General features: G+C 40.0%; 4 protein-coding genes across 12 annotated transcripts; 1 reads left to right on the plus strand and 3 right to left on the minus strand.

The window, feature by feature from the left end:
- Positions 1 to 464: 464 nt before the first annotated feature.
- On the minus strand, positions 465 to 60,982 carry sipa1l2 (signal-induced proliferation-associated 1 like 2). 5 transcript variants are annotated; one of them, XM_047043696.1, is made up of 23 exons: positions 60,790 to 60,982; positions 33,782 to 35,433; positions 32,771 to 32,898; positions 31,947 to 32,135; positions 29,704 to 29,878; positions 29,373 to 29,476; positions 26,261 to 26,418; positions 25,076 to 25,655; positions 23,551 to 23,825; positions 21,239 to 21,481; positions 18,075 to 18,218; positions 16,612 to 16,706; positions 16,221 to 16,312; positions 13,852 to 14,252; positions 12,362 to 12,586; positions 11,448 to 11,501; positions 10,273 to 10,384; positions 7,854 to 8,085; positions 6,550 to 6,681; positions 3,807 to 3,860; positions 3,249 to 3,366; positions 2,806 to 2,887; positions 465 to 2,199 (listed from the first exon to the last, which is right to left on the minus strand). In XM_047043696.1, exons 2-23 carry the CDS (start codon positions 35,190 to 35,192, stop codon positions 2,053 to 2,055), a joined length of 5,151 nt encoding a protein of 1,716 aa, XP_046899652.1. In that variant the 5' UTR covers positions 35,193 to 35,433; positions 60,790 to 60,982; the 3' UTR covers positions 465 to 2,052. The 5 variants fall into 5 exon arrangements, with proteins under 5 accessions (XP_046899652.1, XP_046899653.1, XP_046899654.1 ...); XM_047043697.1 differs by having other exon boundaries at positions 33,782 to 35,348; positions 60,790 to 60,980; XM_047043698.1 differs by lacking the exon at positions 11,448 to 11,501.
- Positions 60,983 to 61,108: 126 nt separating this feature from the next.
- On the minus strand, positions 61,109 to 81,780 carry si:dkey-238i5.2. Of its 5 annotated transcripts, XM_047044155.1 has the most exons (21): positions 81,490 to 81,779; positions 80,947 to 81,314; positions 77,959 to 78,114; positions 75,494 to 75,612; positions 75,115 to 75,229; positions 74,865 to 74,942; positions 74,406 to 74,521; positions 71,380 to 71,545; positions 71,105 to 71,244; positions 70,934 to 71,027; positions 70,073 to 70,222; positions 69,682 to 69,822; positions 67,267 to 67,440; positions 67,021 to 67,170; positions 66,630 to 66,782; positions 66,074 to 66,291; positions 65,581 to 65,764; positions 65,224 to 65,379; positions 64,781 to 65,116; positions 62,916 to 64,339; positions 61,109 to 62,268 (listed from the first exon to the last, which is right to left on the minus strand). In XM_047044155.1, the coding sequence occupies exons 1-21, from the start codon at positions 81,527 to 81,529 to the stop codon at positions 62,169 to 62,171; spliced, it is 4,578 nt and encodes a 1,525-aa protein (XP_046900111.1). In that variant the 5' UTR covers positions 81,530 to 81,779; the 3' UTR covers positions 61,109 to 62,168. The 5 variants fall into 5 exon arrangements, with proteins under 5 accessions (XP_046900111.1, XP_046900109.1, XP_046900108.1 ...); XM_047044153.1 differs by having other exon boundaries at positions 77,968 to 78,114; positions 80,947 to 81,780; XM_047044152.1 differs by having other exon boundaries at positions 67,021 to 67,167; positions 80,947 to 81,779.
- Positions 81,781 to 85,464: 3,684 nt separating this feature from the next.
- Positions 85,465 to 89,277, plus strand: rrp36 (ribosomal RNA processing 36). Its single transcript, XM_047043781.1, has 8 exons — positions 85,465 to 85,559; positions 85,995 to 86,415; positions 86,543 to 86,678; positions 86,793 to 86,859; positions 86,966 to 87,070; positions 87,201 to 87,275; positions 87,481 to 87,598; positions 87,680 to 89,277. Exons 2-8 carry the CDS (start codon positions 86,001 to 86,003, stop codon positions 87,820 to 87,822), a joined length of 1,059 nt encoding a protein of 352 aa, XP_046899737.1. The 5' UTR covers positions 85,465 to 85,559; positions 85,995 to 86,000; the 3' UTR covers positions 87,823 to 89,277.
- A 9,630-nt stretch (positions 89,278 to 98,907) lies between these two features.
- Positions 98,908 to 99,927, minus strand: LOC124483726 (transmembrane protein 121-like). The gene has a single exon (XM_047044272.1). It carries the CDS (start codon positions 99,925 to 99,927, stop codon positions 98,908 to 98,910), a length of 1,020 nt encoding a protein of 339 aa, XP_046900228.1.
- Between the last annotated feature and the right edge of the window lie 25,523 nt (positions 99,928 to 125,450).

Below are 125,450 nucleotides of genomic sequence, written 5' to 3' on the forward strand. Positions count from 1 at the left end.
TCCAAACCTTATAAATGCCACAATGCACAGGAACTTTATCACTAATGGCAGTAGTTTACATGTTATCTTGCCTTAATAGTTTGAGGTAAGTTAAGATTGCATTGATGTCCTTTAGGTTTTGTTTTTTTAGAATCTATTCACACATTCTCGAGGGTTCATCCCAAAATCCAGCATAAAAAATAAGAAATTACCAAATGTTATTTAGAAAGGTTTCTTCCACAGGAAAACTAAAATCCTCTTGACACCATTTTAAGCCCATTATGTGAGGAGATAATAGTGATGAATGTGAGGATTTTAACTGTGATGGTGTAAAGTGGCCTAGAATGTATACCTTTTGATTTCAGTAAACATGTAACATTTCACTAAAGAAAAACTAAAGAAAAACAATCTATTTCCTCTGGTTACAGGTCAAACAGGTGATAAACACTGGTAAAGTTAAAATGACTAAATCATGAATGCTTGTTTATTTCCAACAACCTACATTTATTAAAAAAAAAACGTTTTTGTTCCATATTTAACAGAACATTTTACAAAGAACTAAAAGCATACAAAACAACAAGCTGATCTCTAGCAGCATCCAAATGTTGGACTTTCCGGAAATAACCCCATTTAATATGTATATATTTATATATTTTCTCTTGCCATCTATACACATTTTAAAAACAGAGCTATTCATTTTAGTGCAAAAGGAACAAAATTATCTTGTTTATTAAAAAAAAAGAAGAAAAAGGTGGGTTGAATAGGTTTAAATAAAAGTGTTAAATACAAGATGCTTTCTGTGAAGTACTGTACAAAAAACATCAAACACTTCATTTGTCTTATAAAAGACAAATTAAAAAGTGGCTTCACAGATCTGGATCCATCTGGTACATTGTGTTCCGGGATAACTGCATACAAATAGGATTATTAATATTATTATTAGGACTATGGCAAAATTAAAAAACAACTTGAATCCAAAGGTTATACTGCATGAGGGTTTGTCATCATGTCAATGTACTACACAATATGACAATTAAATCATCTTGAAATTATGAAATTCAGGGTCACTATATAAAAAACAAATTCTAACAGTCTAATATGCTATGAGCAAGGCTTATACATTACCCATACAATACAATGCAATGCATACCAAGGTTGTTGTGAAGGGGTTCAAATGAACAACTTACTCTTAGACAATGACGGTGAGTTGTGGACTAGGTGTGATGAGACAAAGAAAAGAATGATGTGCAATTACAACAACAATTGAAGAGACTACCCATACACCACTGGTTAAGTCAGGCACATTTTTGTTCCTGCAAAATAAATATGTCAAAAATAAGTCCAACACAGCCGCATCTTGACAACGCCACAATCAGTGCTAACCATAAATAACAGTTTTGTGACTATTTCCATATTTATTGCTTGGACATTTTACAGCGGTGAACCTACAAAATTACTTACAGTATCAAAACTTTTATTCAACTAAAAAGGACACTGTGGTTAGGTCCTGTTCCAGAATGCTTTAATATCTTATAAGGGGGATTCTGTGGAATAAAGCTGAAGTTGAAAATGACTTATGTCTGGCTACTAACAGGGAACCAATACACTTGTCCTCTAGCAAAGAATAGGATTTTACATAAGTTACATTCTTTCATTTAATTCACATGTTCCTCCTTAAATATGCAAATAGTCCCAACAGCTCTGCTACAATCTTCCCTTCCTTTCCATAATATTCCTTTATCTTACTGTCAACTCTGTTACGAGTTCATGTCATTTCAGACATGTTAGTCACAACTAACCCTCAACACTCAAATTACGATTTTAGTTAACAACTCACAAGGTTTTGCTTTCAAACCATGACTATTTGTATTAGGACGCTAGTTCACTACTTTTTTTTATCAACGCTGGCATTCAAATATACAATATTTCACTTATTATACCCAGTAACTGTTTATCAAACATGGCCACTGGCTCAGTTAGTGTGGGGTGTTAGCCATGTAATAGTAAATCTGTGTGTGTGTGTGTGTGTGAGTGTGTGTGGGTGTGTATGTGTGTATATGTATGTTGTGCAGCTCAGGGTTTTTTGTCGACTGAGTGGAGGAACCAGTCGGTGAACTTCCTGAGCTGGGCGGCTGCCGTCTGGCTCTCCTCGTGCAGACGTTGGTTGTCCTGACGCAAGTGTTGGACCTGCTCCTGCAGCATGGCCTTGTCTTCTTGCTCCTGTGGGGATGATACACACATACACAGAAAACATTTGGCTCATAAGATTTCAAATAAGATATCATGATGAAGACCTAGTATTCTTAAGTACCTAGTGATTCCCATCAAAATCTAGTACATACTGTAATACATGTAAAAAAACTGTACATTTTATGTGCTGTTCCCCCCCACCTGTCAAATCTTTGCCATGAAACTCTCTATAGGAAGTCATCAGTCAGAGGTTATAACAGAACAATTATGTACTGTAGCCTGTGAACACATGATACAGTACCAGTCAAAAGTTTGGACACATTTGAATGGGAAAATGTGTCCAAACCTTTGACTGGTACTGTATATAACATATATCAACCTAAAAAAGAAAGGTGCGCGAAATAGACCCCAACATTAACTCATGCACATATTCTCCATATTTGGGGGTTGAGGTGTGTACATAACCAATTGAACCAGTTTGAATCATCTGGACATTGTCTCCCTTTAAGGCATGGGAGCATCTAGCCGAGTTAGGAGTGTTTCTTTAACATCTGCTGAAGGACTATATTTCTGCTATTGTTGTGTGCACCTGGGTTCATTGAATCAGCGATACGCCCCGGGCCGTGGGAACGTTACCTTTCGGAGGTCGTACTGGAGCTGCATGAGGATCTCTTCCAGCTGATTGACTTTGCCGGTGAGCAGAGCAGGAGCACTCTCCCTACACGGGGACGGAAAGACAATTTTTAGACATCATCTGTCTCCAATAACAGCGTAACCTTTCATAGTGGCCTGGCTTTCCAAGGAATTCACATGAGTTTCAGCGCCTGGTACTGCCACATCTTGGCAGAGATGAAGATCGTTTAAGTAGGTTAAATATTGTTGGTTACTGTGCTCGATAAGATCTTGAATGAAACATACATTAATTGCATTAGTGTTAACATGGTGACAGCATTGTGAATTCATATAACTATGATAATGATCAAATCTAACTGCTGTTAGAAAAAAGCCACAGCTTCACTTTCAATTAGATTAGTATATTTAACCAACGCTTTGGAAAACCTGTGGGTGTAATAACCTACCCTAGCTCTAGGGCAGCGCTCTCAGAGGCAGCCACTCTCCGGGTAAGCTCTTGGGAGAGTTCCATGGCTTGCTGGGCTTGTTCGGAATCTGACATGGAACACAACGATGACTGGTCGGCTAACCAAGATAGAAACACACACACACAAAAACGTTACGTTTTCACAACCTTAAAATTTTACAAATGAAAGTGCACACCAACATCCAAGTGCATGCACACTATAAAAAATCACCACAGATAGATTGCACATTGGCACAAAACCTGTAGATTATGAATTGTTAACGATTACAGATCAGCAAGGGCAGAGACTGAAAAGAGTCAGGTTAGGGGAAATAGAAAGTTAGCCAGCTATAAGTAGCCAAAAAGGAGAAGAAGGATTGCTGTATAGTGGTTATTGTACCTTCAATTCTAGTAGCCATATATAAAAGCGTCATAAAATATCCTATGGAGGATGCATTGACAGCAGCAGAGGGGAAATAATCTTGGTGTGGCACAAGGTTGTAAGAAAAAGAATGAGAAACACCAAATACACCTCGACAAGATCAAATAGTGCAGTCACCTAGAGAGTCTTTCTTTAGACACAAGCTACTGGCCTCCTTGTCAAGCTCCAGACCTGAAAATGTGGTTAAAAAGCATAATAAAAACACTTCTGTATCACAACAATGCTATACAGTACAGGACAAATGGGCCAAAAAGCAGTATTTAAGAGGAAAGTGGTGCATGTTGCAGCCTTTACATAGTCCATTAAAAAGCATGGGCTTTGAAGTTAGAAAGAAAGGGTTACAGTAGTAGTGAACAATGCCTTTAGAAGGTTCAGAATAAATTATACCAATAAATGTATTGACATTAGAAAACTTCTGCACACATTTTGTTAGCATAAATGTGCCCATGATTTTGAATCTCAGTGAACACAGGAGATTATCACCGCACTCACAACAAGCATAAACAATTTGTGAACATGATGAATGTTTTATATCCCAAATTGTGAAAATAAATTGTAAACTTTTCTTTTGAAGGGCCCTCATTTTTGCCACATTAGCTACAAACTACTCATTAAAAAAAATACTGTATGCGTTTAAGCAATTCTCAAATAGACCGAGTGTGAGTCAGCAGTGCCCTTATGGAGCTTTACCTCATACAAAGCTCCAACTTGTAACTACGCTCTCAATGGGTGAACAGGGTCGCAAGTATAGCAGTGGAAGGTTACGAATGAGATTTAAATGAATTTCACGCAGTTATTAGTCTCAGTATTTGTAAGGTATAAGCACTCTCACTTTGCACAGCACAGCAAAATGTGGTTACCTTCCAGAAATAGAGCATAAGACAATTCTGAAAGGGGGGGGGGGGAGAAGGCAGAACATTTGAAAAAGTCAGAATGGCCTCGCTTATATCCCTGCGCAGATGAAATCCTGAGGACTTTGGGGGAAATTGAGGTTCGGCTTATAGTAAAAGGTCAAGCTTCCTCCACCTCCATTGGGCTTTGAGATGCTGTGTTCAGAGATGATGCTGCTTAGGATTGTAATGTATTTGGAAAAAAAGAAATGGATGGAAGACGAGCAATAGACGGGAAGAGAGGATTCTCTCCAACACAAGATATTTCGCAGAGGGGCGGGGCTTGGCTGCAGCTGGAAACATCTCAACCATAATTACACCTCTTTTCCTGTCGCTTTCCTCTCTGTGTTTCAGTTGCTTTTTTTAATGAACACTCTTCACTTTCTAAATGCCGGGCGCATATTGTCTTAACGTTGACAAGTGTAAATCACAGACAAGGTGATTGTGACACCGGAAAACAAAGGGAGGAGGGAGAGAGTGTATGTAAGACAGAGAGAGAGATGTTGTGAAAGTGTGTGTGTGTGAGAGAGGGGGAATTGTTCATTTAAATACACAAGCACTTTACATTTTAACAATATAACACATCATAAAATGTACTTCATACATATACATGTGTAACTACATATAGGTAGTCCCATTCAGTACACACAGGTCTATGGAAACCAAACAAATGCTTGCAAATGACAACCCCCCCCTTAGCCCCTTAGATGCTAATTAATGCTAGCATGCATATTTTTCCATGTGCTTAGCAACAAAGCCTTGAGATCACAGCAAGTGAGGGCTAATCAAGGCAAGCTACTCAAATCCCACCACCAGCTAATAACGCGAGTCAGCACTCCCATGATCCACTGAACAAATTCGATTCCTTCCTTTGTTTCCCTAGCATGCACGGCCAAAAACGACCGTGCCTCTACAACATTTTTGAAGCGCATCCACTGTAACCTCTCACCACTTTTTAGCAAACACTTGTCTTAAAAGTCGATTTAGGTGATCAACAAGTCCGCACATTTTGGGCATCTTTAAAACACACACAACCGTTACATTCAGTGTCAACTGAAATGCTTGTAATTAGTGGCAGAACAAGATAAATTGTAAGCTCGAACCCACTATCTTAAAATAGACCTGAAACGAAAATTGGTTTCAAACCTTTCACATTTCACATCAATTCATTATAAATCAGAGGTAACAAAGGACAGGAATCCATTTGTGAAAATCATAAAACACAAGCCATCTAACAGCCCTTTATAACACCAAAACACACACCACTCTGTGCCAGCTAACCAGAACGCTGAATTACTCAGAACAAGGTTAAAACGTGTCATGAGAGGCTATAATTGTCTAAGACAACGTGTGCAAGCAAGGGTGCTATTACAGTGTGAGGTGGCGTTGAATTTTGCAAAGTGGTTCCTTGCTGTGCTCGCATAGTGATAATGGCTTCATTTCCTATTTTCCAAAAATACTCTCTCCATCTCTGCCTCTCTCTCCTTCTCATTTCTTTCCAATTAGCACCTTATGGTAGTTTGGCACAAGGTATACAGAAAATAAGAAGGGAGCCTAAATGTTTTGACTAGGTCAGGTTGACACAGAGGTTTTATAATTCAAGAATGAATAGTGGCTCATCAGGTGCATCAATGCATCTGCCTGGGTTTGATTACGGTTTGGGAAATGTCAGTATGTTTATTTTCCCTCTCTCACTTAGAAATTCTGTCTGTCTATCTCAAAATGTCTCAAATAAAGCCAAAAAAGGTCTAAAATACATATTTAAAAAAATACTACCTGTACCACTCACTTTGGAACATACAAAAGATTACATTATTCTTTGTGAGCATTGTCAGCATAGTTGTTACTGTTTATGAGTAATCATCATCAACACTGTCGCAATAACAAGCAGTCAAACATCAACAAACATTTATTGTGAGTGGTATCATGCAACTGCACCATACCGGTATGGATCGGAATGTTTGGCTTACCTTCGAAAGCCCGGGCTGCGTCCACCAAGTGAGACCAGTCTAGGCCAGAGGTGGTGTCTGGGAGAGGAATCAGGCTGCCATCTGCCATTTTGGCCCTTTCGGCCAGGGAACCATCAGAAAACCAAAGGTCATCTGTAGAAAGAATTTCTGATCAATACAAGGTACTTGAGAAAAGGCCCAGTCTGTGTTTTCACTCTCTCCCTACTCTAGCCTTACATGATTTTGTTATATTATTGTTGGCCAGCATAGTCAATTCAGTCATAACAGAACAATGCAAGTTCAAAGATACAGTGATGGATATTCTGTAAGTATATTACATTCAATTTGTCAGTACAGTACTGATGATGAATCAAGCCTGTGCATAAAACAAGTAATAATACAAATTGTACCAAATGCGTAGCTTTTTCTTTTATTACAAATAAATAAAGATTGTGTAGTCTCATAATAACTGTCACCGAAAAAACACATTTGTACAGGCCATTATAACTCAGCCTCCAGTCAATTCGTTCCAGCTTGAGCAGATGCGATTGTGCTAGACATGATGGGGGGGGAGGACAATTATGTACTCAAATTGCAGACACGTTGCCTCACTGCAAAAAAATTAAATTCTACCCAATGTCACAGTCTGCCACAGACTGAAAAGCTGATTAAATGAGCACAAAGAAGAGGAGCTTCCCTTTGCCAGACAGACAATTAACCTGAGTTGTGGGAGGTCACTGGCGCTAGGGTCAGCATTTGGGGACTTCGATTATGTGCACAGCCGGAGGTTCATCTTCCCTTTGGTTTTTTGACCCTACCTGGCCTCTCAACAGACCTTGCTAAGCGAAAGGTAATCGGAATGAGAAAGGATTTTTTTTCTTCAATCCTTCACTTTGCTTTATCTTTTTTTCACTGGTGATAACAAGCTTGATGCCAGGATCAGCGTCTGCTAAAGTTGAACCATTTACATGCGTGGTTTTAAGATTCAACATATGAATAAAGATTAGAATAACATTTTTATGCTTACGGATGGAAACCCTAGTATGGTATATTTCTATGAATTGAGCTTTTGTCAATGAAAGCATTGTTATTCTTCTAGACCTACAGTAAAGGTTTGCATTTAATGAGGTATGAATGCAAAACATGCCAGTCTACTCTAGACCATCTTCTTTGGTACACACATCAGGGTCATTAAAAAACATTCTCTAGCTACATCCATTAATGAACAATAGAGATGCTAAAATACTGTACCCTCACCATTATATTTGTTTGACAAACAACCCACTTTCTGGAGCTATGAAAAGACATCCAAGGCAAACACTCACTTTTGTGCAGTCCTTGCCCGATGCGGAGGCCCATGCGAGAGGGCAGGGTGCTGTGGTACGGTGCTGCGCTGCTGAACAGGATATCATTGGCCAGGGACTGGTCCAGAAGAGAGGTCCGTGAGCTGACCAATGAAAGGGTCCGTCGATGGCTGCACAGGCTCTCATCGGACAGGGTTCGGTAGAGGGAGCGCCGCGGAGATGCAGGTAAGATGCCATGGTATCCAGTGAGTGTCTGTCAAGAGGGGAGGAACAAGAAGAGATGGATAATGGGGAGAAGGTGATTGGCTGCAATCTTCCTTCCCTCGAGGACCTGCACACCTCGAGGACCCTGAGGCAAGCGAAGAAGATTGTGGCCAACTCCTCCCACCCTGGACACTCCCTGTTTCAGTCACTCCCCTCCGGCAGAAGGCTGCGGTCCATCAGGACCAAAACCTCACGCCACAAAAACAGTTTCTTCCCTTCCGCTGTTGGCCTCCTCAACAAGGCCAAGAGTTCACATTGACTTTAATGACTTTATGTCTTAAAACTATTTGCATTTTGCACTACATTACAAACTGTATCTGTACCATTTGTATCTTCTGTAATATTTGTATTTTATATTGTAAATTATGGCAACTTATATTTTATTTTATAGTATATTTATTTTAATTCTATTCCACTTAGTATTGTTAGTTTTTGTACCCTTAGTATAGTTAGACCACATATTAAAATGTATGATTCCTATATGTTAATTGTATGCACCTTCCTGCCAAAGCAAATTCATTGTCTGTGCAAACTTTCATGGCGAATAAATTCCTTTCTGATTCTGATAATGTGAAGGATGGAGAACTACTGCATTACCATAAAGAAAATAATTTCTCATATGCCCAAAACAACTAAAACTGTTTATACATTACTGTTACCTTTTACGTTGCAATGCATGAGTTAGCAGCAATATATTAACATGGTATTGCAGTTTAGAGAAAGAACTGACTGGTGAAACAAGGAATGGGGAAGGATGGGCACACAGGAAAGTCTACTGTATGTTAGTCCTAATCTTTTTTTGGTGACTCAGTCTTTAACTGCCCTTTTGCCACAATTCAATTCACAAATGTAAAAACAAATTCACTATAATTGCTTCACTATAATTTAATCACATTTTTGTCAGTTCTTGATAAAGTGTAAATGGTTACCACCTTTGCAAAACAAATTTGATTAAACAGTATTTTTGCCTGACTGGTAATTGCTCTATTAGTTTTGCTGAAGCTAAAAGCTGAAGAAAACTTCCCAAAATTGCAAAACTGAATCTGCGATAATTAAGTTGTCTCAAAAGTGCCCTCAGATAGAAAGATAATGGTGAGGGGAGAGAGAACAAAACAAGGGAGACTAAAAGCGAGTTTCCACTCAGTGGGATATAGTAATTGTTAGGGTTCTTCAAATTCAATTAGGAGAAATAATGGCAATATTAGTACGAGTCCTGATATGGCAGCTGCAAAAAAAAACACTTCCAAATTTTCAGTCTAATGACTGTAGAACTAAGATAAACTATTTTAAATACAGTTTGCTACATGGACTTTCAAAAATGACTCAATTGTTTTCTCTCCATCAACATTACTATCTTATACATGTCATAATATTTTTGCAATTGTAATACAAAACAATAATTTGGCAATTGGGCATAATTTAGGAATATTATTGTCAGGCATTTTATTTCCAAAGGAAATGCATTTATTAATCAAGTTACAGAGAAATCAGTCTTAAAAAAACATGCAAGCTTTCAAATAAAATCCCATTTGCTCTTCCCAACCTACACCCTTCAACCTTCTCCTGGTCGCATTGCCTCTCCTAATAAACCACAAGGTTTTGTGCCAGCCAGTGAGGCCTCCAACATCGTTGGCTGATGGAGTTGAATGTGCTACTTTTAAATCAACCTTTTGACAGGCTAAGCAAGCTGCAATGTGAAAAATGTGTGTACCTCACAAGCCCCAGACAAAAGGGCTTGTTTGAATTGGTCACATTTTAACATCCATGTCGTCTGAAAATGATTGCGTGAGGTTAACAGAGAGGAGGATAATGCGTAGGAAATCATGGAGGTGCACTTTTATAGATAATTGTGTGATACATGTTGTTGATAACATTCTCCCTAAACCAACGTCCTCCTTTTACCAAGCACACCCTCACATAACAAAGATTACATTTTGCATTTTTGGTGAAGTACTTATACCCACTTTGTACTCTAAATACATGCATTCTGTATATAACATACATTCTACACTTCCAAGGATACTGGCTTCAAAATACAATAATGAGAGATTAAAAACTGATCCCCATCTCCTACATATTGTATTGGGATGGTCCATATCGGCCAGATAAAGGATCAAAACAGAGCAGACCCAGTAGACAGTGGGCTGCTACACCACTTGGCATGGTCAAGGCTCACCTTCCCCGGGCCCTGCTGCCCAAGGGGGCTGTCGGGCAGCATCATCTTCAGGAAGGCCTCCCTATTCAGGCCAGGCTGGATCTGGCCATCTGTGCCAAACACGGCACGGAGCCTACAACAATACATGAGAGAAAGAGAGAGAGAGACAAGAAAATCAAGCGGCTGGGAAAGGAGAGAGCAGGGGTAGGAGTGTGTGTGCGCATGTCGGGAGGGACACAGTAACTACACAACTTTGTGGAAATGCAGGTGGGGATGGGGGCAGTCACCACAGCATGATGGACTACTCTCAGCCTCTGCTGAAAAAGACGTGCACGTGCTCACCAAACCTCATTGATTGACAAGCCTTCAAAAGAACCGCTGTGAGTATGACTTCCAGCCCTGAGGCCTGCCATGACAGCTGACAATTCATAAATCCATGGGGGGGGGGGGGGGGGGGGGGTGTAAGTGCACACTTAAAGGACAAGGGTGAGGTGGACACTTGCAATACACATGTATAAAATATTGAGATAAAATGGCTTGTTTAAACTAGGCCTGTGTTCTTGTTTAAAGCAGTGGGTTCCAAACAGTGATGGCCGTAATGTGTGTGACAACCAAGGATGACCTTGGTACCATTGCTCCAACCAGCTTTTCCCTGCCTTTTAGAGATCCTAATTTCTGAATTTCCCTTCAGGGATGAATACAGTTTTCATTTAATCTTATCCCCACCGCATAAACACTACACTTTATCCTGTTGATAGCAGCCAAGTAGCGCAGTGCACTGTGTGGTAGATCTGGGACAGAGACATAATAAGACATAACCGGTAAGTTGCAGGGATACAGCCATGACTTTCATACAAACAGAGTTAACCACGATTTACAGTTCCAGATATGAAACTGTATTATAACACATAACAGCGAAAACAGGTTAGGTTGGGGCATGTGCACACACCATGCAGGTGAAGTTAGTGGGTAACACTTTATTTCAGTCTTCTTTGCTACCGATATTGACCTTATATTAGATGACATTGAAACAACGTTTTATGTTCCAATTGTACATTGGTTCATATGTGACCAATTTAAATAGTATTTTATTGTATATTGAGTGTTAAGTTAGTGTTCAAGGAAATACCAGGAAAAGACAAGTATTAAGACCATCAAATAAAGTGTTACCAATAGGTGCAGTAATGCTCATATACCTGGATCTCAGCGTCAGTGTCTTAAGTAGAAAAGACAAAACGCTCTCCACTCCACTGAAATCCAAAATGAAAAAGGAGGAAAATAATAGCAATGTTCATGTGAAACATAAACAATGTGTACATAAATGGCTAAAAATGATTCCTATAATTAGTTAAGCCTTTACCAGAATAGCCAAGTTGGTGTGGAGTACAGTACATTACCTAATTTGCACAATAATTAGCAGTGTTACCTTTTACTATTACAAGATGATAAAAAAAAGATACGTATAGTAAGTCCTTGTTAATAATGTCATACTATGATTAAAGAAACTGTAGTGGAAAATGTTATAAAGGTGAAGCCTGTTTACCTTTAATCCCCCCCCAAATTACAGCACAGTAAAAATGATATGTAAAAAAATAACCATTGATGCTGATGTGAGAAACCATACATGAATGGGGAAGAATGCTGATCACAAATGTGATGTTCACAAGTTCAGTTGCATTGTCATTAATCAAACTTTTGTTCTTCGATCACACACACTAGCCGATTGACGCAAGACTCAACTCTTTGCTTCTGGGAAGGATGTCAACCTTTATGAAACTAATAAGACAAGACATGTGCCAAGTGTGGAGTGTCATTTAGTTTATATTTAATATGGCTGTCCTGTTTGATCAAAGTCTGCCTAAGTGGGCCTTTGGTGTAATGTACATGCTAGGTAAGTGCACTGTATCAACTTTAACTGGCACAATCCAAGAACCTTGATATTGACTAAATAATTTATTCTATAATGTTCTTAAATGCACATAGATAATACGCAAAGAAGAATGTTCTTCGGAATAAAAGCAAAATTCCCACCAGAAAATTGTATTATGACAGATCATATGGTAAAGGCTACCTTCAAGATCACTATGTATTACACAGCTGATTTACTCACGCAAGGTCTTTTGGCCTTTGTGGTTCCTCCACTAAGGTACCATCCTCTGCTTTCTTCCAGCCCATCAGGTACTCCTTTCCTGGTGACTGGCAGGGGTGGGCGGGACCATTAAGCCCTGCCCCAGATGATGTGTCACCAGGTGAGACAATGTAGACTCTGGATGCGTCTGTGGAAGAGGCTGTCTTCAATGCACGCTCTGAGGGGCTGCCGGAGTGTCGAGACCCACTAAGAAAACAAAGTTTGGAACGTGACCAATTACCATAGAATAAGTCACTAAATTGTACATTTCACAGTCAATTAACAGTAGAATAACCCATTGTGAAAAACGTGTCTACATTTTTTCCAATGTCAATGTGTCTCAACAATCAGCTAATTTGACATTCAGAGAGGGTGAACAGCTTCATTTTGTGTCCACCAGCTCAAATTAAATCCTGCTCTCTGACACGTCCAGCAACACCATTTTCCACCACAGCCACTACAAAGCGATTCTGGCCAACCCAGTTCACGTTGATGACAGTCCGATAAATGAAATGACACTGGAGCCATGGGATCATTCTAGGCATATTTGTGTCACAGTCTGTTAAGTGGTTGCGTAAACCACTGCTGGGAGCTAGTGCCATGCCACAGCTGCAGAGTGGGCCTCTCACAACACTACTTGTCACCTTTCAAGTCCAGGCCCAGCAGGATGCTGTGTTGCCCATCTCCCCTTGACTGACCCCCGACATTGAGGCGTGAACAAATATCCATGGAAAGTGACTGAAGGTTGGGGGATTTTGGGGGGGAGAAAGGTGGGGTGTGTGTGTGAGGGGGGAGGGGGGTTGGTGGTTTACAAACAGATGAGCTATTTATTAAAGCCTGCATTTGAGTTGAGGGTGTGAAAGGTAAGTAGTGAGGGGACCCATTATCGTCCATTCAAACTCTCCAACATTCCAGACTACATTATTATTCGTGACCTTTTCTTCCGTTAATTTATGAAAGAAGATCTGCTGCAGCAACAAAAGAAAGTAACTCACCGTTATGTATACACCTTATATTGCTGCAGCCTCATACTTTGATATTTAAATATGTAAACAAAAGCACAAAAGGCCTTTATCTAATAACCTGAAGCAAATACAAGCCAAATACAGAATGAAGTCACTGGTGCACCCAGTGATGCACCCAGTACACATCTGACTCCACTTAAAATCAATTGTGTCAACTATAGTCTGTGAAAATGCGTCCAATTGGTACTAAAGAGGGGTGAGGGAAAAAATCGATTCACATTTGAATCGCGATACAGTCTTCTAGCAATCGATTCACATATGTAAAAAAAAAAAAAAAAAAGTTATTTTTAAATTTTCTTTTGTATCATTTTTTTTGGGGGGATGAAACATTGGGAATGGATTTATTATCGATTCGTGACCCCAACAATTGATTTGAATCGAATCGTGAGGCACCAAAAGATTCCCACCCCTAGTACTAAAGATAGGAGCCCTCCAGGCCATCTTTACCTGGACATGGAGGAAATCTCACTCAGATCTCCCAGACTTCCATCGGTCACATTCCCAGCAGAGGTGGCCTGCGTGAAGCCCTGGGGCAGCCCTCCATCAGGGGTCCCTGCTGCGTGGTATCCCCCTGGGTACTCGAGCGGCCACTGCTCCCCTCTGCAGTCCTGCAGTATCAGCCTGGAGGCTGCGGGGACGGCCCCGGCAAGTGGCGGAGGAGGAGGGGGCATGCAGGGGGCCGTGTCGATGCCGCTGTCAGTTGATGCCCCCTTGATGTACGTGAGACCCAGGGAATCTGGGTCCATCGGATCCCCGGACCCGAAGCGCTTGTCGTCACTGCTGCCGCTGGAGGCGTTGCTGGAGAGGGTGTTGCTGCTCGAGTGGCTGGAGCACCCCTTGTCACCAGACTGGAAAGGGAGATGAAAAAAGGATGTTGGGTTAGTATATATTATTTTCAAACTATAATAATGAAACAGTAAATACACCACACAATGTTTTTTTCTGTATTAATCTAGCCTTAATTATTAAATGTTGTAATGGGTTGGGTTATTCAGTAGATACATGAAGCACAATTATGGTAAGCTCATAACCCTGTTTACATATTTTGTATAAGATAGTTTGTATTACTTAGACAGGCCACTGGTACGTTTAAATAATGCCATCAAACTTTTTAATCTTATTAAAAGTGACTTAGTCACAGGCAATCTCAGTTCCACTTAAATGCCAGAATTGTCAAATGAATTATTTCTGAGGCCCAATTCATTGAAAATTCCATAACCAAGCCTTTCCAAATGGATGGTAGACACTATGAATGCTTAATGCAGTTCTCCATAGGGAAAATTGCTTCTTGTTTCTTTCATGACATTTGGTGGGGGTGAGGGGCAACAACCCAAAAGTACCTTTCAGATTTGGGAGGGGGACAAAACTTTTGCAAACATTCGTTTTTCATATTGATAAAGAACCAACATTTAAAGAAAGCCAAGTCACAAGCTAAGTCACATGACCTTCCCCCCAAAAAAACAGATGAATAAACTTGAAGCGACAGCTTGCCGTTTTGGGAATTTAGCCACCAACAAGGGTAGTATGACCTTTTCTAGCCAAATCTTTCAGCTGGAGGTCTACCTGGCCTGGACGAGGGGACTTCTCCCTACGCAGGCATTGCGTTGGACACCCGTCACATGCTTTGCGTTGTATCAGTAACTGAGCTGTCCACTGCACTGAAAGCAACACCCAGTCAGATAAAGATCAAGTGACCGTGTGAGAAAGGCGAAGAGCCCATCTGCCCAGCAGATCATGTTGCGGTCTCGAAAGATGGCTGTAGATGTCTTGCATTTTGCTAATGCATGTAGGACGAAATAAGAGGTCCTGGGAGTATTGCGGTTATCCTGTGAGAAGCCTTAATTGAATTACATGGCTTCTCCTAAGGGGTTCTTTCACTTGACTGGCATTGGATGCAATGGGTTGGGTTGAATAATGGGTTGGGTTGAATAATTGAATGCTTGTTTCATGATGATGTCCTCTGATTCAAATGTTAGATCTTGGGTAGTGCATAACTGGTCAAAGAATTCTTATGAAACCATTTGTTTATGGCTAATGATTGAAACAATCTGGGAAAAAAAAAATATAACATACTGTACCTATAACTAAACTCCGTATTTATTTATGTTGATGACAACAAGGTGAAGTTGGTTTTGAATGAAGTTCACTTCACTGCAAATTGTATTTATGCACCACAAGCTGAAATTGGAAGTTCAAATTCCAAACCTCATTGGCCAAAATGATGCTTTGCCAAATGCTATCTGCGATAACATGATATTGATATTCAGGGGCAAGTAGCAACAGATATTCATTGTATTTTTTTACAGTTTTGCTGTAGCTCATTTTTGGAAACTGTCTTAACATTGTCTAAACTATAAGTGCAATCGTCACAACTGTTTAATGGGACATCACAACTCTATTGCATGTCTGCAAAAGGTAGTTTATCATCCAAAACATTTAATTCATACTCAAAAGGTAGGTATTGCATCAGTGAATTGGCCAAAGATACCAAAATGAAAAGCAATTTTGTCATTGTGTGAGCCGTTCTGCTCAAAATGTTTTTTCACCATGGTAGTCAACCATGGAAATGTTTATTATAAATAAATAAAAATGTTGACTAGTTCGAATATTTGAATTGAATGTTTTGAAAACAAAATATTCTAATACGAGAATTGAACCAACGCAATTGAGGAAAAACTGTAAACTGGTCGAACTGTGGTAGTGTACTGTGCAGTCGACCAGTGGAAGAATTTCTTTAATGTATATTTGTATTGTAGCCCTGGAATTTATTTTCCCTTGCTATTTATTTATTTTTATTTTTTACTTCTAATACTCACACGTTGGAACTTGGAGTCCTTAGCTCCCTGTCTTGGTTGGCTTCTTTCCCTTATGTTCAGAATCTTTGTGGAGGGATGGTGCCACTTGGCCTCTGTGAAAGAAGAGGAAGTCATGTCATTGCATGTTATGATACAGACACCATTTCCTTATTAACATTCTAGTGGCAGACATATCTGTCATTTTAGTGAGTTGAAGTCAATTTGAGTTCCAGAAAGCTCTGTTCAAGATTCTAACATAACACTAGAATTAACACACAACCTTGTAATTATAGTTGCCTACATTGCATTGTGTGCAGCTGTCATTATCTGCAGTAGACTCATGTATCCCAAATCTTATTCTTATTACAGTCTTTATCCTCAAATAAAGTAGGAGGGAAGTGTTAAGTCATACCTGCAGACCTGGTCCTCTCAAGCTTGGGCTCTCCCTCTCTCCGACTCTCTCCCTCCTTATCAACAGGTGGGTCAAGGAGAGCAGGGGACTGAGACCTATTAACAAAGGATATTTTGCTGCTATTTTGTTGTATGAAAGGTGGAATGTGGACATTGCTTGAATTTTCAACACATGCATCAACAATTGTGTTTGAGGTCAGTGGAGGCTGTGGGTGTTAGCTTCTAAACTGCCAACAGAGTTCTTGCTTCAGTCAAATTTCATATGAACCTGCAAAAATGGTTCATTGAATACCACACGGCTTCATCCTAAACTCTTCTTTCCTTTCCTACCCTGCACCCTTCTCTTATTCTTGAGGTAGTCAATAGTTCTTCAGTATCAGACGAGTCAAGAAAGCTTTCAACAGCACAGCTTTTACAAACTACGACTCATTGGATCAGTGTCTTTTTCAAAGGAACGGAGGAAAAAAAGAGAGGAAACGTTTAGTCGTCAGTTGAGTTTTCAAAATCCAAACCTGCCTTTGTCTTTTCTTTGTTCCTCATAATGACAACGCCAAAGAATGTGTGCTGGGCCTATATTTGGCAATCAAGCTCACCATCACAGGCCTTTGTGCTTAGGCCGTAGCAGGAAGCTATTTCTAGAACGTTCCCTTGGCTTAACATAATCTTGAAAGAGTATGGCAGCCTAGTCACATTTCCATAAGGGAGAATGTGGGATATTGCTGGAATGCCTGCAACCTGAGCCAGAGGGGTGGTCTGCCATTGGTTCTTGCTTGGACTTCCCTGTCTGGACTGCAGAGGGGTCAGGGGCTTGTTGAGGGCATGGGGGGAATTGTGTTGGAACTGTCATCCAATTCCAGATACATCACCATTTTTATGTATAACATGTAACATGCAGATTCTGTATATAGTGTGAATGTTGTAGTCATTACCTACTTACTAAACTTCAAATTTTGGTTGGTGTCTTTGGAACTGAAGTATTTTGATTACTCTTCATAAATACTGTTGTGTAGCAAATGTAGTTTAAGTCAACTGTCTCTTAAATGCAGCCTGGTCTAAGATAGTCAAATATCCAAGCATTTCTTTTTTCTCCTCCTTCATCTCTCCATTGTGAGATCCTTTTAGCTTCTAGGTTAATTTTACCAAGAAAAAGCATACCGCTGCAGTGACCAAATATCAAGCAAGTAAACCAGCTGGTTGCTGTACATTTTCTATCCTCCAGTTACCCAGGTGTATAAATAAGAATTCCAAGCAATAGCAGTGATTCAGTGCATGCCACTTCTCTAAATGTGTACATTCATACATAAATTAATTATTACAGATCATAATAGCAATAATGTATTATTTTGTTTGTTTCAGTCCATTCCCAAAATAGGTTAAGATGTACAGTTTAGGATCCCTGCTATAGGATGTTAGCAATGCCAGGCCAAGTTAACGCTCAGTTGTTATAGATGTTGCCCACATTACCCGTTAATGGCAAGTTTCTGGGACCAGGTGCCAGTTGGTCCTGGATCGCTGGAGGTGGATTGGTTACTGGGAGAGCTACAGTAGAGCTGGCCTGTTTCCCCTCTGCTACATGAAGGCGTGGGAGATATCTCATAATCCTTAACGCTGTAAAAGAAGAGACACATGGGGATGCTGCGTTTAGGGATTACTGAGGGTTTAAGTAGAATGTGAATCAAAGAGAGGGATTATTTGGATATTGGTATGTCTGGGGCATCGTAACACATAACATGTTGTTAATGTAACCTGTATTGTATCTAAATATATCAGGTGCTGGCCATGACATTAAATGAATCAAAATGAATTTTCTTCATGAAACAATTACAGCAACAACAGTGAATAGCAATGTTCTGGATTGGTTGGCAATTAAAAACTTGTCTTGCTTAACCTCAAAAAACACAAAAGCACTGACAAGAAAAGACACATTTGCTTGTTGGTGGGCCTATTCATGATAGACCTGTGACTAAAAGCAGTTGTAGTATAATTCACCCCCTCCAATTTAAATAGGGGAGGGTGCATGTGTCACTGTATCAGGGACTCAGGGAGAGGCTCCGTCCTGCACGGGGTGAGGCAATCGCTATTCTTAGCAGAGTGTCCGTTGTCTCCAAGCAGTTAACGAAGATGGTAAATCTCCTGGGTGAGAAACCTGATGCTGCCACTGGCCCAAAAGGAACGCCAAGCATCTCAAAACCACGGAACATATGGAAAACATGAGGGCAGTTTCAAAAGGTGCTATGGGGGAAGTGATGGGATTGCAAAAAGGAGGGAGGTTGTTGGGGGTGGAAGGGGGAGGGGGTGAGGAGAGGATGAGTTCTTTCCAGATGGGGTGGGAAACGCTGCATATTCGGCATCTCAGAGAGATGGGGACTGTGGCAAAGCCTTGGCAGCTGCGAATGTAGTCAGCCAATTAGCAGACTGGCAAGGATTGTAGTGATAAGGGGGGGTCCAAACGACAATAAGGCTTCACACAACCTCAAACAAAGAACTCAGTTAGAGTTTCTACATGTATTACCCAAAGGTAAAGATGGCACGGTTTGTGGTCTCATCATGCTTTCTACTCTACATGGCTTACATGTTCATACCCAAAACAAAGACACACGTTTTATAAGTAAAAGTGTGAAGGAAATGTTAGTCAAAGCTTGTTAGGATACCTAAAAGCACTTTGACAAATCCTGATTTTATTTACATTTCTTGCCTTTAGATTGTGCTCTTTCAGAACAAAAGACAATTGTCAAAATTTGATATTGAATGCTTTCCCTTCAAGTCATTTTTGTCATTCAAAAGCGGTAAAACCCAGGGAAAATACAGATAAATATGAAGTTGAGGGCAAAACAATAATAAAAGAAGATACGTAAAGTCAACATATTATATTTAAACTACCCCTGAACTACCCCTTAGAGCCCTGCCACACCGAGCAGCAATATTGTGTGCTCATGTGTTTTGCTAAACACACATGCATATTAGTCAATGTCCTCCACAGTGTGACATGGTGTTTCCAAGTGGACAATAGCTAAATGCGTACTTTAGTGCACATGCATGGCTTGTGTAGTATGTTTGTTAGTGTCTATTTAGCTTATGGTAGGTTCTATGTCATGTACATTAATGCATGCTTACTAAATACCTCAGAAAAGTCTTAATTTTTCATCCTCTTTTTGGTGAAATATGGGTTTGGCACACCTAAAGTTTAATGGAGACCCTCATTGCAGTAAAGCACTGACCATACGGTTTCAAATAGCCTCACTACTTTCACCCAGGTACTTTTTGCACCCCAGTACTGCATAGCTACTACAGTACTCCAATGCCCTTTGCCCACAACAGCATTCTGAGTATATCAGTTCCTAACCAGGTTTTTGATTATGTAATTCTGAATCTGAATAGGAATCTAAATATCCATCTCTTGATGCTGAATGTCAGATATGCTTGGATCAAAATAAAAATTACAATCTAAAGAACGTTGATGCCAAAAATAATTGTATTTTTGAGGAAGAGCAATCAATACCATATTGTGTTCAGTCACTGACCAGGGGCATAACACTTAACGTTTATTTTCCCAAAATAAAAACAACAGCAAACAAAATAAGCTATGGTTTCCATAAATGGAACATACATGGCAATCACACATTCGTGTACTGTCATGTACAGCATCTGTACATTTGAGTGCATGCATGAAAACAGTTGACACACAACTGTTACATCACACTAACACACACACACATACATACACAGCAACCTAACACAGCTGACATGTAAAAGAATGCTATCAGACACCAGAGCAGTGTTGGCCTCCCAGCTCACTACGTGTGTGTGTGTGTGACATTGAGGACAGTCCACAGCAGGAGACTGTAAGGGACTCCAAAAGAGAGCTTTGACACCCAGGAGCTTGATAAAATATTCACATGACAAGAAGCCAGGCTAGCTAACCTCATCACTCCCACCCCTTTAATGTGCCAAGAAAAATAACTGAGGCTGAATTTACAGTATGGTACATGGTTTATCTCACATGATATTTATTCAAACTTTAAACAATTTCTTTTGAATGTACTGACAAAGCATAGAAATGGTCAAACACAAATGCATATTTAGTCTTGTGTTGTTTTGTTTCCTGTTGGATTCAGTTTTCCAGTCATGTGCTTGCCCCCATAATTTTATGCTAATCACATTAGAAAACTTTGACCTAATTGTTCACGGGGTATGCAAATACTACTGTGAGGCCAGTAAAGATAAAGGTTCCCATTGTGTCCATTAGGATAATTACACAAATGCACAACTCATTAGGAACTATTTAATATACAGTACAAAAATAGAATGTTATACAATAACTGTCACCTTAACAATAAGCAAATGGCTAAGGCTTTAGAAACTTCCTTAATCTGTTCTCATTTCCTCATCTCAAATCTAATCTGATTGGACCCAGTCACAAAACACCCTTTAAGTGGTGTTGGCAGATTATGTCAATAACGCCAAGTGGATATTAGTTTTGTGTGATAAAGGAGGACTTATCCGTTTTGAATAGTTAGGAATTAATCTTTTCAATCGTGAACAAAGGTGAATTATTTTCTTCTGAAAATCAGAACCATCATGAAGCAGACAACAGAGGAGAGGACTGGGAGAAGGAAGGGGCAGGGTACCTGGTTCCATCTTGTAGCTTCCTGTCGAAGGAGGTGCTGCGGGAGATGGTGCCATGGACATACTGGAACATCTGTTGTCCCGGGCTGGGCCCTTGGGTCGGTGAGGCACGGGATAAGGGTGGACCGCCGGGAACGGCGGAGACCCGATGCCAGGCAGCAGTGGTCATTCTGAAGGGGGTGGGTGCTCCTTCGTGATCCACTTTATATTCCACCATTGGCACGCGGTACAGTTCAGTGTAGCTCCTGAAAATACAAAAATACAAATAGGTCAAATCCAAATGGAGAGACATGCATTATTTAAGTAAAAGGCGATTTATTTAATGATTTTACATGCAATTACGTAACTGCTTCCAGCAATATCATACCATACTACCACTGGTATGAGGTCATTTAAAGAACGTGATTTTTTAATAACATTTTTATTAGGTAAATGGCAAGGAAGAATCTTCCATACTTCCAGAATGCTTCCAACTGTCTAGATCAGCCATTCCCTACCTTTTCCACTTTGCAGCCAGTTGCATAGCTCAAATATTTTTTGCTGCCCCAGTACATATCCGTTTACTTAATTTGCTCTTATCACACATGTTTAACAACACCACAGGAGCCAAACAGTTCACTTTCATGGCAACATTTATTTGAGCCAACAAAGAAGACAAAGTGTCCATCAGTGCCAGAGTAAACACATTGTAAAGAGAGGTAACCTGCATAACTACAACCATTCTTATAGTTCCATATAACAAAATGTTAAATAGCAAACGTGCCAAGCAAAACTATTGACATTTTCTTCATGATTAATTAAAGGCTAAATGTAATATATATTTTGTTAATAATATAATATTTTACCAACAGTATACTGTATATAATTTTTTACCAGCAGTATATATATAATTTTTATATTTTAGTTTTCATTGTTTTGGCAGCCCACCTGCATTACCCACAGAGGTTGACAAGATGGGAATCATTGGTCTAAATGGCTTCAAACTAGAAATTGATTGAATTGCTTCAACTTTCCAAAATGTAAAGTCATTTTGACTGAACTGGGAGCAGCCATTTCTTCTTTGATTTAACCACTGAATACATACCTTCTCCAAATGGCACAGGCACAAGGCATCAAAAGGTGACAAAAATTCACATGTCATTAAATACCATTTGGCAGGCAACATAGTTAATATTTTTGGGCAGTAATTGCTCAATGCAGTATCTATCTACATATTGCACAGTCATTGTGTGAGGCCTGTGGCTGAATTACATCAATAACATGGATTAACCTAATGAGTCTTTAGGTCATGGCTTATGGAGCTAATTAGCTTGGATGCTTCCCTGCATTCCCAAGTTACTGCAACGACCAGGCCAACAAGTATAGGGTTGAGGGTTTAGGTTAGTTGAGGGGTAGTTCTATGGGCGTATGTGAAGCCCTCTGTGACATTGCTTGAAAAAGGGCTGTACAAATACATTTTTATTTGATTTGACCATCATCATTTTTTCTAGCCTGGTCCTAACCAGACTGTCGTATATTTCATTTGTACAGAGAGTCTGGGCTCGCTCCATTGACAAGCGTTGACTTCCTTGTAGGCAGGTACTCTGTAAACAATCGCTACTGTAACAGAGCTAGCTGCCGTAGCTGGAAAATCAAACTGTTCCCAAACCCAGTGGGGAGGAGGGCCACAACATCATGGCCACCAACAAAACTCAGCAAAACTTGTTCTTTCTCCGGCTTTAGCTTATGAATATTCTGCAGCGTTGGCATAACGGAAACGAATGTGGCTTTGCTCGCATCTTTCTCCGCCACCATTACGGAACTACAACACCAAACTATATCACGACATCAACGTCATCGTTCTCAGCCACTCCCTCTGTTAGCTGATTGGACAGGTAGAAAAGTTAACCTGAGACATCTGACTTACGTACCTCATGTCCAGACGCAGTACAGAAGCAAAATCAAAATTGAGCGGAAGTACGTAGGAGGGCAGAGCCAGGCTACATTTTCCACCCAACGTGTTTGAAATTTCACCCAACAAAGCTGTGGTTTTGCCACTGTTAGATTGGTACTAGCACCCTGGGGTGTTGTAACAAGGGGCCAAGTCAATATGCTGGAATCAATTTGCTGTCTGCTTAATTTGATTCGTAAAAATGGCTTGCTTTAACAAGCTACATCTGTGCAAATATTACAAACATTACTGTATTTTAAAAGGTAAAGGAAATTTTGAACTTTTTCTTTGTTTGTCCATTTGCTAAAATAATAATAAAATAATGATAAAAATAATAATAAAAGTGACTCTGGTCACTTTTATTTGGCTGACAAGTGAACTGACCTCCTCGGAGTCCCATCCTCATACGGATGAACGATGACCACACTGACGGCAGCTGACGTGCGGAGCAGGTCAATCATTTGCTCATGAGACAGCGATGCAACAGCCACCTTGCAGATCTCCACCAATCGGCAGCCAGGACGTAGCCCAGTCTGCCATGCAAAACCGAATGGCTCCACATCGGCCACAACTCCCTCAAAGTTGACGTGGAAGCCAAGTTGGCCAAGACCGTTTCTCCGCAGGGTCATCTCCACTGTCTCACAGCCACGGGTGACAATCTGCAAGGGTGCAAATAAGTGGAGAAAGACAGGGTTTTTTTAAGAGCAATAATGTACACTATGAAATATATATAAAAATTTTATAACCATCTCAAAACATTATACTTAAATACAAAACCCTCAGCATACTAAAATACAAGGTTGGACACTTCTAATACAATGCCAATTGGAATACATTTAATTTCCATTCAAAAAATATAAACATTAAAATGTATAATTAGTACTAAATAAAGGCTTGGTTAATTTTATTTCAAATGTGTAACCTTACTAATAAGCATGTGTAGCACTGGCAGTCATCACCCAAGTTTTAAATATTTTGGTTGCATCTTCTATAGCAAAACTGTCACTGGCTTGGGTCAACGCTTGCCTTAATTAACTTTGGCTAAAGTGACATTATTGAATAATCTTCAAACTGCTTAAATTATTCCTTCGTTCTACTTAGAAAGACAGCATGGCCTATTCAACTTGGTAGCTGGGTTTATTGGAAACATCAGGCACTGATTTTAGGTTGGCAAAGAGAGGGTTGTTTGTATGTTTCCAATAAAAAAGGGAGTGGGAATCAGGGGGCATTCTCCAAATGTGCCATGTGTTTCTCTAATTATATGAAGAACACTTGGTCACAGTGTTCATCACCAACCGGCTGAGCGTGTCGATGCGTTATTAGCTCAACTGAGATACAACCTCCAGTTCCTTTTTGTTGAAGAGATTATGTACACTTTAGGATAATCCTATGGCCCAAAATTAACTGTCTGAGGTATGAGGCACATGGTATGTGAACCACAACAAGTTATGCGTCTTTCTCAGAACCACCAGCATTTTCTCACAACATTTTTTCATATTTGGTCTCAACATATTTGGTCTCAACAATTTCTATCTGCTGTTTCAAAGAGTTTATTTTATGACGTACAATTACCCTGACTGCAGTGATTGGCCAGAGCATAGGATTGAGTTCTTCTCACCCAAGGTAAACTCTTTAAACTAACAAGATTAGTAATGGCTCACCCTTCAATTAAGCCATTTTAAAACAACCTTCTAGAGAGGTAAATTGCAGTTCCCAGGCCAACTTCAACTTACAAGAAAACCCTGACCCATTAAAACAACGTTTTAAAATCCAATTCATCCAAGATAAGGCCTCTTTGGTAAAGGTAAAATGTCCAACACACAAATCTGACAATGTGGGCATATTTACAAATCAAGATAAGGATGTTGTTTCAGTAAAGGTTAAGTTGAAAGCATCCTCATATACTCGCCTCCAGGCGTTGCATGATCTCCCGAACGTCATCCCAACATCCCTCCTGAACAGAAAACACCACGCATTCCCCACGCTCGTAGAACAGCTTGACACTCCCACACGCCGTACTCCAACCAATGACGTCCCGACAGTAGCAGTTAAACACCACCTCTTTGGATGCCTCCTCGATCAGCACTACAAACTCGTTGGAGACAGCCAACAGGCAGCCAATGTCTGCCGACTGTCCAAAGTCCCGGGCCACCACGGCCCAGGTAACCGCCCCTGTGCTCTGCAGGTGGCCGTTCCTCCTAGGTCTTGTACGCTCCTTCTTTTTGCCGCCCAACGTGATGAAGCTGAACTTTGCGCCAGATGAGTCCACCGGGGTGGCGCTGACAAAATTCTCGGCCAAGTCTTTCAGGTACTCTTGTCTCGTGCGCATGGCCATGGCGCGGAACTTGTCTGACTTGTGAGCCGCATTTTCACCATTGATCATCTTGGCCAGGAGGAAGTCCCGGAACACTGCTGACTTTGGGAACATCACTTCCTGGGGGATGGGTGGACCGAAGGCAGGAACATCTTTTGATCTGGTGACTGCAACACTGGTGAAGGGAGGAAAAAAGAAATGTAAAACAAAATAACTTTAGTTTTTAAAGTGCTCTTTTTAAAAGGCATCCAGTCCAACAGGAAGTCGCCATGTGACTAGCCTTGTCACACGTCATCGCACATAACACAATAATTTGTCACCACACACTGTTCGGTCTGATATCTAAGTACAAAAATAATAACAAACAACATTTTCCATTTAATTTACTCCTATAATCTTGCTAAAGAAAAAACAAACAAAGCAACACACAACAGCATGGGTCATTTGAAGGATTAATGTCATATTAATAATAATAATCCACAACCTGAAAATAGAAACAACTCAAACGATTAAACTCCTAATGCAAAAGGAATACGGTAGCAGCTACAACCAATGATAATGGATGCAAATATAGAATGTTTTCCAGAGTAAATGTTTAACATAAGTACAGTAAAATGAAATGATGAGGGTCCTCTGAATCATTTAACATAACCTGATTTGGAGCAAACACAAAAATCTAACCAAATACTTATAAAAAATATGTTTGAATCCTTAGAGTTCTTGTATCCTCTCACACAATTATTCACCCAAAGTGCATTGTATGAATGCCACTATGCTCACCTGTAGCAAACATTTTCAGTGCAGGGGTTGTGTACTTTGACTATGATGAAGACATGTTGAAAGTGTGAGCGGATGTTTACTGGAGTGAAGGGAAGAGCACCAGGTTCCTGGAAAATGACTGTGACTATGTCGTTTCCAATATGTCTCTTTCTCAGAAGCTGCAAAAGTAGGAAAAAGAGACAGGAAACACAAGACAAAGAAGTCAACTTTGAGGTAAGCATATCACTTATTACACATCAAATTCAAATCACCCAATGATTCTGAACCTGGGTCAAATACTGTGCATTAGCTCCATCATTGAGCTTTTACCTAGAATTTTATTTAGCTATCCGCGTAAAATCAAGTAACAGTGAAGTTTTTGATAGTAAATAACATGTGATTAAGACACATCTGAATCAAGTGTGTGATCTGCCTCCTTACTCCCTCGACAGAGGTGGTGAGCAAATAAGATTGTGGCGGAGCCGCCCAGCTCAGGGAGTTAAGAGAAAGATATCTGTTCTCTGGAGACGTTCAGGAGGATTACTGCTAATCCCAGACAATCAGCCCTGATCCCAGAAAGAGGGATAAATCATCAAATCACACAAAGTCCACTAATTAAGGTCCAAGACACACGCAACGCCATCATATAACACTGGCTCGATTTTCAAATGGGAAACGCTTTCCAGAAATGTCACTCACACAGTAAAGTATGTCCTGGATCAGCAGATGGATGTAGCTTTAGAAGGGGCTGAAATTGAAGCTGCTCTGTCAGTGCAGGCGCTATTTTACGGTAAAACTAATTTGTCACAAGGACTGTCATTTCAGTTTACGCTAGCAGTCCTTCGAATTCTCTGCACGATACTTCTGTTTTCTGTTAGCAAGAAAACAGGGTGCCAGGGACGCCATTCCACCATTTCTAGATGTATTTGACATATTCACACAAACACCACACACGGCTAATTGGCAACTGCATGCAGAATTGTTGCTGCGGTAACATTTCCAGCAATTTCCTTTCCCATTAACAGTTCACAGGCTACAAAAATGAGAAATGCCAATTCTAATTCAGCAGAGCACACTGTGACTAAAGGTCCAAAATTACCAGCTGTCTGCTGTGGGCAAGGGAAGGCCACTGAGCAATCTGTACTATTATGATGGCAATAATGATAAAACAAGGGAATTTGACTCATAGTTGCAAACAGGATATACAATTGCCCATGCAGTAGGATATATGAAAGTTGAAATGTACTTCTGCAAAATAAATGGAGGAAAAACAATATTTTGTTTCACAGAACTAACTTGTCTTTCTGGGAAACCATTATAAAGCAACTTGATTCCTTCATATCAAATTAAAAGCAATCAGCTACATATATTAGCAGGTCGACTGACTGATTTCCTTCTCATAAATTCCCGTAGTGCCACAGTGCATTTCCCTGTTGAAGCTCAGCTTCCATGGACTTCAATGGGGCTGCTTTGAACAGTTTTTTTCAGTGCTTCGAAACTATACTGTCATTGGATAAATGCTGCGATTATGTCCCGCCCTGGACGCTCTGCGTCTATGGGGGTGAATGGAGGAGTGGGCCGGCCTGGACGCTGGGCTTCCACGTGATGATTGGAGGGTCTGTTGAAAGACTGCATCTCCTTTTGATTGACAGTAATTTTGTACTACAAAAAGTCATCAAGAGCTATAAACCACTTTTCACCCTACGTCAGAACAACGTAACACAGGTTCAACTGCGCAAGTCGGTTGCAAGAGACGAACGTCTCCCGGGTATAATACATTTGGAGTGTCGGTCAGGTCATCATACCTTTAAATAGCCTGACCGAGTGATCGGGCAAAACTAGCCTGCCTAACGGAGGTCACTTTCACAGGCAAATGACGAATGAAACAGGCTCTGTTAAAGAAATCCGAGATGCTGGCTATCTTCAGCAGTCTCAAATCTACAAAAGGCAGTCCTCCCTGACGTTTTTAGTGTAGAATGGAGTGAACGGGCAAAACTAGGCTAGCTCGGGCAAATCTAGCCTGGCTAACGGAGGTCGCTTTCTCAGGCAAATGATGAATGAAACAGGCTTGGTTAAAGAAATCCGAGATGCTGGTTTTCAGGCCTGTATCTACAAAAGGCAATCCTTCCTGACTACATAGTGTATAGTGTAGATGGAGAGAAATACAACATTGTACACTCTGCCAGTGAGCGACCCGAGTCTGAGGCCAACAATGTCAAAACAATGTAATGGGGACGCAGTCTCACTCAGATTGCCAGTTTTACAGAAATCACAAAAATAATCGGACCAGCTGGCTAAAAGCAGAATTCCCATAACTCTTGAAAGCTGCCCTGCTCGACTTTTTAGGTGTAGAATTGACTTTAAAACTGTAAAATTATTAACTTTGTGACATGACGTGAAGACAATGCGATCTACCAGGCGACATTCTCACTTAAATTTCAAGACTTTCGTGACCCAAATCAAAATTCTGATGTGACAGATCAATGGGGAATTGCTTTCTCTGTTAAAAGCTGTCCTCCTCGACCTTTTTGGTCTTTTTAAATCGAACTATTTGCATAATCCGTGTACTTCTCTAGCCATTATAAAGGCTATCCCTTCCCGGTTTTCTGCAACCACATTGGCGCACATCCTGAATGTTTACAAACAAATAATTGGTCTATTCAAACTCAGTCCCATCGCGGATTTTGCAACTGTAGTTGAAAGACAAACTGCAGCAACCTCTTTCTTGGTATTTGCTTGGCGAAAATTGCTAACCAATTTTCATCATACATTTCATACAATTATACACCACGTTCCTTGTTTCAGTTTAAGCTAATTTCCACATTTCTCCTTCAAGATTAATATTGTTTGGTTAGATTGTACGTTCATTCATTAATTAATTCAGTAGGTTTGGCTAGTGTCATAGGGGTGAACTAGCCAAATAAATGGAACGTTTTAAGGATGTATTTCGGATGTAGGCCGAAAATGAGATTCCCCTCTTTGAAAGACCAGCAGCCGCCACTGATATCAAATATTAACATAATCTTGAAATGTTTTGGATTCTAATGTTTAATGTGTGGCTAATGATTTACCTTTAAATTATTTGTATAACAAAGTATTTTCTCATTTAAAACCTAAAGATGTGTCCTCTCACCTGTTGTCTGTTATTGGAAGTGTATGGGAGCAGTGTGGATACATGGAACATCAGCTCACAATCTTTATAGTTGGTGTAGAGAGAGTGGGTTCCCGTGGAATCCGCTGACACAAAAACAAAGAATTGAGGTCAGACTGACTGACACAGAACAATACAAAGCAATGTATGTTCTAATCATGAAAACAGACAAGAAAGAATAGAATGTTCAGGATTGAAAACAACAGGTCAGTAATGCAACATGTAAAAACTTTATAAAAATCACTTTTTTAAGGGGGGTAAACCTCTAAGTTATTGCACAAGTTCACATACATTTTCACATTTGAACACTTACTTTTGTTGTCAAGTTGCGCCCTATACTTGGTGAAGCCCTTCAATCTGACTCTTTGACCCAGCAGATCTAGAAACTCATCCAGGGCAGGGCTGGCATTCTCATTGTTGTACATTTCTTCCTCCGTTCGCTGCCCCGCCCGGCAGTATAAGATTCCCACCTTGTGTTGAAAACTTAGCTGGATGACATAAAAAGATGTTGGCAGTTCAAACACATCTTAGTATGTATTGTTTTCAAATGCTTGGGTCTGACGCAATGGCTTTATGGCATTTTCATAAGAATGACAAGACACCTGTTGTCATGTCTCTTGCCATGTCTATATAGACAAGCAGGGTACTCATTTATTTTAAAGTAGAGTGATATTTAAGTGTCAGTTTATCACAATTATCCAATAAAATAACAATTTCCTATTGAATCAAATTCCAAGTGGCTTTCAAAAACACATGACAAGATACAATCCCTCACTGTCTGTATCTTTAGATAACATTGTAGATTTACAACGTGGATGTGAGCAGTGTGCGGTGTCAAATTAGGCTTAAAGCGCAGTGCAAGCTCTAAAGGACAGCCCGTTTTACGGGCAAGTGCATTTTATCTCGACCTATCAATATCCATTACCTGACACCGGTGCTGAGACAGTCGTACTAAGTGTGCTATCAATCTGAACAGGGAGTCGACACCACAAAAGGCGTGTAATTTCATTCAGAGTGCCCATCAGACAACACCCAACTGTTGGGTCCTGAATAATTTATGAGACTTCTGGAGTAAGGGAGAGTGGTGGGGGATGATGAGAAGGGGTTTTAAAGGCAACATTTCAACCCACAACCAAGATCATAGGGACCAATGCAAAATAGGGACTTGTGCGGGGGAGACAGGGCAGCTCAACGCTAGGCAAAAATTGTGATTTGAGTTGCTAAAATGAAAATAGATTTGCGAGTAACAATTTCACTTTCATTCACGCTGCAGGTGGCTAACTTTAGCCCGTCTTCCCTTCTCTCCAACACACAAGAGGGGCTCTTTGGTGAGTGTCACAACAGCAGTTGTCATAGCAACCCATGGCAAACATTTAGCAGAAGGTGATGGTCGAATCATTTTGATTTGCGGAACAAAGACTGGAGCACTTTGAATGATTAATATTTTGAGGAAGCTAGCAAGCTACCATTACCAATGGGCAAACCATTTAATTTAGTCTCTTCCAAATGGTTGTCAAGATATATCCCCTATATGCTTGAGGTTAAAATTGCTGCTCATCTCAGTCTCAGCTTTACAATCTTTTAATTTTTTTGACTAAACAGACTTAAACTATATCTCATCAATACTATTTTATTGTATTAAAATGATGTTACCTTTGCAGTAGTGAAAAGCTAAATTGATTCATCCTTTCCTTTACACCTCTTAGATTACTTACACATTGAGTTACGTGGCAATATAAGGTGTTGTTTTTCTGCCCTCTTGGGAGTAAAGACAAGAAAATATCTATAAATGTAAATATGTGACAGTCACGGAAGTCTAAGGGAGTAATTAATCAAAATAGTCTTAATATAATTAGGATCATCCCCTGACATGTTCATCCCTGTAATATTGAACTACATTCAGTGTATCATCTCAAAATAATGAAGCTTCTTCCACTTGGCTTTGATGTTAGCTTGCCAGGTTTGTACTTTTCCCCAGACCATACCAAAATACAATCAATGTTAGCAGACTTTAGACCAATAGAACAGAAATGCTTAATCCATTAACCAATTAGGACAGAGTCTTGAGAAAATTCCATTACAGCACATCTAATAAACAACTTGAGGAACCAGATCAATGCCTTAAAGGAAGCCTCACTCAGATCAATGGTTTCATTGAAGGGTGGTTTCTAAAAGAAGTACCAGGCTAAACCACGTTCCATTCACTCTTGCCATTCAAGTTCAGTCTTAGGGATTAGCTTTAGTGTAGGAAAACGACCAAGGGTGTTAATTCTTTCCATAAAAATTGGGAATTCAGCATTGTGACTCGACACAAAAGGTCAGGATAACTATTGTACAACTGCCTGTCATATACACTATGAAGAAGAGTTTCCACACATTCAGGAAGAATAAATAGAAACCACTGTGCATTCATCAACTAAAAAAACCCTGAACGTTTCTAATTTAAAAAAAAAACATGTTTTTGTGACTTTAAAGAGTCACATATCTGAATAAACTAGCAATGATAAAACTCAACAGTTTTAATCAAGGTAATAGTATTGGTCAAAGATCACTCACGCCTTGCTGGTCCAGTTTCAGAAGTTGCTCAGGCACCTTGGGTGAATTGATTGCCAGCCGAAGACACTGAATATTCAATTCTGGTACCACATACTCCAGAACCTCCTTCAATGGTAAGCCCTTAGTTGTACCATGCTTGGCCGTGGAAGGGACCGCATCCTCAAGGATGGCTCCCCGGAGGGTGGTGAGCTTGAGGGAAAAGAAGGTTTCGTGTATTGAGAATAACAGAAATGTTATTATTATAAGTCTGGGAAATAGCTGAATTATAAATACCCCGGTTTTAGCTCAACCAACATAATTAAAGAGTAGGTCAACCAAAAGATCCTCCTCTGAGGTGCTAGTCTGAGTTCATCAGTTATGAGTTGAGCATTGTAGAAACTGTATGTATTGTTTAATTTTTTTCTGCTTAATAAAATGTATTACTTAGCTTACACCTAGAGACGGACAAAGTTTTAGGAACTAAAATGTAACCCATGCAAGAGCAAATTGTCTGCAACCCATAAGTCTTCCATTAACACCCTTATTAAAGTTAAATGTTACAATCAAATCTACAAGTCTCAGCACTTTAGATGATTAAACAGAATGTAGACAATGCAATAGGGACATGGCCAAATCCCTGTTCCATTGTATTATTTAGAATTTGTACTAACTTTGTTCCCCCAAAAAATGGCAACATAAAGAACATTTTCAGCACGAGATCTAATATACCAGACCAAGAATGTGTGAGCCTGGGTATGAACAGCCTATTTTTCCACAATATCAGCTAAACATACATTATACCAAACAGTCTCTTAAACACACCCCCTCAATGCAGGTCAGTTTACCTCACTAGTCCTGAAGGTGACACGGTAGTTGTACTGTGTGCCATCTTTTGCTTCCTCCAGTTTTTCCCTACGGACGCTGACCGCCACTGGACCCAAAGTCTCATCTGTGCCAAAGTAGTTCTGGTGATCTGAGAGTGAAAGTCAGCATCATTCATTAATAAGCATGTACTACCTGGATATTGATGTACATTCATGTGGTTATATAAATATAAAACATTCTTTTGATTTTTTTAAATAATCCACTGCTTATGCATCCGAAAACAATCAAATAACAATTGCATAAAAAGATTTTTTTTTTTTTTTTTATCAAGCCCTCCTTGACTGAAACACCAGTGGAAGGAATGGTTTTCATCAAGGGCACTTAAGTTTGCATAAACTCAGCAACTAAACATTGTGACATGCGACATGTGTTAACAATCCCAAAATTCCATAAATTAATTTTACAACCCCAAACATTTTTCTTCATTACAGCAGGCTGAAGAATATTTCCCATTGCTAATCCCTTTTAACATCATTCTGTTTAACCAAATGTCCTAATTATGTTTAGCTTGATCCCATTTCTGCGCAACAAATTGCAGACACAACTTCTAACCCTAGGCTGAGGCTACAGTGTGGAGGGGATCAAAGAACAGCAATGGAAGGAACTGTAAAGCTGTGTGGGCTGTGGACACATACGGAGGGAACTGAAACCAAAACCTCATCATCATACTGAACAGGACACAAAACCAAGATACACCAATGCCTCAGGTGATCGTTCATACTTAGGATGACATACATGCTTCCCCTGTCAAGGCGAACTTCTTCTGTTTTATTAATATATATATATATACATATATATTATTTTTGTTCAAGCGTGCAAAACTTCAGGAAAAGCAATTACCTCAGACATGGTTCATATGGTAATTGACCATCCCTTTTTCATACTATGGATTTTAAATAATTTAAAAGGGTAAAACTCTTGAGTTACCGATTATGGCAGAATACTTCTTCAACATTTAGATGGGCTCCTACCTTTATTGTAAAAGTACTTGTGGTAGTAGTATGCTCCTTGATCAACATGCTCAATGGTGTAGCGCTTCATCATGTCTCGAGGAAAGGCTTGGCTCTCCCTTGGCATCTCTAGCACTGACACACCTGCATTGGTGCAGCGGGTACTTAGCGTTGATTCAAGCGAATAAGCCTCTCCTACACTCCCATAGGTGGCGCTATTGGCCTTGGGCAAAGCCAACCTCCTTTCCCCCTCACCCCCAGTCTCATTACGAAAATAGGGGCAGCTGAGAACCAAATGATTGCCTTTCCCGTCCCCCTCATCTGCTTCCATGCTTGCTTTGTGTCCAAGGTCTTCGCAGCTCCCCACCGGCGATTCACAGATGGGTATGGGCATGACGGTGTCCCCTGTCCCAGAGGCCTGACATTGGGAGGCTGCTGAAGCCCCTGTGGTGGTGTTCTTCCTCCGGCCAAGATCAGCACGGTTAGCAGCAGCTTCGCTAATGTTGAACAGGACACTCTGGACATCATAGTGGGCAAAACACTTCTGGTAACTAAGGGGCCTGCCGAACCTCCCGACATCCTCCTGGTCTAGGTAGTCTCCCTCGCTTTTCATAGTCTTCAGTCTCCGGAAGATTGAGGTTTCCACCTTTTCGGACTTCATCCGCTGGATGAATGAGCGCTCCCTCTCTCGACTGTAGAGGAGGGAACTGTCAACGTAGTCGTAGCCCGGTATGCAGACAATGTCTCCTCGCGCAATCTGGGCAGCAGTCTGAAGACTTGGGGACAGGGCAGTGTTGAAACGCAAAAGTTCCGGGAAGCTTTGTGGAGGAGGCGCACTGGGATGGTCAGCAACTTCTGCGTGGTAACCCCTCAATGTGGCTGAGAAACCTTCACCAGACAGACCCTGCCGGTCTAGGGAGGAAGTGCTCCCATACTCACGGCGCAAGGTAGCCCCCGTATTGGGGTTGATGGTGGTATGATCAATATCCTCAGCTCCGATGTCACTTATGGTGACTTCGCTGTTGCTCCTCTTCACCCTAGCGAAGCCTTTCATAGGTGAATGGTTCAAGAGGTCGCAGAGCGGGTACTTGGTCTCTTCAAAGTCCGTGCTGCTAAGCAACTCTTGACTCTTTCCGGGGATGGCGTCCATGTTTTGGTCGGATGGCACTAGGCTGTCATACCTCGGTGGAGGGCAGGCTTCCCAGCCATCCTTCCGCTGGGGCCAGTCTGACACTCTTGCCCGGACACCCATCTTGGGTCTGGCTGGTGCTGCCTGCCCATGGGGGATTGGAGGTCCCATATTCCCCTTTAAGGCCTGGAGCTTCTTATTGAATGGGTTGTCCAACTGCATTAAATAATTAGAGCCCTGGGAATCTTCGACTACTCCAGAAAGGTTTGTCAAGTCTCCTGTCCTGAAGTTAGGCGCGTTCATATCCTGAGCACAGGCGCCCCTCAATCCAATTTAGCTCTTTAATACAAGCCATATGATAGAGTTTCACAGCAGTTGCACCTCTTCTTTCTTAGTTGGCTAATAACTAATATGTAGTTGACTTCACCAGGTCCATAATCCATTAGAGGAGTCCTTCTTCTGAGAAAAAACAGAGAATATTAATCCTTACAGGTGTCCTTTTCAGTCTTTAACAGCCACATTGGTGTCTGATTTGTATCACAATCTGAAATTAGACGAACACAATAGTTAATTTCATAATCCAAAAATCCATCTTTCAAGTAAGGCACAAGATCCAACCCAAACCCAGATTAATTGATACGATATGCTTGCATCAATACATGTCAAAGCGACATGTTTGTTTTTATGGGTTTGCTGGAATCTTTGAGATGTATTTAGGCACGTTAAATAAAAAGTAAAATAGTGATAATACTACAACACCACCATCATTGGAAAAGTAACTGGAGTGCATACAATATATTCATGCAATATATTTGAACTTTAAACCATCTACATTAATCCAGAAAATCCAGAGAGAATATTGTGCATCCTTTGATGTGTGGAAGGTTTTGTTGTACCCGGGGTTAAAACAAGCATGGAGCATTATTAACTCACAGGAGGTGTAAAAACCAATTTGCAATAACTACAGAAGACACCTATCCTAAAATTGGAAACGGCACAGTGTGGTGCCTGAGACAGGGCAAACGATGCCATCTGCACCAATGATGCCTCCATTTATTATTAAAGGCCACTAATAAAATGCGGAAGGGGAAAGGAAGGATGAGGGAGCATTCATTAAATGCATGGCCTTGATGTCTGACCATTTGAGAGCAAACAGATCATGAAAGTTCAAGATGAATATGGATAGACGACATTTCCTGCACCCCTGTCGCCACCCCCACCCCATCCCACCTGTCATGCATGTGAGAGCTTCCAGCCTAACCAAAAGGGATGTCTTTGGTTCTAAGACTTCCATTAGTAACCAGGTCTAACACAGCATATTAAATAGCAGATATAGTAAATATAGAACATTATTAGAATATCCTTCCCCAGAACACATACAGTAGTTCTATTCTTTGTTATCTGATCCGCAAAGTGATATACAGTGAAGCTAAATGCAACGGGAAACAAACCCTCCAATCTACTCTATATGTGGCCCTGTGAATTGAACTGGACTGGAAAACCACTAATATCTTAAAACAACAGGGTCATAAGGTCCTCCCATATATCCAGTTGACACACAAACTCTTCTAAAACCCCAGAATTCAGTGCAAAGCTGGCACTGAAACCCTGGCAGAGTTTATAACAAAAGAGGAGGGATGGATCCTTATGGATTAACCCCTGTACCCAAATGAAATTAAAGTTCCCCCACTACTGCCTCACAGAAAATATATTAGTCCCCGACTATGTCATTACCAGTTTTTGTTACACTTTCTCATTGATTACCATTACATCTGGTGGGGCTGTAATTGTAGGACCAACTTTGATCAGATCTATGATTTCAGCCAGAGGCTGAAAATAACCTACATTCAGACTGGGGTTGTCTAGTCCAACACCAACATTAATCAAGATATTTCAGATCATGTAATATGTGCGTAATATATTTAATCTCTCCCTGTGTTCTATTTAGATACAGATTGGAGTCCAACAGTCATAATTTTGGGAGGATTTCAGACACAATTACTCCAGACTGCTCATGGCAGTATTTCTGAGCTGAATTGGGAGGAGATTACAACAGAATCCATTTCAAGTTATGATAATGATGAGAACAATACCAGGAAAGGAGGTCAATGAGCAGCCACAGCTAATGCTGCCCAGTCCCAAATCCACAGAGACAGTTGTCTCTCCGCGTGTGTACCCTTCATCTCTGTAAAGAAGGAGGGTTTAAAATGACACGTGCTAAGTGTACTAAGGATTCTTGATACAGTCTTCACAATAGTTTATCCTAAGAAGCAGCAACCTGGGACATTCATTTCTCTACTTGCAATAAAAGAGCATCCCTAAAGTCTTTAAAAAAAAAACTGCATCCTACACACCTGAGCACACAGTCCATGGACAGGCTTGGCAACAACATGAGTGATGCAAGACCTCAAATCAGAAGCACATGTCCAAATATATACCCACAATATGGGGGTCAGATGGCTGAGCGGTTAGGGTGTCGGGCTATTAATCTGAAGGTTGATGGTTTGATTCCCGGCCTTGCCCAATGAAGTTGGCTCCTTGGGTAAGGCACTTTACCCTACTTGCCTCGGGGAGAATGTCCCTGTACTTACTGTAAGTCGCTCTGGATAAGAGAGTCTGCTAAATTACCAAATGTAAATATGATATGGGGAACAAAGATATGTTTCCATTGAAAGTGGGAGATTCTCTATTCTGAAGAGTGCCCTTCAGAAGTCTATTCTTAAAATTATTTTGTTATTGTTTCTTTAACTGTGATGTGATGAAATGATAAGGAATATTTGTGTGGCCCGCCCCACTGCATCATTTCTTGATTTCTGAGACTACCTCTTTGAGGGTAGTGATCAAAAGGAGAATGATTGCTCTTGATTAATAAACAGAGTTTAGTGTGTGGTTGCCAGTGTGTACTTACACTGAAACATGACACATCTCTTGACCTGATACAGTTGTAATCTACATACAAAATAGATATTCAAGATGCAAAATCATGACATTTGTAGATGATTCAAGTAATAATATTTTTTTTACATTATTAACACACTTCAAGAAAACTCACTCTAGCTACTTGTTTTACAAGCATGTCAGTACTGTCTCACGGTAGATTGTGAGAATAGTTTTACAGATGTGTTAAAGGGGCAGTGCCTTTTTGCTAAACACTTTCAAGTTGGCTACACTTGTAATTTGCATGGCGGCAAATGGCGCATTTCTACAACAACAACAACAACATTTCATGAGCATAAAAATATAAAGTAAATAAATAAATAAAGAGATCATGCCTTTTTCCTAACTGGTCCTTTACGGCCACACCTCAGGCAGTCATAAAAAATCTAGCCAAGGCATTGACCGCAATATGCCTTTAAGGCCCAAAATCAATGAGCTCACATGGCTCTCATTGCAAACTGGGCCTGTATCCAATCAAGGTTGGGGAGGCGGAGGGAACACAGGGTTACAAAATTGTGGCCCAACACTTGGGCCCTGCTACAACTCCCTACATGGGTTGCTCACTGTTCATGGCCAACCAACACTGGCATCGACACATCATTAAGAAAGGACTAAGCCAGCGTGGGCTCCACCCGTCTTCAACTCTGTGTGTGATTTTTTTGCCTTGTTAGGTGCCTGAGTTTAAGCCTCCCACCCCTTCACATTCCTGCCTCCCAGACGCCCGCCTGACCCCCCCCTTCCCCAGTTGTGGCACATAATGCTTTCTTTGCCGGGGTGGGGGGGTGGGGGTTCTCCACCAGGATTTATTCCAAGCAGAGCAGGCTCTCTGAGTCCGACAGCGGGGATCGGTTCACATACACATTCCAACGCCAGAGTTCTCCCCCTCAAGCACTACGCATACATTTGATTCCGATTTCAGGGACTGGGGGCAAAATCAGTGAGCGTTTACATGAAGCTGACAACTGCCTTGTGGAAGGCAAAAGAGAGAGGTTTGGTCTGGGGGGTGTATATGTAGACGAGGAAACAATCTATAGTTGAGCTTTTGTTTAGGATAGGTGGACCTAAGGAGGACATCTACAGAGGCATCTACAGAGGCAATAAAATAAACAAAAGCCCAGGAAATGTGAAACCAAGGTGTTTAAAGTAAACACTCAGGTGTCTCAGTCTGGGGAGTAGATGAAAGACGCCACACCCCCTGTGAAGACCCTTATGGGGTGGTGTCCACAGAGTGTTTGTGTGTGTTTGTTTAGGGGGCTTATATAGCTATTTTGATTTTAACATCTGTGCTGCTAGGTTGTTGTTTTACTGAACAAACCAGCTGCCCCACTGGCCTCCAGACACACACTGTGTGTCCCACTAACCACCCATCTTCAGTGTCTTGTGCAAGTACAGGTAGTGTGGCTTCTAATGGCCTTCTGTTTTTGTCTTGCTTGTCTGCCGCGTCAGTTCTCCCCCGCATCTTTGGCAACCTAAAGTGATGACGTTAGTGTTGCCAGTATACAAGCCTGGGGGAGTTGCAATGAAAGCGAGGAAGAGCTACCCTTTGCTGACTGGGCGGCGCCGACCAGTATCAGCTGTTGGAATAAATCAAAGCCAAGACACCACGAGAACTCTTTCTCACCCTGGGTCAACCCCTGGCAACATAACAGTTCACAGCTAAGGTTGAGGCAAGCTGCAATTTGGAAGATAAGGGTTGTTTACATTAGCTAATCCTTAAACAGATTAAACAGGTTCATATCATTTATTGGGACAATCCAGTGCTGGAAAACAAGCAAAGACTCTGGCCACTCATGCTAGAAAAGTCAACCCATATATCTCTTTTTTATTTATTTTATTTTTACAAAAAGCCATGTGGAATTTTGGAGCATTTAAATGTGCTAATGTTTAGTTATTTACATTTTGACAACCCCACTTTTGCAATACCTAACATATCTATGGGTCTAGTAGGAAGGTTAAATGCACTGCATTGTTCTACAAACCTTAGGACCCTGCTGTGCTAAATATAGCTACTGTCTGGATGCAGTGGCACAGACCCAACTGTCTTCTGCAGATTGTAGTGTTACTACAGTACATTTACATTTCGTCATTTAGCAGACGTTCTTATCCAGAGCGACTTAGAGTAAGTACAGGGACATTCCCCCCGAGACAAGTATGGTGAAGTGCCTTGCACAAGGACACAACGTCATTTGGCACGGCCAGGAATCGAACCAGCGACCTTCTGATTACTAGCCCGATTCCCTAACCACTCAGCCACCTGACTCCTCCTGACTCCCACTCACAGTACCTACTATATATTAAGTCTTTATCTCCCAGCATGCCTTCCCTACAGCATGTCATTGGAAACTTAAACGTACAAGCCTCATGTAATACAGCTCTGAGCAAAACAAAGCCTTCTCAGGACATTTCTAGAGAGCTCCACACAGGAACTTTGTATTCATACCAAACATTGTTCAGTGTTTTATGTTTGTTTGGCTTGGATTTTTTGGGAGGGTTGTGGAAAAACAGCTTGTGTATATCCTTGTATGCACAAGCATTTTTGTGTTTATAGCAGACAGGTGAGTCTTCAGTTAGCCCTGGAGTTAAAGACTGAAAGATAAGTGAGGGATTGTTTGGAAAGGACAGGTGTTCTAGATAAAAACTCAGATCGCTTTTAACCACTCTGTAAAAAAAATGTGTGGGGGGAGGGGTGGGCAGCAGAAAGATTAGGTATGCTCATACAGTGTGTTTACCAAATAGTGAGATACTCACAAAATACAAACATTACGTACATACACAGGCCTCTGGACACATCTTTCAGTAAAGATAGGACAGATAAGAGAGAAAGAATAGTGTATGTGTGGGAGGGGGGGTGCCTGTTTTCACTCTGCCACAGCTCTTGATGTTGTCCCTGTGTACTGTGTTTGTTCAGGATCTGCTTGACGTCAATGTTTGGCACAGCAACACTCACATGTGAATCCAAGGGCGCACATGTAGACCAATCACATGGATAGATGTAACTCAAACAGAAATAAGGCCATGATGTCCAAAGTAATTTTTCTATTGATTTGAACCAATAGGGCATTGCTGTGACCTGTGACAATGACAGAAAATGGAGAGGAAGGGACGGAGCGAGAGAGACAAGACACACTATTAAAACAGGTGTTGACAGCATTTGAGAGCATGGGGAGATGGTAAGAGAGATGTAAAAGAGAGAAAAGGAGTGCATTTGAGCTAGTGGGAAAAGAGAGAGGGAGACGGAGAAACAGTCCTTTCACGTTAGCGAGCCTCCTACGCGGTTTACCACCGGGATTTCCCCGAGACCTATTTGAGGACAGCAGCTTGTTGAAATGTCTGGCGATTTTAAAAGAGAGTGATAGAAGGGACAGAGACAGAGAAAAGGCAAGTATCATTCATGCTACAATGCTCTTGTAAAAGAAAAACAGGGGAGAAAGACCTGGGGAGCGAGCAAGAGCGAGAGTGAGGCAGCTATTGAAATCCCCATGAATCCAGAGCAGCAGGTAGCTGGTGAGGCTCCAAAAGCTCTCACTGCCTTCTGCTTGAATGGAGGCTGCCCCTCCCCTTATGAGCTAACGGTTGACAACCTCAACACCTAGCCTACACAAAGTAAAGCAAGCACCGCATCCCTAAATATCCACCATCTGGTTGTCTAGATGGTGGTGGTGGGGGGTGGGGACGGGGAGGTTGAGCAAACGGAGAGTTAGCGAGGTCCTCACACCCCACTGTGAGGAGGGATTTCGCTACCCACCCTCCCACCCTCCATTTTTCTCTCCCCCGTTTCCCATACTCATTCAAGCAAGGCCTACGCCCCCCCCCCCCCCCCCACACACCTTTCCCAACCCCCCCGGCTTCAGTTTTCCCTCTGCCATCTCATTACCATAACCCCACATGTATTCTGCCACTGCACCAACCCTCAACCAACACCCTTTCACCAGCAGAATACAGAAACACAATGAGAGACAAGACAGCATGCACCTTCCAAGCTGGAAATAGAAAGACACGAGGCAACTGGCCACAGTCGCTGCAGCTCGCCATTTCTGTTCAATAAAGAGAAATTCAATAAAAAGGATATGGTATAAAAATTACTGGAATTGTGATGCCAGTCAACTTTGAAGAAAAAAAATTACTAATTAGAAAAAAGACAAAAATCATATTCGAAGTGAAGGAACAGGTTTGACTTTAGCTTTTTTGGGGGGAGGGGTTAGCGTTACTACAGTGTTGGACTAATATTTATTCTGTCCCGTTAAATGCTTTTCTGCCCCATAATCCTTTGCGCCGTGAAGTAGATGTCAACAGTAGACAATGCTATAATAGCAGACCTATATGCTTTAAAAGGCTAAATATACAAAGCAGTAAGCCCTAGGTTAAGTGTAGCTGCAATACTAAAAGTTAAAGTAGCCTATATGGGTTAGGATGAAGCCCTACTCTAGGAGAGAAGAGGTGGGGAGGTGCAGTTAAAAAGGTGAACACCGTTGGCCTCTAAGCAGGCCCCACACACACCCAAACACAACAGCACACAAATATACACCCACAGTTTGGTCATAAATCTTTTGATGCAAACAAACATCCCCAAATAACCTGAGGCACTAATAGTCAACACAGCTGCCATCCAAGCAACAACAAATTAAGTTGCATGCGTTGCCACGAGTTGGGTTTGCATGCCTCCATTTGGATATTTCATTTAACTTTTTGTCATGCTTTTCAAATAAAATATTTCTTTTAAAATTACTATTTCACGAAAAATATGTAATTATATGTTTTACATTCCAGCAGACATTATACCAACAAAGCACAATATAACTTACAATACATTTATAAAATCCAATATTTGAATTTGGCCATCTTTGAGCCCCAATCTTTGAATAGCCTATATTATGCCTATAACTGATTGCTGAAATAATGTAACAAACTTAAAAAAGTGCAATGAAAAGGAGAAGGGGGGTAATATTCCGAGATTAAAGTTGTACATTTGAAAGAAAAAAGTTGGAGATTCTCAGAGTTTATAAAGTCACAAATGTGAGAGAAAGAAAATAGTAATTTTGCAATCGGAAATAAAAAAGTCAGAGATTCTAAGAGTTAAGTTGCCACGAGGCATTCTGGGTACCAAGAGCATTGTCGCTACCAGAGAATGTCTAATATGGGGAGAGCCATAGACATAATAAAGAGTAGAGACAAATTCCTAGTTGCGTAGCATCAGAATAAACAAGATGCCAGCACTGTGCAGCATATTCCTGCTCAAATCGGCAGACAATCGCAAACAGGGCTCTGGGGATTACTTTTCACACGTAAAATTTAACATTGCCATACTATTGGTTGCATTTTGTGAAAAGAATAACCATGTCCTGTATCATAGCTACATGTATGACCTTTGCAGCAAAGCAAACCGTGTGAAAATCAGTTTGGTATTCAGTTCGGTATGATTAATTAAATGCGCTGACAGCTCATTTTCCCAGCCAAACAGATTACACTGAGTGGAGCGGTTGCCTGTTCCAAGATGGCGGCCCCACGGCTCGTCAGCGCCAGTAGGCAGTCGCGGTCATGCGGTGTCTACTCTTTATAATTCCTATGGGGAAAACTGCCATTCTCTGGAAACTTCCGGGTTCTGAACTGGTTGCAGTTCCACTCTAGTTCTATGTGAGGGCACTAACGAGCGAGTGCAGAATGAATGGAGGTCTATGGTAGCCTGGCTCTGCCCTCCTACGTACTTCCGCTCAATTTTGATTTTGCTTCTGTACTGGGTCTGGCCATTAGGTACGTACGTCTGATTTTTCAGGTTGATTTTCAACCGGCCAATCAGCGAACAGAGGGAGTGGCTGAGAACAATGCTGTTGATGTCAGATGGCTGAGCGGTGAGGGAGTCGGGCTAGTAATCAGAAGGTTGCCGGATCGATTCCCCCCATGCCAAATTACGTTGTGTCCTTGGGCAAGGCACTTCACCCTACTTGCCTCGGGGGGATGTCCCTGTACTTACTGTAAATCACTCTGGATAAGAGCGTCTGCTAAATGACTATGTAAATGAAAATGATGTTGTGCGCTAGTTTGTGTTGTAGTTCCGTAATGGCGGCGGAGAGAGATGTGAGCGAAGCCATTCGGTCCGTTGTGGCAACGCTGCCGAATATCCAACAGCTAAAGCCGGAGCAAGAACAAGTTTTGCAGAGTTCTGTTGGTGGCCATTTTTTTGTGGCCCTCCTCCCCACGGGGTTCGGAAACAGTTTGATTTTCCAGCTACAGCAGCTATCGCAGAGTGGCTCTGGGCAGATCCAATAGTTTTAAACTTCAACAGAGTACCCACCTACAAGGAAGTCAACGCTTGTCAATGGAGCGAGCCCAGACTCTCTGTACAAATGAAATGTACGAGAGTCTGGTTAGGACCAGGCTAGGTTTATGGAGCTATACCCCTCAAAATCAATTTTTCTCAGTATATCATTTTTGTCTAGTAATTTGAATTCTAAATTCGAAAGGGGAGGCCAAAAAAATAATACACACTGCTGGGTGTTACATTTTTAGAAGTCGCCTTTCTGTTCTAAAAAGCCTTTTAAAATGTCAATGACGTCATGCACATCGTACGACCAGAGATACTGCTTTACGGCAAGCTCTGGTCACTTCCTTTTTTCTCTTGAGGCATTGACAACACAGCTGACAGGTTCTCCCTGTCAATACACATGCTAGAAAAGGTTTTGGCTTGCTAATGTTGTTGCTAATGTTGATAATGCTCTGACATTCTGATTCTGCTTCGGATGCCATCAAGCGGGAATATCTGGTCGTAGTCAGTCCTTCACTATCCAATCAGCATTAATTAGAAGAATGCTAGCGTGTTATGGGCAACAACAACTCATCCTGTAAGAAATTGAAAGGATATAAGTACTCGTTCATTCAACTTTCGACCTATAATCCATTTTGAACATGCAAAAACTACAATCAAACCTGAGATTTCTCGACGACAATCAGGCGAATAGGGCTGTCCCTGACTAAGATTTTCTTTGGTCGACCAAAACTCGACTAAAACGTCTGAAAATCGACTAATCGAACTTTGAAACGCTTAAAAAATTTAAAAAAATGCTGGACATTGCAGATTCAGCCGCTAAAAGCCTACTAATAATAAAACTTGTATCACCAGTCCTGTTGTAACCGAATGCCAATGGTATTTAGTATCTCTTACAATGTACTACAAATTAAAAATATTGTTTGTTTAACATGCAAATCATCAGAGCGCGCTTATCACTGCCTGAAAACTTGCAGCATGCGAACTTACGTAGAAGCTGAGTGGGGAACGTTGCAACAGAAAAATATTTTGTCTTGGCCGGAGAAGATAATGTCATTCTTTTTGGATGTGATTCTTATAATAGGCATATTCCTTTTTCAACCCAGCGCGTTAGCATGAGTGAAGTAGGGCTAGACCAACATAAGTTTTTTCAGGTGGTAGGCTACATCATTTTCAACGTCGAACTAGGAAGAAGAAACCGTTGCTGGCAGAGTTTGCATTCAACGTTTTTCGAGTCACCCGGTACTTTGTAAATGTACTTTAATGAAATGCCGCCATACCACAGATGTCTTTGCCATTTTTACTAATAACACCGACAAAGTAGGCTATGGCAGAGTTTGTAGTTCTGCAGCCAATTGTGCTCGTGCCGTGTGCAAAATACCAAAACAAAACAAAGCGCAAATTAATGAAAGGGAAAACAGTAACACCTTTTCTTTTAACCATATATTTTTAGGTTTATTTGTCTTAAATAATATAATCTACAATTTCTGTTGAACATTTAGTTAATTCAGCAATGATTACACAAGCGGGAATCAGATCTCACACTGCCATATGGCAGCTCGACTAAAACAATCTTAGTCGACCAAGAGCATATTGACCAGAAAATCGACTAGTCGACCAAGTGGGGACAGCCCTACAGGCGAAAGATACAAATTTAGCCGTTTAGCTCCATAGACTCCCATACAGCATGCACTCGCTCGCGATCACCCCCAGTGGAACTCTGGTGGAACTGCAACCAAATTCGGTACAATGGGGCTTAATAGGGAGTGGACAGGCTCTCCTTAAACAGGCTCGGGTTGCTACAATACCAAGTAATGCACGAGTATAGGCGATTTTACAGCAATGTGTAACACACTTCGGTTGTGGATAGTATGTCCAGAAATAAAGCCAAGTCAGTCATTTAGTGGCGAAATCCATTGTTATGTCTACAACATTATTTTAGATTTTATTTAGTATAAGTTTAGCTATCTTGCAAATCCTGAGGATAGCCTACTGTAGCAGACCTTTCTATGTTCAACGGACAAGGGTGTTTTGTCCCTCGGGAGCTGTCGTAGGCATGATGCTGACATAAGCATTATGTGAAGTCAGTGAGGGCTGTTTGAAATGGCGATGTCAAAAAGAGCAGTGGGAAAATAGAAGTTGTGAAGAGAGCCCTCGTCCATGTCTTATTGTCCACACGACCATATAAAATTATATTTAAAACGAACCTACAAAGAGCTACCAAAGTTGAATTAGCCAATGTCGTTAGCGAAGCTAGCGTTAGTTTGCTAGCTGTATATAACATTTCACTGACATGGTCTTGCGAGTTCCATCAGACTTTTCCGGACCGTGTCCACCCTTCACCGAGGGTCAAACACGCCATCTCTGACTTCCCAAACGCCACCACTACCAGCTACGCCAAAGAAAAGCTAGCTATTCGTTGACGTGGGTGGCCCATTACATACCTGAGGAGTGAGTTTCACCGATTCACACCGGCTACATTTGCATCTGTCCATTGCATTGTAGTTCCTGATGCACAAAAGCTATCACCTCATCCAAATAAGTAGAGCCTATGATGTTTTATTCTGAATAGGCCCAAATCACTGCAATGTCTTTTCAAAGTCCGAATGCTTTTTACAGTCTGGTGATTCTGGGTTAAAATCAGGAGTAGCCTGTTTCCTTATTGCTGAGTCCTACTTAAAAGTATAATTCTGACTTTTTTCTCACAAATTACAACTTTAATCTCAGATACCCCCCTTACCTACCTGGCCCGAGCCGTCATGAAAGACAGTATGAACCAAAAACAAATGATCAGCCTATCTTCTTAGCCTACTTCTTCAGAAGTTTGATATGTAGTAAATTCTGCAAGACGAGACAATGGCTGTCCAAATATCTGTTGAATATTGAACTTCAAACTAACTTTACCGCGGTTGTCTTTTCGCAGATTAGCACATTTGGCGCCCTAGGCTAGGTTTGGTTCTCTTATTTGGCTCTCTTTTTTGAGCTTCATGTAATATTGTTGTTATTATGTTTAAGTCTAAATAAAATGATCGGTAGGCCAATTATTTAGAAACATCTTTAGTTTTTGAATGTTTTCTTAGTGGCTATTATAGCAAGCACAGAGGAGCGCGCGGACATGGAATTCTGCGGGCCGGGCATGCATCAGTTTGTGTTTTCGGTTCAACTGCTTTGATTTTACAAGCATTGATTGGGATACTGCATTTCTTTTTTCCGGGATTATCTAAATGAATGCACTGGCCAATAAAGAAAATTGTTAAAACTCAAATTTTAGATATTACTGGGGAACAGCAGAGTTATACTGGGGCTTGTGCCCCAGTAAAAAAGGGTCTAGCAACGCCCCTGGATAGCTACCTAGCTATATTGGATATTGGGGAAGATGCTTTATTTACAAAGCCAAGGTAACTTCTTCCGTGATGTTTTCCTGCGCTACAAGCGAACAATGTGTGCAATAGCACTGTCTAGTCGCAAAACAATTACACAACAAGGCCGCACAACTACTGTATAAATGCTGCCCACATGACATTAATAATGCAGATCCGCAGATGCATAAACCAGGCTTGATGCAGGTGCTCAACAAATAGAATAAAACAGGCGTCATTTCGTAGAAATAACTCTATATATTGTCAAATTTTGAATCGCACAGATATATTGTACCATTATATGTTATTACACCCCTACTCATGTAATATAATAAATTAATGATACTGATCTAAATGTACCGTCCTTTTGGTTCTTCATTGTAACAGATACTACTCGACTATAGTTTTGGGAATCCTTTAGGATTTGGCCTGAATTGCAGGCAGTTTCTTTCTCATTGGAAAATACAGGATAAAAATATTTCAAAAATCGAGTTAAGAGAAAGATAATGATAGTAAAGTAAATTGCAGCTTCACCTTCAAATGAAAATTCACCCACCCTTTACTCGAAAGACATAATGCGCCAGTAAAGAAAAAGGTTGACATTCAGCTTATCTGTTCCGCAGATAAAAAAGATAAATGAAATGATTGTGTTGCCACAATAACCTTTAGTCCTACTTGCAACCCCCCAAAATTTCTAAGGCGGTGAAAGAGTCCTTAGAGGAGAAACAGCAGGATTTGAGCAGGGCCTTTTCATTTTTTAATGGGGGGCTGGGAGGGTAAAGGAACTTCGCCCCATATAACGATTTTGAGGTTTCAAAAGAGCTAGAAAAGGGACCGAGCGCTTTGAGACCTCATGAAAGCCTTCTATAGGCCATATGCTGTGGTTGCATATTTCTGACCTCCCACCGATAGGAGCAAAATAATAGGAGAAAGGTATGAAGGGGTAGACTAATTTTTCTTAGAGACTGAATGTGGAATAATTTAAACAAGTACCATGTGGACATACGCTGAGGTCATTGTCTGGCAAACGTGCGATTGGGGAAGGCTGTTTGTATCTGTATCTATGTTTAAAATGTGTGTGGCACCTATGTGTGCATTTGGCCAATTTTGGAGCTGGTTTCTACTTGGACTCACTTTTCTTTGGGGTTGTCTTTGGAAGGATACCAAGATAATTTGGGCTCAAAATCCAAACTATTTAGGGAAAATCCTCAACAACGCCAGTAACAAAGCCTGCTCATCTCTCTTCATTCCAGGACACACAAACCAAATTGTCCCTCTCAAAGAAGGATAGAGCTTAAAGTAAATAAATAACCCTTAATCTGTATTTGAATGTTCTTAACTGAATAACCCTTGAACAGTAGAGAGTTTATACTTGCAGCTTGAATCACTGAGCCGAGCACATTCCACAAAAATAGAAGCCTTGTTGAGTTGTGCTTCACACAACAGAGATTATATCCAAGTCAGGGAGCCAATGCAATATTAAAAGTAGCATGCGAGTAGCCAGTGATTTCAGAGTGCCTGGAGTGTCACACACACTGTCACAACAATAATGGACTCAGCCTTAAAAAAGTTAGGGAAAGCCTTCTCCAGAGGCAAACATTTCAGGCCTATACTGAATACATTAGATTAAATTATACTTTATTGTCATTGAACAGCAGAAGTACAGTACAACAAATTGCTGTTTGCATCTTATCAGAAGTGCAAAAAAAACACCATATTGTCTGTACGTATTCAACAAATCAGACCTGGGTTAAAACATTAATTACACAAATTACACTCATTGAAAATGTCCATCCAATTATTTTTTAATCAGAGAATCCTCTTTGGTGTGTGTGTGTGTGTGTGTGTGTGAGATAGCACAGATAAGAGAGAAAGAATAGTGTGTGTGTGTGTCGGTGATTATGTGTGAGAGAGGGAGAGGGTGCAAGAGTTTCAGTCTAGTGGAGAGCTGTTGGTCACCGGCTTCAAAACTAGGTAGACAGCTGTCCCCTGGTCAGTCTGGCGGGAGGAGTTAAAAGAGGTAAAGACCAGTAAGCGAGAGCATTGAGATGGCAGGGACAGAGAGAGAGACAAATAAAAAGAGGGAGAGATTAAAAAAAGAGCTTCAGGGAGAGAGAAAGGTAAAGAGAGAGAGCTAGAGATATGTATTGAGATCGATAGAAAGAAAGGAATGGGAACGAGAGAACGAAATCCGAGAAAGAAAAAAAGAAAAGAAACACCCAAGGGCTGAAAGAGAGAATGATGAAGAGAGAGAACCTGCTTCGAGGTCAAGACTTCTTCTGTTCCAATTTGAAAGCCTATATCATCCTAGTCCTTAAAGAAACTTTCACTCCCTTGGTAAACAAAGAGAGGTAAACACCTTGAAGAGTCCAGACTATTTTGCAAGATGGGTGCTATTTAAAATCAATTTGCCCTGTTACCAAGTGAGTGTGATGACTGCCTTGAATTATTAGGAACCTGTCAAGCTTGGCCTGAAGTCTGATTCAGGTAAAAAGGTGAAAAGGCCAGTCATTTCCTCTGCAAGACTGAGGTTGCTGTTCATGTCTCTGCACACATAAACCCATTTCTGCAAATACACTAGAGAGATTTCAAGACACATTGTACTTGCTGTATATTGTATGAACTCCCTGTAGCCTGTGATAATGTAAGGTAAGGCGTCTCTTAAGCATAAGATATTTACGTGAAACACCAAGTAAGTAACTTGGACTGAGAGGAAGGGGGAGGGGTAAGAGAGGGAGAGATTGTATGGTCATGGTGTGTCACGTTGTTCTTATCCTCCCAGTCTCTAGGCAACAGCCCATGAATGACAGCAACCGTTCTGTTGGGAAAAACACTACTGTGTCTGTAACGAGACCTTTGATTGACAGCGAGGGCCTTATACTTTGGCACTGTTGTCGATTTTTACCTTTAGGAGATATACTGTTATTTAAGGCTCTTTCAAGCCTTTGTGTGCATTGCTTCAGCATATCTGGAAGCTGAAGTGTGTTGTTTGGGAAATTGTCTGAGTGCATGTGTGTTGGGAAAATGTGTGGGTGTATGTGTGTTAGTGTGTGTTTCACAAAAGGGGAGGGCAGCAAAGCTAACTGGCAGATGTTATAACCACCTGACCTCACTGTTTTACAGTACAACCAGTGAGCTTAAGTCAACAGACTTCAGTCCCACTTGAGAAAAGAGTTTCATTTTGGATGTATGCGAGTGTGTGCTGGATTCGGGTGTTGGTGGGAGATTCTTCAAATTCAAATAAATGCCTACAATAAAAATCTGTGAGGGATTGACTTCACAAGATATATTATGCTGTAATGACTGTCTTTGCAAATGTGATGATTCTGTCCGTTTTTTGTCAGTCAGACTGGTGAGTAACCAGTCACACAGGACGTGGGTGTAAAATAATTAAGTTGAGTGATGTTTATTGACACACGGGAATTGATATACGTTTGCCCAAAAACACACAGCAGAGTTCCTCAAAAAATACTGACATAACAAATTGGAGGAAGCAAAATGTATAACTCTGTAATCTAATAAAATAAAAAAATTCTGTCCTAAAAAAAAAAAAACATACATTCAGTCTCAGTCTTGTAAAATAAATAAAAATGTAGAAGGTCAAATGCAGCCCCTTAACAGACTACTCTGGAAAGTCACTCACGTCAACGAAATATTCATGGAAAATTATGCTTTGAGAGAGAAGACAAATGCTTAATTTGTCTTTACTGAAAAACAGCCAATCACGCACACCCTATTAATGACTATGGGGATGCAGCCAGGAGACAGTATGCAAAAGATGTTAACGACATTGCTGCTGCTTGCTTTAATTAGCATCTGTCTAACCCTCTGCAAAAACCGGCAGACTACAGCTGCCTGGCCATGAAAAGGAGGAAGGCTACCACCTAATGACAGACTATGCAGTTCTCTTGTGTTTTGGAACTCATTGTAACCAGTAGTGTTATGGTATGGCTCTTTAGCACTTTACCGAGTGCATCTGGTCGGCCTCTAATAGCTTTAGCCGTTCTTTACATTGGCCCGGTGTGTGTGAACAGGACTGTGTGAGTACAACACCCGTTGACTCTTTCCCCTTTCGTCATAATTTTCCTGCTTGTGTCTGAGAGGTAGTCATCATTGATGCCGACTGCTGACACAGAAGTGAGTCACGGGATTTGGGAAATCTCCCCAATGTCTTTTTTTCTTTTACAACTACTATCACGAGAACTTCTGCACACACTGGAGGGATTTCTTATGGTCCTAAAGCTGTTCATTTCCCACTCTGACCAAACTGTTTAATATCTTTGCAAGAGCAAGACAAGAAGACACAACTGGTCGCAACTGACTAGTGAGTGAATGGGACAGTGGTAGAAAGAGAGAAGGGGAAGAGAAAGAGGATCGAAAGACGGAAAGCTGCATAGAAGCCCAGAGAAAGGGGTGGAGGTGGGTGAAGATAATGCATGTTTAATGCCCCATTGGGTACATCAGAGTCTTCCAAGCCTTAGGCAGTCCCAGCAAAAGAAGTCTGGCGTCAGGTCTGGGAAGCCTCAACCAACCCCCCCCCCCCCCCCCCCATGTTCTGCTCCAGCTGTGCTAACCTCCATCTCTCTATCCCCCCTTTCCTCCCCCACCTCCATGCTCTTCTACTTCAATTCTGTATTCCCTTCCTCCACTCCACATTAGCGAGGGAGGATGAGCATGCAGAGCTGGAAACTGTATACTTCTCAGAGTCTATGTTTTTGTACCCATGTGTGTCTGAAAGAGGGTAGACTTTAATGGCCATCAGGCTGTCCAGTGTCCACAACACATTTTGGTTCCTTGTGCTAAAAGTGGCACCGTTTCTGATACATTAGTGAGGTTCAGTGTGGGAGATTGTGTGTTACCTGCTTACTACAGACAGCATAAAGTGCACAGTGAGTGCTGAGTCAGAGAGCATTAGCATGGCCAACTGAAAGTCCTGCTTCTGAACAAGCGCACACACACTAGAGTCACTGCCCTCAAAAGTCAAACAAACTTAAGTGGAGTAGCATGGTAACGTAAAATCAGCTTTGGTAATTTTTTCCTGCTAAAAATCACATTGCCAAAGAAAAACACAACACGTTTGTTTGCACAGCTTTCATAAGGTCATAAATCACATACAATCCTAAACTGAATATTCACAAACGGTGATGTTGAGAGCATCTAAGCCTTATATCTAACACGTCCACGTCCATCCATCTCAAACTCTAGACCCAATTCTAGTCATGGCACATTGTTTAAACACATTTATCAAGCTAATTTAGATTAGATGAACAATACCTTTGCCGTTTTATGAGGGTTAAACATCCATAATTGACATGGCAGTGAAAATACATACACATCGTAAAAATTACTACAGGAAGACCATTACTGTAGAAGAGGGCATGTTATCCTGTTGCTACCCATTCCCCATTTGAATCCTCTATGAAGCGAGACTAATTGAGCTTAGTAAGAGCTTTTAGATGCAGTCTCCACTCTTGATTAACAACCATAATTCCAATTAACCTTGAACAACTGGGGTCATCTGCAACCAAATGGGCCCCCTTTGTGATAGGATGGCTAACAGGATGGCTAACAGGACAGACATTCTCTTGATACCATCCAATTGGGAAACAGCACAATGACGATAGGTTTTCGCCAACACTGGAACTGTTACTGCTGTGGCGGAAACTCAATATTCATGGCGCCATGTGGATTGAAAGGTTAAGTTCAATTCTAATCCGAGGTCATCAACAAAGCATGTACCCTGAACAGCAAAAAACAACAGATTTCATGGCCTATTCATTAAGAATCAATTAACAATATGGATGTTATTTTCTGGAGTGAGACACACAGTTCAGTAGTATTTCCTGTAGGTTAATAGTAGCTACAGTACTACACATTTAGCAGGAGATGAGATCCAAAACAGAATCGAAACTTATATATCTTATATATCGAGTATAAGGTTCAGAGTAAAAATATACACAGATGGTGTTTACAAAAGTTAGATAATAAACAGAGCTTGCCTGAGAAATGTGTGTGGTTTCACGAAAAGGGAATTTGATATTTGTCCCCAGACATTCACGGACAGACAAACTCTACAGTACAGTCAATTACTTTAAGACACATCTGTTGTAGCTTTCAGACCTGAAAGATGATCTGTTCAATATGATTTCATCCAGTAGATTTCCACGTTGAAAACCTCTAGTCTGGAACAATCACATGCTTTGTACAGAGTTGTAGTAGCAAACAGGTGTTCATTTTTACATGACACCAGCTGATCATCCAAAAAAATAATTACAAACTTTGACATTCGTAAAAAGTTGTCAGGTCACCCATGTTTGCACTCATCAATTTGAAACCTTCCTATAAAGTCTGCATCAACAGTTCCCTACCAGAATAATCACACCCATAATTTCCCCCCTTTTGGCTTAACTGGCAATCCAAATCATGTACAACAGTAGTGGCCAGATAGCAGAAGGGGGTGGGGCCTTGGAATGCCCCAGCAGAGCTGCAGGGGCTTCCTATTGAGATGTCACTCTCGCCTCGGCGCATTGAAGGAATGTAGGGATGGACTCAATAAAAAAAATAAAAAATGGTCTCCCATTCAAGACCAGGGGGGCCAGTGAGGTCAATCTGCTCCTAAAGGCCGGTCACCTATCCGCTCCAGACACAACATATCACCCTAGAGCAGTGCAGTTAACCATGGATAACAATGCCTGGAGGTTGTCAGCATCTGGACACAGCAATTGGGGTGATGACTTTGTGACTTCTTAAAAAGGGTCTATTGGTGAAAAGTGACCTGTAATTCCATCTGCTTTAAAGCAAAAGCGCTTCACCCCTAATGTATTAAATATATCTCATCCACTGAGTATGGATATGATATGTAAACCACTTGCGTTTGAGCTCAGCTTTCTAGAATGTATACAGATCTAAAGGATTTTACACAATAATAATGATCATCATCTCTTTTGTTTGATTACAACTGTGACAATAAGTGGGTCAGGTCCATCTTCAAATCCCCCCCACTTTTGTGTATTGTCAGATTGAGAGGTTAAACAACAGCGCAGTTGGAGAGCTCCACCTTGACCCGTCTAAATCCATGGTTCCATCTGTTACCCTATAAGCATAACAAGGAGTAAAACAATGCCAGTCCAGTGTATCCTATTAGCATATGATTGTCATGTGTATCACAGAACAAGGACATTGTGTTTTTCTAAATGTTGTCGCCAACCCCCCACCCCTTAACTATCCTAACACGAGGAGAAGACAGAGTCACTTGAATTCTGTCTTGGCTGTACTGTGGGAGCAAAGGCAAGACTCATAAAATTATGAAAATCTGAAAGAATAAAATTGTATGGAACGTTGACACAAAAATAAGATGGATCCTGACAGCTCTTCGTTTTTGTTTCACCGATTAGATATTAATATGATGCAAGGGGCAAATATATAAGATGGAAAAAATAAAATAAATAAATGTAACAACGGTTATATTTTGTGAACTGAACATCAAAAAAATATTGTCATCCAAAGCTGCCATTAGTGTAAGAGGGTTGATTTTAAGGATGATCCCAAGGAATGTTGCTCAATCTTAAATATGAGTCATTCATGAAAGCTATAAAACACTAAAGGAAAGCTGAAGGAACACGTCAGTCTCCTGTCAAGATCCAACAGATAGCCAATAACAAAAAAATACATTCTAATATGATAACCCGTCAATGACCAGTCAAGACAAGCCTTGAAATGTCCTTGCCAGCAGACAGCCTACACACTGCTGAGCATTCATCAATTCTCCTACGACTTTAACGTCTTCAACATTCACAATGCTTGAAATAAAAGTCTCTAACAATGTCTTGTTTGCTTTGCTCTAGGACTCATCTCCATTAACACCCCAATACTGCTATACCTGCCAAAGAGTTGATGGTGAACTTATCATACACTAGTGCACAGTGCCCGTGATGCAGTCGGTGATTAAGATGTCAGTGAAACACACAAATACAGATTTCTTGAACTATAAATACTGCATAATGCCCGCGATAAAGTTGGTGGTACACACACAGTACTGAAGTACCTTTTCAACCTCCAAATCTATTCTGGCTAAATGGCTCATGTTAGGTTGCTAAAAATGTACATTATTGGTCCTCTGTTAAATTGTCTTACCACAGCAAACATCAAAAAGTTTAGTTCACAACAGAAGTCATTACATGCACAATGGTTGAGCCAGCTGTCATAATTGTAGGCCTAATTCACCATACAGTGCTTGTACATTTGCAATGTGCTGGCAGTTTTGACATCCAGTAAACACGTGAATGTATGTAACAAAATTCACTGATCTATACTGAAAGTATATCCAATTGTTGCTCTGTTCACTAGCCAGCCCCATTGTAAGTTTTCTGAATATCGGTTGTGGGGGTCAGAGGGGGTCAGATGGCTGAGCGGTTAGGGAATCGGCTATTAATCAGAAGGTTGCCAGTTCGATCATAACGTCATGCCAAATGATGTTGTGTCCTTGGGCAAGGCACTTCACCCTACTTGTCCCAGGGAGAATGTCCCTGTACTTACTGTAAGAGCTGATAAGAGTGTCTGCTAAATGTAAAAAAGTAAATTTGCTTCTAAATAACAAAACTGAATTTCCCTATTTTCCTTAGGCTATTACATTTAGTTTCATTTAATTGTGAATGCCTTTGTTAATCACATTAGCTCAATTTCGGTAGCCTACTGCACTCCATTGGATTATAAAAAAGGACAACTGTGTGCCCGGTTCTCAAAGTATTCGTAGGAAACGCGCTGCAGACCAGAAGACCAATCAGAGTAAAGGGGCTGGGACTTTTTCATTATTTGACGTCGAAATGCTTATCCAAACAACGTCAATCACAGCACTGCACTCCATTGGGTTATAAAGAGGACATATGCAGACTATGAACTTTGCAGAGTGCCCGATTCTTCAGCTGATCGTGGGAAACTAAACCCATTCAAATGTGTACACATGCACACAAACAGATTCCTGGCATTATTAGAGAGATGCAGATTATTTTGCATTGTCCTATTTTCATTAACTGTCTGATTGGTCCTTCTGGGATTCCCCAGGTGGAAACAGAGGAAGCACTGTCAAATCAATGTTTAACAACAGGGAAAATCCTTCACACTTCTACCTACAGGTTTTGCTGACATCCTGAAAACACCCTTTACCCTCTGGTAAATTATAGGCCTAATAGAATCATGTTTGTTATAAGCCGTGTTTCAACGTTGAAGCACTTCTCGTTGTGGTTAGATTTATGTCAGGTTCAAAAGCGAGCAACAATTTAGAGCTTCCTCACAAAGGATCTGCCTATCCTTTTCATTTGATCAAAGGAGTGTTCAAATACCAAAGGGTGTAATTTTGAAGTGATACTTATCCGTATTTACTGAAATTGCTAAACTGACTTGGGACATTGAAGAATGTACTCTTCTTAAATCAAATGCTTTGGATGTTCAAATAGATTTATTTTTAGATCTATGAACATTTGAGCCAGGACATCCATTCTAACAGCCCTGAACCCAATTATATTTATGTTTGAAAAAAATGCACACAGCAGCCATTTGTCGAATTTAATTTGCAATGCATTCACATTGCAGTGCATGGGGAGGGGGTCGGAGCAAAGGCTGAGCCAAACCACAGGAGAGACGGAGTGTACTCCAACGGTCTACATTCATAGTTTTGCTTTGTGAAATATTTAAGAGTATGTCAACCAAGATTATTTTCAGCCTAGAAAAGAAGGAATGCAAGTAATGTACTTCATGATCATTTTGAATTTAGAAATAAAAACAATGTCAAGAAGTTCCAGCATGGTCGTCATTTTAAACAGTCATTAATAGGAACCAACATGTCTTTATGGAGAACACCGTTTGGATGGAAGTGTGGGCAATGGTGTCAGGTGTCGGGGCAGATGGCAGCATAGTTCAGGGAGACCTTGCCAGCAGCTAGATCCTCTCCCTTAGGAGTCTGTAGTGCTGGGTAAGGAGTGACATGGAGAACATTGCAGGAAATGGCAGCACAATATTCAAAGGGAAGAGAGGAAAATTAATCCTGGTATGGTGGAAATTACATCTAAGTGATATTTCTGAAGACCCTTATATCAGACATTAAATGTAGAAGGTCGAAGTAAAAACAACAGTGGCATATTCACTTTCACAGCTTCTATCCAGAAGGTTTACCTAAAGTTCAGCGGGTTAAATAGATGATAAGTGCTTTATCTCCCACCACTTAAAATAAATCAGTCCACCAAATGTACATCCTCATAGCCTTGATTGTCAGTACATTATTGACAAACAAATGTACTTTTTACTTTTTTGCTGAAGCTTGCAAAAAAAAATCCCAAACAGGCCTGTAGTTGTTACAGTGATTATAACTAATAATAGATAAAACACACAAACAAACGAAGCGTGTAATTCTATTTGCAGTACTAAACCTGTTAATCCAGTTCTCCCTTTAAGGGCTAGGCCCCGTGACAGCCTAGCAGTCTGTCTGGCAGACAGATAGACAAGAGAGCTGGTTGAATGAAGATGGGCGCTAAGACCAGGTGATTCGAGTGAATGTCACCACGGTCAGCAGAGCACAAGTGAGAGCAATTCCCCCCCCCCCCATACCCTAGAGCTAGAAGCAACTCTTTAAGGTCTGAGGGAAGGAGTCATCTTGACATCGACCTGCAACCCAACCCTTCACAGCGTGTGTAGTATGGGGGAGCCATCATCTCCTGCCTTGGTGGTAAGAAAAAGGAGAAGTGATAGTGTGAAAGGTTGCTGTCTCTTGCTACACCCCCATGGGGTTTCCAGCTAAGACGCTCTGGGTGACACTCTGGGGGTGAACATGGGGGGGTGTGGACAAACATCAACCAAGCTAGAGCCAGTCTATGTCTTAATTTCCCCTAGCATACCAGATACCAAATCCCGAATCTGTTTGACCAATTAATTTGAAAAAGAGCCAAAGACACAATTAAAAAGAGCTGTTGAAATGAAAACAGCATTTTGAGTCTACATAAATGCCACAATGACCACAAGTGACCAGTCAGTGGTCATATGCACTATTCGATAGAGAATGTATTGTACAGAATGCCATGCATGTAGTGCAAAGTCAAAGATGACAGGGCTATATATAATGTATTACCTCATTGTTTTTGCTCGCCTTGGCTCCATGGTTAATCACAGACTTATTAAGCACACTATTCAGTACTGGGGTAATTCTGACAGATGCAGGATATTTCAGGGGTAATATTTTTACAAATTAAAGTAGATGGTAACTCAGTCCCTTTGGGTCTTTCCCTTAGCGTAACACTTGTTTACACGGTGACCCGCAAAAGCTCAGGATTCTCCCTGGCTGAAAAGATTGTTCTTGGCCTCTCTAAGAAGACTTAAACGTGGACTCTGAATATTTGCGGTGTCAAACATCTCACTCTGTGTCGTCATCTTAAAAGTGGCCATGTGTAGGATATAAGATCGTATTTAGTCTATAGCATAAGGCCTGCTGATATTCAATCACAGGTTCCCTCTCCACTAGTGACCTTGTTTCATAGGAACGTGGAGGCACATCAGGAAGCATTTCCTTTCCGTTATCTTGGATCATGAAGACTGTATCTCCCCCCTGCCATGCAAGATACTCGCAGTGAACCAATTTACGCAGTGTCTGCTTAATGTCCCCTGAGAGTCCGGAGATGCTTACGAGGAGGCTGGAATATGAAGGATAGGAAGTGAAACCTGACCTGCAAACGACAGATCCAGCTAACATAACATCCCAAACGACTAAGCCTATCGTAAGTACACATTGGTCTTAAACAGTCATGGGTGGGGTAGGAGAGAATATAGATATGAATAACTGGATTAAGCCTGACTCCACTGGGCACCGGCTCGCGGTCGATCCATGGACTGCTCTGAGAAAGCCTAATGCGGTTGCAAAATACTCTCGCCTTCTTTCCCATCACATCTACAGACAGCATGGCTTGTCTCAGCTGTCCAGCATTCCGGGATTAAAAATGGAGTTGAAACAAAAGGCCCTTCCTTATAATTAGCTTTCCTTCACAAGGAACGTTGAAAGCTCCTAAAGGGTGCTATTGAGAAGGGCTGAGTGCTGACAGGCACTTTTGCTAACTCAGATAAAAGAAGCTAATCTTCCTGAGCAAATCACCCTTAAGCTTGTTTTGGGAGCTTGGCACAACAAAGGCTATTGATTTTAGCCATGTGAGAAGGGTATGGACCAAACGTTTTGAGAAATTCAGTCAAATTGAGTGAGTGGGAGGATTTTAAGAGTTTAAGAATCCCAGTACATCTCTTATTCGTCTATAGGCATTTTAAATGTTATGATTGAAATGCAGTACTTTATTACAATCAAATTCTGTTTCATAACTCTGATTCAGTAAAACCAAAACATGAAGGATAACTACATGTATGTGTCTAGCCTAAGAATGAGAGAAATTAAGTTAGATTAATTCAAAATCATGCATCTCATTTGCTGCCTTCACTACTTGGTCTATTGTAGGGAAAATAGACATTTCAAAACTGATCTGTCACATTCAATCTCCCATTGCTTATAAACCACATGAAATATCTTCATTCTGATTGACATCAAAAGAAAACCAGCAAGATCCAAGCATTTACTTAGTATCCTCCAAAACTACTTTCTCCTCGAAAACTCTGGAACTCTGAAAAGTACTGTTTTCTATTGTACAAATAACCACGGATTAGAAAGGAACCCAAGCAGGCTGATGAAGGTAACAGCTGGACTGTCAATGTTTCAAACATGAGTTAAAGACACCAAACCATTTGTATATCAGTTTCGCTTCCATGGCCTAGGCTATTGCAATATGAAATCGCTGCGCAGTGCTTTCTAGCGTTCTTTAATTGGTACCTAATTCAAAAGGAAATTTATAATCATAGCTTTATGTAGCCTACCATTTTTTTGGGCATCTCATTGTTTATCATAGGCTATAAAATAGGGCAACCAGGATTTACCGTTGATTTGTATCAAACCTGTAACTCAAACCAATTTACTGCTACATAATTCAAATCGAGATATGAATCAATACAACTTTGCATTTAAGAACATTTCGTTCTGTTCATGATCCAGACATCCATAAAATCAAACACGCATTTAGCCTACATTGTCCTATAGTCGTATTGCTCACCCATAGGCTGTAAAAGTTACAGCTCCGTTGTAGATTCGATTTCTCAATTACCTTTTTTTGCGGCTTGACACGGAAATAATTGCTGAAGATGGACATTGATGCCAAGACACAACACGCAATTTATTTCGCTCTACGTTTTGCCAAACAAAGAGATACTCTGTAAGTTTTCCCTGCACCAGGCAACTTCTAAAACAAAACGATAAGTTAAGATATCATACCTCCAAACGGATCCACCTCCAATGTCATAGAATCCAAAGCGATTTAGTTCAACAACGATATTGCACAGCAGAAAGAACTGACTACTTAGTATCAGTGACTACTTTAATAAACAAATAAACCGAGCGCTGTATTCCAGCCGACGTATCAGTCGCTCTCTCTTCCAGCCCTTTCTGTGGAGTTGCGCTGGCAGCACCGGTTAAAGGCCCGCCTCTTCCCTCTACTGATTCGTTTCAAGAAACCTACCGTGAAGTGGGTGGTTACTTGCTCTTCTCAACGTCAATCACCCATCTTTCTAAACCAATGAAATACAGGGTGTAGATCAATCTTTTATAATAATAAAACATATAAAGTATTTATATTAAGTATGCATCAGTGAACTCTCACTTTATTCTTGTCAATCAAGTTTACAATAACATGTCTAATGTTATGTGATCTAATCAGGACATTTTAAAGCGGTGCTTTAGTGTCCCTAACTGGACAGTGCCTGCAATTACATGGACCCACAGCACATACAACAACAGTGTTCAATAAGACAGATATCATGATAATCAAAAAGGTGCTGTTCACATTAAGTGTGGGTGTAGCCTGTTTGTAAAACAAATCTAAGAATATTGGATGGGTGAAAAGAACTGGTACCATATTTATTGATTTAGTATTGTGTATATTTTTCCTGAAACAAGTTTATTTTATTTTATATCCTAAAAGAACAGGCAAGGTTTTATTGACTTGAAAATGACAGCACTGATATCTTTAGATGTGTCGTTTGTGAAAAGTGTATGTATCTACAGCAAACTATAATAGATAGCTTCAACTTTGGATTCTTTGAGTGCAAACACAGAACTTAAAAAAAACTGTGTGCTACATACACAGATTGTTAGAAGAATAGTCATAAAAATGACAGACAAGTATTATAGTTGATTCAATGTGTCAAGGGTAGAGGGCAGTATGGGTCATCTCGACTCATCATCTATTCAGACAAATGCTAGTTAACAGATATGTTGCTAAGAGACAGTAGCCAAATAATAACTGCAAAGGTCAGTGCTGCTACATTTCTACAAGTATTGGTTATTGGAATCCACAGAAAAGTATTTCCAAGAGAGGAAAAGGCATTTGATTACATTCAATAGATTTCTGATATGACTCTCATTGAACATTATCAATAATACTTCCTACTGCACTATTGTGTTTTGAAATAGAACTACACCGTGGCAGCTGTACAAAAAACAGTTAATTACAAAATGCCTGCAACAAGTTATAATAGGTCAATAAAATGTAATCCTGCTGTGATGACAAATTGCTCTTTATCATGGTGTAAGCATGGGAAAGAGACTGTCCTCCACCTTTTCAGAATGTCCATTCACCAAGATGCTGTAGGTATTCATTGCCCAAGAACAATGATAGAGGGCCAATTTATATTTGAATGGCTGAAATATGGACAAGGAGAGAGGTCATGTTTCTCCAGCAGGCATGAGTGTCTCCTAGTGGGGAAAAAGAGAAGATTCATGACCACCACAAACTGATAGAATGGTAAATTAAAAAGACAGATCAGTTGGAATATCAGAAAAAAACGTACATGCAATAATTATATTAAATGCAACAGAGAAAAAGCAATTTAGATGTCAAAAGACAAGATACCAGTTTTTCGTTTTACTCCATGTTCAGTCGCCTTGAACTACCATTGAGTGATCTGGTGTGTAATCTGATATTTAGGATTACAATTACATTCTGTATGTATGGTTGAAACTAAAGCCTTTTTTAACGTATGTTTGCATCCCTCGTGGTATGTCCCCTCATGCAAATTAGTATTCATGCATGATAAAATCGTATTTAAAAAATGTTCTAATTAAATGACTACAACATAATTATACAATACGTGTACATCCTGAACTGTACTCATATTTAAAAACATATTTTACAAGTATTAAATATAAATCATTCGTTGTTTTTTTTTATATTCTGTTGGCCAAAGGGCATTTTTCACCACACTTACTTTGTCTTAAATAAAAGTGCATGACATTTTTTTATTCAATGTCTACTTTGAGATTATTCTTGTCACTGTTCTATGCAACGATAGAAAAAACAGCACCCTCATTCTGAACTATACCATTCTAAACCCGCACCTCACATCTGTGGAACGCTGTACGGACTCCTTTCTCTGTCCATGCCACTCCAGATATCCTGCAGTTCCTCTTCCTCTTCCTCGAACTGCCAGTGGTCTGGATGGACGGGATCTGATGCTCTTCCCGTAGAGCTGCTGGGTGAGGTTTCCTTTCCCAGGGCGGTGCTGGACACAAGATGTTCAGAACACACGCAACAGTTTTTCTCAGTGCAGACAATGAGCTGCTCCGATCTGTTTATACCCTGGCTCTTGAAAACTCCAGAACCAGTAGTAAAGCCCTTGACTTCTTGAACAATAAGGTCATTTTGACTAGTGAACTGCTGCTTTGTAAACGGACGGTATATGTGGCCATTCAGGTCCCGGATCTTTGTATGAACGCTTAAACATTTGTGGGGATTGTGTGACGGTTCAGTGCAAGGGTGATCATGTGAAATAATGATGGGGAAGCGGTTGAGTTCAGTGCATTGTTCATGAGACACATATCGGACTTCTGGTTTGTCATGGTCCTCCTCAGTTTCCTCTTTAATGCCAGTGGAGTCGGTGGGGATTCCTTTTAGCGTGACAGAGCTCTCAAGACTTCTTATGCTCATGCTGTGGTCACACTGTAAGTCTTTCGCAAGGGGAAGCAAACACTGAAAAGAGACAGTTTCTGAGTTGACATTCTCCATATCCTTCTTCTCCGGTTCCTCCTCTAGACTGTGGGTGACAGTCTGAAGGTCAATGATTTTAGACGATACACTAGTTAAACATGGCAGTCTGTATGAATTCAACAGCTGATTCTTGGGACTATCAAACTTCACGTCAGTGTTTCCACTCTGAATTGTGTTGTCTATGTAACTCATGTCTGACTTGTGCTCCCAATTCTTAGGCAAGTCCAAACTCAACATCGACCCTAGAGCGATGGTGTACGGGCTCCTTTCACATCCATCTGTAAATTTAGAGGGCTTGACACAGTGCACTTGGAAAGAAGGAACGTTTGATGTCCGTGAAGATTTGGTATCTGCAATGGTGACAACTGAATTATTTTTTATATACAGCTGAAGTTCTGTATTGACTGGACTTTTAGGGGTAGCATGCTCTTCATGCTTTGCCTCAAGGGGCCAGGTGTTGGCTCTGTGTGGGGCACCAGTAGGCATAGTGAACGTGCCATCGAGCTTGTCCATTCCGACGACACCAGTGACAGTGTGTCTGTGTGTTGTTTTTTTCCTTCTCTTCATTGCCCTGTTCAGGCTAAGAATGGAGTCGGACCTGGTCTTGGTTCTGGAAGGGAGTGCAACAGTGCTGAGTTTTTGTATGTACGTTGCAGTGGTTGAGCTAATTTGATGGCTGGCTGACTGAAGGGTAGTCCCTGCAGTTGTTGCTGATTTAACTTCTTTGTTCATTAGACTTGTCACTTTGTTTCCATCTGTTACCTGCAAATAGGTGCTCACCTGCAACAGATGAAAGTAATAAAAAACATGCTATCGGTCTATTCGATAAATACTGGTATTCAAAACTACTTTAGTACCTGTGCATACAATAATATACAAAAGTGAACTATATCAACATATGGTGACGTTTTTCTATACATCCCGGGAGTTAGAAATGTACTTATAGCCAGCTGCGGCAGCACTGGCTCAAAATTACTGAGCATGAGTTATTTAGAAAAAAATATTGACATTTAATTTCTCTACTAATAGTTATCCTATTCATTTAGGAACAGTTCTCCCACCAGGTTAATTGTAACATAAACTATCATGTAAATAACAACAGTACAAGATGGGCAACAGCGTTGGTCTGTCACAAGGACTATCGTAATGATCCACAGCATTGTTTGTGTTCAAATGCATGTTAAAATATGAATAACATAAAGCTGGAAAATGGGTACTGACCCTGTGCACAGTTTCAAATGTCTCTTTCTGCTCTTGAGAACCCTGTGGCTGACTGGGCACTGGTGTTGGTTGGTCAAAACTGAGGATGAGGTTGATGCTGCCCCCTAGAGGTGTAATAGCAGTATGGGGATCCTCAAGAACAAGACTGGGTGATACGGCTACCACGTCTACAGAGCCCTGGTGAGAAATGTACTTAGAGACATTGACACTTTGTCCTTGATGACTGCTCTCTGGTTCCGCTTTGGGTCCATCAATGTGGATCTTCGCAGCCCCCTGCCTATGTTTTAAGAGCAAGCTTTTGGAATGTTTACTGATGTCTATCCCAGGATGAGGACACTGCAAATTACAACCAAGAAGCATATTCAGAATCTGAAAGAGGATACAAAACAGGACTAATCTATTTCCACTGTTGCTGCTTTATCAGTACAGATTGAACACTCTACCTGGGGCTGACGTGTCGATAGCATCCATGTGCCAGGTAGAGAAATATCCTTTATTAGTTCTTCAGGTTTCTCCTGATTCAACTGGTCTTTCTTCACCTTCCAGTGCGCCAGCATCCACCCCAGCATACTTTGCAATTCATCAGTTCTCTCATTTATCTGTAGGAAAAACGTTTTGGGCCATGATTTCCATCTCCTTCTTATTGGGTAGGCCTAACATATGTCTTTTTGATACAAGACCTAAAGGTAGCCAACTGCATGTCAGAATTCAGACCACTCTGTGAAGTTATAAGATCTTGTAAGATGTCAGGGATTTTTAATCGAATATTGGTATTTCATCTTTCCCCATAAGTAACTCACAATGTTTGTCAGGTGGTGCCCCTCTGCTATAAGCTTCTGCCCGGCTGCAGCAAATGCATCAAACTCTTCAAACTTCTGTTGGATTTTGAGGTCTAGTTCAGATGACTTTGTCAACTCATGAAGTTTATCCTGATTTGCCAAAGCATCGGAGAATATACAAGTGCACGTTTCATCGGTCCAGGAACTGGAATGGAGACAATCAAGACAGAAACATGCAATTGGTTGGTGGCTCTGTAGATTTGTTCCAATAGATCTGATTAGTTCTAATGAATTATTTATAGGCTCAAATTCCTGTTATTTTCTGTTTAACTCTCCAAAACAGATAGAGAAATACAACAGCCGCATGAAAATGCAGAAGGTGCCATACGCAAATGCCACAAATACCTTCAGAACATACACATTTGGCCAACCTAGCCAGCACACAGATTGTTCTATAATGGCTTAACAAGGTCTCACATGGAATTCATGACACTCTTCTTTCTGCATTACTCACATTATAGCTAGGTAGGTTCTCAAAAAGTCTTGCAGTTCACTAAATTGTTGAAGACGGCTTTGGTTCTCTGCCATGCTCCTGGTAAGCTCCTCCAAAGATTGCAGGGTGGTCTGGACATTTTCCCACGTACCTATGGCTTTCTCAGATAAGACCGCCAGTACGTGGGAGGTCAGTCTCTCCATCTCCACCACCTCTTCTTTGATAATCCGATAGCCCATCTAAATAGAAAATATAACTTTGAGTTGCACAGTTGGACCTAAACATTTGATTAACACTCACTCAAAATGGGTTTCAGATTTGGAAAGTTTCAGTTTTTGTGTCTCTGGGAAGCTTTTTTTATGTATGTATGTATTTAAGTATGTTGCTTATAATCTGTCATGTCTTTTTTATTAGTTTGAGTCCCATTTGTCTTGAGCATTGAGTTGGTTTTTACAAAATACACAGTTTACAATGGTCACAATTCTGAAATAACAAAAAAAAACAGATTATTCACACTGTATGTTAGAATTTGAAGGGGGAAAAAGCTAACAACAACTGTTGAGGTTACAATTCTAACCTCCAATTCCTCCTGTTGTTCCTGAAGTCCTTCCAGTCCAGAGTTATCAGGTTCACATCGAACCGCCATATCAGTCTCGGCGTCCAAAATGTCCATACTAAGTTCTGCACACCTGGACAGAAGTTGGTTGATGTGCAGCGTTTGCGTAGAATTCTAGAAGAGGAAGGTTTCAGACATGTTATTTAAGTCAAGGAACCTTAATAGGTCAATATTCACATAATGAATAAATACTACTGTTTGTGAGTTGTAAAATATTTCCTTTAATTTATCAATACAAATAGGAAACAAATGCATGCACACAATTATTTTAAGTAGAAAAGTTATCAAAGGTTTGATAAATGTACATGAGCAAAACTAATAGAAAAACTGTGTGTACAGTGAGCTATTGTACCTGGCATATTAGTTCTGGATTGTTTGGATGTTGATAGAGGGAGTGTTCTCTTTCATTCATTGCTTCACTGAGGTCCTCCAGAACCCCAAGTAACTCCTCCATAGGGTTACCCACATCTTCAGCATCACTTGTTGACTTAGTAGGGATCTGCTATCATTAAAAAAATAGCTTAAAAGACCTGTCATTTTTGTTTCATGATATTTTGTCTTACCTAGGGTACCTGAACTAGTTTTTTACAGTACATACGTAATTGAATTTGTCTTGTTCGAGGCATCTCTGCAGTTCTGTCATCATCCCAGTTTTACAATCCTCCAAGGTTGCTGAAAGGCTTTTGACTCCTGGAATGATGCAGGGCTTCACATCATCCACTGGTTCTTGGCACCCTGACAGACATGGCTCAAGTTGGTCTTTCCATGTGTCCTGAGTTTTTTCCATCAATAAAAATATGATTGTGGGATAATTGGTACTGTATACAGAATAAGTAACAGTATACATTTTATCACAACCCTATACTGAAGTGCTCTGACATATATCCATGCCCTTCCTAATTAAACAAAAATGTTATCTTTCTAGGACCCAAAATGGAGGTGATAAAAACAGAGGTGTGAAAATCTATATGAATCAGATTAGCTTTTATGAAGAATTTAAAGGTATTTAATTTAGAATCCGTGCTATGTAATGTGTATTGTGTGTTCAAAACTCAGAATATACTATTATATACAGTCAACTCTGGACTTCTTAGCACTCCTGTTAAAGATGAGTAAAAACAGTTATGAGATTTAAGATTAATTTCACGTGTCATGAAGGTTTTTGAACAATCAAACTTTTAAGAGGAAAGGAAATCTGTCCTCAAGATTTTTTACTACTTGTGCCTCTTCTTAACTCATCTTTACCAGTTGTGCCAATAATTATGGAGTTTACTATAACTGCAGAGAAAATCTAGAAGATTCATAAGGTACCACACATCACAGTAGAATTAGCCAATTGATCAAATACACAGATCATTTAACCAAATATAACCAAATTGTATCTTTGTGAAATGAAATAAACAAAAGACAAAACTCATATTTCCTTATCCATGTAACAGACACGGCCACGCCAAGGTACACTTGGCGATCTTCACCCGCAACCAGGAACGAACCCTCCACCTTTGACATCTCATGCGCGACCACTACCAGCTACGCCAATGAAAAGCCAGCCACCCGCTAGTGCGGGTGGCCTGTATAGATACCTGAAGAGTGAGTTTAACCAATCTACACCGGCTACATACAGTCACCTCCGGAATTATTGGCACCCCTGGCAAAAATGCGAACAATTCAACCTTCAAATGAAGTAAATTCATTTTGAGAAAAAAATCTGTCATCAATCATTTTCTTTTTAGTGAAACCATGTGTGCCACAATTATTGGCACCCTTACATTTAATGTAAGGGAACAACCTTCTTTTGACTATAAAACCGCACAAAGTCCTCTCCTTAACATCGATTTAGGTTGGAGAATACAGAGGTAGGAGTCTGAGAGCATTCCTCTTTACAGAATCTCTCCAGATCATCCAGGGTCCTAGGTCCTCCCTTGTGTACTCTTCTCTTCAGCGCAGCTCACAGGTTTTCAATGGGGTTTAGAGGACTGAGATGGCTATGCCAGAGTATTGTTTTTGTTCAGTTAAGTTTTGGTGTGAATTTAGATCTGTTTACTGTGCTAACAGATCCAATGACAACCTAGTTTTTTCCTTCAATGGCCAGCCATATTCAGATTTAAAATGTCCTTGTATTTTATGGATTTCATGATGCCATGTACTCTAACAAGGTTTCCAGGACCTTTGGAGGAAAAACAGCCACACATAGTCACAGAACCTGCAGCATACTTCACCGTGGGGATCAGGATAATTTTTGTATAACCATCCTTTTTATGCCAAACTCACCTTGAGTGTTTGTTGACAAAAAGCAAAATGTTGTTTAATCTGACCATAGAACACTCTTCAGGTCAAAGTTCCAGTAGAGTCTAGCAAACACCAGTTGCTTTTGTTTGAGGTGAGATGATGGGAAAGGTTTTTTTCTCCAATGATGGGTTTGGCATAAAAAGTAGAATGGTTATACCAAAAATATATTGATCCCCACGGTAAAATATTTTCCATTGAAGGAAAATATAAACCTGGGTTGTCATTGGACCTTTTAGCAGGACAATGATCCGAAACACGTCCAAATTCATATCAATTTTTTTACTGAACACAAAAACTGTATTCCTCAATAGCCATCTCAGTCCCCTGATGAATGATCTGGAGAGATTCTGTAAAGAGGAATGCCCTCAGACTCCTAACTCTGTATTCTCCAACCTTAATAGATGTTAAAGAGAAAACTTGGTGCTGTTTTATTGACAAAGAGAGCTTGTACAAAGTATTAAATGTAGGGGTGCCAATAATTGTGGCACATGTGGTTTCACAAAAAAATAATTATTTCTTGATGACATATTTCTTTCAAAAAAAAACATTACTTCAATTGAAAGTTGGATTGTTTTCATTTTACCAATGTGAGATTAAGCTGTTATTCACTTTTTACTCATCTTTGCCAGGGGTGCCAATACTTCCAGAGGTGACTGTACATATATGTACACATGTGTGTGTGTTAAACCTGTAAAGTCAGTAAACTTTCAAAGGAAATATTTACCTGTAAGTTGTGTGTGTCAAAGCTGTCCGTGTCAATCATGCTCGCTCTTCTAAGCACTTCCCACAACTTCTCAACCTGCCGAAGGCGGTCCTTCATGTCTACGTTACTTTGATGCTGAGTATGGAATTCACATGCCTCCTCCTGTTAAAAAACAAAATGTGCATAATTTGAAAACAATTAAAATACCTATTAACTACCACATTCCAAACTTCAGTCAAATTCCACAATCATCTTGCATTTCAAATACTACAAATTGTTATTGACTAACTCACATTTATCAATGTGTTTTAGGAAATGATACCATCTGGAATGAGAGTGGTATCTGAAAATAAACATGTAACTACTTTCATGACACTTTTACATTGTGGGCAGGCAAGATGAGTCTACTTACACTCTTGGATTGACAACATTTAGGCCTCTTGGAGATTGCGTCAACTTTGTTAATAGTTTCTGTCTGTTTTTTTATCATCTCCGCATCTACACCATCAGTGTTTTGATGGGGAAGTTCCATGGCAACGTTGTCTTTCAACCATAAGAGTGTCTTAAGCGGAAATGAAAAGAAAAGGAAATGACCATTACCTCATCACTGATTTAATTTCTCCAGGTAACAAAAGTTTCCTATTAACAAATACAAAACGGCTGCAGTAAACATGGAAAAGTCTGTCATGTTGTGTATTGTCATTTGCTTAACTACATGCTCTTATGGTTTCTTCCCTTTAGCACTTATCTTTGGTTGTTCACAATGTGTACTTCTGTTTTTGGCTACCTGCAATGCTTTGGGGCTATCTTGTTGTTATTATCAGTGACCTATGCACTTTGTAAAGCTCTCTCTTGGAAGTCGCTTTGGATAAAAGCGTCTTGGAGTCAGATGTCTGAGCGGTGAGGGAGTCGGGCTAGTACTCAGAAGGTTACCGGATCGATTCCCCGCTGTGTCAAATGATGTTGTGTCCTTGGGCAAGGCACTTCACCCTACTTACCTCGGGGGAAATGTCCCTGTACTTACTGTAAGTCGCTCTGGATAAGAGCGTCTGCTAAATGACTAAATGTAAATGTCTGCTAAATGAATAAATGTAAATGTCATGACCTTCGGGGATCAAGAATGGTTTGCATAAAATTTTTTCAACAGTTAACGCAGAATACATTTTAGAAATAAGTGGTTTTTCATTATTAATTACTTGTATAATAGCACAGCTCACTATGACATCCAAGAGTCACAACTGTTTGAGAGATTAGCATAATTTTGGGCAGGTACCTTATCAGCCGATATTGTAGAGTCCTGAAAAAGGATCCCAAGCTCAGGTCGGTGCCTCTGAGGACATGTGCTTGAATGGGCTGTGTGTTCCTTTCTGTAGACAAACTCCATATTTTCATTTCTGTCCTAGGCTTTCTGCCACAGCAATATAATTTTTTTTAATAAAAATACCTTTCTCTTGAAAGTGGTTCTCCTATTTGACCATCTAAATTACTAGTGCAGTCACATGTAGCGTAGGTATAGTTGTTGTGAGGACTTCTGTTTTTTTCATCAGGCGTTGACTTATCATGAATTTCAATGACTTGCATCACCTATAAAGAATATCATATCCTCAGTCATCATGTGCAAATAGGGAAGTAATGTGTGCAATTCCTAACCTATTTTACAAATAAACTAAAATGTTTTGGTAATAAAGTCATTTGAAGTCAAAATGAGAAGTTTCTAACTTGAAATTCTTTCAGGCGATTCTGTTCCTCCTTGATGTTCTTTCCCATAATTTTGTGGGCTTCATGTTCCTCAGTACTTTGCACTTCTCTTGTTTGAGTCGAAGAACCAATGTCATTACAAGAGAGGCCTATGGTATGGGTAGTTGACTGGTCTGGTTTTATGTTCCTGCAGATGAGAATGTTCAGGTGAATAATAATGGTTAGGTAAAAAATGCAAACAACTCTGCAGACTGAATGAAATAAAATTACCACTGGCAACATTATTCAGGAACCAATGCTTTTTTTTTTTTTTAAAGGTTCGTATGGATCTTGTTAAGGATAGAATGTGCTAGAGGTCTGACTGAATTCTTCCTGTGAAAGTTTTCATATTATTATTATGTTTTATGCCATTTAGCTTTCATATATAGACCTGTTCATTATTTACTCACAGAAGTATAAATGATCGAGATATTGGTAGGCAAAAGGATAATGTTTCAAAATTCATGAAGTCTGTCTTGCAGTTCAAGTTGAAGGTCTTCAGTCTAATATCTTGGTGAAGAAATAATGTTATACCATCTGTTGTACAAAATATTGCAAAGTACAAATGCTATACCATTGCTTTTGATCTTCTGTGTTATGTACTGTAGTTTGACAAAAAAAAATTGCAACTCCTTTACACTCCAACACTTAGCACTTCTGAACACGTTCATAAACATCTGCCTAGGCTGTGTCTCGGACATAAAGGATGTACTGTGCTCTGAGATATATAAAAATTAGCTAATGACATGTTACGCAACAATGACAATCTCAACAGACAGTCTTTGTCTTTAGGGGGTGACTGAGAGGTTGTTGGCCAGTTCCAAAAAGATTATGTCATACTCCTCTGAAGCGGTGAGGTCATGGTTTCAGGAAATGCTTTTGTTTTCAAAAGAAATTATAGGGCAGGGAGTGGACAACTTGGAGGTGTCAAAAAAGGAGTGCTGTAGTGTTTGGGGTATAGATATCTAAAATGAAGTGTTGCCAAAGTTTGTTATAAAAAAAGAAAATGGTGGACAGTGATATTGGACCACTAGCCACAACTAGACATCAACCCAGACCCCCACCCCTCGCTTTGAAGCAACGGCCCTGGTGGATGTAGGCTAGGTGGTATTGCATTTCTTGTCAGACATCCAGCTCTTCCGGTCGTTATTATTCTATTAACTCCAGTCAATAGATTATTATTTCAAATTTTTACTAAACTATCTTCCCCAATAATTTGTGTTTGATTCTCCAACCTGGCTCATACTACTAGCTTTTAATAGAATAATCTTTCCAGATTTTTGCTAAATTTGAAACCAATCCGAAATGGGTAAACTAGCATCCCATTTATTTGCTTACGTCTATAAAAGTTGCCTGCAAATGTGCTCGCGGATACAACAGGGCACAAGCACAAAAGTTCACATTGGCCAATTGCCGATATTACCTGGAGTGGAATGAGACTTGCACGAGTCTTGGAGCTAGGAAAAAATCGAGCCACTGTTTAACGCTAGACCGGAAGAGCCTGAACTGAAAAGATGGCGCGGTCCGGTTTCGCGCTCTCGCTTGCCTTACTGCGCCACTGAGCACTTTTCAGAAAAAAATCTAGCTGTGTCTATTTATATTTAAGTCTATGATTCAATTTAATATTTTGTTTTAGGGTATCTGTACTTCAAGTAAAAAATCTGTATTCAGAGGAAAATTTGTATTCGATCTCAAATGTTTTCCTGTTTTAGGATAATATACATTTTTTTTTAAGTTGATAATTGCTATCATCAAATCTCAATATGATAAACCATATACAAAATATGAATTCCTTTGTCTTCCTAAAGAATCAAAGAGTGCTGAGGACTCGAACACCAACCTTCTTTGCTGCTGGATACTGCCCCAGCATATTAAGTGCATGACTCAAATGACCCATAAAGAAATGACTGATTTGGGAACTGACCAGTGTCTTTCTGTTCATAAGCTACATCCATCTCTCTCTGGCCACTGTGCCATACCGTACTTATGAGGCCCTCTGCAAACATCTGGAGTATAAATTAGGGGCAGCTTGATCATATAAACTCCACCAAAATGTATTTTCCTATATTCATCCATATCTGATTTTGGTGTAAGGTAAGTTTTTTTCTCTAATAAGATTAAACTCAACAGATTTCAACTCAAAATACTGACTGCGTTAGCGCTTCGTCACGTGAAAAACATGGTGAGAATGTCAAGTATGAATTTCTCCATTTTGATTGTATGACCATTATTTATTCTGAATTAGCTCTCAGAAAGATTCTGTGGCTTATTAGGGCAATGTAATGTGTCAGCAACAGTTGCCATTAATGGTATTGTCTGAGCAATGCCAAAACCACTTTTGCAAAACAACAGTGTTAATAAAAAGGAATACATTATCTTTCTTGCAGAATATGTTTTCCATTCATTTAGAGTCCTGATCATCTGGATGTAATTTTCCATGAGTTCATCTAGATTATTTAGGTGATGTGAATGCTTTGACTTGTACGTAAAATATTGACTTGTATTCATCAACAACGAGATCGTTTTGAAGTGCTGCCGAATCATACCAAAGTTCTGTAGCCATGGTTAGTTCTGTTGTGTTTTTATGCCCAGAATTGCCACATGTTAGTGATTTGTTACAGTGGGAAGAACAGGTCTAGGGTAAGTAGCCTGGTCCTGAGGTCATAGTTTAAGCAAAGAAGGGAAAACCACACATGGGTGTAATTTCAGTCAAGCACCAATCCACCTGTTTCAACTGATTTAAGTCGTACATTGACCTATTATTGAAATTAAACACTTCTAATCTCTCTCCTCTTCCAATAAACAAAAACTGAGGATGTTGCCCATATCATAGCTTGAATAAATATTCCATATTCCAGAAATACATTAAACAAATTGTAAGAATGTTTTCAGAAGTTTAGCATGAAGATTCATGGAGGTTAACAAGGAATTGTCATTACAGTGGAGCCAACAGGGTTCACATTCTCAGAACGTTGGTAACATGCTAAATGTTTGGATATTCTGTTTACCTGCTTTCCTCTTGGAGAAGGCCCCAACTTTCCTGTACTTCGGCCTGCTTCCGTGTCACTCTGGCAGCTAGGGTAGGGTGGAGGTCGGACAGCCGCGAAGCCGTCTCATCCAGCATCTGGAGAAAGCGTGGTCGAAAGGAGGGGCAGAGAGGCCGTGGAAGGAAATGACACAATTCATTTGGATTGGATTTTTACTGGCTTGGAAAAAGACCCACTCTCTTAAAAACGGAAGACCTTGGTTAGACGGAACACAGAAGTATTACATAGTACATAGTCACAGAGGTCTTTTTCAACAGTTAGGGGAAACCCCTTAAAAAAAATCGACAAGGAGGTCTGTTGATTAATAGTCCAGCGAAGCGTTTAATTCCATGGTTTAACGTCGCTGTTTAGGTTCTAGATATAGCAGATTTAAATATATGTATCAAATATCAGAGGTTCTGCTTTTTTAGCAATACATACCATAATTTGACTCTCGATATCTTTGACTTCTGTGTATCCGCTGGTTCTTTGATCCTTCGACCCAGAGAGGTGACCTCTCTACATTGAGACGAAGGTTAGGTTAATACGATATTTTCCTCACAGTAACTGTAATATATCATATAATTATGCAATACTATTTCATTTCACATTGTTTAAGTTCTTATCCCATATGGAAGTTACAGGTGCAATATATTATTTTGGAGGAGGGCTATCTGCTATGCTGTTTTACCTTCCCATGCATGGCACAGATGATGTTATCTGCTTGTTGGTAGAATGAGGAGACATCAAGAGCCAGCTTGAGGTCTTGGTGGTAGTTTCTTAAGAGTGTCTGTAACCTCAGCCATCTATGATACAAAAAGGACACAAAAAACACAAAAGCCATTAATGGATTTTACAATCCAAGGTTTTTAGTCTAAACCAATGTTGACAAGTCTGAAATGTTTGCAAATACAAATGTATGACTTCATAGATAAGCCACAGACACTATTGTACAAACCATAGTAAAAAAAATGTATTTTTACTATGGTTAAATGTATTTTATGCATTTTATGTTAAATGTATTTTTCTAAAAACTATATTTTACTGTAACTGTTGCAAACAGGACCCACGTTTGTGTAATGGTCTTCTCTCTAGAGGGAATATTTTTTCTCTCTCTTTGTCCAATTTTCTCCTGCTTGTCTCGCCGTTGGTCTGTGTCCACATATGTTGCTTTGCATTTTTTTTCATCCTACAGAAACAATTACAAATAAACATAGCTTTAAAAAAACATAACTGGAACATGCCCCTCTTTTAACATACAAATAGTAGGGGAGAGTGGGGTAAGTTGTGCCAGTTTTTACTTAAGGTGAATTTAAAGCAACAGTAATGCTTCCAAATAAAATATGTACATATATTTCAGGATGTGATGCATCCCTGGGAACAATCACTGGATCTGAAATATAGTATTTAAGAAATATAGCTTTCTGAAAAAAAGTGGTCTTGTGCCACAACTTTCCCCCGGTGCGGGGCAAGTTTAACCTGGCTCTGCCCACCTACGTACTTCCGCTCAATTTGGATTTTGCTTCTGTACTCGGTCTGGCCATTAAGTATGTAAGTCAGATTTTGCAGGTTGATTTGTAACCGGCCAATCAGCAAACAGGGAGTGGCTGAGAACGATGACGTTGATGTCGTGCGCTAGTTCGTATTGCAGTTCCGTAATGAAGGCGGAGAAGATGCGAGCGAAGCCATTCGGTCCGTTGTGGCAACGCTGCCGAATATCCAACAGCTAAAGCTGGAGCAAGAATAAGTTTTGCTCCCCGCGGGGTTCGGGAAAAGTTTGATTTTCCAGCCACGGCAGCTAGCTCTGTTACAGTAGTGGTGAAGGAATTGGCTAACGCTAGCGATTGGTTATGGCTGATCAGAATGGCTCTGGGCAGATCCAATAGTTTTAACTTCCGGGAGACTTACATTTACATTTACATTTATTCATTTAGCAGACGCTTTTATCCAAAGCGACTTCCAAGAGAGAGCTTCACAAAGTGCATAGGTCACTGATAATAACAACAAGATAGCCCCACAGCATTGCGGGTAGTCAAAAACAAGAAGTACATATTGTGAACAACCAAAAAATAGTGCTAAAGGGAAGAAACCATAAGAGCATGTAGTTAAACAAGTTAAAAATTACACAACATTAATCTCTAAGTGCAGGTGTACCTGTAGGAAAACAATAAAAATAGGATTAACTAAAAAAGAATACAACAGTTTAAATCAGCTACCACTAACCAACAAGAGCAACAGTCTAAGCAAGAGTCATTGTGAACCTTGAGGAAACTAGCCTTGGGTTCAACAAACCATTCCTAAGTACCATTGTACTCCCGGAACAAGTGTGTCTTGAGCCTTCTCTTGAAGGTGGAGAGACAGTCCGTGTCTCTGATGGAGGTGGGGAGTTGATTCCACCACTGGGGTGCCAGGCAGGAGAAGAGCTTGTGCTGGGACCGGGCGGTCTTGAGAGGTGGGACCACCAGGCGGTTGTCTGAAGAAGACCGTAGGTGGCGGGTGGGGGTGTAAGGCTGCAGGAGAGACTTGATGTAGTCGGGCGCAGTCCCGTTCACTGCTCGGAAGGTCAGTACCAGGGTCTTGAATCTGATGCGGGCCGTTATGGGTAGCCAGTGGAGGGAGATGAGGAGCGGGGTAACGTGGGAGCGTCTGGGTAGATTGTAGACCAGACGGGCCGCTGCGTTCTGAATCCTCTGAAGAGGGCGGGTTGCGCATGATGGGAGACCGGCGAGCAGCGAGTTGCAGTAGTCCAACTTGGAGAGGACAAGTGCTTGGACAAGCAGCTGGGTGGAGTGCTCAGACAGGTATCTCCTGATCTTCCGGATGTTGTAGAGGGTGAATCTACACGACCGGGAGACCGCAGCAAGACTTGGGATGTCTGACATCAAAGGTCAATTTTCTTAAACAAGGCCTAGGGCTTCATGAACACATGAGAACAAAGTTGAGTTCAAATGAGAAAAAAAGCTATTCTATTTAAAGGTAATTTACATGAACACATGTTCAGAACAAAATGAAATTCAAATGAAGATCAAATTGACTGCAATTCTCTTCACAGATCTGGCACAACTTACCCCAGGCCCTTTGGCACAATTTACCCCAATCCCACGTTTTTGGAAAAAATGCATCATCCAGCAGTTTTGAGCTAAAATCATGCTAGCTATATAGACTCATTGTGTAGCTTACCAAAGCACTAAAACATGTGTGAAATGTTTTCAAACTTGTCTATAACTGTTCAGACACAACAATCCATTTTTATTTTTACTTTATGTGTTTACCTCTCATGCAATGAGGCTCTCTTCTTTACAGGATGAGACAAATGACTGACTCTTCAAAAATGTGTGGTCCCATGACCAATTTATTCTATGGTTCCCTAGAAACAGGGGGTGGCACACCTTCCCCGCTGGCACAACTTACCCCACTCTCCCCTAACCTTTTCAGGTAATCAAAGCCGGTAACAGCTGTGAGGTGTGATTCTGGAACTGTAGAATACATTCTATAGTATATAACATGACCCATGTACTGATAGGTAAACATAAACCTGATTCACATCCAGACTTCTTGTCAGCTGGATGAGGGAGTTTTCGATGTCTTTAAGATCTCGCTGTTGGTTGGGTAACGTGTCCTCTGAGTCCTGTGACGGAGATCCCAGTACGTTGCATCCATACTCCAGGTTCCTCTTGAACCACGTGTCTACCTGTACAGACAGCCATTAAAACACAAAAAAAATTGTATTGGTAGTTGCTTAGGATTAGTTAATATACTGTATGTGTGTATGTGCATATGACTTAAATGCTAACGGTATCCTCTTGGTTTATTGGTAGGTGCTGCAGAATGGAAAATAAACTATGAAAATCACACTGTATCTGTGTAATTAAGCACTGTTAAAAAGGCCATGTCTAGTTTGGTGCAGTACAATGAGATATTGCACGATAACAGCCACTCTTGGGATATTAAAAATCTGAAAAGTTGTGCATATAAAGCACCTTCAGAGTGAGAGACCTGAGTTCACTTCACAATGAGAGCCCAATTTGGTTAATATACCATGGCATTTTACCCTTCCTCTCCTCCCTTTAACTTTTATTGACTAATGCTTCGGTCTGGAAGTGTTCGGTTAACTAAACAGTTGTGAGAGTTGCAACGGTCCACATTCAAGCCTAAACATACACACATCTGGACAGCAGAGCACAAGCAAGCAAAAGGGTACTTGTCAAAGGATTCGTCATTAAAACACGTTTAGTTCTGAAACACATACTAAGTCGAACTGCAGTACATTTCTGGAAAACATTACTTTAGGTCAAACAAGTGTTTGACAAATTTTTTTACACGTCATTGTATACATTATTTGTCTGCTTGTTTCTTGCGTTGCACGACATTCTTGAGATCCTCGATGGAGCAGAGTGTGAAAGGAGAGCTAAATCTAGTTTTGTAATGCTAAATTTAATAGCCTCCAAACATACCTCAGGAAGTGTTTCTTAAAATGATCTTAACATTACAGCTGTCCTCCAAATTGTCAAGAGAAATTTGACAATTACTGTACTTGTGTGCCATACACAAAATGCGATTCATTATTCCTGCATTTGTAAGGCCCAAAAAATGTGTGTGTGTGTTTTTGTGATTTCATAACTGTAACCTTGTGGAACCACTCCGTATCAGTCTGCACTGTGGACAAGCATTCTGTCCCGATGACCTCATTGCAAAAATTTTGGACTGATGCACATTATCTTTTCAAGACCTCTTACATCACCCTGTGTAGCTAAATCATATAGACCACCATGTTAACCATGATATCAGAAACTTTCTAGACCTGGTTTCCATCTAGGACAGATGTTAGTTTGCTGGCCCATTATGTACTTAATTTTCACAATTTCACAATTTCAGTACACGTAGGTATACGTGTAAAGTTTATACATAAACACACTGTCACAGGTACTTTTCCATTTTGTAAATCATAAAAAAACAATATGCTGGCCTTTGCACAATGCTGTAAATTAGCAAGCGCTCCATTGCATCGCCATAGAGAATGTTGAGTGAAACTTGCTGTCAATTTATTTTCCCCCGCTATTGTTTCAGACACAGCTTACATAGCCCACTAGCCCACAAAAGTTTTTTTTTAGCTCATATAGTTCCCTGTAAGAAGTTGCAAAAGTAAACATGTTAACATCATATACCACAGATAGTTTGAATCTGCATTTAAATCTAACTGCTATATAAAAACAGGTGTGTTATAGATTGTGTTACTATGTACAGTAACTTTCATATTGTAATTTGTGACTTTAAAGGCCCTTAGATAAGGCATGCTTTGTGCTGCTCAACCCATCTATACAATACTGAATTGAGGAGAGTGCCAAAACCATGACCTCATCTTCACATAATTGCTCCTCTTTTTGCTGTTCAAGTCATTTTTTCTCCCCTCCCATTTGCCTGCACACAGAGTACATTTAGTCATTTAGCAGACGCTTTATCCAGAGCGACAGAGTAGAGAGAAAGGTAATACTAAAATACTGTTGCCGGGTGTCTAATGTTATTTTTGCTTGACAAATACTACTACTGTACATTGTGTTCATACTTGCTCTTAAAACTAATACTGGAGAAAAAAAACTTCCTTAAAATAAACAGATTTTGAGTTTGTATGATATAAGTTTGTGATATTCAATCAATCACTTGCAGATGCTGTTCTGGCATCAAATTATTAACAATGTAGATTTATTTGACTGAACGAATGCTGTTAGATCCAGAAGTACACCACAATTACCGAAACAATCTGTTTAGCATCTGTTCCTCTGGCAAGCCCCATACTCACAGGTACAAATTGTGTTTGGAATTATTCTCCACAAAGGCAACCTGCCTAATGACTATTTTTACTACACAGGCCCTTCAATTACGGAACTTGTAAGTAGTTTCTGTGGAAATAAGAAGATAATTTGAAACGTGGCCTTGCCTTGCTTAATGACATCATAGCTTGAGTTTTGAGCATGGACGATGCCACACCCGGGTAACAACATATACATCATGCTGGGTTTCAAGCTTGACCAATGCACTAAGGAATGTTAATTTCATATCGCTTTTAATAAATATGTTGCTGTGTTGCTAGCTTGTGTGGAAATCATCCAAAGAAAGGATTTTTAAGTGGTTAGTCAGTCAGTCTTTAACCACGTATTCTGTAATTGCTACTTGGGTAGAGAAAAACAAGAGTTATGTTATGGTGCATTACATACTAGACTGAGAAGAAAGACAAAAACATGATGTCACACATGAGTGTGGATGTAATTAAGTCTTAGGTTTTTTGCTCTGATACCCTTTGATGTCCTTTGAAGTAAACAAATGGCAAGGCATTTCACAAAAGTCAAGGAAACTAATTGTCATCAGCACCATGTTGCTTAAAAGTTGACAGTTTCTTGTTCAAACTCAACAAAACAAATGAAAGGAATAGTTTTGCAAACAGATGCTGGCTAGGGTCTACATGATGAGAAATCCACGATGAGAGAAAAAAAGACAAGCAGATTAGAGAACTATCATTTAAAGTTACCTTCAACTGAGGATCAGATATTTTCCTCAAGTTTTCTCCCATGGATGCTTGGTTAGGATCAACACTGTTGCTGTTGCTACGGTTGACCGCTGCTTTGACTGAAGTATCCCTGTCGCAATCACAGGGCGACACAGAGATGGCTTCAGCATTGCTGCAGATGGCTATCTTTCTGATAGACCTTGAACAGACTGGGGATGAAATACAGTTTCTATCCTCCTCTGCTCTCTCATCCTGGGTATCCAAACTGTTGACCTGGTCGGCCACACAAGCAGGTTTAGCGGTCACCAACCCTCTCTGGGGCTGACCCATGTAAAGAGCCGCTTGGTCGCTCTCGTAGTTTTGAATCTCGTCCCTTGGCAGGTAGGTGTCTGTGAAATCATGGCATTTATGTTCAGATGGGATGGACAGCCTGGTCCCAATGGTGAATGGTTGAATTTTCCTCACAGCTCCTTCTGACATGGTTCCTCCTGGTTGGTATCTATGCTGACATTCCGTGTTGGGAATGGAAAATGATACAATTAACCAAATCTGACCCTTACTTACTGAAACATCCAGAGTCAGAAAGAGAAATCTTCAGAATCATAGGAGCCAACAGAACCTGCAGTCATCAGACCAGGAAAACGAAGAGCCGTCTAGTTGACTTGTCTGCCAAAGATATGAAATGTGCTCAGAATGCCTGGGCAACATCAAGGAAATCAATGTGAGAAGAGAAGAGGGAGGAGTGCCTCCTCTGAGCTACCACACTGTCGATAAAGAGAAGAGTATAGAACTGAAAAAGGAAAGTGTCTGGCTCCTTGCCTGGCTGACTCTGAGAGAGAAAGAGAGAGAGAGAGAGAGAGAGAGAGAGAGAGAGAGAGAGAGAGAGAGAGAGAGAGAGAGAGAGAGAGAGAGAATGGAGGGAAACAGGGAGGAGGGAGTTTCATTAAAGACGAGTGAGGTCATCGTTTTCTGTCAAGGGCTGGGTAGAGTGAGTGAGGGTTGTAAACTGGGGGCTGTAAAAACTTCCTCCCCAAACAAGAAGCCGCTCTGATAGCACTATTGAGTTACAGAGGGGTGAGGGCTCTTTATCTCCCCCTCTCTCCGTCTGTCTCTTGCTCTGGCTTTGCCTGTTCACAGCTGGACAATGAGGTAATGCTTTTTACAAGAACAACAAATATGCAGCACCTCTGGACCTCACTTCTGCACAGACTGCTTTCTTTCTCTTTGTTACTGTATTGCCCTCTTTATCCCACACTCTGTCTATATCTGGACACCTAAAACTTTTTATTTCATTTGTTCAAGCTAAATATTTGACCAGTGCTAGTGTGTTCAGTAAACATTATGTTTTAACTAAATAAAATGTTGATGTATTGCTTGTAACAGTATCTTTAGTTCCACAGTCTCAAACCAAACATTTGCAGACAAGCATGGGAAACACATGGTGCTTACTAAGGCTTCAAGCTCTCACTTGATTTGAACCAGGTGTCCTATCTATGGGTCGGGTTGCATTGTGACATCACCTGCACATATCCACGGTATAAATATGCCAGCTGAATATGTTGTTTTGATAATTGCCAGGGAATTTGGGGATTCTTCTAGCCAATATATATGAAAAATTGTTTGGGGGAATAGAGAGTGATCTCAAACAACTGCTTTTCAAGAAATAGTAGGATACAACAAGTTGTGGACTTATGGTAAGAAGATAATATAATTTAAAACATACACCCTTAGTACTGAGCATGTCAATCTGTTTTCTATGAGAATTTAAGACAATTGTAGTTTGTTTATCCCAAATTGAGAAACATCCACCACCTTTTCAACACTTCACTATTGCCCTGCCCTGGCTACATTACTTAAAATTCCTATGTCTGTAGCTCATCTCTTTACCATGTCATGTCAGCTCCTGTTACCCTGACAGTGAGAACAAAGACTTCACACACACTTCCATGATTCATGCAATTTATCGACACTCTCTGGTTGTGAAACACACTTGCATTATCGTAGCAGGGGGTAAGCAAAGTACAAATTTTGGTCTTGAGTGTGTCAAAGGTATTGAAATGTAATTGGCTATCATTTTACACACTTTATGTATTTTTTTTATTAATTCATAATTACATTTTGTGAAAACAACCAATACAACTCAAGTCAAACTGGTAACAGCACCAGATACTGGTAAGGGTATGACATCATACATTGTTAATTGTGATTGCCTCTGTGACTCACTTCATTGGTGCATTTGACATACATGGCTGGTCGACACAGACAGTTCACCGAGGAGTCATGCAGCCGCATATATTTGCACCCGGCACCTTCACACCGCCAAAGAATGTTAATAAGGGAGGCTCAAAGCGAGCTGTCAGGGCCTGCAACACGCTCGACAACCAGGTTGGTAGTGATGACATCAGCCGGAAGGTTCTTGATCTGGAGGTCAAGACTCGCAGAGGGGTAAGGTCTGAAGAGTAACCCCTGAGGGTTCCATGGGTTGGAGCAGGAGCTCAGTATCCATAGGAGATTTGATGGTGAGTAAATGGCCTGAGCAAAAACAACAATGGGACGGCCTACAGGGAGAAGGTCCAGCACCAGCTAATGTAACAACCTTGCCCTCAACACCAAGGAGATCATCTTGGACCACCGACAGACGAAAAAAAACCATGCCCACAACCTCATCCACAACGATGGGGCGAAGGTTGAGCGTGTGACCAGCTTCAAGTTTCTGGGTGTTCACATCTCTGACGACCTCTTCTGGACCCTCAACACCTCCACCTATATCATGAATGCATAATATGTTTTCTGAGAAGACTGAGGAAAATACACCTATATCCTCAGATCCTCGTGAACTTTGAGAGCATTCTGACAATGTATCTTGACGTTCTATGGAAATTGCCTCTGACCGGATGGCCCGGTACCCAGCTACCCTCCATCGAGAACATCCAGTGAAAGTGCTGCCTGCGGAGGGCGAGAGGCATCTGATTGATTTATATGATTAGATACTAACAGCCTTTCATTGGCTCAATAGTAAAAAGCCCAAGTATGTACTCGTACTGTGCATACAATGACAGTGAAGTTGGTTATGCTTTTCCTGTGAGCTCCTTTCCTAGTTCCAGTTTGCTAGTTGTCCGTCCGACATTAGCTTCTTCTTCTTTTCTGAGGTAAATTGCTCAAAATGTTGGATATGTCTACATAGTTGATTCATAGTCACTTACCTCTCTTGTGGGAAACTTTACACAGATACAAGTCAGTATAGTCAAGGTCAGACACTTTAGGGGACATAAACATAACAAAAGCACATGTTTGACGGGGTCTTTAAAAAAGCTTGAAACACACTACATAGTGAGAGATATTTACATAGTCACAATACTATGTTATGCCATGTTATGGCATTTTTCATACTAAATGCAGGACATTTGAGGGATTCTGGACAATATTTGTTTTGTTTTGTTGATTGATTTCCAATAATATGGCCTACATACATTTGCATACAGCAAGTATAAATTGTCCACTCCCATATTATGTCCCTTTCATCACAGTTAAATAAATAGAGACCTCGAACTTGTACCTATAAACCAGAATTTAGTTTAACTACATAGCAGCTCCTCTGTAACTACAAAATTGTTACTCTAGGTATTTTTAGGTAGTTACATGGTAGTTAATGTAACCTTAGTATAAAGGGTTACCCATAATCATATTACCTAGTCCCTTACCAATGTCCAAAGTAAATTTGACCAAATATCGATATAAATCCAAGTATAAACACATGAAGATTGGACAACACAAGTTTTGACAGGTTCTGTGCTGGCTAAAAATGAGCCTTGGACAATTCAACTTGGAAGTTGTTGTGCCTTCCTTCTTCTCATAGTTCTCGTTGGCCATTCATATTAGAATACTGTTATCTTCATATCACTGTCTTGTTTTTTTATATTACCATATTGATCCATAATGATGACACTGTACTGTAGTATTGTAGGCATGTTTTTTGACACTGTTCGTGTTCCCTATGCCCTGTGCTTAGACCAGGAAGGAAAATGTAAAGACCATAAGGATGAATGAAGGAGTGCCTTTAGTATTCATCAGCCAGCTCTTCTGTATACCAGCTGTTGTGTCTTATTATTGCGTTTTCTCTGTGGTCATTATAAAAAACAAGCTATCTGACCTTCATGCCTCAATTACACTTTGCAACAAACCATAATCTCATTGTTTGATCCGTCATTATAGTGTTACTCCTGTCTGGTGTAACTCTCTCTCCTCTTAGCTAACTGACACCATTTAAATTCCAGATCCTCAATTGACACAATGGCATTACATTTAAACAAGATTACTGACAACGTGAAACTCTTGTAAATCCTTATGAGGATGCAAATTGGATTATGAAATACAAATATATGTCTAATCTTGAAAGTATTCACAGTGGTCCATATTAATATACTAATCTGTAAATTATACTGGTGCATTACCCTACACTGCATACACGTATTTTAGGTCCACTCCAGTCCAATAGGAATGATGAAACCTTGCTGCCCCCTAGGGTATGCAATAGAAAGCACACACTGTGGGTAAATTTTTTCCAGCTAGTCGAAGCCACGTGTAGCTAGTTGACGTGTTGTCGTTTTGTCGAGTAAAGATTTGCCGGCTCGAACGTAAGTGTATTCAAAATGTATTTCATCCTTCGATACACTCAGATACGTGCTTATTATTATCACGATATCCCTACGTGTTTTGTGCAGAAAGATAGCTAGGCTAGCCTAGCTAGCTTGTTATGGAACGACGCTAGCTAACATAGCTAGTAGTGCTACGATGATAGCTAAAGCCGTGGGCTTCGTACCATTAAAGGTACATGGAATCTAGCTAGCTAGTCTAGCAAATTAACAAACGAATTAGCATGTTAGATTAGATAACTTAGATACATCAGGATCGTAAATTGTTGTGATATCAGTTGATTCTAGCTAGCTCTGAGTGAATAACTGAATGTATAACAACTGCACAACTTTTCAGATTTAGCAACCTCACCAGTTGTCATACCGTCTTCACTATTTGTTCATGAGCTGTGTCGATCTCTTAATTTCTGTTTGCAGTTTACTATGACCTCTCTTTACAAGAAATCAACAATTAAGACCATGCATGATTCAACAGTTAAGTCCAGTTCACAGAAGATGACGACGAAGGCCAAAGTTCATATAAGTGGTGCCTCTAACATTAGTGATGAAGACTCTGAATTGGAAATGGAGAGAAATTTTACTCTGCTGAGTAAGAAAAACTCACTTGTCATCAATGACGAGGAGAACGAGTCAGTAAGTGAAAGAGAAGATTTAAGTGGAAAATGGTTTGAAGGGGATGATTGCAGTGAGAATGACGAGGAGTCAGATGGTGATGAAGATGAGGAGGAGGATGAAGAAGAAAAAGAAGAAAACTTGAAGGATGCTGATGGAAACAGTGCACTTTCAGAAAGCGATGACAGAGATGGCAAAGTAGTTACTGAAAATGACATTAAAAAAGGTTTGTGTCTGTAAGTCTTAGTAAGTAAAACAGTGCAATACCTTCTTACCTGGCCCTTCAATGGAGGAAAAAATAATTTGAGATAATTCCATGCTGGCATTGAGTATGTTTAATATGTATCTTTCAGAGCTTTCCACAATGTCTTTCGAAGACATAATGACACTTCAAAATAAAGTTGGAACAAAGGTATACAATGAAATAGCATACGGCACCACCAAGGGTAAACAACCCATTCAGAAAAGGAAACGTTTGAATAAAAATAGGTAATGTATAACATTTTATATTAGCAAGTAATGGTTAACTCCATGTGCATGGTGTTGAGATTTTAAGTGGGAGGCTTTGTCTCAGACAACTCTTAATTGCGGTGTATTCACCAGGCCCATGGAGATATCAGCCAAAAGACCTGCCCCTTACCTTAGACAAGTCATTCCTGTAAAGAAAGCGGTAAGAACCTTTGAGCCTAGTCCATAGTTAACACTGTGTGTGGGTTCTCTGTCAGGCCACAGTTTCGTATATACATTTTTTATACATTTTTTTTCTTCACATCCAGGTGTCCAGAGACCCTCGGTTCGATGACCTATCGGGTGAATACAAACCTGAGATCTTTGAGAAAACCTACAAGTTCATCAATGACATTAAGCAACGTGAGAAAGAAGTAAGTTATAAACCAAGTACAACTTTCATTGTTGTGAGTTCTCTGCATTCTGTTCTGATTTCCTACAGGGATGGCACAACACCACTATGAGTAGAACACATTTAAAATGTTTTAATTCTGTGCTCCAAAGGTGGTACAGAAGAGACTAAAGAAAACAAAGATGGCCAACCCGAAGGAGAAACTGCAGTTCCTCTTGAAGAGAATGGTGAGATTTCCACCATACACAGGGGTTCTAGTACTGCTACTAACGAGATAGCAGGTAACGGGTTAAATTTTGGCCAGCTGCACCTGCACTCAAATGCACACACAGTCACCCAAGGTCACAGTATTGATACCATCTTTGCTTGTTCTTGTCAGATGAAGGGTTCTATTGCTATCTAGTTCATTTTGGTCCTGTTTTGTGGCTTTAGGAGAACCAGGAGAGGGCTAGGAAGAGCCGTGAGGAACAGCGGGAGAAGGAGCTTGAGTTCAAGAGGAAACAGAGAGAAATGGCTGGACAGGGCCTGAAACCATACTTCCTCAAGAAATGTAAGTGCATTTATATTTATTTGAAATGTAATTGTGCATGTTACCTTACTGACATTGGTTTGTGTAATTACCCCCTTCTAGCCGACAAGAAGAAGCTGGAACTGGCCGACAAGTATAACGAGCTGAAGAGGAGCGGCAAGCTGGAGAACTTCCTCAGCAAGAAGAGAAAGAGGAACGCTGGCAAGGACCGTCGAAAGCTGCCCTTCCAGCACAAGGACCAGTGAAGCCTGGCCACTCGTATGAGGGTGAAACATTCTGGTCTCTTGAGCTTTGAGATAGTCTGGAATTGTCCATCCTCATGTGAAAAACATCCAATAGACATCAGTGAATTTAAGTGAACATTTAAGGATATATTTCTGGGAGGGGTTGGGTGAGGATATGTATTTGAATATATTGAAAGCATATGTTGACATTATTGTGTCAGGGTTTTGTAAAATCCTTACTGACTTTGGATGCCTTCACATGTGAATGCATTTCTTAGATGTCAGATATGCAAGGTGTATTAGACCTTTGGTGTATGCAGAAGATTAACTATTAAACAAAGACATTATTTTTTATATTTATTTGTTAGTTTTTTATAGTTATTTGTACAAACATTTGTGGTCAAATAGGGTATGTTATGACAATTGCATTACTTGGCACTTTAAGTCAGGTGTTGACATCACTAGTTGTTTATGAATGGTGCTTAACAGACATCTAGTTTTATCTAATGGTTCAATGCCTTAATGTAATAGTCTGTACACTGACTTGTTTACATGGAACCTGGAAGTTCTATGCATAAGATACACATTTAAGGGTGGACTGGATGATGATATTGCTAAACAGAGGACATCATTCCAGCATTTGAAACTGCATTACACTACCCTGAACACTTCCCTATCACAATTGCATGTATGCTCTTACCACTTGGTGGAGCTGTGATATGTTAATAAGGCACTCATCTTTTGGGACCAACATGACTTCCTGTGCTCAACCACTTAACAGTCACTCTCATCAAATGTAAATATGTAAATGAATTAAATCTAGTACAATTTAGGAACAACGTTTGAACAAATGCAAAATCTTACAATCATAAATCTCATATTTTTTAGGATAATTGGCATATTATTAGGTAAAATCCAGAGGTGAGATTGATCACTTTTCAGTTTGTAGAGATGACCCGTATAAATACAAGCATTGGTAAAGGATGACAAGCTACCTGCTCTTCACACTTTTTAAAGATGTGACTTTCTGAAGTCATACCTTGTTTTCTTGTGCTGGTCTGCTGGTTCACAGTTTTATTTTGTTTGTCTAAATGCAGTTTGTGGTAATTACCATGCATCACCTTCTGGGAGAATGTCTAAATCATTTAGATAGGTGCCCAGGAATCATCTACGACTCTTGAGACATGATCTCAGTGCAGTTGTAACCCTGTGTCTACAGAGAGACTCTGGGTAGACACTATTATTAAGGAACTCTGTCACTATATTCACTCAGGGGTATCTTATCTCTAGGCTCATATAGGAGGACTGCAGTAGTGCTTAATTATATCAAAATATCCACCCAAACTCACGATAACAACAGCAAACCAATCAGATAATGTTTCAAAAAGTATGAAGTTATATTTATAAGAGTATCAATACACCATATATAATTTCAGGATGAATGTAAAGAAAATAATAAAAGTGTGTAATATGCAAGTGTGTGTGTTATATTTAACTATAGGTTAACATTTTAAATGTATTGAGTAGTCTGGGGGGATGCTGATAAGGATATTTTGTGTCAAGTTTAAATGTTAAGTTCAATTATCTAGAACATTCAGTGTGGTATAGTAACGTCTAAAATATGTAATGTAGTGCTGTAGTGTCAGTTAGTGAAATGGCAATAGGCATCTTAAATCATCATCAATTGAATTTATGGCTTGTAATATGAAATATCAATGAAGACCTTAACTACCACTAATAAAAAAGGTGACATATGCTATTCAATGCAAATAATCAATAACTTTTCCATACAATACACATGAAATATACAAACAATCACCCTATGTTGGATCCAACACCAAAACAAATGTAATGTCTTTAAACCTGAGATCTCTTTTTTTTTTAAATAAAGCCCGAGCTGATGTCAATATCAAAAAAGAGGGGAAAAATCTGTCTGATTGCAAGGTCCGTCCTACCACGCTCATGTGTGAGATGGTCCAGAAAAGAAAGTTCTACTGTTTAGCGGGAATCAGTCAGTCCATGGAACACAGGCTAGCGCAGCAAAATGGCACACCTCGATCCTTCACCGTCGATGCCCGGCATTCAGGGGTGGGGAAAAAAACAGCCAGGATAAGTTCAAAATAAACCAACAGTTTAACGAAATCTTCCTGTAGTCAGTCTCTATTTGTAGTCTGTGGTAAAAAGTTCTATGTTTTATCTAAGCCACTTATTTGGCATCAATCACATCAACATCTTGACCTTAACTCTGTTTATGGGTCTCTCCGTTAATGATGCGAGTGCGGGAACACAAAAGGGGAGGGTTTAGGGAGTTTCTCACAATACACAGTATTAATACTAATGTGACTAGAGTTAGGGTTCATTCACTTCTAGCAAGTGAAACTAACAAGGGTTACACGGTCATCTATAGTCATAATCACATAGCCACATTGTCAAAGGGTCATTTGGTTGAAAAATGTAGATTTAGGGTCACAGTTGCAGACAATTAACACCAATCCTTATTGGTGTTAATTGCTCTATTCTGGAAGCTAAGGAGATATGTTATTAGATATATTTTCAGTACTTTCATTTGGATTAAATCATCAATTGCTAGTTTCGCTGCAAAAAAATATGACACCTATACTTTTGAGTCCTTAACTTTCTAGATGACTTGTGCCCAAACAAAGTTTATGGCTGTTATGTATTAGTTTTAATTGGTGAAACACGTTTTGTACATGTGACTCATCTTTAAAGTGAACTTGCGTGCCATCACAGTCTTGTGTATCAGCACAATGCTCTTGTGATTAAATTAGGTTGGTTTGATTACTTTCCTGGCTATTACCTCTGCTTCATTTTAATTGGATCTAATTAGTGTCGGTATGTATTAAGACAAAGAGCTTTCGAACTATTCCCCCTACTTCTTTTCCTGTCCTCATTTTTGTATTGCCTTGTGTGCCTTATTGAAATCCCTATTGGAAAAAATAAAGCAGCCTTTTTTTTCCAATCCCTTTTTACACAGAAAACATGCTGTTGCAAAATATGCAACAAATTAAGTCCACTACATCTATTAAGATGCCATGGGGATTGGGTGGAAACCCTATCTCAACTTTAAAGAGGGACTGCACAGTTTATGCATCTGGCAAGGATATGCGGTACTAGGACACCATTCTATTTCCGTCAAGTTTATTTTGTATTTTTCATTGTTGGATGGACATTGTCTATACGGTTCTTGATCTACACTATGCAAAAATGATTTCATGGCAGGTTTACAACTCAAGGCTGTCTTTTACTCTCCCCAAAACCCATTTTAATAGTCCAGAGCACTGGTTTGAGCCCCTTGAGTTTGCTGTTTGAATTAAATAGATGAAACCTGAGGGTGTGATGAGATGAGAAAAAATAATGACACTCTTCTTTCTCATGAGATGCATTCATTCTAGTTTCTTTCCAGGGGCAGAAGCTGCTCTTTAGCCTATTTTTAACAGAGATCTTGGTGAAGATATCATGTCTATGCATGATATTTTCATCTGACTGCAGTTGGATGTAATTAAAATGCATACTGTATGTCTTTAATTGCATTGCTTAACTGGGGTTAGAGCACTTATTTTTTACAGTATAATATAATAATGCTATACACTACTACTATGCTGTAGTAGTGCATGTCTCAATGGTGGTCAACAAGCTTCAAGGAGAGGAAATAATAACTAACATCTAGATAAACAAATGGGATCAATGCATGGGATGGGACAGGATACGGTAAAAAAAAAAGAAAAAAACAATGACATAAAAACATGGCTTACAAAACTACCAATAGTAGAAAAGGGATGCAAAACTAAAGACATCAAATATGCCTTTAGGCAAGAATACACTAGATGGTATGTAGAAGTAATATTCACAAGATTGCCATGAGGAAGGATCAGGATAATAGTGTATCACAAGTTAAGGGTACGCTTAAGCCTTTTGTAGGCTAAATACCAACTACAGCCATGCGAGGTGTGACCCTTTCCAAAAGAAAATACTTTGTAGTTTGATCTTTTTTTGTTTGTATGTTAACAGATACAGGAAAGTAAATGTAGGGAGGAGAATAGATAATACTTCCATTGCAATCCATTGTTGTGGCCATGGTCTCCAGTCCCAATTACCCACTCACTCTGCCTCAGTCTCCACACGTGTCTCCCATCAACTCATCAGCCCTGCAGTTTATCAACCCTGGTTTTCGTCTACCCTCGGTAGTATACTCCCGGTTCCAGTAAGACCAGTATTTTGTTTGTGACATTTCTGTATTGACTTTTTGCCTGTGCCTCCAAGATCACCAACCTTGCCTCCCAGCCAGAACCCGCACAGCCTACCCTGCCATCCTGTCTGTTTTCCATCATCATCATTTCCCTCTGCACTTACCCCAACAACCCCTCTGGACCATCCCTCCGTTTTTTCGTGTCTGTGTTGTGCACTTGGGTCCACCACCACCACCCCGTAACAGTAACAATGTCCGAACCAATGGCAGTGATGCCACAAGCACACTGACGAAAGTGTCAGTCTGCAGTGATCCATAAGCATAGTGAGGGAGCAATACAATTTCTGTTGCAATACCTATTTTAATGTAATTGCTACAAGAGAGCATTTTGTAGTGGTCAAAGACCTTCATAAAACTCCCACAGGTTAATGGAAGTGTTAGACAAAATCTAAGTTGAAACAGGCATGCTGTTATAATTGTTTCCATGGTTTCAGGTGCAATGGGGATTGTCATGTTTGAGCATCTCTCTAATAATGTCAGGAATCTGTGTGTATGGGTGTGTGTGTGTACAAAGTAGAGTGGGTTTAGTTTCCCACGATCATTTCAAGAACCAGGCACTTTGCAAAGTTCATATTCTGCATGTGTCCTGTTTATAAACCAACGGAGTGCAGTACCTCGAGTAAACTACTGCAATTAACAAGGCATTCACAATTAAATAACACTGAGCAAAGTAAGGAAAATAAAGAAATTATATTTGGTTATTTTGAAGCAAGTCACTTACAACAGATAATCAGCTAGCTGCTTTCGAAGGGGCTGGCTAGGGATTAGTAATGTTATTAAGTAATGTTGTTAAAGATGCTAGCGTTATTTTGCTAGCTAGCCTTTAACATTTCACTGGATCTTCCAGCTGTTTGATTAACTGAAATTATTATGAAATGTTATGTTCTACTAGTCATTTGCCTACTTTAGCAAGTCACTGTATTTCCAAGCCCTGATAATGTAACTGAGACGACACAGTAAATAATTCCTCTTTCAAGTAATAAGCCCCCGTTCAAGTGTTGAGCATTAAATTAGCTGCACGGTCTGTAGAGATCTTGAGATGTTGACGATACCACTTTTTGGTTCTACAACCGGACTGTAGGCAGCTTCGAAAAACAAGCCGCACAAGAAAACTGTAAAATCGGAGTACAAGCCGCGGCTTAGGCCTATTTTCCGTAAAATACGGTAGTTGGTGTTGAAGTGGCTGTTTGTCTGCTGATGCTAGCAGTAGCTAAACTTGGCCCAGCAGCATTTGAAATAGTATCAGAGATGACTTCATCTTCCACGGACGCATTCTTTGATTGGAAAAATTGCGTTGGCTTAGTTAATTTCTCCCTTCCCCTCACTTGACTTATTTCTTTTTTCACTGCCACTTTGAAATTGTTTCATGTTTCCACGATCATACTAGTACACACTCCACCACACAACAAATTCTCCTGAAAGAAACGTCAATACCTAAATCCCTATCTATATTGCCAGTAATCTGTGTGTGTGTGCAACCAATTTTATCACGGGCACCATGCACTATCTACAGTTCAAGGAATCTGTCTCTGTATGTTTTACTGACATCTTAATTACCGACTGCATCATAGGCGTTGTGCACTATAATAATAAACCAAGCAATACTAAACCGATTATCAACAACGTCAACAATAAAGCTTCAAGCTGTTCCGAACCTTTCACCCAACATGCTTGTATGGAAGTCAGCCTTTGCTAACTTATTTAACGGTTGAAGATTTTTGCAAGGTAGGCTAATTATACAGGCTGGTAACAAGGCGTGAGTTTATGCACACTCACGATTTTGTGATGGCTGGCGGCTTAGATTGAGCTGTTCAGGCGGAAGTGGAGCAGAGTGTTTGTCTTCTAAAGCCTTCCTGCAGTAACTACTTTAAGGTGAAGCAATAAAATCTTTGGGGGGAAATGCTCCTTAATTCAGAAATGTGCCAGTGATCTCATTAATCTCATGTTGAAAACATTTGCATCTTCTCACCATGCACACATAGGCCTACAGTAAGCTTACACAGCTTAGAAATCTTAATTGATACTGTAATTTCCCAAAAAGGCAGTAACTTTTATAAGTTTTTATTTTTTACTTTATTTTTTACCTATTTTTTATAAGTTTTTTACTTTTTAATTTTACTTTTACTTCTATTACATTTACTTTATATATTTATTTAAGAATTCATCCCTTATTTTTTAGGCTTGCTAACAGTCCTTTTTGTCTTTTACGGCTGATTGTTAAAGATTCACACCAAAGGCACAAAACACTGTATTGCAGTGAAGTTATTTGCATTACTACGCATACTTTACAGAATGACCACAACCTACTCAGTTATTTTCTTTTTGCAGGATACTGTACCACTTGCGTCAGTATTTGTCAATCCTAGAGTCAACAACGTTTTCTATGTTCGCTGAACGTGCGCTTGCGAAATCATGGTGGTTTATCAGGCAAGGATGATGCAAGAATTTTGAAAATGGCCAGAAAATTAATGTGAAAACAATACTAATGTGTTTTTCTTTATTACTGGTAGGTATGCCTACACAACTTCATCTTTAGCAAAGTAAGGTTTTGAGGAAAGTTGAATCTCTTACAATACAACAGCCAAAGGCCATACTGTGTCTGGGGAATGTTGGAGATTGGGAACAAGTGAAATCTGATGGACTGGTGATTGTTTGGTTTCTATGAGATTTTCCTATTCGTTCCCTTGGATTTGGTTTGAGCTTCGCTGATTGCAGTAAGGCTCACAAATGCATTCACACAAACACAGTGGCGGATTAAGGTGGTCAGGGGCCCCTAGGCTGCTCTTTGTGTGAGCCTCCCCCTCTTAAATATTGTGCTTTACTAGAAATGGTCCAGATGCAAATAAGGTGAACTGACATACACACACATTGAGACAGCCAACTCTACAGTGTTTTCTTTCCATTCCTACAGTGCTAGAATCAGCCCTAATGCGTGAGTTCTAAATATTTCTGACGCATCCACCAGAGTGAGTTATTTTTGCAAAACTGAAGCTAGCTAGCTTTAGCAAAGAACGTATATATTCAATATACGTATATAAGAGATGTAAGTGGAAAGAATACCAGATATAACCCTTTGCTTCCACAGCCTCAAAACAATGACTATGAACGGAATGTAACTATGAACAGCAAAGCAACAGAATACCCTGCATTCACAGTTCAACTGCAAGCTGGTAATCGCTTTTAGCTTTATTAACCAAAAAGTAGGCTACAGCATCTGCATCAGTGCACCATGTTGTGCACCATGCAAAATCACAACATCAGTGGTGGAAGAAGTATTCAGATCCTTAAAAGTAGTAATATCACACACTAGTACCAATACTACCACTAACTCTCCCAAATTCGCTGAAATATTACCAATGGCCGATGCTAGCTGGCAGTCCTCCTGCTGTGGATGATCTTGTCTTCGACTGGATGAAGATTCAACAGCCTTGAAGTATCCATTCAATTTCGGGATTTGTTTCAGGATATTTTGGTCATGTGTTCTTTTAACCTTTGTATTTTGCGTTTTTGTGCCCACTTTAATACTTTCTTTCGATCATTCTGCCACGCCATCTAGCAATAGCAGTGAGTAAAGAATATGATTGACATGATTTGACCAGCAGCAGCTGATTGGACCAGTTGCTTATAAAAAAATGAAAAAGTTACTTATGGGCCAATTAGGGTCTTTATTTTGTTCCCGCTGAAGTAGGTTACATTTAAAATATCAAAAAACAGTCCGGCCATTCCGGGGGCCCCTGCAGCCTAGCCTGTGCATTAATCCGCACCTGCCTACATACATACGTAGAGGTATAGGAAATCCTGGTCACATGCTTTGATCTATACAGTATCTCTTGTGCTTTCTTTATGTTTCTATGTCTACGTCTCTCTCTGTCTGCCTTTCTCTCTTCTCTCTCTCTCTCTCTCTCTCTCTCTCTCTCTCTCTCTCTCTCTCTCTCTCTTTCTTACTTTGGGCCACGGGTGTTTTGATCAATTATGGTCAATCTTTTCTGCTCTTTCCCTGTGATAAACATATACACACATATGAACGCACACTTCCTATCTAATTCCCCCCACTGTCTCTATTTCATCTATTGTTGGTCCAGTTTTGTGAGCGTTATTCCCCAAAGGCTTTTAACTCTCCAAGAGCCAGGGGGGTCAGACACATTGTTGTCTATTGCCCATATTAACCATGTGCTGATAGACCCCTGGGCCATATTGTTTTTGATGAATCTGAGCCCATATCGCTAGAGTCCCTTGGTGTGTGTTCAGGAATCCATTTGGCTTGCCCAAGGCCCTACTGAACATGTATTATGCCTCTCACAGACTGGTGCACAGCCAATTTTGCTCTTAAGTGGACCATTCTTGATGTAGAAGCTGGGAAAGGGCATGCCAGTTTAGTTTAGAGAGTGGAATGATGTTAATGTTAGGAACTTGTTTGACAGTCCTTTTTTGAAATGTCCAGATGTGACAAAAAAGACTGTAGTATGTAAACAGTGTGTTACTTGGACTATTTACACTTTTACTCAAAGCACAGTACACTTAAAATGTGAACCTGCAACCTCCTGGTTTGCAGTCTTGTGCTCTAACCACTGAGCTATTACCCTCCCCACTATCCTTTGTAATGTGCTTGAGATGGAGATAAGAGAAATACAACGACTGTCTTAAGCATGAATAACTCACACAAACCTAATAAGTAAAAGCCTGAGTGGGTGGCCTGAGGTGATGATGCAGCTTCGATATTGCATGGAGGATGCACAGAATACTCCAAGGAGATGCTCTTGATGAACTTGGCCCGATGGTGGGGCGAGACGAGGACAGGTGGGGCAAATGGGGAGAGTCAGAGCGTAGAGACAAAGTTCATCAGAAGTGTGGAAATCGCAGGGTCAATAATGGGCCGGATGGACAACACTACCCTGTCTAGCCACGACAACCCCCAGAACCACCCCCTGGAGCCTGGAGATTAAGGCTAGGTAGCTTTGCAGTTCAAAAGTTGTTTTATCAAACCTGTTGTTTACTGCTGTTAACTGCTGTTATAAACTGAGGAAGGGCTGACTAGTACAATTCTTTGTGTAACAACCAAAGATAATTTAGTTCTTGGAAGCATTCATTGTCATGGTATTGAAACGAAAGGCTGCTACTGGCAGACTGGAGAGAAAAGTGGGTGGTTGAAAGAACGACACACACACATGACCTCCTATATTTCAATAGAATAATAAGTCATGACAACAATGGGAGTGGGAGGTGGGGGGGTATGTTGTCTCAAGGCTAATGGTTAGAGTGCCTGTGTTATTTCTAAGTTGTGTTATTTCTGATGAGAACATATTCCCTTGTCTATTGAGTCAATACACACAATTCTGTATAGCCACACAAACAGTCAGACATGTGTATACTCCACCCACGCAAAGAGAAAAACAAACACACACGTCATTAAGTCTTTAGATCAAGAAAAAGTGAAGGATAAACAATAAGGGTTGTGACCTACTGCTTGAAATAAGTTATTCAAGTTACATGTGATGCTCATAAACAATGTCATGAATAATCAATAGCTACTCAAAATCTATCAAATATTGCAACATTTGAATAAACATTATATGTGGCTGTACGTGAACGCAACATACATTTTGTGATACAGTAAAACATTTGATGTAAATAATCCATCTAAAATAACAGATCTGAATTTGACTTCTGTCATGCCAAAATCTCAGCACATTAAAGTATTTCTATCAAGGTGGTTCTTATCTCTTTCTTTCGTTTCCAACTTGTCACTTGGTGTTGCACTGCACTGTGTCCAATGCTTTCTCTATCCTCTGACTTTTCCATCTGACAGTGGTAAGAATATATCTCTTTAAAAAAACATATCTCTACACAGAGATCTTTCTCTGCATGCATACAATGTATTTGGCTCAAAAGCTAGAAGCTATGTTAGAACTCTTATTTCAAGGTTCAAAAAACATTGTTTGTTTTTGTTTGATTGAAAGCTTGCTTTTATATTTGTCTTGTCAAGTGTCCTCGCTGTGTAATATGTGCTTACAATGTTAGGGAGAAGAAGCTCTATAGAGAAGCTCCACATCAGAAAACAAAGTTGTGTAAGCATTACTTTGGAACACAGTTTTATGTGATTCAAGGATGACAGTGGTGAATAAGTGCTTGTACAGTATAACTGAGTATCAGTTTCATATTCACTGACTATTGATTAAAGTGCTCATTGTGATATTTACAGTGATACACTGTACTTTATCAAGTGTAAAAACGACTTTCTTACATTTCACATGAAAATAAAATACTTAATTTTGAATAGATTGAACCTTTATTTAACCAGGACAGTCATTAAGAACATCTTCATTACAATGGTAGCCTGGCAAGTGGCAAGAATCAATTGAGGGGAAACACCTATCAATACCAATAGGAAATTACCAAAGGCAGAAACAATCTGACTTGTTTTTAAACTGCTTTGATTGAACAGAATAAAAGACATCATAAGACTCACACACACACACACACACACCAGAGTAAACATACAAACTCATCTCCACCCCCTCATATAAGACAGTAATTACAAATAAATTGATTGTTTTAAATTTATTTTGTATTTAAATTGCAATAAAAATTCCCTTCACAGGAGAAAATATTCACAAAAAACACAATAATAACCGTCTCCAAAATTAAAGAAATCACAATATTCTTCACAACAGTTTAAAAATATATATTTATCTGTTCTGTTTTCTTTATATTTTGGGGGGTTTCCATCACAGAACCCTTTATCCAACTATATTACTACTATGTGGGGCTCCAGCTCAATGTGACATTGACATTCACTTCGTTACTATCTTGTAAAAATTTGATTTTCATCAGATTCTGCGTCACGTTTGGTCACATTCTCTGTCACTTGCACACTCTGTCTCCTCTGGTAAAGTTGTAAAGTCCTCAATGATTACCTGAGGTGGCATGGGCATAGACATGGGCACTGATATGGGCACCGTTGGTGCAATGGGAATGGAATTCTTTTGCATATCTATTCCAAGAAGTGGTGGAGGGGCCTCATGCATCTGTCTCCTGTACTGTACAAAGCTGCAAGTCTTCAGGATGATGGCAATTACATTTTTACCTATTAGTATCCCAGACACCCTGGTGTCCCTGTAAAAAAACATGTTCCCACCACGAATAAAGATTGTTATGACATTTATGGTCACAAGACTGAGAATTGGGTAGAGCATCATCTTGTGGGGCACAATGTTTACACCTTGCATGCTAATCTCACTTAGCGACACACATGGCAGCACCAACAGAAGAATGTAGCAGTAAAAGAACATCAGTCCCTCCACCCATAAGGGGAGCCCTTTCCTCTGAGGCTCCCACAGGTTAGCCTGCATGTCCAAAATATCAAGCAGGTCAACCACCACCCAGAAAAGACGGCTCCTGATCTCCTCCTTTTTCTTGTGCGGCCGCACGTACTCCATGTGATCTGTGGCAGCCAAGGTGATGAAAACTACTGGTATGCAGATGGACAGGAGTAAGGTGAGGGCCTTTCTCATGACCCCTGCGTCTGCCCCTATCCCGCCAACTGTGCCTCTCCCATCCTCAGCTTTGTAGTTCTGGTAGACAAAGTAGACCTTGATCTCCAGCACAAAGATGTAGAAGAACCAGAGAATCATGGCATAACCACGCTTTGCGGTGTGAACCTCTGAGCCCACCCACACGGCTACGTAGCGCAGCACGATGAGAAAGCATATGTCACCAACCAGGACCATGATGCACACGCCGATCTTCCGGGGTCCCTGGTTCTGTTCCACAAGGTAGGCGTCCATCAAAGCCATACTCCCCATTATCAAGATGGTCGACAGGCAGACATGGGGCTTGTTGGTGGGCGGTGGAGGCACCATACTAAACCAACAGAAACTGTCCCACCAAAAGTGCACCAACGAGTTGATCAATAATGTTGATCACTTTAGTGCTTTTGAATACATATTTAAAAAAGTGGGTTTCCACAAATAATTTAACGAGTTATAAGAGAGTTAGCAGTGATTCTGTTAAGTAAAAAGTTAAATGAATAATAAATATATATCCATACCATTTAATTATGTAAAACCATTATCCCATTATCTGGTGCAAGCACAAATGTTCCCAATATTAGCTACATTTCTGCACAGTTAAATTCAGCCATCCTAACATTAAGGCAACTGTCAGATATTGTTACATAAGCTCCAGCGTTTCATGTACTCCAGAGCTCTTATGAGCAGTTAGTAAAAGGAAACAGACTCTACCACACACTTACAGTTTTCTCTCCAGTCCTAATCAATCATAAAGATTAGCAGAATTATATTTCTGCATTGATGCCAATGGGTAAGTTTGTAGGGCCCAGCACTGATTCCACACAGTGGTTCAGAGTAAAAAAACATAAAAATGATTATATCCAGCGCAGAGAACAGCTTAGTTTCAGTTATAATCCGATAATGTTCAAAACACCATTGGAAATACTTCTTCGATGCAAGATGGAATCTTACCAATTAAAAACATTTTGCTCTAAGTTTACCCACAAAAACCACCCCCACTTCCCTTATTGAGCCTTGACAGATAACCTGTAAGCTTAAAGACAGGGAAGAAAGTTTATCTTTCAACTCGATTTCCAGCCTATTGACCCTTGATAGAAATCCTGTTAACTTCAAAAGACAGTTTTTCTCTTCAACAATGACTTAATTTTGATGAAAGACTCAGGTCAAAATTGCTTGTTGTGCTTGCAATTGTTGAACGTGATGTGTGTTCCACATCACGTTTTTATCCTGGAGCCATCTCAGTGCGGTGAACCTATAAATAAAAAATGCCCATGCACTTGAGACACTTACACTTATCGTAAAGCTCTTTTCGGTCGTATGTCCACATTCCAAAAGGACGCAAAGATGGGCGGAATTGTCAACTATCCTGTTAAGTGTGCGCAAGAACTCTCAACCAAATATCTTCCAGATAGTGTGTTCCACACTCTCTCTCTTGAGGTGTGAGGTATGTGTCTTCTCAAACTAGGTCTGCACAAAATTCTTCCCTCCTCCCTCCTCTTTTCCTTTCCTCCGTGTGCGTGCATCCAAGCGTTAGATGGCAGAGGCATGCTCAGCAACCTAGCTGCAGAGACGGGAAGAGGAAAGGGGGGGGGGTGAAGGCAGGCTGTGGTCATAACCGCCTGTCACAGACTAGTTTTCCCATTTCCCATCTCTCAAGTCCTATGGTTTTTCAAGTTGTCAGCTCAGATTGTCTTTGGAGGAGTTTGACTTATCATGTCTGGTTTCGGCTTTATAAAGGGAGCCTATAAAAGATACACTATACGCTTGTAGAGTAATGAGATTCATTATGTGAATACACCGCATGAGGGTTTTGCACACACACACATCATAACTGCCTGACACCGATACATGCATCTTCAACTGCTCCGCACACTTCGGGATAAAAATGGCATCACCTCGTGAGTGTAATAAATGTGTGGGGGTTAGGGACCACATGCAGGTATATCAGTCAGAGCCATTGCCCTGTTGTGTGGTTTTGAGATCCTTGATGATATACCCCATTTGCATAATTATGAACTCTGACATATCTAAAGTAGTTCAAGCTAAGGACATGTAAAAACCTTTTTTACATAAACGAATGTTATGCAAATTCATAGAAAGAAACCAATCTCTGCTTTCTCGTTTCCTTATCAGACGGACAGACGTATTCATAATGAATGAAAGACTTCCTCTTCCAAAATGAACAGAGCGATGGTACGTTGTGAATAATACATGAGAAAAGGCAGGACTGTGTGGTCTATGAGCTCATGTGGGCACGAGGTGCGCCAGCTAATTAGGAATGTTTGATCACTTTGCATTATTTTGGGGGGTTTGCAATCAGTGACAAACACAGGTCAACCTGGACAGCCCAAGTCATCCCAGAGGAACTGTTGTATGTTGTGATGCATTGGTCCACATTGTGAGCTGTACAGACGGGGTGGTGTCAGTTGCGGCTAGAGGCAATGGCACTGTTGCATTATCATTACCAAACTCTCTCTTCTCTCTTTCTAGTGAGTCCATGGATTACTGTTACAAACTGGGAAATATAAAATCACCAGAAAAACATGCGTCGTGTTTGATTGGTCAGCTAATCAGAGATTGCCTATCTCTGTTTCTCCAAGGTTTCTCAGGGTTCTGCATTATGGCCTGATCATTCATAGGCAATTGATTGGATCGATTGGCAGCCTCTCTAGTCTGCAGAAGAATCTTCGGGTCCTGTTTAGCACTAAGACTTTTCAGCAGGAAAAAGCACACTCAAACATAAATGTTGCCATAATTCATCTCAGACAACAATCCATACATTTTACCAACATCATTTTTACAATTTATGTTACAACAATGTTAACAATTGTTTCTTTTTATACTATTGTTTAACCTTTATTTTACCAGGCAAGTCATTCAGAACAAATTCTCATTTATGGTGATTGCCTGGAAAATGTATAAGATAATTTGAGGGTAAAAGGGGTGCAAGATAAAACACATCATACAACAAGGATTCTAAGTAAATCGGTAAAAGCAAGAGAAAAGGACACATCCACAGTAAAACACAAGTGTAACATGTTACATCAAGGAGCGACATCAAATAATAGTATTTGGACAGGATAACATAAAATCAGAAATCAGAAACAAAGGTAGGTCCAGAATACAACCCTCTTCAATAAAAAAAGAACAGCTTGCTTCTGTGTCATTTCAGTTATCACCATGACATCAACTTGGTGCATTGCCATGGAAACCCCAGTTTCTCAGTTCTAATATCATCTAACTTCCTTTAATTGCAACTGGCACCAGCCCTTTTTTTCTATTCAACGCAGGGTACAGCTAACTCCATTACTGTAATGAAATAGGAAACGCAAATGCAAATTCTGAGGTTTTCCAATCTTATTATATCAAAGAGGCTATAAACCATGGGAGCCATTTAACAGTTTCACTATAGCCAACAACATGCATTGCACATATATGACTTCTCTCACCAACAAATTGGATCACAAAAAGTCTAATTCTTTGCTCTTGTATCTTTTCTAGAAAATACAAATACAACTTAATGTGTTTTGCTGTAGTTTACTATACTGTGTACCTATATTCTACAATTAAATGATCAATAGGCTGTTATCATATGTCAAGAAAAAGAAAATGAGGTAAAGGAATTGCCGGAGAGCTTACTGGGAATTACCAGTTCAACCATGCACCCTTTATACAAAATCCTACCTAATGCATCTTTGCTTATTGCAAATAATAATTATTATTATTTCTCTAATAATGACAGGAATCTCTGTCTGTCTGCCGGTCTGCTTGTGTATCTGTATTTTGAATCGGATTTTAGGACCGTGAGCTTCCAACGATTATCTCGAGAACCAGCCACTCTGCACAGTTCATATTTTCCGGGTGTCTTTTTTATAATACAACGGAGAGCAGTGCCTTGATTTACGTTGTTTGGATAAGCATTTTCCAAAAAATAATTTGCTGTAAGTTCTGCTTGCTTTACTCTCAACTCTTGGACATGTAGAGTTGACTGAGCTGCACTTAGCTCTCGCGAGCCGAAACGATATAGGGTATAGATAGCGAGCCCAAAAACAGGCACAATATTATTTGTCAGTGCGATACAGAAATCCAAGACTATTTTACTGATGAAATATGGGTTAGCTAACTAAGAAAAATACAATATCTAAAGTGCATGGGTTATTTAAATAAGTATAGCTGGAAGGTTATTAGCTAGGTTATTAGCTGTTTACTGATGTCAAAACTACCTGCACATTGCAAATATCCACAGAACTCTCAAGACCAAATCAATTACGACATTATAATCACCAGCACGCATCACAGACATGGGCACTATTCCTACCACTCAAGCCATGACAATGCCACAGCAAATGCAAGACTATTTTACAGCATAGCATAAAGGAAAAAAGATAAACGTTAATTTAAACATAGCAAACACCCGTTAGGCTGCATAATCATTTGCATGAATGTACCAGAGCATTGGCAATTTGTTTAAAATAATCAGAAATTACTTTTATGACGTGCATAAGTGACTAGAATGGATGATGTGGGGGTTGAACAAGTGCTTCAGAGAAGAGAATACAGAATTTCAATTGTGATCTTATAAATATAGGTACCAAAGCCACTGAGAAGAACTGTCATCATTAGCTGCATCACGGGCACTGCACTATCTATCCATAACTCGACATCATCGTGGGCTGTGCCGTATCTTGCATCTTAAGCCTAGTTTATACCTTTGTCACCGACACTTTTGAAATGGTCGCCGACAAAAAAAAAAAGTGTTGCTCAGGCTGCTGCATTTATACTTCGGCAAACAGTCGCCTGTGCTCAAGGTTCGCGTGACGTAAACAAAAACATTTTACCGTTACATTCATAGCTATGGTTACATTGTTTACGCTTTGTAGCCTAGGTGATCGATCGGAGAAAATGGCTGTAGCTAATTTTGAGAGGCATTATAAAGGTGTGGATATGTTCTAACTTGCTCTGCCAATCTCTCCTTTATTCCTTCCATCTTAAACAGCTGTTGAGTGTTCACAAAAAATTCAAAACAAAGCAGTCAACGACGCGTGCCGTCTATCTAGCCAATCAAACTTGCGCGACACTGTGACAACATCAGTGCCAGTAGAAATTTCTCCTGGTAGGCGACACTTTCAAGCGACGGTTAAAAGTGTCGACCGTGACGCCATTTCTGTCGGCGACCTTTTCAAAAGTGTCTGCGACCTGAGTATAAATTGGGCTTTAATCACTGACTGCATCACAGGCATTGTGCACTAGTATCAAGAAATTGTAGGTGGTGTGCAAAAAATACAGTTGGCATTAGGAGATCAGGCCACTGAGTGTATCAATCAATCAATCAATCAAAATGTATTTGTACAGCGCATTTCATACACAGAGGTAACACAATACGCCTCACAGTAAAAAGGATTAAAAAAAGGGGGGAGGGGGGGTTAAAAAAACACAAATAAATAAATAAATATTACATACATGTTAAATAAATACATTTGTAGAGGGTTAAATATTGGCCAAGCAACCAAAACGAATTCCCCTATGGTTTAAAGGAAGATGGGAAACTGAACAGAGTATTATCATGAACCATTAATGCCAAAACCAATAGAATTCCAGGTATTTGACAATATGGGTTAAAGCAGAGCAAGAATGGTCAAAGTAGGTTAAATGAAATACGCATTTAATAACATTGCAAATGAATGAAATCAATTACAAGGCAAACATGTTACAAAATGAAGGCTTTATATCTTACCCACTCTACCGTGATCATTGTAAATCAGAGAGAAAGCAAGAGGTGAGCAAGGAGTAGGACAGTAGGAGAACTGAGGAGAAGGTCTCAGGAAATGAAGAATCCAAAGAACAATGCATTACAATTCCCTTTATACACAAGAACAACCAATCAGACCACATCTTGAATGGGGTGTGAGAGCCATCAAGTTGAGACCGTCCAGAAACTCCAGACTTAAGCATATGAGAGGTGGGGGCAGGTTTGACACCCAGCCTTACACATTTTACAGTGAGTGACAAGCAAGATCGAAGAGGTATGTCTTAAGTGTATGTTTAAAAGTTTCAACCGTTTAAGCCATTCTAAGGTATTCTGGCAGTGTTCCAAAGGCTGGGAGCATAGAAACTAAAAGCTGCTTCCCCATGTTTCTTTGTCCTGGCTTTTGGAACTGTTAGGAGTTCAGTACCGGAGGACCTTAGGGATCTACTGGGTGTGTACCTTGAAAGCATGTCTGTAATATGTTAAGGTGCATGATTATGGAGTGATTTATAGACTAGTAGGATAATCTTGAACTGTATTCTAAAACTAACAGGTAACCAGTGCAATGATTTTAATACTGGTGTGATGTGCGCTCTCCGTCTTGTTTTAGTAAGGACTCGCGCTGCTGCATTCTGTATGGTTTGTAGCTGACTAATGGCTTTTTTTGGTAGACCAGACAAAAGTGAGTTACAGTAGTCTAGCCTGCTTGTGTCGTCTTTCAGTGTCAGCCTGAGTTAGAAACGGTTGCACCTTAGCAATGTTTCTTAAGTGATGAAAATATGTTTTAATAAAAAAAAATATATGGGTTTCAAAATTGAGATCTGAGTAAAATATGACGCCCAGTTTTCTGGCTTGGTGCTTGGCGTTAAGTGCTAGTGTTTTTAAGTGTGCAGATAGTTTCTTTGTAGATGTTTTTTTTCACCAATGACTAATACCTCTGTTTTATCTTGGTTGAGCTGGAAAAAGTTTTGTGACATCCATACATTTATATCAGAAATACAATTTACCAAACAATCAATAGAGCTGTAGTTATTGGGTGTTACAGAAATATAAAGCTGGGTGTCATCTGCATAGCTATGATAGTCGATGTTGTGCCTCCTACTTACACTACCAAGGGGTAGTGTAGCATGTATAGACTGAAAAGTAAGGGCCCTAAAATGGTTCCTTGAGGGACCCCAAAGGTCATGTAAATGTTTTTTGAGCTGTGATCTCCGAGGGCGACAAAGTATTCTCGGTCAGTTAGATAGGTTCTAAACCAGTTTAGGACCGGGCCAGCGAGGCCAACCCAATTTTCAAGTCTATCCATAAGGATATCGTGATCAACAGTATCAAAGGCTGCGCTCAGATCCAGAAGGGCCAGACAGATCGTTTTTTGGAAATAGCATTAATCCTGAGATCATTTACAACCTTGACTAATGCCGTTTCTGTGCTATGATTGGAACGAAAGTCAGATTGGAAAGTGTCAAATGCACAGTTAACATCTAGGAAATCATTTAGCTGTTTAAAGACAACTTTTTCCAGGATTTTGCTTAAAAAGGGAAGGTTGGAGATGGGTCTAAAATTGTTTAGAACTGAAGAGTAAATTTATTTTCTTCAGGATGGGTCTCACCAGGGCCGTTTTAAGTTCAGATGGGAAAATACCTGTAAGCAGGGAACAGTTAATAATGGATAGAATGTCCTTAGACACAGAGTCAAAGATGATCTTAAAAAATGTGGTTTGTATGGGATCAAGAGGGCATGTAGATGGCTTCAGTTGTGACACTACCTTGCTCAGCATTTCTATATCAGCCAGTGCAAAAAAGCTCATACTGTTACAGCATGGTGGAAGGGGAGATCAGAGAACAAGACATTTGGAATTTCTTGAGCAATATTTTTCCTAATATCCGTTATCTTATCTCTGAAGAATGCTGCAAATTCCTCTCATTTGGAGGTTGAAAAGAGACTATCATCTACTTTAGGTGCAGGATTTATTAGTCTGTCTATGGTTGAAAAAAGTACCCTGGAATTGTAAGAATTTGTAGAAATCAAATTAAAGAAATGATCCTTCCTAGCATTTCTTATTGCTTTATTAAAGACTGGAAGTTGATCCCTAAAGATATCAAGGTGGACCTGTTGTTTGGTTTTTCTCCATGTATGCTCAGACCTTCTGCAGGATCTCTTAAGTTTAATAATTTCCTCATTTCTCCATGGAGCTTTTTGTTTGACTAAAACCTTTTTTTGTTTCAATGGTGCTACAGAGTCAAGTGCTGTCCTTAATTTTGTATTTAGAGTAGTTACTAGATCATTAACACATGATGGCCCCGCATCTGGGGTTTTGGAACGGGTTATGATCATCATTACTTTGAAATTCTCAGCTGCTGCAGAGTAAAGATAGCGTTTCTTAAAACATTCAGCACTATTTTTAACTTTAGGTACCAGTGCTGTAAAGAAAATACAAAAGTGGTCAGAAAGAGCAAGGTCACAGATAGATGATATAACAGTTGTAAGACCCTTTGTAATTACTAGATCAAGGGTGTGGCCACGGAGTGGGTTTACATTTATATTTACATTTATGCATTTAGCAGGAGCTTTTATCCAAAACGACTTCCAAGAGAGAGCTTTACAAAAGAGCATAGGTCACTGATCATAACAACGAGGTAGTCCCAAACATTGCAAGCAGCCAAAACATGAAGCATACATTGAGAAAAAACTAAACAAGTGCCAAAAGGGAAGACCCATAAGAGCATGCAGTTATACAAGTTACAAATTAAACAACATGAACCACAAAAAGTGCAGGACTGTACCTGTAGAAGAACAATCAACAGTAAAATATTTCACAGCGAGTACAAGACTTAACTTCGTTATAACTAACCTACAAGAGCAACAAGTCACTCAATAAGAGTCATTGTGATCCTGGAGGAAGCTAACATCAGGTCCAGCCAAGCATTCCTAAGTGCCGTTGTACTCCCGGAACAAGTGCGTCTTGAGCCTTTTCTTGAAGGTGGGGAGACAGTCAGTGTCTCCCCACCTTCCAGCCCTGATGGAGGTGGGGAGCTGGTTCCACCATTGGGGGGCCAGGCAGGAGAAGAGCTTGTGTTGGGACCGGGCAGTCTTGAGCGGTGGGACCACCAGGCGGTTGTCTGAAGAAGACCGTAGGTGACGGGTGGGGGTGTAAGATTGCAGGAGAGACTTGATGTAGTCGGGTGCAGTCCCGTTCACTGCTCGGAAGGTCAGTACCAGGGTCTTGAATCTGATACGAGCGTTGATGGGTAGCCAGTGGAGAGAGATGAGGAGCGGGGTAACATGGGAGCGTCTGGGTAGATTGTAGACCAGGCGGGCCGCTGCGTTCTGAATCCTCTGAAGAGGGCGGGTTGCATATGCTGGGAGACCAGCGAGCAGCGGGTTGCAGTAGTCCAACTTGGAGAGGACCAGTGCTTGGACTAGCAGCTGGGTGGAGTGCTCAGACAGGTATCTCCTGATCTTCCGGATGTTGTAGAGGGTGAATCTACAAGACCGGGAGACTGCGGCAATGTGGGCCGTGAGGGAGAGCTCGTCATCCATGGGGTTCAGTGATGTGTTGTGTAAAGTCTATGGAATTTAAGAGATTCACAAAATCCCTGGCTCTTGAGTCGTTCCCATTATCCACATGTATGTTAAAATCACCAATGATAATAATCTTATTGTAGTTTGTGTGGACGATGGAGAGTAGTTCTGAAAAGTCTGTGAGAAAAATGGGACATTGCTTGGGTGGCCTATACACACAGTTACTGTCAGAACAGGAGGCTGGCACTTTAGAACAATGGCATGATATTCAAATGAGGCAAAATCATTGAAGGAGATACTCCTGCAGCACAGGGCATCCATGGTTATGGTGGCAGTCCCACCCCCTTTTTTACCAGTTCTAATGGACTAAAAAAAGCTATAATTGGGAGGGGACCCTTCAATAAGAGTTGCAGACCCATTTTAGTTTAGCCAGGTTTCTGTTAAAAACATACAGTCTAATTTACGTTCACACATAAGATCGTTAATGAGAAATGTTTTGCCTGATTGTAACCTAATATTTAGTATTGCCATTGAAATATTGTCTGGATATAGTGGCTCGCAGGAAGGAGGAATATGCCAGGGTATAGATAGAATATTTGCTGAGCTTCTATTTTTACTATTGTATCTATGGCCTTTGTTTTTAAGTATGCGTTGGGTAGAGATTAAAACTGGAATAGGATTATAGGCGCATGCCATAATATTATATGAGGCAGCCTGTTCTGAGGTAGTGGTGTCATGTACTGCTCTGTAGAAAACATTGACAGATTCCGATTCATTTATATATAAATTATATATATATAATTTATATATTTATAACAGTTCTATTGGAGTATCTACCTGGGGGCATGAGTCTGTGATGTTTTTTGCATCACAGACTCATGTGTGTAGGACTCACAACTGAGTAGTCACCTGAACCTTTAGACACAGTCTCCCAAAAAACTCCCAGAGGCGGTGGTATTCTTAGAAACAGGATTCAGCTCCTATTTAGTGCTGGCCTATTTCTCTTTAACCGTGAAATATTGTCCTGCCGAAAGGAGAGCTGTTACCGGTGTCTCCATGTGGCTCATTGTGGCTTGCCTTCCAACCAAAAGCACATTTTCCAGCTGGTGCAAGAGTAGGCCGTAGTGCCTCAGAGAACACAGCATGCTGGGTAATGGACACTGTCATGGTTGGTGGGGGAATCAGAGCCACTACCATCTGCTTAGGTGGTGGATCTGAAAAAGAAGATTTTGGAAGACTGCTACCTGACTAATATTTGTCTTTATAAATATCATACAGTATGTTGTGAATGGTAAAATTTAGTGTATATTGAATCCACTTGTTGCTTTTTTATGAAGGCGTAATATGGTGTAAGGCTGTAGCATCACGACTTGCATGAACCACTTTCTAATAGTAAGGGTCAGGGGCGTCGTGAGACCCTTTTTACTGGGACATGTGCCCCGGTATAAATTTGCTGTGCCCCAGTCAAATCAAAAGTTTGAGTTTTAACAATTACATTTATAAGTCAGTGCATTAATTTAGATTGATATATTCCCAGAAAAAATCAACGCAGTATCCCAATCAACGCTTGTAAAATCAAAGAAGTTTTTAACCGAAAACAAACTGATGCATGTCCCCGCGCTCAGTGCCGGTCCTAGCACATTTGGTGCCTGAAGTAAGGTTTACCCCTGGCGCCTCACCCCCCCACCCCACTTTTTAATGTCATAGCAATCATTTTATTTTTACTAAAACATAAAAACTATGTTACATGAAGCTCAAAAAAACTGTATTTGCACTCAAATGAATGCAAAAAAAATGTGTGCTTGCATTAACTATTGATGTCCCTGCGAAAGCTCAAACTTGCGTCCCTGAATTGTTGTATAGTGGGTTAAGCAAGGGGAGTTTCTATAGCCGAGTAGCCAAGTGCATTGTGCGCAGCACGCTTGGAAGGAAAAAAAGGGATATAAATAGGGGCCTGTGCCCCAGTAGAGTTGTATGTTTAACAACACAAGAGTCATGAGGTGCCAACATTTAGCCTTTAAACAGACCTTATACTGTAGTAAAGGGGTCCCCAAACAGTTTTCTGCAAGGGCCAGATCATTTTTCCTTTCTTTAATGTGGGGCCGGGTCGTTCTGTAACAAAACATGACATGGGCCGGAGTGACTACCAGTGTTATTGTGGAGATTTTATTATTATTTTAAATGTATATATTATGCTAGATTAGTTTATTATTTTGTTATGCACCGTCCAACATACATATCAACGGAAATAGCCTATTAAAAGAGCATTATTACATTCGTAATTACCTTTTTTCATATTCATTGCTATTGAAATCAAAACATTTACTTACTTATTTAATTACTTACTTGCATATTAAATCAGTGTGAACTGTTTAAAAAAGTACAATTATAATAAAATATGTCTCTGGCATTATTCGGCCAGCGGGCCGTAGTTTGGGGACCCCTAATGTAGTATATCATATTTTCCTCTCTTATAATTATTTATATGTTTAACTTCTTAGGTTTAAAGGCATTATCTTAGAGAACAGGTTCAAAGCATTTACCTTATATTGGTAATTGATTCTCTGTAAAAACTACTTTCAGGTAACTTTTTAGTATTGTGGCTGCCCACAAAACCATAGAGAAACAGTGTTTATCATGTTTCATGTCCACCAATTGATATACACTCATAAAACAGAATCCTTTAACTGCTACAAATTGTTGTTTCTACAAAACGTTATTTGTAAATTTGTTATGAATGTATTTCTTTGGATGAATGCGTCTTCTAAATAACTTTAATACAAAATATTTATGGACTTTTATGTGTTTTTGTCTAAATATATGTAAGAGTCATTCACAACTCTTCTTGTTATAACACTGAGGTGTTTCAGAACCCTCACATCCTTGTGTTTCATCCGTCATCCATGTGTTTCATCACTTATAAAATGTAAGGTTTAGTCTCTTTTATTTCCTAGTTGTCACAGTTTTGGTGTTCCAAAACAACTATTTCTACACTTTTAAGAATCCATACAAAAGACAATTGTTCACATGATTACCAGTGAAAAATTATTACAGCATGTTTCTGCTGATTCAACTCAAATAATACAACATTAAGCCAACACTCTACCTCCTTTCAGTAGCTGACATTCATGTGACTGTAACACGTGTAAAAACATTTCTGCCAAATTAAATCATAATGTGATTTGAGACAATTATTTGGTGCATTGTAATACCTAGTGTGGATGCCAGGTGCCCTGCTTCAGTTCTGGTTTGTTAATGCATGATTGTATCAAAGGATGCATGACAATACATGGTGGGAATGTTAAACAGATGTTTGCTGTACTGTTAAACCAACCAGTCTCATATAATTTTTCAGAAGCACTTGCATACCTCTCTGACAGAGAGATGCTAACAAACACATCGTCTGACCCACAAACGTCTTTTTTTTTGTTTGATGTAGGTTTTATAGGATGGAAATATTAAAAAATCATGAGAAGATGCTCTGGAAATGCGCAGAGAGGAATGAAATTAGCCTAATTACAGTGCTTCCGCTTTCTTCAGAAAAATGTCCAAAGTCTGTGGTTGTGTCTGAAATAGCCCAGTGTATTTCCCTGTTTTCTTATCCTACTTGGCTTCAAATTGAGACTTGCTGTGAGATGCCAGGGGGGATTGGTGGTGGCTGGTTTTGGGGGGATGGAAACATTGAGTAAACATAAATATTAAAATGTCCATTCAGAATCCAGCCCATTCCATATGGTATTGTCTCAAAAGGATCATGATATGCTAGTATACAGTATACTAGTGTTGAATACCGCATGATGTTTGGCCATAAAGTTTGGGGAGTCAGGTGGCTGAGCGGTTAGGGAACCGGGCTAGTAATCAGAAGGTTTCCAGTTCGATTCCTGGCTGTGCAAAATTACGGTGTGTCCTTGGGCAAGGCACTTCACCCTACTTGCCTCGGGGGGAATGTCCCTGTATTTACTGTAAGTAGCTCTGGATAAGAGTGTCTGCTAAATGACTAAATGTAAATGTAATGTAAGTTTTTTGTCATCCAAGAAGCCCTGCTGACAATCAAAGGACAAATTTGTCTAGGACCAAGGATCAAGGACAAATTTGTCTATTTCTAAGAAAATACTATGAAATACTGTAATGAGATTGAACACTTAGTTGAATGTAGGCTACACAACACAGGCTACTAAATGTTGAATATCCACAGAGCTCCAATTGATGCTTTAAGAAAAACTTGAAAGTCGTTGAAGTGTTAAAACTTGACCATTTATCATTTCACACACATATGCAGGAACGCAAAAACACACACAGATATACCGGTATATTTAACTTCTGGTTACCTAGACATTATGCACCGTTTCCTGCTGTTTTTCTTCAGGCCAATCCGTCTTTTTTTCATCCACCTTCTAAACTCAATGTTTAATATAGATTATAAAACTGCCGACATTTATGAAAACAACAATAATTTAATTCAGTTAGACAGAGTAACTTTTAACATAAATTATTCAATACTGTCCTCTGAAGATTTCATTACAAAACCATAAAGTAAAAGTTAATAAAATCTCAATTTGTAAAAAATAAATAAAAAACATTTAAGAAAATGTCTCTCAATTAGTCAACATAAAACAATTATTATTTGGAGGACATGAATTAAATATTAGCTTGCTATTTTTAAGCAATGGTTAACAGTGTGCACATGATTTATGGACTATATTTCCAGCTTGGAAATCTGCCTCACTAATACTTGAGGGACAGTACTTGCAACAGCCTGTAGCAGATGCTAGAAGTCCAAGTTCTCCACCATTGACTCCCTCTTATTCACTTCAAAGCAGCCAGGAGGGAAAGAGGCCAGGCATTTGCATATATTTGCATACCTGCAGATGCATCCTAATTTGCAGCAGCTGTTGGTTTAAACGATCCCCATTTGGACAGAAGACGTTTGGATTTGGGTTGAAGTAACCAGAAGGATGTTTATCAAAAACTCTTCCACTTTATCCATGAAATATATAGTTACCCACAGATTTGGTTCCTTGGGCCCCAAATAGTGCCCTGCATAAGTTCTCGTTTTACCCTAAACCTATGTAGAACCGTTCAGACCTTGGACCGACCAACCAAACTACATTTAGAACTTTGGCTAATTAACTTCTACAGTTTGTGATACCTTTGAGTCATGTCTTTGTGTGTCACAAATCTGTTAAGTCTTGTGGGGTTCTCAAAGTGGATGGTGGAAGTTTGCAAGGCCCATTTTTCTGCATCCCCAACTCTTGGTCTGGAAACCCCATCACCTTCCAACCCTACCTGAAGTCAAAAGATGACATATAGTCCATAAATTTAAAAGATACAGTTAGGGATGGAGCTTGAAATCTATGTTTTTGCAGGCAGTACTTATATCAGTGTGATATAGTTTTTATATATTTTTTTATCAATATGTTAGTTATATAGTGATGAAAGTTAAGTTAATTTAAACTATGAAAACTTTCAACAGGATCTTGGAGAAACAAAGTCTGTATAATCCCTTACTAAATTAAGATTGTGATTTATAATACTCTATGGTTAATGTCCTGATAACACTGGAAAGCACTGGCCTTGAAGCTGAAATGCTCTTTGTGCTGTACAGTGCAGCACTGTGTAAGTACAAGTGATGTGTATGTGGACATGAAACCACAGAGGCCTCCCTGAAAATGCCAACTGACCTAATAACTAGAGCCCTCCCAACAGCAGCACATTCACTCACTCACCCAACTCCAGATACACATCTAAAACTGTGAGTTTGGGTAAAGTCTTAGCTCATAACGAGGTCACAGGGAAGTAGAGCTTTGGAGCTCACAGTAATTGCCTTTCGGCATGAAAAAAAGGAACATCCTTCGCTCTGATAAGTTGGGCTGGAGTTTGTTTTAGCTGTAGATGCACAGGTTGTCCAAATAGAGTTGTACCTCAAAAGGTGTCCTTTAAATGTTATTGGTCCTTCTTTGCATCACCATCTCTGATGCTTTTGGGCGAGTAATCATTGGGACATGCTCCTACTTCCTTATGTCAATGGCATTTTCCTTATGTACAATGGCATTTTCTCCTTCTGCTCCATCCCTGTAGTGCGATGTAGTGTATGATGCAAAGAACTGACCTTGTTCAAATAAGATGGCAGAGTTCTGTTATATTTGTAGATCTAAAGTGCGCAACCCACCCTCTTCAGAGGATTCAGAACGCAGCGGCCCGCCTGGTCTACAATCTACCCAGACAGTCCCACGTTACCCCGCTCCTCATCTCCCTCCACTGGCTACCCATCACAGCCCGCATCAGATTCAAGACCCTGGTACTGACCTTCCGAGCAGTGAACGGGACTGCACCCGACTACATCAAGTCTCTCCTGCAGCCTTACACCCCCACCCGCCACCTACGGTCTTTTTTAGACAACCGCCTGGTGGTCCCACCGCTCAAGACCGCCTGGTCCCAACACAAGCTCTTCTCATGTCTGGCCCCCCAGTGGTGGAATCAACTCCCCACCTCCATCAGACACAGACTGTCTCTCCACCTTCTAGAGAAGGCTCAAGACGCACTTGTTCCGGGAGTACAACGGTACTTAAGAATGGTTTGCTGAACCCAATGCTAGTTTCCTCAAGGATCACAATGACTCTTGCTTAGAGACTTGTTGCCCCTGTTGGTTAGTGGTAACTGATTTAAACTGTTGTATTCGCTGCTAAATATTTAATTTTAGTTAATCTTATTTATTTTTTATTGTTGCTTGCTTTTCTACAGAGCTTTTCTTTTGCTCTTAGAGATTCATGTTGTTTAATTGTAACTTGCTTAACTACATGCTCTTATGGTCCTTCCCTTTGGCACTTTTTTTGGGGGGTTGTTCACAATGTGTGCCTCTTGTTTTGGCTACCCGCAATGCTTTGGGGCTATCTTGTTGTTGTTATTATCAGTGACCTATGCACTTTGTAAAACTCTCTCTTGGAAGTCGCTTTGGATAAAAGCGTCTGCTATATGAAAAAATGTAAAAGTAAATGTAAAGTATAATGTTCTTGTAATAGTAAATGGCTTGAACCAATATGTATGTTTGTTGCCACATTAAACTGCAATTGTTTTTAATCAATGTGTAATGAGTGTCTACTGTAGATGTTCACAGATTGAGATGCTCTTATCAGCACTAAGAGACGTTTCTATTCGATGCCTATGAAAAGGAATTGGTGGGTCTATTCTCACATGACAAAGCAGCTGACGGAGAGCAGGCGCCATCGTTTGAGGCCCTCTCCCCCTCTTACCTCTCATTTCCCTACTTGCTGTGGCCTCAGCCACAAACTCTGTGTTTGCATCTGGGCTAAAATCCCACCTGCTAGGGATCCCGAAAGAGTTCGGAAGGAGGAATATTTTACAAGGCTCTTCCATATCCCTGGGAATTGATTAAAGCTTTAAAGCCCTCTTCTTCATCATCATCAACAACTGTGTCTTAAACTGTTGACTGTTGCCTGGGGTGACAACAATATCATAAGTATTATATATAAAGGTTATTAATATTACAGTATGTTAAAATACAAATGAAATAAGCACATTCTGCTGTTGATTAAGTTCCTATTTTTTTACTCTAAGTTTGCCCAAATAACCCATGTCAAATCTATTAGTGCTAAACTTTGGAGACAGTTAATTACAATATTGTTGCTATTGGTACAGAAAACCTGTCTACACAAGTAGGGCTATTTTGGTTTTAACAATATATTCAGTTTAGCCTTTTTCTTATCCATGTACAAACCAAATCACTGTGTTTACTCTGGTATTGTTGCTGCAAGTTACAAGTAAATCACCTGATTGCAACCAACCAACAAACCACCCAATCTGTCTTTCCTGTGACATCTCAGTCCTCCCAGAATGCAACAGTGCCCGGAGCAAGAGCTTCAAAGGATTAAAGCATAGAACAATAAGCACCAACTCAAATCTCACGCATCCTCTTGCATTGTGTGTTAAAGAAAGAGATACATAGGGTCAGAGAGAGAAAGAGAGTGAGAAAGAAAGTGAGGACAAGAGCGAGATATGGATGATGTTATGTTAATGTTCAACCCTCTTGTTTATCTTGTACATCATCTGATCTGGAAAGATGTCATACATTAAAATTCAGAGCACTTGTATCTATGACTGAAATCATTTTGACAGACGGGTGTCAAGACATCTGATGTGTGGGAAAAAAACTCTTGAAATGCAGAGGCTATGGCAGACTTCTAGAAGACATATAACATTTTTTAATATAAAGTCAGAGGAATAAAATGTTTTGTATATGTGTTGGAATTGTGCTGCAAAGGACACACACACAAACAAAACAGTATAATTCTGGGTCCTGTGGGTCAAGTATTATATTAAATACAAAGCCCAAGACACAAGCAAAAAGTAAAAGTACATACAAATGGAAGGCAACTACAAAGTTCCACATGATTTGGAATTTTCTTTCTTTATGCCTGCAACATAATTGTATTTTCTCACATGTCACTACCACCACCTATCAGAAGTATCCAGACATAAGTTGTGTACTTTTCCAATTTGGAAGAGGTGTTTTGGTAAGATAATGTTTCTCACGTTGCTTATGCTTATGAATCATGTTTCACACAGGTGAAGGATGCCCTCTGTTGGTTAATTGTTTGCAAATCTTATCTGGATACACAGAATCTATAGGCACTAGTGCACTAAGATGTCAGTAAAACACACAAATACAGCTTACTTGAACTGTAGATAGTGCACAGTGCCTGTGATAAAATTGGTGGCACACTCATACACACAGATTCCTGGAATTATAGACAGATGCAGTGCCCGTAATGCAGCTAGTGATGACAGTTCTTCTAGAAGGTACACGTTTTTGAAATTGCCGGTAGAGTCATATTTCTGACCGCACAGACATATAAAGGATATATCTGGTTTCGGTAGAGTCTTGGGTCTCGGAAAAATATTAGGTTAACTTGTTTGGCGTGGATTCTAGGTTAATTTCTGTTATTCTCTCTCCCCTCAGCGTGTTAGCAATCAGAGCTGCACCATCACCGTCACCGGCAAACACACAGACACGTGCCACTCAGCCTCTCACACAGAAATTAGTGGAGCTGTAAGGCCAAAAGCTGTCCTAGTGACAAAAACTGTCCTATCTGACGTCACAATGTTGTTTCGATACAAGGACGCGTCCGTGGCTATGCCGACCTTAAATTCCTGAGATAGCTACGCATGCTGGCAGGAAACTGTCCTGGCATACTGGTTACTAGGTAGGATGTTTTGTATTTAGGCTTATTTAAACCTATTTATTCTACAATACGATTGAATGTTTTCACTCATTCAACATTCCTGAGACAGCAACGCGTGCAGGTAGAATACTATACGTGTTGCCTTCCCGGTCTGTTAAAATTGATACAGAAAAAAACTAGCTAGCTAGCACTGGCTATAGAACGAGTGAAAACATTACATCGTAGAGTAGAATAAATAGTACGTAGATAATATAATAGTAGATTATTTGGTGTTAAACTATTTGTGCACATTAGTACAGTCAGTGTCCCTTATGTGCAAATCACAACAGCAAATAATTTCAAATCAATTGGACCTCTGTTTCAAGAGAAGAGGAATTTTGAAGGTTTTCCCAAATGATCACTGTACAGCAAAATCCATTATGGCGGACCTTATGGGTCCTTGAGGGTTCCTCCGCTAAATGGCAAAATATTATAAACATGTACACTGTAGAAGATCGAGAGTTGGACAACAAAAGTATTTCATGATTGGCCAACAACAGGCTGAATGAGGATTTGAACTCATGAGCATAAGGTTAAAAGTCAGTCTCTCTATCCTCTCTGCTACATACCAACTGTTGAGATTGGGCACAGTATTAGCTTTGGTCACCTTTGGGACAAAGGTTAAGCTACGGTTGACATTTCAAGGTGAAATTGCATTAAATAGTGCAGGGTATTTCAGAATGATGTCATCCTGTTTAACTAAACAGATAATCAAAATTATGACAGGCCAAAATATTATGGCTTGATTTGAACCTACGACCTTAAGTTCAAGTTCAAGTCTTTTATTTGTCAGGTACACAGAACAACAGGTTCTGTGTACCAGGTCAGACTGGGCACTGAAAGGTCAGACTGGGCACTGAAATTCTCAAGACAAGACAACGCAAGCACCTGGCATAACATAACATATAAGTACACAGAACATAATTTACATCTATGCTAAGTTTAAATAAGTGAAACTTCCTAAATATACAGATAGCAATAAATAATCGACTATACTAACCCTAATACTAAAACTTCCTATATATACAGGAAGTGTTGGAAGTGTTGTTAAGTTCCTTACACTTAACAGGTCACCATTCCAGCTGATTGAGGTATTTTCAGTGTTGAATATTGTCATGTACAGTTATTGTGTAAAAAAGTAAGCTGTTTCTCCTGTGGTAAGCGTTGTTAGATTCTGCCACAGTTGAAACTGCTTGTACATTTCCTGTAAAAACGGGACAACGGGATTACTGGGTTACTGCTGTAAAGCACAACTCACTCAAGGTTTTTTAAAGATTGTTTGGAGTGTCATAACTTGTCATAGCCTGACGTTGTCATACTCATAATTCTAGTCAGAATATGAGTCTGAGAACTCTCCGTTGGGCTTTGACTACAGGGCGTGTTTCAAACGAGCCTGGAAAACAAATGCCTCTTCGCTCAATTGGATAGATCTACAACCAATCAGAGCAACAGAGTATGTGACGTATGTTAAGCACCGCATAGTTGTTGTCAACAGAACTAAACTACAAGCAGACTTGAAGTATGCTTGAAGAATGAATACAAACGATTTTTGCCGGTGTTGTAAAATTAATTTAAGGGTAGGGAGAGTACTTGTTCACACGGTCAACCTTTTTGAGCGAAACAATAAAGGGCAATGCATATACGAAGTTCTCCGTTTAGGATTACAACTCCATCGGGGCCAGCTGATAAATTAAACTTTTAACGAATCCCGTAGGAAGGACGGCAAAAACATATTTTCCATCGACAAATGCCTTGATTGCGTCTCTCTGTTCCTCTTTCAAAATTAATGTGCTGTCGATGTCTTCTAAAACAGACTCGATGGCAGTATCATAACATCCCAGATCTCCAGCGGTAGCCATGTTTGTTCAAAACGAATTCAACTTAAGCGCTCTTTTGTGACGTGGGTGATTACGTTACTGTTGATCATCTGTCCATCATCGTATAAAGCCCGCCCTGGCAATTTAATTGGTTCGCCCAGATTCTGGTTTTCTGTAGTTGGTCCCCAATACGAGACCCTCCAGACCCAACTTCCCGACCAAATTTTTTTTGGGGCGGGGAGAAGTTGGGCTGGCAGCCAGGCTAAACTTGTCATGGAAGGGAGTTTCAAATCATGCCTAGCATCAGTGGGGATGTGTCCTGGCTTAGGTTACTGAAATGAATTTGTGCAACAGGAAAGGGATCCACCTGAACAATCAATTTACTTCATTAGAGAGAACCATTGGCGTTATCTCTACCATGCGTAGACTACAAGTAGCTAGCTACTTGTAAGCTAGCTAAGAGATGATCGGAGTGTTGTGATGGGCTCAAATAAACAAGTATTGCTATGTTTTACAACCGGAGGATTAATCGGAAGACTAGAAACCGTTTTGTCAGAATAAAAAATAAAAAACTATGCCTCTGACTGGTTTTGAACCTACAACTAGAGTTGTTTTTGGCGGCCTGTTTTATTTTCTTGGGTTAGTCTGGTCTTTGTGTCAACCTGTCATTTGAATTTTTTTTAGTTTAGTCACGTTCATACTCTTTTTAGTCTAGTCAAGTTTCAGTCTACTAAAAGTCTGAGTATTTTTGTCTTATTTTAGTCTGACTTATCCATGACTATTTTCGTCTAGTTTTAGTTGACGAAAACTGATGACATTTAATCTAGTATAAGTCAACGACAACTGTATTTTAATCTCTTTTTATCAAAACAGAAGCAGTCTAAGCAGTAGTCTCGAGAAGCATGTCAATGCCAAAACCACTTGTTTCATGTAGGCCTATTAGTATAGAATAAAGTATTCAAAGTCATGCTGTTGATGCCAAATTCAGTTCACTGTGATTGCTATGTGAATGACAAAACTAGCTACAGTATTTGGCCACTGTCCCACCAGTCAGGTAGGAAGAACCCACTTTAGACTCTCTCATACAAAAGAAATACACACGCACACACACAGTAGCTACACACACTAGTCACACATGGTAACCCACTTTACACTCTCTCACAAACACACACGCTACTCACACACGTTTGTCTCAGACTCTCAGTCGGTTTCAGCTCCAGTAGCTAACATTTAAAGCTAACATCTAAAGCTAACGTTAAAATGAGACACATTAAACACAGTCTCATGAGTTAGCTAATAATAATAACGCGACTAAACGAGACGAAATAACGTTCGAAAATGTTGTCTTGTTTTTATTTTGTAAACTACATTTTGTGTTGTTTTTCGTCAACGATATTGCATTATACAATTAAATATAGTCATCGTCATATCACCAGCATTGCGTCTCGTTTCATTTTCGTCACTTGATAAAGGTTCGTTGACGACGACATTTAGTCATAATTTTCGTTGACGAAAGCAACACTACCTACAACCCTTTGCTTAACAGCACAGCATCTCAGCCAATTGAGCCATTCCCAGACATGGATTACACAAAGTTCAGTAACTGGATAATTAAAAAAAAGCAATTTCTCCAATGGTGAGCATTGTCCGATTTGGTCGAAGTTCAAACAGCTGTAATTCAGTCATATTTTGACATATCAAACTTTGCATGGTACTTCAGGGGTGTGTCACCTTGAAACCTATTAGGTTTGAACCATCCTTCAAAAATACATTAGATTTAGTGACACAAATTTGAGGCAATGTGTACATTTACATAAATATACCCCTTTCAGCCATTTTGTATTTGATTCAATTGTCTTAAATAGCGTTTTTAAATACGTCAATGATACATATCTGTACACAATTTCAAGTCAATTAGACCTTTGGTTCAAGAGAAGAGGATTTTTTAAGGTTTTCCAAAATTATCACTGTACAGGAAAATCCATTATGACGGACCTTATGGGTCCTGGATTTTTTTGTTCCTCATGAGAAATGACACATGCACACCCATTTTCAGAAGAATTGGAGCAATGGGGTGGAAATGCCATCACTTTGAAAATGTGACTTTTGGGCGTGGCCTGTGGCGCCCACTATGGTCCGATGTGGCCCATATTTGGTGTGGAGGTACCCACTTGGATGTAGCATCAATGTGCCAAATTAGAAAATGTATGACCAGGGACTTTTTGAGATATTGGGGCGCAAGGAGAAGAAAAATGATAATAAGAAGAATAAGAATACCAACAATAACAATAGATTCCCTCCTACCGGAGGAACGCTAATAAGAATACTAACAAAAACAATAGGTTCCCTCCTACTGGAGGAACCCTAATGACCAACGGTTGCTACGTTACAAGAAGCAAGGAACCAATCCGATTGGCCAACTCTCTTCACTGTTCCACTGTTCAAAAATGTTTCTGTTTCTACATCTTTCAATTATTAATACTTTTCAGAATGGGTTTCATTCGCCAAGAAAAATCACACAGACAAGGAATTTACTGTGGCAGGAAGGTGCACACATTAAACATACAATTATCTTAAATAAGAAGTGTACAAGTCTAACTAATTCTAAGGGTTTAAAAATGAAAAATGTTTAGAAATAAATAAAATATAAAATGGCTCTAACATAACGCTTTAACATTCATGAAGTTAAATAAGATACCCTTTTCATCACTCTTTTTTCTCATTTTTCAACCGTGAGAAAATATTGCAATGCATAACGATGACAGATATACTTTTAACACTGTCTCACCATTTTGGTTTCAAAGCAACACTTTTTTTCATCTTCATACTGCTGACATACTTTTGTCTGCCATGATATTGATAACTGTTATGCAATATACTCTTCATCTCAATTTGTTCTCATTTTTCTAACTTCAAACTTTTTTCTGTTTCTCAGTCTTTCATCCTTTAATACTTTTAACGCTTAAAAAATTATGAAAGTCAATAAGATACTCTTTTCATCACTGTTTTTCTCCACTTTCAACAGTAAGAAAATATTGCAATGCATAACAATGACAGATGTACTTTTAACACCGTTTCTCACCATTTTGTTTTTAAAGCACATACCTCTTTTAAATATATTTTAAAACCTTCTTCACTACTAAGCCATCAAAACAATTGTTTCAACTGCTTTCAGCAAACACACCTTTCTAGTTATTTTTATTGTTTCTTTTTTCCCTTAAGCCTCCGTCAATATTTGGACTACATAGAAAACGTCAAAGTAAAAATGTTCGTCTAGGTAGTGATTGAGTTGCTTGTATTTTTATTTACGTTCCGTTGCATAGTTTAAGTTGAAATTATGTTTTTGTCGCAAAAAGTGCCTTATGTCAATGAAGGGTACTCAGTGCTAGCCTACGTCATCACGTCGGCACACGTTAGCAACAACGCATTAGATACGACGTGCATAGAGACTGTTGCACAGCAAGTATCGTATTGTGCATAGGTGTACTAGCAGCATTATATATTTAAGCAATTCAAGACTTGCATGCAGGGGCGGTTCTACACGGGGGCCTACAGGGGACAGTGCCCCTGTAAAAATGTCCCTGCCCCCCCCCCCTGTGGCCCCCCTGAGCTGACCAAATTTTTTTTTTACACACATTTGTCTTCTTCCAGTAATCATCATTAACCGAAGAAGGGACATTGCAGCCTTTTTTGCCCCAGTAAATAAAAAAGTCAGAGAAACATATCAAGGTATTGAGAGAACTAAGGAGCTGGAAGAGGGAGAGTCAGAGCCGTTTGTATGATTTCAATGTAAAGCAAAATTAAAGTATTTAACCCGTTAAAGGAGTAGCGTCGCACATATATGTGATCGTTCGAAAGCGGGCCCCACAGAGTAACATCGCACATGTGTGATTCTGAACATTCCAACTGAATATTGTCCGATAGACAAAAACTATATGGCAAACGCTATAGTATGGCTTCAAAATATACAATTAGGAGGCTTACAAGTAACACTAGCCGGTAGTAGCATTGCTACGAGTATTATGCTAGGTTGCTAGGTAACGGAAGCTAACTAAAGCTAGCTAGCTTCCATTTTGGAAAAATAACTCACTCTGGTGGAAGCGTTGGTAATATTTAGAACTCACGCATCTAAAGGTTAATGTTTAAAAATCATTTGTTTCCGTATTTTTATGTGCCCCTCTGATTAAACATTGCCCCCCCCCAATAAAATTTGTCTAGAACCGCCACTGCTTGCATGTACAGACAGTAAGTAATGTCACATTAAAGAATGTATTTAAACTCAAACTTGTGTGGTGCGTTGCAATGCCACAGCCTAAACTTTAAGTCAAAAGAAACGTTTTGAATTTCCATGGCATTCAAACAATCCCTTCAGTGTAGTTTGGCTAGCAACAGCGGCTAGGCTATAGTAGCTTGCTCGTAGCACAATCTAACTTCTCCAGGCAGGGCTCTAGACTGAGACCAAAAAGTCGCTTTTGGCTTTGTTACTGATAATGATCGCTTCCAGCAAACCTTTTTTGAATAAGCCATTCCCCCTAAATAAATAACTTATTTACAGGGCTACCAACTTTTTCAAAAACCGTGGTGTGAGATTTGGTGGTGCGAGGGCCGAGCTTTCGCAAGCTTCACCACCACCACCACCACCATTTTTTATTAAGAAACTGTTTTATTAAGAAACTGTTTTTTATTTTTTTTCTATATGCTTTATAGCACTCAGAGATTGTCTAAATATTGAGTGCATTATACATTTAATTTATTATTATTATGAACTACCAGCATCAAATGAAACGATAATTATGTGTCAACAATAAATAAACATTGTTTTTACACGTTAAAGGACTAATTCATAATAGTTCAATTTATTTTTATTATTAGGGGTGAGATTGAGCACCCCAAAGAGTCTAAAATTGCGACTGCTTTGACGGCAGAGGCACTGCGTGTAATCAGAGCCTGTCTTAGGAGAGCCTGTCCACTCCCTATTACAGTTTTTCTCAATTGCTAAAACACTCAAACCCATTGGCTGAACAAAGTTCTCAGTTGCCTAAACAAATTTAGCTAACTGTGCTTGTCTGTTCAATCAATCAATCAATCAAATACAAATAGAGAAAATATGTAATTGATTAAACACAACCACTCAAAATTGATTTCACTTGTTTCAAATGATGTGACACAACCAATAAAAGCCGTGACACAACCAATATAAGCCAGTTCAGAGAGCAAACTGGTTGTTGAAGGTGAGAACATATTGCTTGTGATGTCGACAAAGTGTTCTGGCCTGACCCAGCCCAAAGACAAGAAGAAGCACATCGATCACACAACACAACGACATTTACAAAAACTAAACATTTATAAAAACGCTGCATTTCAAAAAAACTATCTTCCACTACTTACAACACCACAACACAACAAACAATCTCTGGTATCTCTGGTATAAGTCGCTCTGGGTAAGAGTGTCTGCTAAATGACTAAATGGTATGATTTTGGATCTTATCGAAGTTTGTTAGAAAATCACTAGATGGCAGCAGAGCACAT

Source organism: Hypomesus transpacificus, chromosome 21, assembly GCF_021917145.1.
Source record: "Hypomesus transpacificus isolate Combined female chromosome 21, fHypTra1, whole genome shotgun sequence".
In the NCBI taxonomy this organism is placed as follows: Eukaryota; Metazoa; Chordata; class Actinopteri; order Osmeriformes; family Osmeridae; genus Hypomesus; species Hypomesus transpacificus.

What these genes read in the sequence shown, in the direction of transcription:
- sipa1l2 (XM_047043696.1), bottom strand. Translation starts at nt 35,192, where the DNA reads ATGAACGCGCCTAACTTCAGGACAGGAGACTTGACAAACCTTTCTGGA. An exon ending in CGCAGCCCGGGCTTTCGAAG is followed by an intron (nt 3,861 to 6,549) that starts GTAAGCCAAACA and finishes CCACATTTTCAG; the next exon opens with GTCTGGAGCTTGACAAGGAG. An exon ending in TCCAGTACGACCTCCGAAAG is followed by an intron (nt 2,200 to 2,805) that starts GTAACGTTCCCA and finishes TCATCCCCACAG; the next exon opens with GAGCAAGAAGACAAGGCCAT.
- si:dkey-238i5.2 (XM_047044151.1), bottom strand. Translation starts at nt 81,405, where the DNA reads ATGTCAGAAGGAGCTGTGAGGAAAATTCAACCATTCACCATTGGGACC. An exon ending in AACAACAGGAGGAATTGGAG is followed by an intron (nt 66,292 to 66,629) that starts GTTAGAATTGTA and finishes TTTTCTATTTAG; the next exon opens with ATGGGCTATCGGATTATCAA. An exon ending in GGCACCACCTGACAAACATT is followed by an intron (nt 65,380 to 65,580) that starts GTGAGTTACTTA and finishes TTTTTCCTACAG; the next exon opens with ATAAATGAGAGAACTGATGA.
- rrp36 (XM_047043781.1), top strand. Translation starts at nt 86,001, where the DNA reads ATGACCTCTCTTTACAAGAAATCAACAATTAAGACCATGCATGATTCA. An exon ending in AGTTCCTCTTGAAGAGAATG is followed by an intron (nt 87,276 to 87,480) that starts GTGAGATTTCCA and finishes TTGTGGCTTTAG; the next exon opens with GAGAACCAGGAGAGGGCTAG. An exon ending in ACCATACTTCCTCAAGAAAT is followed by an intron (nt 87,599 to 87,679) that starts GTAAGTGCATTT and finishes ACCCCCTTCTAG; the next exon opens with CCGACAAGAAGAAGCTGGAA.
- LOC124483726 (XM_047044272.1), bottom strand. Translation starts at nt 99,927, where the DNA reads ATGGTGCCTCCACCGCCCACCAACAAGCCCCATGTCTGCCTGTCGACC.